At 43.6% G+C, this 121,211-nt stretch overlaps 1 protein-coding gene across 1 annotated transcript; it reads right to left on the bottom strand.

The window, feature by feature from the left end:
* Nucleotides 1–40,474: 40,474 nt before the first annotated feature.
* On the bottom strand, nt 40,475–103,741 carry LOC126260141 (dipeptidyl peptidase 1-like). The gene is made up of 10 exons (XM_049957396.1): nt 103,615–103,741; nt 93,684–93,863; nt 80,959–81,110; nt 80,726–80,878; nt 74,291–74,433; nt 65,828–65,953; nt 63,367–63,553; nt 54,895–55,006; nt 49,736–49,896; nt 40,475–40,758 (listed from the first exon to the last, which is right to left on the bottom strand). Exons 2-10 carry the CDS (start codon nt 93,844–93,846, stop codon nt 40,573–40,575), a joined length of 1,383 nt encoding a protein of 460 aa, XP_049813353.1. The 5' UTR covers nt 93,847–93,863; nt 103,615–103,741; the 3' UTR covers nt 40,475–40,572.
* Between the last annotated feature and the right edge of the window lie 17,470 nt (nt 103,742–121,211).

The following is a 121,211-nucleotide window of genomic DNA, read 5'->3' as shown; positions in this document are numbered from 1 at the left end:
AAAAGAGGAAATGGGGCAAATACTGCTACAGAGTGTGAGGGTTCACAACGAAACTCTCCATCTGCTGTATCATCCAGGTATGACTTCTCGTAATGATGAAAGTAGATCCCACGTTGTACCGTGTAGTGTTCTATCATCGTATTGTAATTTTAGCTTCTCTTACCCGTGATGTTCCAGCTACGTGGAGGGTCGTGGAACGCACTCCACAAAAAATTGGAAAAATATTGTCGATACTTAGGGTTACGGAGGATCTTGCAATGTCGTTCCTGAAAATAGTTCCAAAAGTCTAAAGTGTCCTTAGTGCCGTCTTGAAACAAATAATGCACTGCATGTCCACGAAGCCACGTCATTGCATTAGTTTTAGTGCGTGGGTAATACGTTTCATCCGGGAATAAGATAGTTTTGGGGTCGATATGATTCGGCGTTACCCGAAGGAAGTATGCTGACATTTGCCTCACTAAGTGCCACACTGCCGTAGACTCGCCACAGCTAAGACGTTGTTCATCGTTGTCTTGAACGCCACAGTTCGTGCACGTGGGTGAGTCTACCACGTGGATCGCACGTAGCCTTGATCTGGTCACCTGCTTACCGTTGACAGTGATATACCACATCGCCGTGACGTCAGTGTCCAGTGTTACGTGGTGAATTGTCCTCCACACTATTCGCCAGTTGACGTTCGGGTGCTTCCTCTCCACGACGTTATCGGGTCGTCCACGTTGCAGGACCCTATAAACCGTCTTTGCTGTCGCCAGTTGAGTCGCTGGTAAGGCAAGTCAAACGTAACTGAGTTCGAGGTAAAAGACACCGATGTAGAAGAGCGAGGAGGGGACGTGGTGTAGCGGCACAGGCGGTGCTAGTTCTTCTATTAACAAACTGGTCAGACTGTCCGGACGGCGGTGCCATAGTTTGACTAATGTGCTCACAAATAGGGCGACCGCTCTGTCATAAACGTGATAAAGGCCAAGCCCTCCCCGATCCGGGGGAAGGGTGAGAGTCTCATATTTGATCTTGAAAAGCATTCCTGAACTCACGAAGGACCCAAAAGCCGCAAGTATACGGCGAGCTAACATCACCGGTATAGGTAATATCTGGGCGATGTGCGGAATGCGTGACGCTAAATGTGTGTTAACATACTGGATCCGTTGGACGATGTCCAGGGCTCGTAGGCGGTTGTTGGCAATGCCAGTCCGAACATTCCGTAAAAGCCGTCGAAAGTTGTGTGCAGCGGTCCGTCGTATATCGTCTGTAAACTCAATGTCGAGACATTTCAAACTATCTCTGAGCTGTAAGGGGGTGACACTGTTCTCAGACAATCCGACCCCGATGTTCAAATGGTTCAAATGGCTCTGAGCGCTATGGGACTTAACATCTATGGTCATCAGTCCCCTAGAACTTAGAACTACTTAAACCTAACTAACCCAAGGACAGCACACAACACCCAGCCTTCACGAGGCAGAGAAAGTCCCTGACCCCGCCGGGAATCGAACCCGGGAACCCGGGCGTGGGAAGCGAGAACACTACCGCACGACCACGAGATGCCCCGATGTTCATCGCCACCGATTTTGCGACGTTGATACGACTACCAGTGGCCATGCCATATTTCGTTATCCAATTTAGTGCGCTAGCGGTGTCGTCACCGTTGCGGATGACAATCACCAGGTAGTCAGCGTACGCTTTACACCGGAAAGTGTGGCCTCGTAACGTCATACCCGTTAGTCGTTGGCGCAGGTCGCAGAGGAGAGGTTCCATGGCCACAGCGTAAAGTAAAGTGGACAGAGGGCACCCTTGGCGTATCGATCGAGAAATGGTGAGGGGCTGCGAAGGTCGGCCGTTGACGATCACCTTGGACGTCGCGCCACGGAGTAGTCGCATGACGACAGTGACGAATGGCTGTGGGTACCGCATATGTTGGAGGACCGATTCCAAATAGTTGTGGTCCACTCGGACGAAAGCTTGACTAAACTCGATTGCCGCCAGTGCACCCTTCAGACGACATGCCCTCGCCAGTGAGATCAAGTCACGATATTCACTGAGTGCTGTTTGAATATTATTGTCGCCTCCTAATGACGTTTGATCGGGTGAGATAACATTTCGTAGGGTCGAGAAAAGATCTTAAATTCGCAGTTGAATAGCGTCAACGGGCGGTAGTCCTGCAGTCGTGAGCCACCGGACGGTTTGTGAATAGGAATAATCATCCCTTCCACAAGGGCCTCAGGAAGCGGCACGTCCGGGGATGGGAGTACGCGACAGATGTCCGTCCATCGGGAGGCTAATAAATATTGAAAAGTCCGGTAAAATTCCAAGGGGAGGCCATCAGGACCCGGAGACTTGTTGACAGCTCCTTTTCTAATGGCGTCGATCACTTCTTATTCTGTAATTTCTTCCATCAAGGCCGCTTCCATTGCCGGGGTGACGGTGCCGTAAATCGTCTGAGAGACGTCCTCCAGTGCTGTCGGATCAGGGGTCTGAGCGGAATAGAGTTGGGAATAATGATTGCAGAACGCTGTGTTTATGTCTTGTTGCGTGGTGAGGCGATGACCGTCCTCCGTGTCGATGAAGCGTATCAGCGCTCGTTGGCGTCGTTTACGTTCACGAAGGACGTGGAACATTGACGGGCGTTCGCTAGGTATCCGATCCTGCGTCCTCGAGCGGATGACTACCCCCTCTAGGTGGCGTCGCACATGAGCGAGGATCTGAGCCTTAGCACGGTGGACCGCCGTTTGTCGTTCCGGAGACGGCGCCATAGCATCGCAGTCGCGCAGGACCCGGAAGTAAAAGTCGAGTATATGTCTTCGCCAAGTAGCGTGGTCACGACCGTAGGTTATCAACGTTCGCCTCAGTGCCGGTTTGGCGCAGTCCAACCACCAGCGGATCGTTGTGGGATATGCACGGAGGCGATTTTCACACGAATGCCACGTACCCTCAACGGCTTGGCGGCAATCCGGGTACGACAGATGAGCGATGTTTAATTTCCACGGGCTGCGGCTTCTCCACACTTGTTGCCGCCGCAGGGTGACGGCACAAATGTAAGCTGAGTGGTCCGAGAATGCTGCAGGCCACAGTTCCGCATCCTGTGTTCTAGCGGCGAGAGAGCGTGAGACATAAATCCGATCGATACGACTGGAAGAGTGACTTGTGAAGTGCGTGAATCCCGGTCGGTGGCCGTGAAGATGTTCCCAAGTGTCCACCATCTGCAGGTCTCGAATTAGCGTCCCGAGTTCCGGGCACGGATTATGTCGAGGGAGTTGATCTCTGGGCGCCAGTACGCAATTGTAGTCACCTCCAAACACCAGATGGTCGTGGCGGCCTTGGAAGAGCTGGGCGACGTCTTCCTCAAAGAATCGTGAACGTTCGCGACGTTTGTCCGTCCCGGAAGGTGTGTAGGTATTGATAAGGCGGACACCCAGTACTGTGAGTGCCATTCCTCTTGCCCCAGGCAGAAACAGGATATCGTCCGCCACTATCCCTTCCCGAAGAAGTACAGCGACACCGCTGCCTGGTGGGGAAGCTGGAGAGACGCAAGCATCGTAACCGAACATGCCTGGGAAGTCGTCGACGTACACTTCCTGGAGAAGGACTATGTCGATGGAAGCAAAGTTCAACATATCCTGAAGCAAGGATAACTTAGCGCGCGTCCGTATAGTGTTGATGTTTATAGTTGCAACGCGATAAGTTTGAGGTCTATCCACAGCATCCGTGTTGGCCATCAATACCCTGGTAAGGCTGTCTCGTCACTGTAACTGACGGCGGGAAAGGATCAACACTGGTGGGTTAAATTTCCCCCCCCCCCCGTGTCGTCCGACACGATGGGCAAGGAGTGTTCCTCACAGTCGTCCGCCCAGTCGCCATTAAACACCATCGGCTGTTGGTGGCTGTTAGTCGCTGCTGCGGCACTCGGCGCTGACTCCATCGGCTCTGCTGGCTGGGAATCGGCAGCGGTTGTCTGCTTGTGATCCTGCTGTGCTGTGGGGTCTGAGGGGCTGAAGCCGTCACCACGGCGATCTGTTGAGTTTGAAGTTACAGCGGCCTCTGTACCGCCGGTACCGTCGTCGGAATTTCCACAGTCCATGTCAGACGATCGCTGCAAACACTCGTCCGATGGAGCACGCCACCGTCTCTTGTGTTTTCGCGGGGAACGCTGTTTACGGACGTGTGTTTCAGTATCTGAATGGGGGTGGATTTCGTCAGCTGCTCCGGTGTCTGGAAGAAAAGCCGCTGTCGGCACAACCCGTGGGTCAATGTCCATCCTGGCATCCACGCCTTCTTGCAAGGTCGGTCGGTGATTATCTTCAGGTGGGGGCGCCGTTGTAGAGGCCGGATCCTGTACTGCAGAAGCCATTTTGGTCTCTCCATCGGGGGCGGCTATCGGACTAATGTCGTCAGCATCGGAAAAGGTTGCTGCCCGTGTAACTTCGGCGTGATTGAGAGGGAGGGTCGTCACCATAGAAGGAGTCATAGATTCACCTGTCGGGATTTGAGTAAGCCGTCGTCGGAGACAATCCGACCGGACGTGCCCTACTTGGCCACAACCAGAGCAAGTGCGTGGCTGACCGTCATACATAATGATCGCCCTACATCCGCCGATGACAAGATATGACGGAACATGTTTGGTCAGTTCAATTTTAATCTGTCGTACCCCGTTAAGAACGGGGTACGTTGTAAAGGTGGTCCATTTTTCGGCCATATGGCTGATCACTTTGCCGTAGGGCTGGAAAGCCGCGGTGACTACGTCCGGTGGTACTTCGAAAGGGAGTTCGAAGACGCGTATCGTACGGAGGCCAAGCCCCGCGTGATTGATAGAGACCGCCCCAATATGGCCATCAGAATGTTTGAATTTAAGTTCGTTCGCATGTGCGCTCACGTTTCTGTTGCACACCTCGTCACTTACTAGCTTGACGTAGACAACACTGCTCGTGATAGAGAGATGGATACCAATTATGTCTCGCGGGTCAATTTTAACGTCGTCACGTAGAAAACGTTCCACTTCAAAAGCTCGCGGTCGTGCATGATCGGTTTGAAAACTGATCTTGATGGTGGTTTGTCTGTATGAATGTGCCATTCTGCGTCGGTAGTGATGGACTCTAAACTAGCGACAACACAGTAGTAAACAACTACGGGCACTCGCGACCGCGCGGACGGGACGTAAACAAGACGTCCTCGCCGCAGCGCTGCGGAAAGCAGACGTACCTGCGCGCCGTATGGGGATGAAATGATGATGTAGACAACACAACACCCAGTGCCTGAGCGGATAAAAAATACCCGACCCAGCCGGGAATTGAACCCGGGCCCCTTAAGACGGCAGTCCGTCATGCTGACCATTCAGCTATCCGGGCGGACGTCAATAAATGAGGATCCCTCTTAGAACTTTTTATACAATAGGTTGGTTGACGGTAAAACATGCTAATGTCAATCGGGCCTGAAAAGAGATTTTGTTCCTTGGTCATGTGATGTCGAGTGAATGTGTGAGGATGAACCATGATCTAACTAAAGCTATTCATCTGTCCCCAGGCCCAATTATCAAAGGGATATAGCTAGGTTTATAGGGATGGTGAATTTTTCCTGCAAATTCGTTCTGACCTTTGCTCAGCTGTCTGACCCCCTTAAGCAACTATGAAGGAAGTGCGAGCATTTTCAGTGGGGTGTTGTTCAACATGTCATTGTGTGGGTTTTATTTTGTCAAGTTGCACAATGGATTGATCCAACAAGTACCCTTTGGCTCCTGTAAGAATTAATTTCCACTTCACACTACTACAGATGTCAGACAGACGCTCCTACAGTACCAACAAGAACTGCTTGAAAAACATTCAGCAACAAATATCTTATGGAGTCGTCCGCTGTAAGGAAAAGACACAAAAATATTCTATATTCTTACGTAACTAGTGGGTTACTTGGGTACTGGAGTATTGCTAGTTACTGTAAGAGAAACATTAAACAAACGAAAAATATCATTTATTGCAAAAAAATTCTGAGAAATCAAGTGAAACTTTTTCATAAAAATTAATAAATTTCTGGTTTCTTTTCGGAACAGTAGATTGCCTCTTATTTATTTGCAAAGTATGGAAAGGTTCTTTTCTCCATTTTCTTTAAGAATGTTATTTACTCGGCAGAATGGCTGACAGCCGCGCCACACAACTTAAATAACTTTTCTACGTATGGTCAAGGCTGTCGCGTGAGAAATGTAATGGAGTGTACTGTCATGGAGGACAGATGGGGCTCGCATATGCTGTAGCGCACAATACCGTGAGCTGCAACGACTGCTGCCTGCGTCGCTTGCAGCTGACAAATAACACAACTATCTCTTTCTATCTGGATTGACCTTCGCCAGCCAAAACTCTCCCTAGGGCTTGATGAAGTCAAGGACTCCTATCCGCCCCTAGTCTAACTATTGGTGTGGTACACCGGTCAGATAAACAGTCCACAGCGATGCCACCCAATATTCGCTCGCAGGCGTTTAACTAGTACTCTGTCCGTGTTCACACTGCACAATAAGTGTGGTGGCCAATCGCGAGCAACTCGCTATAGAGTATCACTCCGACTTGCTAACGACAGAGGTGCTCCCCCAGTGAAGTACTGACGAGAGACTGTTCCTCACTCTTTGTGTACACGTACGAGCGCACTTGCTCTCGTTACGTATTCCCGCTCCAAGAGCGACAACGGAAAGGCCCCTTTCCTCTGGAAAAGTTGCAAGGGTATATCATGCGCTGTCTTCCCTCACTCCTCTACCTCTTTGCATCAGAAATATTCCAACAATCAGCATTGCTCTTTTAAACGGGAGAATGACGTTTCGTTTAAGTCGACCAATTGGAAGATATGTAGCATCTCCGTTAGGTGTATACTGTCCTCCTGTGAGAACTCCGTAACTACGCAGTCAGTCCGTGAAAAAATGCGTCTTCTGGGTGCTACCACACAATGTAGCGGAATTTGCTTTTAAGTCGAACACAGGGGTGTACACAGACCCATCCCTCTGAAGGGACGGGCCTCCCTGCAGGCCAGCCGCCTCCCTAGAATGAAAGTTCCTGAGGCCGTCATGTTGTGTACGCCAGCCTCGACTTTTTCAACCTTGGTGCGCACTTGCGATTTACTTATTGGATTTGCATATCGCTTACATGAATTCATACAAAATTGACTCTACCTTATCGAGTTCGGGTTCGAATGAAGCATCTTGATGTGCAGAATACGATTGTGAGGACGGGATACGTAAGAAATGAAGGTCAGGAGACCATGCCACCTTACATATCCCCTCCCCCCCCCCCCCCCCCCATTATGACAAAATTTTTGTCTGGGGTTTGTCAATACCGAGGAAAACATTGACAAAGTCAGGCAAAAATTGTTCTTTTAGATTTTCCAATAAACTTTCTCAGCCCTTCTTAACAATTTTGTAATTATTTCTTTATAGGTATTGTTTCTAGTTTTTAATTATAAAATTTGTGTTTTGTTGTTAGGAAAACATAGACTTTACAAAGATTGATTTTTCTTTGTCATTGCCATTACGTGTCTCTGTTTTTCTTTTTCATTTCCAAAAGTTGCTTTTACAATATTAATTTTTCTAAACTCGTTAGTGCATAGTGTATCATGTCTTAGTGTGGTTATTTCTTTTCTTTAGTTAAGCTTTGCGTGAATGTTAGCAAATGCTCTGTTGTGTCACTTTGTTTCATTTATTTATTTCTTTTATGTGTCACTGTTTTTCTATTTAAAAAATGAAGAAGCTTTTCTCTTAATTGTATCCTCGGTACTAATGTTATGATTGCAACAAAAATGTATTGATGAACATTCTTTGCAGAAGGAAAATATTACATAATTCTTTTTCTAATTCTACATATAAAGGAAATAAGACATTGTATGACTATTCTAATTTAGTTTCTTTCTCAAAAATTTTGAGGTATGTATAAATTAGGGACTTTACATACTTAATAAAATAATTATTTTTACAAATGGAAAGAAGGTAAGTATTATTCTCATATATCTAATTTTTATAATCTATGCTGGTTGCCTTTATTCTGTCTGTTTCTTTGTTCGACGATCCTCATGGAAGTGCTGGAAGGCGTCGACTCATTTATATGGGTGTCACAAATCATGTGAGAAGCACTCTAGCATGCGATGATGGGTCTTATTTGTTGATGTTGTCATCATGAAATGGTGTTTTTAACCAATGATGATTACATGTTTATTGAGTATATGGTGATGTCTTGGTACTCCTTTGCTGTCACACCGGGGGCGGTATGGCTGTTCGATGATTGTAGTAAGTTGGTGATTACCAACGATCGTCACCTAATATATGTGCCATGACGTCTTGGTACTCCACACCTGGTTCAGTATGTCAATTTGGTGATGTGGTAGGGAGAATGATGTTCATTTTGGTCAATCCATTTCTGGATAATGTTTGTTTGTACCGCTTTATATTCCGTTTGCTGTTCGTTTGTATTTGTTTGACTATTCAAGGTTTATTTTTGGAGAGGTGGATGTAGTAGTTACCATGCCTCAAAATTCATGGAAAGACGTTTATAACAATTTTCTTTGTATGATAGGAGAGAAAGGTATCTCTGTCTTCTGCCCTTCTTCGTCTTGCATCTTCTGTTCTTCTTTCTTGCATTCTTCTGTTCTTCTTGGGCTAGGAATATGTGAATTTTAATGTAGGAGAGGTATAGGATTTGTAGGATCTGACTGCCTTTCCAAATATAAGTTGATGAGTTTATTCCTTGTACCTTCTTTGTAGTCTCGTCGTATCATGATTCTCCCCACACTTGTCCATGATGTAGTAGTATCGTGGCATATGACATGTCCATGCTGCGCATTGCTTTTTTTTTTTTTTTAAAGTCCAACCTGGTTGCAACCTGCATTTCCAGTGTGGTGTTGGTCATGTTGTTGTCGTTGCCCTAAGTGCTTTCTCAACATGTCAGTACCCTCTCCGTCGCTATCTCGAAGCATCTGGTGTTGAGGGAGCTGGCGATTGCTGTTGGTGCCAATGTCCCTCTGACGCATGGAAATATTTACAATTTTTGTTTTACATATATTTGTTATTGTTATTTAGAAAAAAACTCTGATTTTATATAATGCAAAAATTTTCTGATAGTAGCAAAAATTATTAGATCGATATGATTTCTTTTCTTTATTCTAATTATGTTCTACCACTTCTTCTTCCTTTTATGGGTTGTGTGTCATTTCTTGCTTGTGTGCATGTTGCAGGATACTCATTACTACAAGAGATAGTTAGTCTGTTTTGTGTCCCTTTTTTTCTTTTAATTATGTTGTTCTGTTGATCTATTAATTTAACTTTTATTTAGTGGTTAGTATAAGTTAGGGTGGACATTGGTTTGCCTAACCTCTTCCGCATTTTTCACGTCATTCTTTACGTTTTGCAGTATTCGGTGGCCTAACTTCTACTTCTGGTTTCCCTTTGATGTGTTGTTCTTGTCTCTGTGGACCATAATTTCATTTGTAATTATTCGCGCCTTGGTCTCGCCAGTCGCTGTTTCTGACATCGTAACCTCTTTCAAAGTACCCTTGACCGTTGGCATTTTGATTCCTAAACCCATATCTACCACTGTATGAGTGTCCACATGCGTTCCTATTTCGTTACCAAGTATCCTGGTTCTCGTTTCTATGCCAATTACCTTCATTATGCCACTGTCCTAGTCTGTTAAATTGCCTGAAATTATTGGTATTAGGATTACGATTATTATTATTGGAATATTCGTTCCGAGTCCTCTCCTTTTGCTATTCCCTTTCCTTTCTTTTTTCTTTCACCTCGTCTTCTTTAAACATGAATTCAAGTTCCCTTAAGACCTCTTTGAATTCTTCGGTATTTTCATTTTTTCCTACTGTCGCCTGTTGATATTTTACCGGTAACTTCATTCTACATAGAGGTATCAGCTCTCCGTTACTGTATGGTTTGTCTAGGCACTGATACTTTTTGTTCATTGTGTCAAAGAATTTTACCACGCTTTTCTCCCCTGACTTTTCATATGGTGTCATCTGAAGCAACTCGTATTTAACTTTGTTTTGCGCATCCTTAGACCAATATCTTTCGAGAAATGCTATTCTGAACTGTAGGCAGGACGTACAGGTAGCAGCGATCTTTTGCATCACCTCCGCTACTGTTTCTGACATGTGTGCACAAATGAAGTCAAGTGTGTGAGCCACGTTCCAATGGTTTGGCAAGCCTCCTTGGAACTGATCGATGAATGTGCATGCATGCAAGCTACCGCCTTCTTCCTTGAAATGTTGAAATTTTCTAACTGTTAGGAAGTGGTCTGTATCATATCTACTCATAAATCCGGTTTGTGGTTGATTCATGGACTCAAATAATCTGCCACTGCTTTTGTCATCTTGCCTATTTTCTGGTAATCTACTGCCTGTCTGCATATTCTCAGTTTCCTGCCCCGTAATTGCATCATATCGTAACACTGGTGAACAAAAGTGTTGTTCGTTTGTCTCTACTCTCGTCATTCGCGGCACTGTTCCTGTGCTACTGTTATATTGTGTCATTGGATTTAGTGGCTCTGGCTCTGAGCACTATGGGACTTAACATCTATGGTCATCAGTCCCCTAGAACTTAGAACTACTTAAACCTAACTAACCTAAGGACAGCACACAACACCCAGCCATCACGAGGCAGAGAAAATCCCTGACCCCGCCGGGAATCGAACCCGGGAACCCGGGCGTGGGAAGCGAGAACGCTACCGCACGACCACGAGATGCGGGCGGCAGGTTCGAAACCTGCCTCGGGCATGGATGTGTGTGATGTCCTTAGGTTAGTTAGGTTTAAGTAGTTCTAAGTTCTAGGGGACTGATGACCTCAGCTGTTAAGTCCCATAGTGCTCAGAGCCATTTGAGCCATTTTTGGATTTAGTGGTTCAGTCGCCTGTCTTTCTATTAGTATCGGCTGACTGTATGTGTCCTGTTTTTCTAGATACTGTGCCTAGTTCTGTGGTATGTTATGTATTACTTCAATCGGGGTTTTCTGTTTCGATTTCTGCGCGAGTGTTACGTCTGGCCTTGGTTCTACTTGAACTTTCTTAGACGGCGCGTGTTCGTGTACTGAATTGATGCATGACGTATCAGTTGTTTCGCTACAGGTGTAACCGGTCTCGATGTTTTCTTCAATAGTTTGTATCAACTCTGTTCGAAGCTTTTCAAATTGATCTTTGTTTTTAAGTTCTATCTTATTGATCCGCTGATCATATTTTTTCAGTGCAACTTTTGCGACCTTGCTTTGAAGTGCTTGATCTTCCGAAATTTGTATTGCTGTTCGAATGACTTTCTTCGTAAAACGTTCCACCATTTTGTCAACGTTTACGATGTCCAACTGGACCTTGTCCACGCCAGGGCGTAATTGCTGCTGATTTTGTGTTAGTACCAAAATTCTTTCTCTAGATACTTGGCCGGCCGAAGTGGCCGTGCGGTTAAAGGCGCTGCAGCCTGGAACCGCAAGACCGCCACGGTCGCAGGTTCGAATCCTGCCTCGGGCATGGATGTTTGTGATGTCCTTAGGTTAGTTAGGTTTAACTAGTTCTAAGTTCTAGGGGACTAATGACCTCAGCAGTTGAGTCCCATAGTGCTCAGAGCCATTTGAACCATTTTTTTCTAGATACTTTCGCGTCTTTGTTTATCTGTGTGATCTATCAATTCTAGCGATCATTTGTTCCATCTGGATTTTAACCTGTTGAATCTGTCTCTTTATCTCTTGTCTCAAGTTCTGATTATCCTGTTTCAGTTGCTGATGCTGTTTCGTCATCTGTGTATTAATATCCTGATTCTGTTTCGTCATACTATCGTTCATTTATTGTAACATCTCCATGATCGCGTCCTGTCCTGTAACACTGCCTCTGCTGACCTGTGTGTTCTCGTTCTATTGTTTTCTACTCGGTCAGTTACGTCGTTTACTGGGCTATGCTGTGCCGTTTCTAAGTTTGATAACTGCAATAATCCGTGCTGTCTTCCCTTCTCCCTATGTTGTTCTTTGCGTCGAGGACTAGTTGCGTATGTCATTGAACCATTAAGTAGCGCAAACAACTCCGCCCACTGTCCTCTCTGTTGTGTATGTCTTGTGTCTGCAGGTACAGTTATGTCTGTTACGGTGCCCTTTCGCGGAGCTCGCAACTCCACAAAATTCTGTGCCTATTGCTGAGGCATATTTAGAATGTGTACAAGAGTTTCGACGTATTCTAAATGTTCGCCCTCTTCCTCACTGTCTACTTCTCTTTCGACGTCAGCTAACTGCCGATTCATTGACTGTATTGACGCGTATTCTGTCTCTGAATATGCGCCACACAAACGCGTTTCTTTAGCTCGTTTCACTGCTAAGATTTGCCATTTCCTGCGTGGGCTTTTTCTAGCTCAGAATGTGCCCTACACGGAATTTCGTATTCTGGAAATTCGATGTTCTCGTCCCTTCGATTCCCATCTGTCTGATCTGTCTCAATTCTATCCCAATCTAACTGAGCCTGCTGGTTTTCCCGCTCACCTACTAACTTATCCTCTGGTTCACAGTCTGTCCTATTTTCCATTAGTTCGTTTACTTGCTGTTTATCTGGTTGATTTTCCCCCATCTTGTCTACTTGCTGTCTATCATGCAACCTTTTGGCTTGTGCTCTTGTTAACATGGAAGTTCTTTCAACACAACACAACCCCATCTACAAAACTGTACGACCACTTACTCGTTGGTTGAACCAACAACAACACCGTCGTGAATTCTCTGCTTCTGTGTGCTCTACTACAGTCTCCAATCTCCACCTGTGCCCTTGCAAAGGGAGAAAAATGTTATTTCTTAATTCTAACTGATTTGATACTGCGTCACTCTACGTCTCTGCGTCACTCAGCGTCTGTGCCTATCACCTGAAACTCCTATGCCCTAACAGCTACTCAAAAATCGTAAAAATCCAAAATTTTCCAACACAATAACACGAGACCTTGTCCCTACAATTCTACTTTCCTCGCTACTGGTATCTATTCTAACCCTAAATCTTTCCAAATAACTCTTTACTACATAAAAGAAAATTTCTTCAAAGTGATAATGCTACGACCTGTCGTACCTAACTATCATATATCACCTATTGTGACACTTTTCTATCTTGGTGACGTACCTATTTTACCTATCCTGGCAGTTTTACCTATTCTGACAGGGTCGCCATGTTCTGTGGGTGTGTGGATTTTATTTTTTAAAGTTGTGCAATGTATTAATCCAACAAGTACCCTTTGGCTCCTGTAAGAAATAATTTCCACTTCACACTACTACAGAAGTCAGACAGACGCTCCTACAGTACCAACAAGAACTGCTTGAAAAACATTCAGCAACAAATATCTTCTGGAGTCGTCTGCTGTAAGGAAAAGACACAAAAATATTCTATATTCTTACATAACTAGTGGATTACTTGGATACTGGAGTACTGCTAGTTACTGTAAGAAAAACATTAAACGGACGAAAAATATTATTTATTGCAAAAAAATTCTGAGAAATCAAGTGAACTTTTTATTATAAATTAATAAAGTTCTGGGAACTTTTCGGAACAGTAGATTTCCTCTAATGGATAGGAATGCTATTAATTTACAAAGTATGGCAAGGTTCTTTTCTCCCTTTTCTTTAGTAATGTTATTTACTCGGCTGAATGGCTGAAAGCCGCGCCTACCAAACTTGAATAACTTTTCTGAGTACGGTCAAGGCTGTCGCGTGAGAAATGTAAGGGAGTGTACTGTTATGGAGGACAGATGGGGCTCGCATACGGTGCAGCACACAATAATGCGCTTACTAAATATTAAAGGCTAATCATTTTTAATAGCTTGTCTCCTAGATCAGTTGGTGACGATTTGCGCAGCCGCCGATGTGACCATTTTACTTAGAAAATTATCATTTATATTTATTACATAGAACTTACATGTTTTATATTAATGAAGTACCGTCTATCAGCGTGAATAGAAATTGACGTGCTTATAATTTTGAAGATCCACGGTCATAAAATTTTCAGCCAAATCAGTTACTTGGAAAAGAAATATTTCGTGTCATATATTCAAAGACAGTAATATTATGAAAAACAGCCCAGAGGTCTTTCTCGATGGCGTAAAGGACGTTTTTGTGTGACCTGAAACCACGATTCGCTACTGAATCAGTCCGACACTGGGCATCTTTTAAGCTAAAAGATTTTTCATAACTCCTTCTTTGCTCAGAGAGAATATAAACGACGTTACATAGTGTAATTCTGTTCACATAAGTTTGGTTTGTGGTACCTGTAAACTGGTCTTGTGGTCAAGGAAACGTTTTCCTTAACGAAAATGGCATGTAAATTTGTATTAGTTGAAATGGCTTCGCCATAGAAGGCACTTATCACTGAGTCTTAAGCCGTCTGTGCCATTGCTAAGAATAATTCTGATTGGTCTTGACCTGTAACTCGTACTGCAGCTACATAAAACTTCAAATTTTTGGCTTAGTCGTGAAAGACACTTGCCATTCGATAAATTTTCATTTGTGGGACATCCCAACTGAGGACTGTGGGACGTCTTCAGCATGTTCATGGTAAACAAAAACATCACAGTTGTAAAATACTTTTATCGACCGAAATCTTACAGAACAGAAGTCGCTATACACAATCATGGTTTCGAGATCTTAACCCCATCATCAGGTGTATCTGAAATCTAACAGTAGTAGGTGTCATGTCCATGCCCAAACAACTGGCATACAAATGTCATAAGATCCCAAATTGTGGCTGCAAAGATTCCCAACTTTCAAGCCCGGCCTGGGAAAATGTCTCAAAATTTCCAACGGGAATGCGATTAACAGTTTTGTAGAATATGCTTAAGAACTAAATCCTGGATCATCTACTCTCTTTTCGCGACAGGAACATGACTTGATTGTATTGCATCTAATGATGCAGCTAAAATGCTGCGAAATTAGTCATGCTTATAAACGAAGCACTTACAGCTTAAGTGGTCATATCTCTTCAAAATGACATATCGAGGCTGTGGGTTCCCTGACTACACACTCTGCTGAACACAACTGCATAATACTTGAATCATTTAATAATTTTATTTGATCCTCCAACGTGGGGCGATCTTTGTTGTTTTTAATTATGATCTTACTCTCAAGCATTTCAAAGGTTAAATTTAACTGTGTATTTTCTCACTGTAAAAGGTTTAACATTTTTTGTTGAGAGACCACTGTGCTGCGCTAATATTAGTCTTAGCCGTAGGAAAGGAGAATTTTGTTAAAATTCAGTAAAGGCGCATTTGGGTGCTGAAGTCTGGGGCCGCCAGCAGTGTGTGTTAATGGTCGGCAGCCATTAGGCCAGACAGGGTAAAAATGGCGCGGAGCTGCAGCGGCGTATTGCAGTATGATTTGTTTGGAGTGAACCAACAGCGAGGCAGGGAACTGCAGCATTGCTTTAAGTTATTGCGATGTATGAGGCGAGGCAGTAGGCCAGAGCTGGGAGTGGCGATGTGTATGTGGCTGACGTATGGGAATTTACCCCTGCCATAGTTTCTGTCTTTCTGACACTACGTCGGAAGCGAGGGGAAAAGCAGTATAAATAGTCAGGCACTTTTAGCTTCAGGGTTGTGCCAGGTCAGTCAAGAGTCGGGTCAGACCTGTGCTGGTCTACGCTTATAGGGCCAGTCTGGCAGCGATGTTGTAAATATTCTCTGTAAACCTGTACTTTGTTTCTATGTACTTGTTCGGGCCGTATTCCGCCTCTGGGGACACAATACCGGGATGAGATGGAATGGCAGCCGGGTACTTGGAGACTGCATGGTCTGCCTGAAGGAGGGTAGTGACAGCGGTCCACAGTGGGTCTAGGACGAGCCATGTTCGCTTCCCAAGTGGAGTACCAGGGTGTGGGTGGGGCGTACGCTGTGGAAGGCGTAGCAGCGCTGGAGCAGCGCCAGGGACGGCGGCGGGTGTCGCCATCCGGCATGCACCACTAGCAGCGAGTTGTAGCACCGCAACCAGGAGGGCACGGGTTCGAGTCCGGTCCTGTCCTGGGAGCAGTGGCGGCCCGAGGGCCACGGGTGACCAGTACATCCACCTTCATCCCATGGTCGGACAGCAGGCCAAACGGGGTGGAGAGTGGCGAGGACCAGGGACTGTAGCAGTCTCCGGAATCGCAGGCAGCTACGCGGCGCAAGATGCGACGCCTCGGCGCGCGACGACTGGGCGAGCGCGGTTGACTTCCATCGTCGGGCGGCCTTGATGACCGCAGCAGCGGTGTCGGCAGTCCAGGAGTGCTGAGACGGGCGGACTCGGGAAACAGCGCGCTGGCGGTGCGCCGACATTACGCTTCTGTAAACTAGCTGAATAATGAAACTCTGCACTCCCCCTTGACGCCATTGAACTTGCTCGACCTCCTGATGAGAAGCGACGTGATGGGCCCCGGCTTCAGCTGTGCCAGCTGGAGTCCTGGGTATGACCATCGATGAGCCGCAACAACTGTTCTAGTATACTTAATTTTGTGGTCCCAGTACCTTTTATTCCCCAACCAGCTCCCTACCGCTTCACTGGGAATACACAGTTTCTATCTTTAATGCAGTGGTTTCCATTGCCTCTGCATCCTCATGCCACTGGTCACTGCTGAGTCTTCCGCTTTGTAGGGGTAGTTTCCACCCAAAGGACAAGAGGGTGCCGCGGCCGCACCTTCACCCTCTCTGACAATACCGTTGGCAGAGAGTGGCTCCTTATACTGGAGGTTTACCGTCATCAATACTGAAGATATTGGACCCAGGAAGATTTGAGTACTACTCAAAAACGAATCTCTTACACTACGGTGGAAAGATCAGATATGCGAATTGCGTGTAACTAGGCGAAAAAGATGCGGTATTGTTTGACTATTGGATCGACGATCATCGCTGGGATGAGTTCCAACACTCAAGTATCTAGGAGTTTCTGTCCAGGACGATTTTACATACAACGCCAATATAAATGTAGGCATGGGGAAGGCAGATGTCAGACTCAGATTAATTGGAAGAATCAAAAGGAATCGTAAACCATGCACAAAAGAGATCGCATACACAACCTTCTTTCACCAGTTCTTGAGTATTGTTTGTTTGGAACCGTTACCGAGTTCGTAAGAGATAAGATTCAAAGAAGAGCTGAGCGATTCGTTTCTTTCATTCAGCGTAAGAGTGTACACAGTTACAAGACGCTAAAAGAAAGACGTTGTGGATCGCTCCATTCACATAAATGTGAGAGTCCACGTTCCAAACGAGTCAAGAAACATACTCTGATTAAATCTGCTCGAGGTATCAGCCTAGTAGTATCGTCGTGTTGTTGCAACGTTTCGACCAGTTTTCTACTCGTGATCTTCAAGTTTCCACCACATCGCCTGAAGATGACGAGTAGGAAATTGTCGAGACGTTGCGACAACACGACGCCACGACTAGACTGATTTCATCGCTGAAATTCGCCGAGAAAGACTGCATAGTGTAAAGAAACACACAGCTTCCTCCAATGCACATCCTGCGTTATAAGCAGGATCAAGAATTGGGTAATTTCGGTCTCCCGCAGAGAGATACCAACCAACTTCCTTCTCCTGTAACATATGAGAAGGGAAGGGAGAGGGGAAACATTACGTACTGTGAAGGTACAGTTGAGCTTCCGACATTTTCCTATGGATATCAGAATGAGCTATCTCGTTTGGACTGCCCGATGGTCATATCGCTCCACTTGGGTTCATATGCGTTTAACACAAGATGTCGTGAAATGGATAACCAACAGGACATGGCTGGTCCTAGGAAACATATGACATGGATGTTGTACCTCACAAAAAATAACAAACGTGATAATCATCTAACTATGAAATGAAACAATGGTCAACATTAATTGCTGTTTATTATAAAGTTCCTAAGTTTTCTACTTCGGCCAATACACTAATCTCCACTTCCTCATTTCTCGGAAACTGGCGTCCTGACTGATTTCCGCTTCTCTGCAAATTTTTTAAGATTAACCAATGAGGACAAGAGGTTGTTCATTCCACGTAACGAGGCGCCAGAATCCAGGTCCATTTCGGAACAAAGAGAGAAGAACTCCTGTCCACAATGCATCACGTTTCATTCTCAGAGAAAATTCTAGGAGAGCGGCCAGTCAGTGCAAAACAAAGTTCCTTTGAAATCAATTTTGGCTGGATGGCACTGCTTGTAAAAACTAAGATTCTGCATGAGTGCAGATGTTCGTCACGCTACATTATGCGACTTCTATGAATGTAGGCCTGAGCCCCTTGTCGTGCAGGGTGCGTTATGCAAAAAACTGCCAGAATGCAGAACCCCGGTGCCTGCTTCAGTGCTTCGGTTGTGGTGTATATCTGCGACTAGCAGACACTGCATATCATACCACTCTCTTTCGCTTCTGAAGGCGAAGCCAAATCCCCCAGGGGGTTCCGATCAGACACCAAGTCACTGCCTTTACCTCTCTCTCAACCCTAGCTCCTTATGGGCCCAGCTAAAGTACAGAAAGTATCACACATAAAACGGCCATTAGTAAAGATAAGGAATTAACATAAAAGTACATGGCTCACTCCTTACAGTCACTGACGTAAATACTTTATTAACTGATAAGAATAGAATTCCGATAATAATGACTTTAAATCAATTATGAAATATGCAAGAGATTTGCCAGTCCAGAAATGGACTGAAACACATTAGTGCCCTCGGCCACCCACCGAATGGCGGCCTTGCGAAGTACAGATGTAGATGGAAGACATGGAGAACTACGCTCCATGCCACACAACCAGCGTCTCGTCTGAAAGCGTCCCTATTAAATGAATATTAGGTCAAGAATGAAGGTTTCCAGTTTTTCACCAAATCACAAGACGTTTGCTTTCAGAAAGCAAACGACCCAAAGCATAAGACACAGCATGCATTACAGAGAGTTGACCCACATCTGGACCGAATCCACACGGAAGGATAACGACTGTGGGCCGGTACACCAGCCAGACTGAGTGTGATTTTTAAAACGGTTTCCCACGCTCGTTTAGGTAAATGCTGGGCTGGTCTTCAGATATTACGATACACAAACAGTTAAAATGCGGTAACATAATGGACAAGGTTTACACGATTTACACACAGATGGCACAACTGACTCCCTCTCTTAGTTTACCGTGGCGACTGTGGCTTCACGTTAGGTATCCGACCACGAAGTTAAAAAATAAAATGAAATTTTAAAAATCATGAGAAAGCACACCCCGTAATGGACGTGGTAAAAAGAAAAAGAAAAATGTCCACTTTCGGTTGAATTAGAAGAACTGGTATAAGCACGTGGATGAAAAAAACCGCTCATGTAGGGAATAACAAAGTAATTTTAAGGAGTACAACTTACAACGATTAACACCAGGGATCTGTGTCATGGTTATAACAGACAGGGGCCGAGTACTTGATTGTTTTTTCAGTTATCTCGTGAGGCCTCCATATCGGCTCAGCCAGATGTTCACGTGAGCGCCGGTACTTTCCTAGGGGTCTGAAGGCCGGACATCTCACAGCGCATGTCTCTCTAGTCCGTAGTCGCTGCACGTGTCAGCAAACAAACTGGATCTTGTGCCTGAATGTCCTGATAGATTTTTTTGACAGGTGACTGACCGCCAGAACCGTATATCTGATTCCTTGGCTTTGTCTGGTCGAGTTAACCTTAAGCTGCATGATTACCCCGTGCTAATAACCAAATTATTAGGGCAAGCATAAAGCCTTCTTGGTTGTGTTACCAGGGCTGCCAAAGTAAAACGTGCTGTACGAGGGTTGAGTGAAAAGTAGTGCATCCATCTTCGTTAACTGGGTTTGGATGGGAATATTTTAATAAATCAAACGCAGAAATAATCCTTAGAATGTGATCTTTAATTACCAATATTCACTTTTCCACATGATAAGCAGCCAATTGGATACATTTCTACCAACGATGAACAAGTTTTCTGAAGCCGTCACGGAAGAAGTCGACACACTGTTTCCGCAACCACAGTCTCACAGTCTTCATCAGAAGCACCACGTTTCGTCTCCTGTCACAACTGAATGGAGAAAGGCGTCACCTTCGTTCTCGTAACGTGAGAGGAGTTCCTGGCAAGTTTCAAGTCTGTGCGCTTACATTTCAGGAATCAGAATCCAGGGTACCCATCGTGCACAGATCGTCCGATAGCCAAGCAAAGCAATAATGTGACCCACACGTTCTTCTCAAATGCCGATTGTGTATGCAATTTCTCTCTGAGTGATACGACGATCGTCCTGAATCACTCTGTCAACATTTTTCTTGTGAAACTCGGTGGTTGCTGTCACAGGACGTCCAACTCATTGTTTGTCAGGCAGGTCAGATGTTCCCACCTCAACATCTTCAAACTTACTCGCCCAACGACGCACAGTACTCACATCAACACAATCACTATAAACTGCTTTCATTCTCTGATGAATCTCCTTTGGGGTGACACCTTCTGCTGTCAAGAATTCATTGACCGACTGTCTGAGCAGGTTTCCATACTTTACACTGTAACAACGCAACCGTTTAATGCTAAGGTTTCCCGCCAACTGGAGTTGTAGAGAAGAGGCTACGAAACAAGCCCGTACCTGCCGCATACCAATGCTGCCAACTGTTGAAGAGTTACGAAGGTAGAGGCATTACTTTTCAGTCAACCCTCGTATGTGAAAAAAGTAAGGAAACTGCTTTTTACTTCAAAAGTAATCGACGTAAGTGTTATGACATTTAGCCCACTGAGAGACAAGACACTCTGTGCCTTCATGAAAAATTGTCTGCCGTTGCCTAAGGAACAACGATTGTACCCAGCCGTGTGCGTCTTCCAGAGCAAATCGACAGCCACAAATATCTTTCTTCAGGGCTCCAAAAACATATAAATCGCCTTAAAACTGTATGTATTTAACTAAATAAGCACAAGTATAACTTCACTTGACGAAGCCATCTGCATGGTAACATGCCGGAAAGTTAATAAATAAATATCTAAACATAAAATTTAACGCCATGTGTTACTATCAGTGTAAATGATGCAACTCTTCATTACAGTTTTCTCAACGATTTCACAATTTCATGTGGCAGATCTGTGATACAAGTAATGTCAGCTTAAGTATACTATCTATCATCAGTATTTCGGTATCCATATCGTGATAGGCACGCTGATAAGTCTCAGACCCAGTTTACACAGCCATTGTTAAAATGCTCTGACAATAATTACCGCAAGCTGTTTTCGTGTCCAATTATTGCATAAAAATGTGACAGCGCAATAATGAAGCTTCAGGGTGGTGGTTTTTGTTTATCAGGATATCGTTGAAATCATTGTTCAGTGTTAATACTTACACACAAATTAATTTTTATGTAAATTAACGTTCAAGAATTTAGTCATATAGGGCCAATATCGTTACAGTGATCAAAACCGTTTGATGCAAAAGTGTAGCGATGACTCCTAGAAAATGTAGGAGTCTTTTTTCAGACGGGGTGGGGGGCCGAGGAATTTTAGGACCTATTACTTGTACCGATAGTACGGTCTTTTGGCTATCAGCATTATGTACGAGAGCAGGAAATTTGCTTTCGCCATTCGGAACAGTTAGCATCTGCAAGCAGTTTCTCTTGATAGGACCGATTCCTTTGCAATGATGACGTACAACCTCTTCTGTCTGCTACAGAAGTACAAATATCGCCTAAACGCAGTAAAAGACGTCGATCTCATCTTAGTTTCAGTAAAGACACTTTGAACAGCTCAATCATCGCTAATAAGAATAATTCTTCCAAAGAAAACCAAATGAAAAAAAATCTGGCAAATAAATCTGTCAAAGACCTTTCAGCGGAACTTAACATGATTGAATTTAGCGAGATAAAATCTGATAACTTTTATCTCCCGCTAATACTGGAGCACGCACATCGTCGGTTGCGGTAGCTGCTACTGATATACTTTCTGCATCTGGTGCTACGAAAAAAAAAAAAAAAAAAAAAAAAAAAGGAAACTACGAGACGTACTCTACAATTCACACTTAAGTGACTGGCAGAGGGTCCTTTGAACCACCTTCAATCTTGCTCTAGCGCTTCGCTCTCTATCAGCGCGTGAGAAAAATGAGGGCTTAAATCTTTCCGTGCGAGATCTGATTTCTCTTATGTTATTGTGATGGTCGTGCCTCCGTATGTAAGTTCGCAATAATGAAATATTTATGAATTCAAACGTGATTCAAATTTCGTGGAAAGAAGCCGTTGTTTCAATGATTCCCGCCTCAACTCGCTTCCATATCCGCGACAATCCTATTTTTCGCAGTAATACAAAACGACCCCTTCTTTGGACTCTCTCGACATCTTCCGTTGGTTTTATCTGGTAAGGATTCCGTGCCGCAAAGAAATACTGTAGCAGTGTAGACAGCCTCTTTAGTATACCTGTTACATCTTCTGTTCTGCTCGCAACACGCAGTCTTCGGTTTGCCTTTCCCACAACATTGTCTACGTGATCGTTCCAATTTAATTTGTTCGTAGCTGTAGTTCCTAGCTATTTAGTTGAATTAACAGCATTTAGATTTGTGCGATTTATCGAGTAAACGAAATTTAACGGATTTCTTTTAGTACTCATATGGACGACGTCAAATGGTTCAAATAGCTCTGAGCACTATGGGACTTAACATCTTAGGTCATCAGTCCCCTAGAACTTAGAACTACTTAAACCTAACTTACCTAATGACATCACACACATCCATGCCCGAGGCAGGATTCGAACCTGCGACCGTAGCAGTCATGGACGTCGTCACACTTTTCCTTACTCAGAGACATTTTTCATTTTTCGCACCATACAGATATCTTACATAAATCGTTTTGCAGTTGGTTTCATCTTCTGAGAACTTTACTAGGCGCTAAGTAACAGCATCATCTACAAACAGGAGGGCTGATCAGATCCTCACCCAAATCGCATATATAGATCAGGAGCAGCAGACAGGCTACAACACTTCCCTGAGAAACGCCAGATACTGCATCACTTCTCTTTTGTTCGATTATTTTTCGTCGATTACTGCGTACTGTGACCTTTTTGACAGGAACTCACGAATCCAGTCCCACACCTGAAACTATACTCCATAGGTACGTAGTTTGATAAGGACTGTCTTGTTAAAAGCCTTCTACATCGGGGATCCAGATGTGGTTCATCAATTCAGAATTCTCGAAGATCAGTGCGCTACTGGCGAAAGAGCTCCCTAAAGATAGCGCCATGTCTTTAAAAGAATTCAAAGTATTTTTGAAACTCGACAAGAAAACAGGAAATGAAACTTCCGATCGCTAAACAGTAGACTAAAAATTTTGCAGCTCCGAGACAGTTAATTGAAAAACAACTCATAAAAACCAAAGCAATCGACGAACAACACCTACAGCGATTTTTAAGCGCGTTTGAAAAAGGAACGATTGCTAAATAAGATACGTGTTCGTCATCTCTATGTTACGAGAAGAACAATACAATAACGTCGATACGTTCGAAGTAAGGAGTATCTAAGAGCCATATGGTTATCGACAAAACGTAATGGGAATCACTGGGGGATATAAGATACTAAGAAACAAAGAAAAGGTGAAAGTTGCCTGTTAAGCAGCACATTCAATTACTCAATAGCATCTCTTTCAACGATTCGCGAACTGGTCTCTGTTATAAGGGGGTTAGTCTGTGTTGTTGCCCCGGATGATGAACACGAATATTTTGTCAGGATTTGTAAGCGGTGGGTCCTTGAGGTGTGGCAATACGCGAACACGAGAAGTAAGTTTAAATCATTTCATTAACAAAGGTGGATTATAAAACACGCACGCTACGCACACCCATCATCACTGTGTGTGACATCCTAACACCGGCTAATTACGGTCGTATCGAAAGGCTCCATGGTGAGCTAAGAAAAGGGACATATTCGCGCCCGAGGCCGCGCTAGTTAATACTGCCAGCTGCGGACGGCGGCCAGTCGCCTACTCCCCGTCGCAGTGCGGCCGAACGCGCGTCTACTGACCAAGCAAATTGTCAGCATTCCGGACAGGTCGGCTGGCGAGCGCGTGTTAACGCACCGTACGGCTGCGCGCTATCCGTAAAGCCTTACACTGCTAATATTTACCAAAGGCGTTCTGTGACCTGTATCGATAGGTGTGTAGGTGTTCTTTGATTTATGATTACGGCGGAAGCGTGTTACCTATAGTAGTTTCCGCGCTCCCAACGAGTCAGACAGGTAGCAGTTAGTTTGAAGCACTCTTGGTTCTGGGGATATGTGATGGGCAGACGCAGGTGAGACATGGCACCAGCAGTCGACAATTTGGTGAGAACGTTCCATTTATTCATTTTGGTTGCTAATATGCCAGGTGCTGCGGTTTATTCATTCATGTGGTAGTATCACACGGTTTATTGTTCATTAATTTCGCCTGGTAAACTTGTGGTGATTTGCAAAGGCGAGCTGTTAATTAGACGTGTGGTGTTACAAATGTTAAGTCTTTATGTTGCCGGTAAACTTGAAGCGGGTTACAGGATCGTGCTCAAGGTAAACAAGTGCTTGTGTTGGGGTGAGCCCTCGTAAAACTGAATCCATCAGGCGTTGAAATGTAGCTGGAGCATTACAAAGTCCAAACGGCATACGAAGATACTTGTATATTCCTGTTGCTGTTAGAAATGAAGTTTTTGCTTGATCATCTGGATGCACTGTAAACTGGTGATAACCACTTGTTAAATCACATACTGAAAAAATTCGACATCTTCCCAAGTAATCTAAGGTTTCCACTGAATTTGGTAAGGGGTAAATGTCGGGTGTGGTCACAGCATTCAAAGATCGGTAATCAACACAAAAACGGAACTGTGGTTCTCCTGAAATTGATTTCTTCTTTACAATTACCACAGGCGAACCACATGGTGGGTCTGAAGGATCTCTTGGTTTTATAATTACGGCTTCTAATTGTTCTTTAACCATGTCTTCTACCAACTCTCTTTGACTAAATGGTATTCGGTAAAATTTCTGTGTGATTCGGGCAGCATTCCCTGTATGAATACGATGCTGAACTAAATGAGCGACAGGTAAATTTGCACGCTCTCGGAATAAATCTGCATACTCTAGAAAAACAGGCGATAAAATCTTCTGTTCATCAACTGTCAAATGTTCTATCTTTTTCCAAATCTTGCGCTTCAGTTCATTATTAACTTCGTCTCCTCGTTGCAATTTTGCGGTACTGTTACAAAAATCTGTGTTTATAACTGCAGCATTTGTTACCTCATCTGGAATCTGTATTACGTCATTTTTACTTACGCTCGACACTTCAGCAACTTTCGTTCCTCGTGGCAAAACAACATTCTCATTGCTCATATTCGTTATTGTAACCGGGACTTTTGCGACATTCTGTCTCACCATTGTAGTGACACCTACACTTCTAGCAACATAACAATGCATTGTATCCAATACCTCACTTTTCTCGGATTGCTCAATTAATAACAAAGTTCCTTCCTTGCATCGAGGTGACTTAACTTCAACGGAGATTGTCTTTCCTGCTCCCTTGGCAATTTGCTGAGGCTGATCAATTTGAACATCGGCTCGGACGGTTTGAACTGATCCATCGATTGGGCGGTCCATTCCCACGACGTCAGTATTGCTGCTCCTTTGTGTACGATCTGAAGAACGATTTCCTAGGTTGTAGTTACTACGGCCTAGTCTGATCTTTCTTTCTGCGACAAATACCTCTGCCTCGTTAGCGGACAAGGAATCAAATCCAAGTACACCGTCATAACGCGTTTCGTTATTTGAAACTACTTGCACCCTTGCTGTGTATTTATATTTATTTTCACCTTTATCTTGGCCTTGGTCAAGAATTAATTCTACGTCAACTTCTCCATAGTTACGTAGCTTTCCTCCGCTTAACCCTCTCACTTTTAATAGCGGCGGTTTCATTTTATCCCGTTTATCTTTGCAACACCACATTAATGAGGTCTGTGCTCCAGAGTCAATAAGTAGCTTGATGATTCTCCCACAATATACAGCACCTATCACGAAGTTATTTTCGGTCTGATTTTCACTGAAACTAACAGGAATCACTGTCTCTGGCAAGGGGCGGACGGAGTGGTGGCCCGTACGTCCCCGTACTCGTTTAAAGATCTGGCAGATTGTCTGTTGTTCGCATTACTTTTCTTCTTGTTTCGACAATCTCTCGAAACATGACCCTGCATCCCTCAGTGAAAGCAGATTCGATTTTCTTTACAATCCTTACGCTTGTGACCCAGCTTATTGCATCTGTAGCATTGTACTGTTGTGTTGAAAACTCTGCGTTCTTGTTTCTGGATCTCATTCGGTCGTCTTAGTGCTTCCACGAAACCAACAGCTGATTCTACAGCTTCCTGAAACGTTTTACGTCGCGCCAATCTAACAGCTTTGCTTAATTCCTCTCCGTGCAACCCATGATGAATGCATGTGTCCAAAGCTCTCTGGTCGGCTCCGAACAACTGAATTCGATTTTCATTTTTATCTTCTACTAACTCGTACGTTTGAGCGTTGATGTTTCGAATTCTGTCGGCAAACTGCTCGATAGATCCGTCTCGTCGCATTCGCAAACTGTGAAGCTGCTCTCTGTAAAATCTGTTCGCGTTTTTATGTTTAAATCTCTGAACAACAATCGTTCTAAACTCATCGTTATCTTGTGTTTTCAGCCAAGTAGGCTCCGCGCTAATGAAATCTTGTGCTGCTCCCTGAATTCTTAATTTGGAAACCACTAGCTTATCGTAATCTGTCCAGGATCCTTTCTTTATTGAAGTTGTACTGCATGAACTATCATTTGACAAGTCTCTCGGAATGTTACGCTCGCTTCTTTCTGCTTCTGCAGTTCATTAATAACAGTTTGTAGATCGACAACGTTACTCTGACTGGATTGCGACATTTCGTCTAATTTAACGCCAATGAGTCACTCAAAGGTAAAATAAAAATCCATCACTGCCTTTCGTATTCTAGCCAAACTGGAGTGGACCAACCAGAATTCCAGCGTTGGATGTACCCGCATAGTCGGAAGATGATGCTGCTACTGCTCGAAGTTCACGTTGTACTGCGCCTCTTCAGGACTGTAGATTTTCCATAATTATCCCCATACTGACACCACTTCTTTAAGTGGGTTAGCCTGTGTTGTTGCCCCGGATGATGATTACAAGAATATTGTCAGGATTTGTAAGCGGTGGGTCCTTGAGCTATGGCAATACGGGAACATGAGAAGTAAGTTTAAACAATTTTTTAAACAAAAGCAGGTTATAAAACACGCACGCTACGCGCACCCATCATCACTGTGCCTGACGTCCTAACACCGGCTAATTACGGTCGTATCGAAAGGCTCCATGGTGAGCTAAGGAAAGGGACATACTCGCGCCCGAGGCCGCGCTAGTTAATACTGCCCGCTGCGGACGACGGCCAGTCGCCTACTCCCCGTCGCAGTGCGGCCGAACGCGCGTCTACCGACCAAGCAAACTGTCTGCATTCCAGATAGGCCGGCTGACGAGCGTGTGTTAACGCACCGTACAGCTGCGCGCAATCCGTAGACCCTTACACTGCTAATATTTACCAAAGGCCTTCTGTGACCTGTATCGATAGGTGTGTAGGTGTTCTTTGATTTATGATTACGGCGGAAGCGTGTTACCTATAGTAGTTTTCGCGCTCCCAACAAGTCAGACAGTTAGCAGTCAGTTTGAAACACTCTTGGTACCGAGGATATGTGATGGGTAGACGCAGGTGAGACATGGCACTAGCAGTCGACAATTTGGTGAGAACGTTCCATTTATTCATTTTGGTTGCTAATATGCCAGGTGCTGCGGTTTATTCATTCATGTGGTAGTTTCACACGGTTTATTGTTCATTAATTTCGCCTGGTGAACTTGTGGTGATTTGCAAAGGCGAGCTGTTAATTAGACGTGTGGTGTTACAAATGTTAAGTCATCATGTTTCTGGTGAACTTGAAGTGGGTTACAGGATCGTGCTCTTGTCATTCGTTTCGAATCATTATCCACTCAATTCCGTCATTCTCTCCTACAATTTAAACCATTCGCTATTTCATTGGAAGTCGTGCCATATTTTTTGGTCATCAGTCTACTGACTGGTTTGATGCGGCCCGCCACGAATTCCTTTCCTGTGCTAACCTCTTCATCTCAGAGTAGCACTTGCAACCTACGTCCTCAATTATTTGCTTGACGTATTCCAATCTCTGTCTTCCTCTACAGTTTTTGCCCTCTACAGCTCCCTCTAGTACCATGCAAGTCATTCCCTCATGTCTTAGCAGATGTCCTATCATCCTGTCCCTTCTCCTTATCAGTGTTTTCCACATATTCCTTTCCTCTCCGATTCTGCGTAGAACCTCCTCATTCCTTACCTTATCAGTCCACCCAATTTTCAACATTCGTCTATAGCACCACATCTCAAATGCTTCGATTCTCTTCTGTTCCGGTTTTCCCACAGTCCATGTTTCACTACCATACAATGCTGTACTCCAGACGTACATCCTCAGAAATTTCTTCCTCAAATTAAGGTCGGTATTTGATATTAGTAGACTTCTCTTGGCCAGAAATGCCTTTTTTTGCCATAGCGAGTCTGCTTTTGATGTCCTCCTTGCTCCGTCCGTCATTGGTTATTTTACTGCCTAGGTAGCAGAATTACTTAACTTCATTGACTTCGTGACCATCAATCCTGATGTTAAGTTTCTCGCTGTTCTCATTTCTACTACTTCTCATTACCTTCGTCTTTCTCCGATTTACTCTCAAACCATACTGTGTACTCATTAGACTGTTCATTCCGTTCAGCAGATCATTTAATTCTTCTTGAATTTCACTCAGGATAGCAATGTCATCAGCGAATCGTATCATTGATATCCTTTCACCCTGTATTTTAATTCCACTCCTGAACCTTTCTTTTATTTCCATCATTGCTTCCTCGATGTACAGATTGAAGAGTAGGGGCGAAAGGCTACAGCCTTGTCTTACACCCTTCTTAATACGAGCACTTCGTTCTTGATCGTCCACTCTTATTATTCCCTCTTGGTTGTTGTACATATTATATATGACCCGTCTCTCCCTATAGCTTACCCCTACTTTTTTCAGAATCTCGAACAGCTTGCACCAGTTTATGTTGTCGATCCCTTTTTACAGGTCGACAACCACTTGCATGAACATCAAAAGCTCAGATGGAAACCCAGTTCTAAGCACAGAAGGGAAAGCAGAAAGGTCGAAGGAGTATATAGAGGGTCTATAAAGGGGCGATGTTCTTGAGGACAATATTGTAGAAATGGAAGAGAATGTAGATGAAGATGAAATAGGATATATTATACTGCGTGAAGAGTTTGTCACAGCACTGAAAGACCTAAGTCGAAACAAGGCCCCGGGAGTAGACAACTTTCCATTAGAACTACTGACAGCCTTGGGAGAGCCAGGACTAACAAAACTCTACCATCTGGTGAGCAAGATGTATGAGACAGGCGAAATACCCTGTGACTTCAAGAAGAATATAATAATTCCAATCCCAAAGAAAGCAAGTGTTGACAGATGTGAAAATTACCAAACTATCAGTTTCATAAGCCACGGCTGCAAAATACTAACACGATTTTTTTACAGACAAGTGGAAAAACTGGTAGAAGCTGACCTCGGGGAAGATCAGTTTCGAATCCGTAGAAATGTTGGAACACGTGAAGCAATACTGACTCTACGACTTATCTTAGAAAATAGATTAAGGAAAGGCAAAGCTACGTTTCTAGCATTTGTAGACTTAGAGAAAGCTTTTGACAACGTTGACTGGAATACACTCTTTCAAATTCTAAAGGTGGCAGGGGTAAAGTACAGGGAGCGAAAGGCTATTTACAATTTGTACACAAACCAAATGGCAGTTATAAGAGTCGAGGGGCATGAAAGGGAAGCAGTGGTTGGGAAGGGAGTGAGACAGGTCTGTAACCTCTCCCCAATGTTATTCAATCTGTATATTGATTAAGCAGTGAAGGAAACAAAAGAAAAATTCGGAGTAGGATTTAAAATCCATGGAGAAGAAATAAAAACTTTGAGGTTCGCCGATGACATTGTAATTCTGTCAGAGACAGCAAAGGACCTGGAAGAGCAGCTGAACGGAATGGACAGAGTCTTGAAAGGAGGATTTAAGATGAACATCAACAAAAGCAATTCGAGGATAATGGAATGTAGTCGAATTAAATCGGGAGATGAAACTTCCTGGCAGATTAAAACTGTATGCCGGACCGATACTCGAGCTCGGGACCTTTGTCTTTCGCGGGCATGTGCTCTACCAACTGAGCTACCCAAGCACGACTCCCGCCCCGTCCTCACAACTTTAATTCCGCCAGTACCTCGACTTCTACCGGGTGATACTGCGGGAATTAGATTAGGAAATGAGGCGCTTAAAGTAGTAAATGAGTTTTGCTATTTGGGGAGCAAAATAACTGATGGTGGTCGAAGTAGAGAGGATATAAAATGTAGACTGGCAATGGGAAGGAAAGCATTTCTGAAGAAGAGAAATTTGTTAACATCGAGTATAGATTTAAGTGTCAGGAAGTCATTTCTGAAAGTATTTGTATGGAGTGTAGCCATGTATGGAAGTGAAACGCGGACGATAAATAGTTTAGACAAGAAGAGAATAGAAGGTTTCGAAATGTGGCGCTACAGAAGAATGCTCAAGACTAGACGGATAGATAACATAACTAATGCGGAGGTATTGGATAGAATTGGGGAAAAGAGAAATTTGTGGCACAACTTGAATAGGAGAAGGGATCGGTTGGTAGGGCATATTCTGAGGCATTAAGGGATCACGAATTTAGTATTGGAGGGCAGCGTGGAGGGTAAAAATCGTAGAGGGAGATGAATACGCTAAACAGATTCAGAAAGATGTAGATTGCAGTAGGTACTGGGAGATGAAAAAGCTTGCACAGGGCAGCGTAGCATGGAGAGCTGCATCAAACCAGTCTCTGGACTGAAGACAACAACAGCAACAACACGTTATAACACAGAAACTTATTACCGTACGAGGACCAAACTTGGTAGCATTAATGCCAAAATTTTGAAATTGTAAAGAGACTTTATGGACACCCTGTATGTTATAAGGTATGCTTGTTTCCTCCTTTGATATGCCGCGCTTCAAATCAACACATGTGTGAATGTTCCCTCGCTAAACGCATCTCAGGCATCCCCACAACTACAAATCACAAGGAGTGATATAGGGTGATAGTGCCGGCCAACCATTTGGAAACGATCGGCTGACAATTCGATCATTTCCAAATGTGTTTCGGAGAAGCAAGTGAACTTCACGAGGGAGGTGGGGCCCCATCTTGCATGAAAACTGTGGAGTTCAATGCGTGTCTCTTCTATATGGCGGGTATGACTTGCTGGCGAAACATGTCGCGTTAACGCTGGCCAGTCACACTGCACGTCTTTGGCCCTTGAGCGCCAACCTGTTCAAAAAGGAATGGACCAATGATGAACGTGGCTGTGACGCCCCACCATACGGTGACACGTTCACCATACAGAGGAACTTCACGCCCATTGACTGGAGGTGAAGATCCCAACACTTGAAAATTCTGTGTGTTCACCTCACCCGCCAGAGAAAAATGAGCTTCCGTCTGTCCATAGGATGGTTCAGCGCCAGTCTTCGTTAGCTTCAGTCCTTGCGAGAAAGTGGAGAACGAAGTCAACACGTCTTTGTGCGTGCTGTCGTGCAAGCTGCTGTACGGTGTGGATCTTGTATGGATACCATTTGAGAATGGTTCGAAGCACCTTCGACCACATGTAGTGCAGTCGGTCGTCGACCTCTTCCCGGAGCGACGCCCATTTCTCCAGTTGATTCGAACATCTTCATCGTACTCCGCACAGCAGGTGGAGAAAGAAGACCCTTCCGTAATCTCTTCAAACGGTGCTATTCTCGAAGTGCAGACGCAGCTGCTCTTTTGATAATACAGCTTCACCAATAATGTCCTGCTCCTTTTGTCCAAGCTTATGTTGACACGTCAGGAAACGCACTGCGACTAGTCAGGTGTGGGGGACAATGAATCACGATGAATGATCACGGCACCTGGTGGCCATAGTTGGAACCGGACGGTGGCGCTGTGACACATGGAAATCATGTACCCCATACTCTGGACATTAGTGCTACCAAGTTTGGTACTCCTGTGGTGATTAGTTTCAGCGTTATAACGTGTTAAATGGGGAAAGTTTAATTAAAACCACCCGGTATTTGAATCTGTTGGATTATTGTATTCTCGACGTGTCTCTTGAAAGCCTAGTGGAAATAACTTTGCTTACTTAATCCGAAGTCAATATAGATCATTTAATTACATTTGCTGTTACTCTACTTTTCTAAGTTATTTTCAATGTTTTCTTTTGTATCGGGTTGGTCTTTTGTCTGACGCCAGCTTGTGTGCATATGTTACAAGGCACCCACTTTTGTCTGTTTATCAATGCAAAAAGTGCAGATGATAAATTAATTTTTTATTCAGGTAGTTTTCCCACATTAATCGTGATAAATATCCTGTTCTCTGCACGCAAATTTTCAGGTGTGAAGGTAAGTTTCGTCGTCGATTGCTGAATATAGGATTGCTGTGGCAGATTTCCTACAGCGCTTGTTCATGTTCCATCAAGCAACCTGCACAGCGCATTGCATGGATGTGTTCAGTATTCGGTGATAGTTCTTGTAGATTCAGTTCTTTCGAATCACGTCGTTATTCAAATAACCTGAAGCATCACCGTCAGTTAGTATAAGGAGTGATCAAAAACTTCTCGTTTGACGGTGTTGCTGCAGCCTGTATGCAACGTAGCGCGACTGCGATGCGGATATATAAGCAACGACATGTAGGTAAGGGATTAGCGTGGGGGTTAGAACAAGGGGAGATGCCACTTCCTACGAAGAGCATAACCATCAACTGAAGGCAGGGGCAGAATCTCGGTGAGTGCAGGAAGTGAGTTTCTCAGTCAAATACCGTGTGACGTTTGCCCTCTTAGCTTTCGTACATCTAATCGGCATTCATTCCTGAATACGTATATTGATACAGTGTAAAGTATCGCTCCAATGCAGTATGAATACACACTCGACTCTTACTGTTATGGACACACCAATATGGCGGCGGTGGCTTCACTTTTGCCAAGTAAGGGCATCTTCCTTATTCTAACCTCCTTGGGAGTTAATGTGACTTTCATGTCTTTCCGACGTGCATGCAATAAATTCTGAAACGTGAACTACGGCGATGTTATTACCAAATGTGTCGAAGCAGGACCAACGTGCTGTTATTCTTTTCTTGGCTGCTACAAAACCCGGTAGACATCCGTCGTTGAATGAAGAATATGTATGGGGCAACAAGTTTGTCGAAGACCACAGTTGTGGGATGGTGGACCAGGTTATGTGATGGCCGCGATGGGATGCAATACCCCAGTCGATCGCAGAATCTACGCTAGCTCAAGTGGTATCTCGAGCACCCGCCCTATAATGGGTTCAAATGGCTCAAATGGCTCTGAGCACTATGGGACTTAACGTCGGAGGTCATCAGTCCCCTAGAACTTAGAACTATTTAAACCTAACTAACCAAAGGTCATCAAACACATCCATGCCCGAGGCAGGATTCGAACCTGCGACCGTAGCGGTCGCGCGGTTCCAGACTGAAGCGCCTAGAACTGCTCGTCTACATTGACCGGCTCCTGATCTCTCCCCGTACGTAATATGGCGCCTTCTGTCACTTAAAAAAGGCGTTGCGAGGGCGACGATTCCTGTCGACTGAGGATGTGCAGCAGGCTGTTATGGATTTTCTCACGCTGCTGGAACACGGTGTTCTGTAAAACAAATGTTCTCAACCTGGTGCGTTGGCGGGATGATTGCATCAATGCTCACTGCGATTTTGCCTGATTGGCATGCTCTATGATCGCCCCTTATAATTTTCGTGTTTAAGGGTACAGTGATTACAAACAGGGACCAAGATCAGCATTTCACATGGTTCAACTACAAGTTAGCTACTATTACACTCTTGTAATTTTTATGTCCGCCCCCGGTAGCTGAGTGGTAGAGTCTGCCTTCGGCGGTGCTACGGCACGGACGTCTGTTTACGTCCCTGCCGGAGACGTTCGCGCTCGCGCAGTTGTTTACCTCTTCGGCGTACTCGCGCGTTTAGACGACTCGATATAGAATGGCACATGCATACCGAAAGTCGACTCTCAAGATTAGTTTTTCGAATGAATATGCGAGACCGAAAGCCTATGAAATAGAAAGGTTCCTACGAGACGAAGTTAAACTTGACTACAACGAACTTATCGGAATCCACCTCTCCATAGTGAGCAGTGTTGTTTACGTCAAGCTGATTAACGATGCAGTATGTGACAGAATCATCCGAGATACTAAACATGGACTCAAATTTCGGCACTCTGATGGACATGTTGGAGAAGTAACTATTGATCATGCAGGACTGGGCTTACGAAACATACGTATTTTCGAACTTCCCTTCGAGGTTCCGTCTGACTTGGTCGTTGACGCCTTACGCCCATATGGAAGAGTGCTTAGCCACGTTGAGGAAAAATGGTCCAACTTCACGACTTACCCAGTTCTCAATGGGGTGCGTCAAATCAGAATAGAACTGACACAACATGTACCCTCGTACTTGTTCATCGGCGGATGCAGAGCTATAGTCATATACGATGGACAACCCAAAACATGCTCAGGCTGTGGGAAAGAGGGCCACGTCCGTTCCGAATGTATGCAGCGGAGGATAGTGCAAGTTCCAAACGGCGAACCCGTACCTCCGTCCACGTTGACGCCGCTGCCACTAACGTATGCGGACGCATTTCGAACGGATCCCATTCCGAAGAATGACCAACTACCAAATCCTGACAGTTTCCGGCAACCGACTGCGGCGGGGACCGCCTCCAGTGACGAAACGACGCACACCTCTGCAGCTCCGGCGCCGTCGACGCACTTAACCGAGCGGAAAGGATCGGTAGGAGAAATGGAAATTGATCCTGCTGTTGTGCCGACAGCTGCTTTCGTCCCTGAGCACCGGGAGTCACTTCCGCACTCGGATACGGAGGCGCACACGCGCAAACAAAGATCGCCGAAGCGCCACAAGAAACGACGGCTAGCGCCGTCGGATACCTGCTTACTGCAGTCCACGCCAGACGGACTTGGGTGTAACGTCGATACAGTGCATCCGGATGCGCAACGGGAGGTTCTACCTCCCACACAGCAGTCCGACGCGAATTAGGCTCCACAGGGGTTGAATACAGACACACCGGACGGAAAGCCGACGGAAGGAGTCCCTCCACCCACCGCAGCACCGCCACCGCCTTCGGTCAGCCCGGCAGGAGAGACACGACGGGAGCTGGACCTCCAGCACAGGAACTGGGCCGACGACTCCGATACTGACCCCCACACCGACGACGCACCCACAATGGCGAGTGCTGCGTCCACAGGATGTTAACCGCGCAGAAGATGCAGACTAACGCACAGACAGCATGTCACCGGGCAGAAGCACACAAATTACCATAAGCGTTCATGTGCGCTTTACGCACTGAGGAACAGCGGCAGGCATATCGAACAGCCTCTATTAATATTAATACGATCAGAACGCCTGTCAAATTGCAATTATTACGAGACATGTTGCATGCGTCAGACGTCGACATCGTTCTGCTGCAGGAAGTATGTGTTGAGAGCTTCCCCGACCTCTATGAGTACGATACGTACATTACACCTACTACTGACGGCGGCAGCGGAACAGCGATACTTCTACGTAGCGGCATAGTAGCCGAGGACGTGGTGTACCTGCCGTCAGCGCGAGGACTGGCGCTCACAGTGCTGGGAGTACGGGTCGTTAACATTTACGCACCGTCGGGGTCAGACAGACGGCGCGACCGATCCCGATTTTATGCAGAGGAGATTGCAACACTATTCTTAGGTCGGTATGAACATGTCTTATTTGGAGGCGACTTCAACTGCGTGCTCGCACCAAAAGATCAACACCCACGTTATACTTCGTGCCCGGAGCTGCGGCAACTCATACAGGACATGAATCTCATTGATACATGGGAGAAGATACATGGCGACAGACGTGGATACACCTACGTCACGAGTCACTCTGCAAGTCGTCTCGATCGCATCTACGTAACACGTCGTCTCGAACCTGCGATCCTCGATGCGGAATTGTGGCCTGTCGCCTTTTCAGATCACATAGCATATATATGCACGGTCTCCTTGAGTCGTCAACAAGTGTGGAGGAGTCGCAGTGTTTGGAAACTGAATACAGCACACCTTAGGGAACCTGAGTGCAAACGCTTAGTCGAAGACACTTGGCATGTGTGTGAACGACGCCTCCCGACGTATCCGACGACGTTGCAGTGGTGGCTGGAATGCGTTAAGCCTGCATTGCGCCGAGCGTTAATTGCATACGGAAGGGAGCAGATGATGTGGCGGCGATACACGACGGAATTTTATTTCACGATGCTCCGCGAACTTTCTGTACAAGCACCTTCACAGGAGCGTCGTGCAGGTATAAAACGAGCATAGGCCCAAATAATTTCCATAACGCGCCGCCGACTGGAGGGTGTCGCAATCCGTGCAAGGGCCTTTGAACGAGTCCGTGGAGAATCCCCGTCGATGTATCACGTTATCAGAGAAAAACAACGTAGTCGCAGAACCTTAATACAGACGGTCGTACTGCCAGATGGTCGCCGCATGACAACGCAAAAAGACATTGCCAACGCTTTCGTGGAACACTACGGTCATCTCTATGAAGAAGCGGAACACGATCAGGCAGCCTTTCTTGAGGTCCGACGAACGCTCTCCGCGTGTCTCGACGAGTCGGCCAACCTGGAGTTAACAGGTGAAATCACAGTTGACGACGTAATGGAAGCGATTGATAAGGGAGCATCGCACAAATCGCCGGGGCCCGACGGGTTTCCGTTAGAGTTCTATCGTACATTTAAAGATCTCATGACTCCACGATGGACTGCCATGTACTGCGAATTGATGTCTCCCAACGTGCCTCTTCCGCCCACCTTCGTGGAAGGAATGATCATCCCCATCCACAAATCATCTGGCGGCACAGGGATACAGGCCTACCGGCCACTGACCCTTCTTAATTGCGACTACAAGATCTACGCCAGGATACTTGCAGCACGCTTTAAACGCGTGATACGCCAAGTGATTTCACTCGACCAAACCCAGCTAGGAGGTGATAGCAATATACAAACGGCACTCAGCGACTACCGCGATGTTATCGCACTGGCTTCAACATGTCGTCTCCGGGGTGTATTGGTATCGATAGACTTCGATCGCGCATTTGACAGGCTGAGTCATGCTTATCTCACGGACGTGATGACGAAAATGAAGTTTCCGGAAAGTTTTGTCACCGTCGTCATGAGACTACTCCACGGAGCCGCATCCAAAGTGCTCATCAATGGACGCTTGGTGGGGCCCATCACCATCTCACGATCGGTCAGACAAGGGTGCCCGCTGTCAACGATATTGTATGCCATCGCTGTCGAGCCGCTGCTTTGTGGGCTCCGGAATCGACTCCAAGGAATGACGATAAGGCACAACAAGTTTATATGCCGAACATACGCAGATGACCTAGTGTTTTTAGCACGGTCAGGCGACGAGGCAAGAGCGGCCCTGCATTGGATTAATTTGTATTGTATGGCTACGGGAAGTCGCCTGAACATGGCAAAGTCGGGAGCGATGAACATCGGGAGAGGACTCCCGACAGGAAGTGTAGCACCGTTACAGCCAATCACCACGATGAAATGCCTAGGAATTTTCTTCACTACAGACGTTCGACGCACGGCGGCACTGAGTTACAGACATCTTCTGCAAACAATTCGTGCGAGTGTCCGCAGTCACAGGTTAAGGGCACTGGATATGATACAACGAGTCACCTTTGCCAACACTTATCTAGCCTCTCGCATCCCCCACCTGGCACAAGTTCTTCCTATGCCGGTGGTGTTGGCCCGCCGAATCCTGGCGGCACTAGGATATTTTGTGAGCACAGGTCTGCTTTTTAAGGTAGGATACGAAACCCTCACCCTTCCTCGTAGTCGTGGAGGTCTTGGACTAGTCCACGTACGCGACCGAGCAGTGGCTATTTATGTAACCACGATGATAAAGATGTGGACACGACACCAGACAAGTCTGACGGGCAGCTTGATAGACGAACTCGCTCCACCTTCTCGTTCGGCTCCGGTAGCGGTGGCTCACATCTCACCATCGCTTGCCCATATGCGAACCTTCTTTGTGGAACACAGTTATGTACATATGGAACTACCAACTACCAGGACGGCAACGGCACGTGATATATATCACATCTTGACTCGACGACGGCCGAATAATGCCGTAGAGCGCCGCCAACCAACGGTTACGTGGTCAGTGGTATGGCGTACAGTGCACCACCCACACCTTGATACGGGAACGCGCGCACTGTGGTATCAGGTGGTCAATGGGAAATACGTGACTCGTTCCAGGTTGCATACAATTCATATGGCGGACGAGCCACTGTGTCCGCAGTGCAATGTTATAGACACTGAGGAGCATCGCCTGATATGCGGTCCTTCGGCGGACGTATGGTGTTTGGTCAAAAAAATGATCGCCTTCCTCCTTCGGGTGGGGCCGCAAACAATAGAACCACGCACACTACTTCTCCCAGATAGGACGTATTATCCCCGAACGAAGACAAACGCAGTGACTTGGATTCGAGGTTTGACTGTGCGTTATCTTTTCCGAGACGGCAGTAAGAATGTGCTTGACTTTTGGGCCTTACTACAGGAACACCACTCACAGCTTATGAGACATCCGAGATATCGATCATATTACGCAAATTTTTTAGGGCGTGCCTTGCTTGATCCCCCACCCAGTTGGGGTGTCCCGGGTAGGAGAATGTAATTATTGTCTATAAGTATCAGAACAAGAAAGGACCAGGACAGTGGAGAGGATCCACAAACACACGTGAAGTACCCGACACCAACGCGAGGTATGACGGGATTAGCGAGGTACGCGCCTAAAAGAGGAACGTCGAACGTTATTGTTTTGTACTGACAGAAGCAGGATATTTTATTTTATTTTTTTTTCACTATTATGTAAAAAAAAAGGTCCACTTATTTACGTTTCCCAGAAAAATTTTATTTTATAAAGTCATCGTCTTATATATTTACAGAAAAAGTGCTAGAAGCAGTTTATGTTTGTTATTGTTACACAAAAAAAAAAATAGAATGAGAGGTCCTTGGTTCAAATCTTCCCTTGGGTGAAATGTTTACTTTCTTTATTTTCTCAAAGTTATGATCTGTCCGTTCGTTCATTGACGTCTCTGTTATTCTTATAAAAAAAAAAAAAGTGGTCAGCGCGACAGAATGTCAATCCTAAGGGCCCGGGTTCGATTCCCGGCTGCGTCGGAGATTTTCTCCGCACAAGGACTGGGTGTTGTGTTCTGCTAATCATCATCATTTCATTCCCATCGACGTGCAAGTCGCCGAAGTGGCGTCAAATCGAAAGACTTGCACACGGCGAACGGTCTACCCGACGGGAGGCCCTAGTCACACGACATTATTAATTTTTAAACAATTTTACGAGTGATTTTTGGCAGCGGTTGATGTTCAGTCACACAGGGTAATGCTTAATTTTATTAATTGCGCGATTTTTTGTAAGTTTGAGTTACAAAATTAACTTGTTATCATTTTCCAAACTCAGATTACATTGTGAAATTGTTTATTGGATCATGCATTTATTTACAATAAGGCGTAGTTCCACTAAATCATGGTCTGGAGATACTACTTCGATTAGTAGTTGAATCTCCTGAGATAGCAGCCCATTTGCAAATTTGTGACATATTCCATGATCCTGAACTAAGATTCTATTGATTTCTTAGCTAATTCCAGTTGCAACTTCTTTCAGTTAACTGTAATGGAACTCAATTTGGAATGTACTTTAAACAGACATGTTGCCTTTCAGATCAGCCATCGCAAAACTGCAAATTCATATAAACACGACAATAGAAGTGCTCGTAGGCTCACCAAAAGCTAACCAAACCACTCAGTTCGCGGCCATTTCCACAATGATCCAAGAAACATGTGTGGAGAGACATACGGTAATATTTTAACATACTCGTAACCATTTTCTTTCAAAAGTCAGATTTTGGAAACTTTTGGAAGTTATCTCGTATCTACAGCAGTCCTCCAAAGTGAAAGTACTGGTAGTGAATTAAGATCGGCGTAGTAATATTGTAATAAACCACGTTCACAACATGAGAACATTGGATGAATCATACTGATGCTGAAGCTGGAGCTTTGACCACCATTTAAACTGACTTAAAGCTGCAAGGAATGGAGAATAAAGGAATAATATTGCATGTATAAGTGTTAACTGCGGTCTCTTTATTTCAGTCACTGCTGTACCTTGAATCCTGTCTTATGTGACGGGAGCGCCTGACTCATTTCGGGAAACATAATAGCGTTTGATGATTATATATTCAAATAAATTATAAGTATAAAAAATGCAACTTTTACCGTCGCAGTAGTGGGAATGGGAGTTCAGAAGGGACAAATGTTTAGTTCGAGAACACTCGTCGTCATACATATTTCCAATCTACATCTTTATTGATGATAAACAAATCTTCGTATTTATTGAGCGATGTCCATGTCAAATGGCAACAGTTACGAGAACAGCAGTTCAGGCCGGGATGGGGGTCGCCTGGAAAGCAATGCTCTCGATGCCGCACTCGTTGGTCCCCCTCAGGATCTTGAAGTAGCCGGCGTCTCCCCACTCGCCGCCCCAGCTGTTCTTCACGATCCAGTACTTCTCTCCAGAGGCCTCGTCCACTCCGTATCCCACCAACAGCACCGAATGGCTCACGGACTGCACAGTGTGTGACACAGACGATTATGATCTAATAAATAAATTATTCGTAATTTTGTAAAAATGCTTCCAAAATAGAAGATTCATTGCCCACAACGCAGTTGATACTTGTCCTGACCAGTAGTTTCAGTGAAGTTATAGTGCCATCTTCAGGTAATCGGATATATTAATTGTAAAGCACCTATGTGTGGTAAATTGCCATCTGGCCATTGAAAACATGGAGCTAAACTCACAAAAAGACAGTTTCATGCAACAGAAAGTACACTAAAATGGAAGCCATAACTATATCAGCAAGGCACAAAGGCGTCATATACACTGTGTGATCAAAAGTATCCGGACACCCCCAAAACATACGTTTTTCATATTAGCTGCATTGTGCTCCCAGGTACTCCATATCAACGACTTCAGTGGTCATTAGGCACCGAGAGAGCAGAATGGGGCGCTCCGTGGAACTCACGGACTTCGAACGTGGTCAGGTAATTGGGTGTCACATGTGGCATATGCTTGTACGTGAGATTTCCACATTCCTAATTATCCCTAGATCCACTGTTTCTCAAGTGATAGTGAAGTGGGAACGTGAAGAGACACGTGCAGCACAAAAGCGTACAGGCCGATCTCGTCTGTTAACTGACAGAGAGTGCCGACAGTTGAAGAGGGTCGTAATGTGTAATAGGTAGACATCTATCGAGACCATCACACAGGAATTCCAAACTGCATCAGGATCCACTGCAAGTATTATGATAGGCGGGAGGTGAGAAAACTCTGATTTCATGGTCGAGCGGCTGCTCATAAGCCACACATCACACCGGTAAGCCAAACGACGCCTCGCTTGGTGTAAGGAGCGTAAAAATTGGACGATTGAACAGTGGGAAAACGTTGTGTAGACTGGCTAATCACGGCAGACAATGTGGCGATCCGATGACAGGGTGTGGGTAAGGCTATGCCCGGTGAATGTCATCTGCCAGCGCGTGTAGTGACAACAGTAAAATTTGGAGGCGGTGGTGTTATGATGTGGTCGTGTTTTTCATGGAGGGGGCTTGCACCTCATGTTGTTTTGCGTGGCACTATCACAGCACAGGCCTACATTGATGTTTTTAGCACCTTCTTGCTTCTCAGCGTTGAATAGCAATCCGGGGATGGCAATTTCATCTTTCAACACGATCGAGCGCCTGTTCCTGCACGGCCTGTGGCGGAGTGGTTACACGACGATAACATTCCTGTAATGGACTTGTAACACCACAGCTCTTATGCTGTATGGATTTATTTATTAATTTTTTTTGCTTTATTTAATGTTACATTGTTGATCGTCTGTAAATGTGTTTGAATCGATAACATAAAATTGTGTACTCTTTTCTTTGTTAAAACTTTGATGTCGTAGTTTGTTTCAATGCAAAGTAGTGTATCTGTACTGTAAATACTTTGTCCCATTTGGAGGGAACAAAACTTACTGTATATAATTGTAATTCTGTGTGAACAATTTTTTGTAAAAGTGTCAATATGTGAAAATGTTCTGTTTTATTTAATGTGTTTGTTTGCTGTTAAGTAAACTGCTGACCTTCACCTAGAATCACACAGGAGATGGGTAGACATTGCACATCCACAAAAACATCCATTTAAACAAAGGTTTCAGATGTCATTAGATCGATTTATAAGCAAGACCACGATTGTTACAGTGTCCATTGAAGTCTCTTTCAGTAAAAACGAGAAGCATCTGGTCCAAACAAGACTGTTACAGTCGCAACAGACGGAACAGTACCCATGTAACTGAAAATGCGTTTTCATTTCGACGCACGGGTTTCGTTAAATTACTTTAAACGTCTTTGGTGTAGAATCAAACAATGGTTTGGTTGAAGATTCAAGAACAGTTCGTTCAATAAGTTCTAGATGTATGATGAATTACTGCATTTTCCTCTGCTTTCCGTTTATGCCAGGAAATGTTGTCTGCTTGCATATTTTTCAAGTATTCTTGTAGTTGGCTTTGGTCTTTTTGACCTTGTTTCACGTTCACTTGCAGCACTACCCATTTCATCTTGTAACATCTGAGTAAATGTTTTATTACTCCACAAATCGAACCATAGACCCAGCCATAGAGAAAACTACACGACCTGCTCGAAAGTACCTAGACACCTGTTAGAAGATATTAATGTCGGGTGTGTCTACCATTGAACTCTGCTGGTGGAATGGCAGCCCATTCATCCTCAAGACCCCAAACCAGAGAAGGAAGTCAAGCTGGACGCTGGAGTCTTGAACTAAGTCGACGTCCTAACCAATCCCAAAGGTGTTTCTTTGGGTTCAGGTCGCGGCTCTGGAGAGGCCAGCCCATTTCAAGGGTACTATTGTCCACAAACCAATGCCTCACAAATGTTGCTTTACGATGCAGTGCATTATCATGCTGATACAATCATTGCCTCCGAACTGTTGCTCTACTGTAAACAGTACACACTACTGGAAAATGTGATCACATCCTTCCGCTTTTAGCGTTTTCTTAAGTGCAAGAAGGAATCGACATTCTAACCTCGAAAACTACCCCCATACCATAATACCATCTCCACCACACTTCCCTGTTGGCACTACGCATGATGGCAGGTAACGTTCTCCAAGCATTCGCTACACCCAACCTATTCATCGAATTGCTACAAGGTATAGCGTGATTCATCACTGCAAATCACTCGTTTTCAGTCATCCTCTATCCAGTGGCTTCGCTATATACACCATCTGAAGCGTCGCTTAACACTGACCACAGAAATGCGTGACTTAACAGGAGTTTCTCGACCACTGTACCACGTTCATTTTAACTCCATACACATACCCATTGTTCTAGCTGGACTGCTGCAAGCGCTTTGGAACTGGAAAGTGATTCCTTCGGCTGATTTCATGTGGTTTTTTTACCCTGCCCCTGTCCGTTAGTGCACGAGGTCTACCTGCTCTTGATTTAGCTGTGGCTCGTCGTTAATATTTCCGCTTCCCAATCAGAAATAGCTTACTTCGGCACTTTAGAAGCGTTTAAATGTCCCCGATTAATTTTTAACTCGGGTGACATCTAGTAACTAGTGCACGTTTGAAGTCACTGAGCCTTCCTGAGCCGGCCGCTGTGACCGAGTGGTTCTAGGCGCTTCAATCCGGAACCGCGCTCCTGCTACAGTCGCAGGTTCGAATACTGCCTCGGGCATGGACGTGTGTGATGTCCTTAGGTTAGTTAGGTTTAAGTAGTTCTAAGGTCTAGGGGACGGATGACCTCAGATGTTAAGTCCCATAGTGCTCAGAGCCATTTGAACCATTTGAGCCGTCCTGACCTACTCGTCTTGCTGTTACTGCTTCTAATACCACCGCCTCCACATCTAGTGGCCGACTCCTAATTACATATGGGTGTTTGAAGGTCTTTGATCAGATACTGTAGCTTAGTTACACTCCAGTTCAAAGTGGTGCACGTTGTTACCTCAACGCGAAAGGAACTGAAGTGAACGCGGAAAACAACTTCGCAGGGAGGTAAAAACGAGGAAGGAATGAAAGTACTGAAGGAAAACGCGACGGAACGTGCAAGCAGGTGTTAATGGTGTGTATAGGAGAGACCCGATGCCGAGTGGAGGAGTAGGGTCAAGTATCTACCCAGAAGAAGAAGTAAGGTGCACACAAGAAATGTCCGATTTAGGATATGGATAAATGTCTTATCAGCAAGCAATTTCCGCGGTACTGTGAACAGTACATGAAAATACCCAGACTCTGACAGCACAGCGAGAAAATCCTGAGAAAAATGGTTCTATCTTTGGGATTAGGTTTTAAAAGATATCATCATAAAAGAATCGAGTGCAAAAGAGACTACACAGTTTCAAAACACGCAGGCTACATTTTCACGAAAAAATCAATCATAAGAATTAAAATTCCCAGTGGTTCATGTAGACGAGATGTGAATTCAAAGCCATCACAGTGTGAATAAACGTTTTGGAAATGATAGCGTACGATTATTGTCAAATAAAAGTGTTGGTTTCTTTATTTCCCTCTGCTGTGGTCACATAATGTTATGTCCTCTCTGAGGACATAACATTTTGTAATCGTAGACGGAAAAAAGAAATTTATTCTACACTTTCCGGATCACTGGCCGAGTCGGGACCATTTTGCAGCTTGTGAAAAAAGTGCTGCTCACTGACTAATTTTCATGGCATTTACTTATTGGCATGTAGCGTGTGAGTGCGTCCCGTTTGCAAGAATACTGGTACCATGTTACTTGTGAATCCCCCCCCCTTTATTACTCGGTGCTATTATCGCTCTGCCGAAAAATGCCACTATGTCACAAGTTGTAGGACATTTTTAGGTATAGAAAGGAAACCATTTTTGGAAATTTATGAAATCGTAAAATTACTACAGCTCACTCCATCGTAAAATTACTTTGAATTCGATAAGGGAATACACACAGGAAGAGCGGGCAGCAATGGGAAACTGTATAGCAGCTACTACCGCAGACATATGAAGGGCGTATTTCAATAGTAGTTGTACCACTATTGAAATAAGCCCTTCATATTTCTTAATGTACTAGAACAATTTTTCACCTCCAGTTCTGCATCCCTTAACAAAATTATATCTGACAACCTTAGATAACATATTGCATCAATGGGACGATCCGTCATTTGACAACTGTCAAAAAGTAACACGAAATTTCTATAGAAGGTAAATATTGACCTATATAACAACGCAGTAAATAAAAGTAATTACGATTCAAGATGTTGTATGGACGTCACTCTATCTATACGTAAGTATAATATAAGATAAAAATCTTATAGAACAGTTACATAGACGTAGAATTAAATGCTTCTTAAATCTAATGTTTTGACGCCTCTGTAACTGAATGATAAATAATTACTCAGTATTTTCGGTTTATTGCCATATGGCAACACTATGATCTTGCCAATGTAGGCATAACCATTTTCCACATGGGCGGATTCAGTACAATGCTGTTTATTATTTTTATTTCGTAGACATAGCGCCAATTCCAGCTTCATGCTTCTACGATGGCATACATTCAGCGGCAATTAGAAATATTCCTGAAGAAAGTGACGATTCGAAATTGGGCAACACCGACAGTGAAGAAGTATTTGCATATGATTCAGAGGATGAAAGTGATGGACGTAATAGTCCTCATGGAACTTCGGCTATAGTCGTTTCTGAGACTGACGATGGCAGTGAAGGAGAACAAGAAGAAGAGGAAAAGGAACAAGAAGGGGAAGAACATGACGAAAATAATGTGTTACACTAAAAGGACATTGTAGCGGCAGCAGAAAATAGTGCTCCAAAACCAAATAAAAGGCCTGTACATGCATGTAGTTGGAAGAACTGCCGGAAGGTACTAGTCATGCCAGAATGGACCGTTACACTCGACATCCCTTCTCATGTGAGAATATTTTCCTATGTTTCTTGGAAGCCAAATGTTAGACATTATTGTTGAGGAGTCAAACAGATTATCCATTCAAAAAAATTCTGCAAAAGGGCTGAAACTTGGCAGACAAGAATTAGAAATTTGGATAGGAATGGTGTTCTTTATGTCTGTGATTAGACTCCCTTCTACTAGAGATTACTGGAATCTTGAGACTAGAGTTCCCATTGTAGCTGATACAATGCGTATACATCGCTTTCAACAAATAAAAAGTAACATACATTTTGCTGATAATTTGAGAACAATACCCAAAAGAGAGCCAGGGTATGATCCTATATACAAAATTAGAAGCCTTATTGACCATACTGTTTATAAGTGTAAAGTGCTTCCGAAGCCGGAAATTTCAGCCTTGACAAGCAGATTATACCAAAGGGCGTTATTCAATGAAACAGTACAATGCAAAAAAAAAAAAAAAAAAAAAAATGAGATGGGGCTACAAAATGTTTGTACCATCTGATGTGAATGGTTTAGTATACAACTTTGAACTGTATATTGGCAGAAGTAACCAAAATGAACATCTTCCTGACAATGGAGCCAGTGGAATTGTTGTGCTAAGGCTAGCTAGTGTAATACCTGAGCACAAAAACTGTAAAATATTTTTGACAACTGGTTCTGTAGTTTAGATCTGCTAATGAAACTGACAGAGAGAGGGATCTACAGCCTAGGCACTGTTCGTTCAAATCGTGTAAAGGGATGTGTGTACGACTTTGAAAAGAAAATGACGAGATCTGCTAGAGATGCAACAGATTAAGGCAGTGTTCTATGGGGAATATGCAGTTTCTAATGTAAAGTGGCATGACAACAGATTTGTGATACTACTCAGCAATTTTGTGGGAGCAAATCCAGTGACTGAAGTGGAAAGATTTGACTAGAAGTTGAAGAAGTCAGTCAAGGTATCTTGCCCCAGGGCAGTAATTGAGTATTATCAGTTCATGGAAAGTGTAGATCTTGTGGATTCAGTTCTAGCATTGTACAGGTCCAGATACGTTCCAAAACATGTTATCACAGAATATTTTTTCATATTCTAGACCTGATGGTTGTGAATGCGTGGTTTCTTTACAGAACAGATGCACTATCAAGTGGAATGCATTGGAAAAGCACGCTTGCTTTAGCTGAGTTCAAGAAAGCCGTAGGTAGAGGTTTGCTGTTTCAGGGGAAAAGTGAGACAAGGAAGCAAGGAATACCTAAAAGTAATTCTATTGAGGGAGCTGCACGGCGAAGAAGAAGAAAGGACCAACAGCTGCACTGCCTGAAAAAGATATGGGGATAGATGGCATAGGACATTTGCCTATTACAGATATCAAAGGAAGGTGTAAAGGTCCATCATGCAATGGAATTGCGAGAGTGAAGTATTTGAAACGCAAGGTACATTTATGTTTCACTGCATATAATAACTGTTTTTTGAAATTTCACACTGAGTGATGAAATGAGGTATCGACTTGTTGAATAATATGACAAAATATTTTTTTGAAAACAGAAAAGTAGCAGTTTTTCACCAAAAACTATTCATAAATGTGTGTAGAAGCACATTTGTGTGTCTTTCTTAAGTCATTTTACACATGTATGTAAATGAAAGTGTAGTGAGTCTTGTGGGAAGTGTTGGCACACACATGGTGTTACCATATGGCAACCATCCTAAAACATTGAATAAATCAAAATTACATCAAAATTTCTATGTTTAACCTATTACACAGTATTTTGTGTGTCAGACCCTACCCCCCCCCCCCCCCCCCTGATATGTATTTATTGAAATTGGTTTCCTAGGGGAAAAAAGAGTCATGCAATAGAGAGTTAAACACGTGGTACTGAATTCTCCCAACTTAAACTGATATTCCTGTGCATGGAATCATATTTGAACTTGATACCTATTTTGTCATCGGGAATGATTAGTTTGCGTATTAATTACAACAAAAATTATTCTATACTTATATATCAGGCACACTGAAAAAGTAATGTATTGAATGTCCGTTTCTTTTTCTGTACAGTTCTGACGAAGCTGATTTGTCGTGGTGACTGTTAAATAGTTTCTTTCATTTTCTTCACAAATTGCCACACCTTGTAAAGTTATTACTTTTTAAGGCGAGAGAATCACGGTCTTTCTCGACTGTAATTTTGTCCAAAAAGCCATTCTGCATTCATAATGAAACATTTTTATAAATCTTTTCATCCCCTGTTTCACCGCATTAGTGGCTGAATTTCCAGAACTCTGAGGCATGTATTTTTTTTTTATTTCTAACCGAGAATTCAAAGATCACTTCTCATAGATATAGCTTTAGAAATGTCTTAGTAGTTATTTAATAGTGATTTATTTTCAAAAAAATCGCCCTCAATTTCACCACCTTTGGGGTTGAATTTCTAAAACATTCTGAAACGTATTTTTTATAATTTCTGTCCGAGAAATCAAATACCAATTTTCGTATTTCTAGGTTCAAAATTGTCGTAATAGCAACATATTTCCAAAAAACCTTCAATCCCTATTTCAACACCTTATGGGTGGAATTTCGAAAACTCTGTTGTTAAACGATGCCCATAGTTTAAGTTCAAATGTCTCTTCAAATTTTAAGTTTCTGTCTTTAGCGGTTCGGGCTGTGCGATGATGAGTCTAGCAAAAATGGGACTTAACTTCTGAGATCATCAGTCCCCTAGAACTTAGAACTACTTAAACCTAACTAACCTAAGGACGTCACACACATCCATGCCCGAGGCAGGATTCGAACCTGCGACCGTAGCGGTCGCGCGGTTCCAGACTGTAGCGCCTAGAACCACTCGGCCACTTCGGCCGGCTGAGTCTAGCAGTCAGGACGTTTTCTTTTATGTATAAAAACTACCAGGTTATTGAGAAAAATACCCTGTGTAGAAAGAATAGTATATAATTCTCTCTATAACGTTATCTCTGTTGACTACATGTAAAAATGTCTATATGACTTTTGTTTTTGTACTTCCGCTGTTCTGAACCTATACTGTGCACAGTAAATTGTATGTGATTAGCATGTATAAGTTTATTTGTAAGTGGACTACAAGAAAATCGTAAATAAGAGCTTTTTTTCCAAATTCACCGTGAACTCTATATCAAGATCGATCATTACTTACAATATTGCTTTCGTTTATACAGGGTGAACATTAATAAAACCGACAGACTGCAGGTACGAATTCCTGACTGGAAATGGAGAGAAAAAGGTCATATGAACATGTAATCGGAAATGTGTCGTTGCCCAATAGATGGCGCTGATGAATGAAAGAAATCTGTCCCTCTAGTTCGTCGGTTTTATTAGTGTTCACCCAGTATATTACAGTAAAGGCAACAGAATAATGCAGCAGCTCACACATCGAAAACATAACGAACAAATTACATCACACCCGAAAAACGCACTTGAAATGGAAAGCATACCCAAAAACGCTTCGTGCAAAAGACAAATAAGAAGAAAGACTTGACTGATAGCAGAAAATCGTTATTTTATAAACAGAAGATACCACCTTACCCCATAAATATTTTGTAAAAAGAAAGTTAATTGCGACATTAATAGGGTACGGGCGCCAACGTCAACTACTCACCACGAGTGGGTTGAAGTCAGACCTGGTGGTGGACTCGACGTGCTTATAGACGCCACTCGTGTAGGCCCGGAAGTCGTTGTAGACCATGAAGTCCACAGAGAGCGGTCCGTTCTGTATCAGCGCCTCCTGCATCAGCACCTCGTTGCAGCCACCGTAGTAGCCTGCAAACGAAACACAAGCTCAGTTCACCAAACTCTCCGGAACAATATACAGGCTGTTTCAAAAATATTCATATCATTTCACAACAGCATAATTACTATATGAATGAAGACAGTAACTTCTGGTGATTTTTAACTTATGTGTAGTGTGTTGCGACACACTCCAGCAGTGTCAAACTGTTGTCGTCGTATCTGGATTGGACAGATTACATCTTAGAGAGCCTTTCAGGCTATAAAAATATTTCTATATAAAGTAATTAATATTAATTATAATTTATTTGCGATTGTATATGTGTTGCGAGAGCGGACAAGAGATACCAAACAAACAGTCTTCGCACATATCATAAAAGTAGGTGTATTTATGTATGTACGTACCATATCTCCTCCTAAACCACTGGATCCATTGTAGTCTAACTTGGTACACATACAACTTACCGTCTGGAAAGAACCGATGTGGATGTAAGAACCACCTACCACTTAAAAGGGTGGGTGAGTGGGATGAAAAGGAAACCTAGCTCACGACGTGCAAATAGCCAGACTACATTCATCCAGTGTTTGAGACTGAGAGCATTTAGTGAGTTGCACCAAACTTTACACTTAAGTTCGAACCTTCAGGAGAGTTTTTGTCGCTGACACCCCCCACAACGTGCTGAAAGGTAAGTTGTCTATCGCTGTTCGTGTAGTAAAACGGCCGTATCAGGCACAACCTTTCAATGTATTGCTTCTTTACTCCTAACTCTATTTGCAATGTAAGTTTCGGACAGTATTCACATATAACACTAAATGTACTTGTAAAAATGTATCATTGTACAACGACGTCATAAATACTGAGATGCATGAAAAACTGGCGTATTATATATGATGCTTTGATTTATTACTTCTTTACCACTAACTCTATATTCACAACACATTTTGTAGACAATATCCACATATACCACTGGATGTATCTGCAAAGTTATATCATTGCAAGTCACATAGTTCAGGAGATATGACGCCGTAAATGTCTACGCAACTCAATGTCGCATCAAAATGTCACTGTACGGTGAAATTCACTAGAGATATGGGTGAAATATATGTACGAATACATATGAAATGTGTTAAATATGAGTGAAATATATGTGACATGTGCGTACACTGGCAAAGCCACAGGTAAAAAGGGACAGAAGGACAGAGAGAGAGGCAGGAGTAGATGGAGAGTGAGGTTGGATGTGAACAGAGAGAGAGGGTGAGGATTAAATGGACAGAGTGTGGGAAGAGGAAGATGGACAGGAACGGGGGTGAGGAAAAGATGAACAGAGAGAGAGGGGAGAAGACGGGTTTAGAGGGGGATGGAGGACATGGACAAAGGACAAAGGAGCAGATGTAATGGGGGGGGGAGGGGGGAGAGAGGAGGAAATAGAAAGCAGAGCAGGAAATGGATATAGAGGTGGGAAGAGGGGATGGACAGAGGGAGGAAGAGCGGAAGTACAGAAGGGGGAGTACCAGATGGATAGAGAGGGACAGGAGAAGATGGATAGTGAGTGGGGGTGCAGGAGGTGGACATATTGGGTGAGAAAAAACGGAAAGAGAGGGGGACGAAGAAATAGACATAGAGAATGAGAAGGAGGCCATGGACTCACAGAAGATGGGAATAAATACATAGCCGGGCAATACCGAACACTCAGCTAGTTGCTCATACATTTTACCGGTGCTGATTGCTATTAAATCAGAAAGTTGGCAGTTTTCGCCAAGCTGGCGTTTTCCATTGTGAGGGACCTCTTCTCTGTGCCTACTGTGACATAGATACACTAGAGAGGTGCTAGAGAAGCGATCCTGACCTTTAAAGGAGGACAATGCTAGCTAGCTAACTTAACTTTGCAGCCTACCCAAAACTGTGTAAATTAGCGCTCTTGGGTTGGCTATAAAAGTGGGGCCTTTCGCGCATCGGACGTTTTCTCCGAAACACGAGTCGTTAAATAACTCTTACAGCAATAGCCCTTCTTCTTCCGCCATCAAGGCGTACATACATGGCTGGTACAGTCAGTCTCCAGACCATATGGTCCCACTTGAGATGCCATGTGAAGGTGGTTTCACTGAGTGCTATAATCACGAAGACGTCGCTCTAATGCTACTGATTTGTCGGAGAATCACTGCATGGTCTTGCTGTCCGCTAGCTGTTACAATCAAACCATCAGAAATTATGATGGTCACTCGTGTTTGAGACTTTAACTGGACCTCTGTCGTCGCCATGTCGCTGATGGGGTAACTTACTTCGTTCTGCTGCCGTGTACCATCGTTAGAAAGTATCTCTTTTGCTCACCCTCTATTACATGTTTCATTTGTTCCTTTTGCAAGTTTTCTCTAATCATTTATGTGTGTAGTTTTTCTTGACTGACTGGGCGTTGTAATCACTGTCTTGCATTCCGGAACTGTTGACGCAGCACCTTTTCACCTCGTGTGAGTTTCATTGTTACCATAATTGTGTTTTCTTTTCAAATTACATCTATTTAAGTAGTCTGTAGTCGATTATCATTTCAGTAGAGTTATGCTATTCCCTTCTGTCGTTAATCTATCATCACGCCGCATCTACGTCTTTGTGACTGTGTCGATAAGGTTGAGTTACCCCTGCTGAAAGAAATGAGCTAGATGCCTTAGGCTCGGGCAGGACAGAGGAAGGTAGTGGGTGCTTACACAGCTCGGAAAGCGGTTCAGCAATTTCACAATAGGACTCCAAAGATTTTATTTTGAAAACAACCATGTAATATTGCTAGAGTATATTTTTTACACACGTGCACATACAACACTGGAATACTCCACGCCAAGAATGAATCCCCAAAACTCAGCCTTTTATTATTTATCAACATCAGGGGCTTATATGGCCTGACAAATTTACGTTACCGCGAAACACATCAGGCTGACACATGGTGAATGGTTAATTCTCGACCGGAACGACAAGTAGACTACTGTCTAATGCCCTGAAAACTCTTTCCAGTGCGCTCCACATCTTGTACGAGCACGAGGGGGCGACCTGTAGTTTTGCCCATTCACAAACAACCAGTGTCTTGAAGCTGATGGAGTCATCGCTAAATGCTTTGAACTGCAGCGGGTGCACTACTGTACTCAAGACCAAAATACTGCAGCACAGCTGTAACTGAATCGGACCTGCGTAAACGAAGAACACAAAGCACCTTTTGTTGCTCTGTTATCTACATTTCGACGCGAAGCACACTGGCTAAAGAAGTAGTGAGGAAACAATGTGTTTGAGCCAGAGAGGCCTTACCAACAACACTGTGAACGGCAACTTACAACTGGTGCCAAGATAAACTTCTACTTTCGATCCACAAGTCAAAATTTAAGCAAGTTTCTATCTTCATTCATGTAAAAAATATTGTCGTAAAATAGAAATGTATTGAAGCGTCCCGTACTAAATGGTCATTATTACTATCCTGCAGATTGAAAGAGAGTTTCTTACTCTTTCCTCAAAATAGTGCGTGTCTTTTGTAAACGGCTGGGTACTTTCGCAATGTAGCGCCCGAAATCAATGGGAGAGAGTGGAAAACGCTTTTCTCGCACAAAGGCTACTTCTGTAGCACTACGTGAGCCGTCGAGTTGGACGAATATTAACAGCGTCACATGGCACCACACAGTTCATTATGAAACTGAGGACATGTTAGGGATTTAATCCGGAACTCGTCACAAGCAGATGATAAAAACCCATGTGGCAACCACCGCTCCCCACCATCGTCCCTCTCACCCTTACGAGTACTTTGATGCGGCCCGCCGTGGTTTCCGCCCCTGTGTCAATCTCTTCATCTCAGAGCAGCACCTATATGCAACACCGTCTATTATACGCTGTATATATTCCAGTTTCTGCCTACAGATCTTTAGTACCATGCAAGTTATTCATTGATTACTTACCACTTATCGTATCACCCTGCCGCTGTTTCCTATTAATGTTTTTCAAATGTTTCTCTCCTCGCCAATTGTCCAGAGAACATCCCGATTTATTATCATTTCATCTAATTTTCAACATATTTCTACAGCACGTCTCAAATACTTCGGTTATTTTCTTTTCTGATTTTTCCACGTTCCATGATTCACATCTATACGTTGCCGTGCTTCGAAAGTACGTTTTCAGAAATTGCTTCCTAAAATTAAGGTCAGTGTTTGATATTAGTGGATTTCTCTATAAAGAATGCCATCTTTGACTGTGCTAGTCTGCCTTCTATGTCCTCCTTGGTTCGTCCATCACATGCTACTTTGTTTCCAAGCTAGCATAATTTCTTCACCTCGTTTCCTTCGTGGACCCCAATTTTGCTAAGTGTCTCGCTATTCTCATTTTTGTTATTCCTCGTCTTATCCTTCGCTCTAGTCATTGCTTTCCTAACCGATTCTGCGGAGACCCACATCTTTTCTCACTACATTTCAGAGTCCTTCTCTAACACTTTTCAAACGTTTCAATTCTCTTCTGTTTCATTTTTCTCGCGTCCACTCACTTCCACAGAATTTTGTGTCCCGCTGAACGTGCTCTAAAATTTCGTTCTCAAAGTTTAAGCGTTGTATAATATGTTATATTACACTGTTTGTATTCTGAGCAGCTGAGTTACGCCAAGGACGAGTTAACGTCGAAGCACAAGCCAGATTGAAGATGGATCTGAAAGAAAATCAGCACACTGTCCTTTTCAAAGGAAAATTCCCGGCAATTGCCTTAAATGGCTTAGGGAAAGAATGAAAAATGTGAACACAGGCATCCCGCTGCCCCCCCCCCCCCCCACCGCCACCCTCCCGCCTCTGAGGGAATCTGATGGAGAAGATGCAGCGAATAGCAGTCGCATTACTTGTCAGGTTCCATCCGGCCCCTGCATGTCAGGCACCTGCAGTTTCCTGAGACATATTCAGTGCGTTGCTAATGATGCAGGAAAACGAGGCATTTCATGAAAGACAGAAGCACACAAAATACCTTCCGCCAGAGACGATAAGGTAGCTTGTACAGTCTACGTATATACAAAAATGATTACTCACCGCCGATGAATTCGTAAGCGGACGAGTAGTGACGCGTACAGGTGACGTTAGTGGAACATCCCGTGTTGCTGCCGACATATGGGCTGCACGACTCCTCCACGAGACCGTAATCCTGCAAGAAGGAGAAAAAACATATTAACGTAATTACGGCAGCTAAAATCTTACTGCACAAACAACATCATTTTAGGCCATACAAAGGCGATAAATCTGTCAGACAACCCACATCCTAAAGACAGGCCGTAACTTCAAATTTCGTGGCACCATACAGTTGCTTCACACACGATCTAAAAACCTGGTCCATGGACCTCGTGGAGGAACTATAAATACAATATATGCAAATAAGATCAAGAAAGAAGCAGGATGCTAAGTTAAGTAACGAAATTTAAGATGAAAGATTGTTTCAGCAATTTGATCACTCGGATGACTAAATTCCCAGCGCAAAAATACATTTTTATGTGGTAGTAACTAACAATGTTCAGTAAATACGTAATTCACCTACTGTAAACTATTAATTTATGGAGAACAGAAAGTATTGTAAGGCAGTTCCAATATTTTTGTTCATGCCAAAACATCAACATAACTCCTGTTCGATTTCATATGTAATTATGTGTTGACCGTTTTGTAATAAATGATATCAAAATGTCAACAATAGCTCTTATCTCAAGAACATATATTAGCACACACACTGGGGTGACAAAAGTCACGGGATAACTCTTAATATCGTGTCAGTCCTCGTTTTGCCCGAAGTAGTGCAGCAGCTGGACGGGGCATGGACTCCACAAGTCGTTGCAAGTTCTCTGCAGAAATATTGAGGCATGCTGCGGCTATAGCCGACAATAATTGCGAAAGTGTTGTCGATGCAAGAATCTGTGCACAAAACGACCTCTCGATTATATCCCATGTCGGGCGACTTGGCGGGACAAATCATTCTCTCGAATTGTCCACAATATTCTTCAAACCAATCTCGAACAATTGTGGCACGTGACATGGTGCATTGTCATCCATAAAAGCCGCGTAGGGTAGCTGCACCTTCTAGGGCATCTTGCCACGGTTCGCGCGGCTCCTCCCGTCGGAGGTTCGAGTCCTCCATCGGGCACGGATGAGTGTGTTGTCCTTAGTGTAAGTTATTTTAAGTTAGATTAAGTAGTGTGTAACGCTAGGGACCGATGACCTCAGCAGTTTGCTCCCATACGAACTTACCACTTATTTCCTTTCCTTTCCATCCATAAAAATTCCATCGTTGTTTGGGAACACGAAGTTCATGAATGGCTGAAAACGGTTTCCAAGTAACCGAACACAACCGTCTCTTTTCAATGATCAGTCCATTCCATGTAAACACTGCCCACTCCATTATGGAGCCACCACCAGCTTGCACAGTGCCTTGTGACAACTTGAGTCCATGGCTTCGTGACACCTACGCCACATTCGAACCTCATCATTAGCTCTTACCAACTGAAATCTGGGCTCATCTGACCATGCCACGGTTTTCCAGTGTCTAGAGTCCAACCGGTATGGTCACGAACCCAGGACAAGCGTTAAAGGCGATGTCGTCCTGTCGTTTGCTAAATATGTAAATGTCGTGTGACTAGGGCCTCCCGTCGGGTAGACTCTTCACCGGGTGCAAGTCTTTCGATTTGCCACCACTTCGGCGACTTGCCTGTCCACGGGGATGAAATGATGATTACGACAACACAACACCCAGTTCCTGAGCCGAGAAAATCTCCGACCCAGCCGGGAATCGAACCCTGGCCTTGAGGATTGACATTCTGTCGCGCTGAGCAATCTGCTACCGGGGACGGACCTGCCATTTGCTGCCATAGCCCATTAACGCCAAATTTCGTCGCACTGTCCTAAGGGATACGTTCGTCGTACGTCCCGCACTGATTTTTGAGGTTATTTCACGAAGTGTTGCTTGTCTGTTAGCACTGACAACTCTACACTCACGCCACTGCTCTCGGTTGGTAAGTGAAGGCCATCAGCCACTGCGTTGTCCATGATGTGAGATAATGCTCGAAATTTGGTAGTCTCGGTACATTCTTGACATTGTAAATCTCGGCCGGTCGGTGTGGCCAAGCGGTTCTCGGCGCTACAGTCTGGAACCGCGCGACCGCTACGGTCGCAGGTTCGAATCCTGCCTCGGGCATGGATGTGTGTGATGTCCTTAGGTTACTTAGGTTTTAGTAGTTCTAAGTTCTAGGGGACTGATGACCTCAGATGTTAAGTCCCATAGCGCTCAGAGCCATTTGAGCCATTTTGAACTGTAAATCTCTGAATATTGAATTCCCTAACGGTTTCCAAAATGGAATGTCCCACACGTCTATCTCCAACTACCACTCCGCGTTCAGAGTTTGTTAATTACCGTCTTGCGGCCGTAATTAAGTGGAACACCTTTTCACGTGAATCACCAGAGTACAAATGACAGCTCCGCTAACGCTCTGCTCCACCATGCCTTGTGTACGCGGTACTGCCACCATCTGTATATGTGGATATCGCTATCCCATGACTTTTGTCACCTCAGTATAAGTGCAACATAGAAACTTTACTATAGGTTGACCTAACTTCACGACAAAATTTCGGAGCTTGTTTAGAGACATTATCTGAGTATTTTGGTATCAGGGACTCGTGGCCCCAGCGGTTCGTTTCAGAGTAACAATGTTATTATGATTTATTCTTGTTCTTACTGCAGTTACCTTTGGGTCTGTGACAATCTTTTCACAACAGTGATAAAGCCTGTAAATTCCAGTCACCAAAACGTACAAAACGGAGCACTGCAACAGTCCGCAAACTCTCTTAGTGATCCCATGCCCGAGGTGCACAGCGGCCAGCTCTTCTCAGCCAACCAGTGTGCACTGTTGTGTGTCACTGATAACGTACAAATCCGAGACAGAACCGGGTAATACTGAATGTAAGACTGAGGGCCAAGAGAAAAGTGCACATTACTTTTGTGAACAGGAGGTGTACTGTGTGAACGGACCATATTTGTTTCCAAACATATACATGACAGCACGTCTTCTGCCAGGAAAGAAAAGGAAAAATGGAAACCTTAAAACCCATCTTAGAGAACGGTTCGATAGAGTTTTAAATGAAAAGATAGAGTTACGAAGTACGAAATTCCTCGAAAATTTTACACCAATTGTACTGCAATTTCCTGCAGCACCTAGAGCTCACCACCGGTGTCGTGGTGACACTAGACAACTAGACAATACAGATGTTAATGAAGAGACCACAATCCTAAGATGGTGGTTTTAATGTGCATATGTAAAATAGTACTATATTTTATTAATTTATTGTGACTGATAGATTGTACGCTGCTATTCTTAAATTTCATTCGCACATTACTTCTATACCTATAAACACGACGTTAGATAGATGTGGAATATTAATGATCTTTGTAAATATGCAGGGTGCCATTGGCATAAGTTCTTTATAGCAACACACTCTGAAGCACTGACAATACTACCAACGCAGAAGATAATTTGGTAACAAATATATCTTGTAACTCATTACACGCAGCGTAACTTATATTGTTTCACATTACCGATTCAACTTTATCGAAAGAATGTACTGAAGATCTCACATTGTTTTATAAATGACCCTTTAAACAGGGTACTTGAAAGTGATCTACGGCCATAATTGCACAAAATTATGAAAATAAACTGAAAATTAACAATTGAAAGCAGCATGGAGTCATTCAAAAAATTCACAGCAGTCGTGGAGCCAGGTTCAAAGAAAGTCATAGCTTAAATAAGTGTGCAACAGCTGTGGACCCTACAACGAGACAACTGAAGAAGTTCACTACAATTTTGAACAGTAACTACGTATTACGCTTCATCATGTTAAATACAAATAAGTTAACCAATCTTAGTTCATCTAGTGTCTCCGTTATGTTGGAAGTTGTATTCTAGGACTGAAGCCTCCTACGGTACAGTGAGGTCTTCCCGGCTGCCTACCCGGCAGACGTCAACCGCACAACAGCAGCAACATGGTTTGCAGTCAGGCTCGTGGGAAGTGCAACACGGGACAAGAGGCGCCATCGCTGCTGCAATGTTTCCCTAAGCTTGTCTTGTGTAAGAAAATAGAGCTGGTCGAGTGATGTTCAGCCCAGACAACATTTCAGAGCCTACACGGCCCCATGATAGTCAGTCGAATTGTTACTGCAGTGATCAGCATTTACCTCAGAGTTCTACGACCTGTTTTCCAGAAGCTGCCTGACAGTGGTCATCGAGTAACCTTCGAGCAACCTGCCAGACTTCTACTCCGGTTTATGAAAATTTATAGACTAAACTACTACTAGCAAGTTTACTAACCAGGACAGGACTTTGAATAAGCAACATATAATTAATCCAGTTTGGATTTTGCTTCTAAGTGATCTTTAGTGAACTCGTGTATTTTATACACAACCTACCCACATGACTCGAACTATATACTGTGCCTTGAATAAACTTGGTGAAGTTTCTTAATACTATCATTTGCACTTGCGTAGCGACCTCGGAGAAATTGAATTTTATTTGGGGTGCAATGTGACTGCGCTAACAAAAAATGGTGACAAGGATGTTTGATAATTTACTTGAGTGACAATTTACTTTGCAGTTGTGGTTACTTCAGACAGAGCATATTTCTGAACTATTCTCAGTGATATATTTTGGTCTTCCTACCAATTCCTTGAATTTGTTCTGATCAGAAGCTGTTCCGTTTCAGTTTTGTAACTTTGAAAGTCGATAACGCAATGTAATTAATATTCTTAGTGCAAAATGCGCAAAGGACACAGGAGTTTATCTTGGCAAAATTGTCCCACCCGAAAGCTAACCTAGCCCAAGCGATGAGAATACCATTTCCGCCGTTTCCCAGTTTCGACAAAAAGTTGGAGCCATGGCTCAACTACGTGGACAGATTGGAACTACACAACACTGGCACGAAAGTACAGGTGGAGAGCAACAAACAGCCTTTCCCCATGCATATACTGGTGATGATGTGTACATTCTTATCCAGAAACTTAATCCGGAGGTAGAGCCTAGTGAATTAATAAACGTTCAGTTGAAAGAGAGCAAACAGATTATGATTCCCAAATACATGCAGTGCGGCTATACATATTTTTTCTCTTCAATTGAATTAAGAAAACGAAGAAAGTTAGTGTGAGTGGTTAGCCCAATTACATTGATTAACGTGCGATTTATAAATTCCAGTGTCTCAGTGAGAAGTGTAAGCAATCATACCTGAATTCATTACCGTTGGACGTGATTCTACTGCATCCAGCCGACAAATTTCTGAAAAATGATTTATTGAGGTTAGACGGTTTTTTACCACTCATCTGTGCTTTTGAACAAACAGTGACGTCCGTAGCATTGCAGGATCCCTCGATCATACCCTGTTTCAAACTAGAACACAAAGCCGCAGCCGAGAGCGGTCACACCGCCCTAGGTCACGTGAGGGGCCGCACAAAGCCAGCTGCTCTCTAGGTAAAGCAAGAAAACAAGTTCCCACGAAGTTACGCTATTGTCTTAGTTATTTTATAATGCACCAGCATGATGACTGTTATTTTCAAAGGGCCAAGTGTATGCAAGAAACGCCACAAGGCCTAAGCGTGTTAATCCTGCACATCAGATGTATATGAATGTCGTACTTTCAGGTAAACGTAGTTTTACCATGGTCCACAAAAATCTCAAGTAGTGACGTATCAATCAACTGCATCCTTGTCATTTTCCAGACTAATACAGGTCCTTCATCCACAATTCTCAATTGATAATCTTATGAACAGTTAGGCTCACCACATCTCATAGACAGTTGACCAGTTACAGTAACGATTGCATATCAGTCTGCGGTCAGTTCTGTACTAATGTACGTTGCAAGGATACAACAACCTCAGTAAAGCTGTTAGTCGTCAAGTCGCACGGCGCTAGTAACATTCTTGCTCTCGACCTATTCTCAAATTTGGGACTGGAAGAGCACAACTCAGCCAATCAACTGCTGGCTGTAGCAACCCATACATATCTTATGTGCCTCTTAAGCAGATTCGCAGCTACCTTCGACGGCAACACCACTTTTGTCAGAGATTATGCAGCATGTATTACGCTGAAGTGTTCAGACGTACCAAAATTGCTCAAAGTGCGAAGCATTCCCTTTGTCTTGAAAGATAAACATTCAATTCCACCTATTACAGGAAGAAGGTGTCATCGGACCAAACAACAATAGCCAATGGCTAAACCAACTTCGTTTGTGGAGAAACCAGATGCTCATATTCCAGTGGTAGAGTTACAAGGCCCACCCAAAGGATACTGCTGTCTATTGTAAAGCAGTAAATCTCGTCGGCCATAGTGATCCACAGACAGCTTGGCGTCTACCCAAGTTCAAACTACTTCATGGGATATTTGCCTTTTATTTTACTCGGGCAAGCAATGTTGGGGCCATCTCGAATCACCAAGCTGTTGGGTCACTCCATGTCTGACAATCAGGCCTTTACCAGAAAGCACCTGAATCAGCTACGTCCAAAATGCGGAAAACATCTCAGATTTTCTTTTTCAGATCCACTCCGTTTGGATCTCGATCTGGGCGATCCACAACATCCACAGACGGCGTCTTCTACACCTCATGGCCACATTTCGATGAACAGGGACAGGGCTGCTGTCTTCCACACCATCCCGATGCAGGTCGATGTTTGCCGACTGCAAGACCTTATCCCATTCACCCACTCATGGAGGCTGTTATCCACGACATCGATATGGGTCCGCCATCTTTTCCCCAGGCAGAGGGGCGTGCGAGGGTGGATTCTGCACCCTAAGGCTTGTCCCCCTGCCTTTACGGGCAGGTCTGCCAGATTGTCTACCCAGTAGACATCAACAGCATAACAGTAACACGTTTACAGTCAGGCTTGCAGAGGGCGCCACGCAGATATGCAGCTCCAAAATCACTGCACTCTTTTTTTACGCCAGTCACATTTAGGAAAACAGAGTAGGACAAGCGACAGTTTACTCAAGTGTATTTAGGAGATTGCACGTCTCTACGATAGCAAGCTGAACTGTGACTCCAGTGAGGTGAAGTGATCAGCAGTTACCCCCAGATTCTATTAGTGGTGTCCACCTGCTCAGCTGGGTGGTAACGTGCTCGCCTCCCATCCAAGCGGGCCCGGGTTCGATTCCCGGCCGGGATGGAGATTTTCTCTGCTCGTGGACTCAGTGTTGTGTTGTCCTCATCATCATTTCATCCTCATCACCGGCGCGCAAGTCGCCCAGTGTGGCGTCGACTGAAGTAAGACTTGCACTTGGCGGCCGAACCTCCCCGGATGGGGCCTCCCGGCCAACGATGCCATACGCTCATTTCATTTTTTCTGTTAGTGGTTACCCTCGAGTTTCATAGCAGTTTGCTTTCAAACACATGTGGTCGCAAATGTCGGGAAATACCCCAGAAGTGGATGACAAATGTTGAATATGTACGTCACCAGATGACGTACCTCGCCACATGTGCAGCGGTTGGGCGTGCCGATCCTACTCTCGCTGGTAGGGGGCAGTGTCAGACATCGCTCCACTAGACTATTCTGTTTTCGTAAATGTACACCACTTCATCGTAGTACTGTATTATCACCAGCACTGCTGTATCACATCGCACAATGCAAGAATGAGTACAGAGTACCCTAGTGGAACAATGTGTAGCACTGTTCCCCTATCGGCGAGGGTAACATCGATAAGCCAAACTGCTGTACATGCGGTGAAGTACGTCATCTGGTGACGTTCTATATTCAACATTTGTCGTCCGCTTTTGCGGTATTTACCGTCATTTGCGGCAACAAGTTTCTTATAACAAATTACTCGTCTCAGTGTTTCTGCATCGCTTCTGGGATTTTTAAACTTTAATAAGAATCACCCTGTATAGTGCCTTGAATGAATGTGGTAATTTTTATTAATACTGTCATTTGTGGTTACGTAGCCATCTTGAGGAAACCGACATCTGGCGTGCAATACAGCCCTTCGTGACTGCTGTCACAACAGGAGTATAGGCGAATATCTGAGGTAGTGGTCTCAGTCTGAAACTTCCTGGCAGATTGAAAATGTGTGCCAGATCAAACCCGGGACATTTCTTTCGTCTAGGACTGCTAGCTTTACACGATTATCAGGAGAACTCTTGTGAAATTTAGGAGGTCGGAGAAGAGGTACTGATGGAAGTACAGCTGTGAGGGTGGGTCGTGAGTTGTGCTTGCAGGGTAAGTCGTGAATCGTGCTAGAGTAGCTCTCGCACTTTCCCGTGAAAGGCAAAGGTCCCAGGTTCAAGCCCCGGTGCAGCCCATAGTTTTAATCTACTAGGAAATTTAAAATCAGTGCACACACAACTGCACAGTGAAAATTCATTCTGGTCCCTGACTAAATGGGAAACACTACACTGGGGCGCTGCAACTTTCGGTATTGTTAGTGTTCAGCCAAGGATCAGTGTGACAATAATATTCATCAATTAAGGACTGGTAAGAAACCTGTGAGTGTAATGTACCTTGCCATATCTGCCAGCAACGAGGTAGGAGAACCCTCCGGAGCAGCCCTGGTCGAGCGGGCTACAGCTGACCACGTCCTGCGGCGAGAATACGGGCTGTTGCGTGTTGTTGGTCTGGATGCGGATGCGCGCCTCCAGCATGCCTGCCGCGGAGAATGCAAAGCAGCTACCGCAGTTGCCTTGGTTCCTGCAAATAACGACGCTCCCACTATGCGACACTTCAACATCAATGTGTCAGGCTGAGGCAGAATTTTTCTTGGCGAGGCTGTTTTTCTTTTCATACTTGCCGTACTGTGTTGTTATTTACGGTACCTGATGTGTGTAAATTTAATATGTGGAAATTTTAGTGCTAAGGGCAAAGAGAAAACATTGCCCGTGTAATTCAGTGAAGATACAGCGGGAAACAGTTTAAATAGTGTAGGAGTGACTTTACGGAGAAATGCTGAGGGATGGTGTGTGAATTTTTGTGAAAACGATTTGAAAGTACATGAGGTCAATTAAGTTCTGTGTAAGAGTGTATGGAGTAAAGCTCAAATGGTATATAATCAAGGAGTACTGACCAGGTGAAAATTCCTCAGTCAGTATTAAATTATAACTGGTTTATGTATTCCCACAGTGTAGAAAACTTTAAGTTACAAAACAGATAAGCAAACTTACCGTTTCAGATCATGAGGTATCCGTAATTTAACATACAGACTATGTTTCTTTGATTTTTGTTTATGTTTGCGTTAATTTATGAAAATTTATGAAAATCTGAATTTCCAGTGCCATACTTTTGCCTCTTTCTCTCTCTCTCTCTCTCTCTCTCTCTCTCTCTCTCTCTCTCTCTGTGTGTGTGTGTGTGTGTGTGTGTTCAAAAATAGTCAAATGAAAACGGTTCTAAGCACTATGGGACTTAACATCTGAGGTCATCAGTCCCCTAGACTTAGAACTACTTCAACATAACTAACCTAAGGACATGTGTGTGTGTGTGTGTGTGTGTGTGTGTGTGTGTGTGTGTGTGTGTAGGTTATGAGCCCTGAACCAACAATGATGTAAAGATGCATTACTACTAAATAGCATTTTTTTTTTTAATCTGGATATTGGACTGTGAAATAACGTTGTCAAGAGCAGCAAATCAGATAGGAGGTCAATTTCAACTTACGACAGAATCAAACGGGTGCCTGATAAATAGCAGGACGTTTGTTAAAAGTAGTCACACAGAAAGAAAAGGAGATTAATTCCATTTGACGATAGAATTTATAAGGTGCCTGCTTTGGGGAAGCATATGAATACCCTGTACGCACAACGGCAAACCTTTTACTGTGTTTAATAATATTTGCCTAACACCTATTTTACGTTCTCTCTAAGAAGACCCTCGCTGAAGAAGCTGATGGGAGCGACTGAAATCGATATGAACTGACTGACATCGACCGGTGTTTACTCATTTATGGTCGCTGCTAGCTCAGAGTATCAGATAGTGCTGTATTTAACACGCCTGCGTCTACGAAAGCAGAAGTGAAACGCTGAGGTAACGACCACTGAAATGCTACATGTAATAGAATTTGAAATAACCTTAATTACTGATTGCAGACGCATGAAGATAGATGCTAACCATAACGAAAAAGTCTAATTACAAAGTTCTGAGAACCGTCTTGATATGATTACTACTATCCCTTACGTATGGTTCCAGTAGGGACCGTGGGGACAAGGTTAGATTAATTACAGCGCGCATAGAGAGATTTACAAACAGTGATCCTTTCTGTGCTCTATACGTGAATGGAGCGGGAAGAAGCCCTAACAACTGGTACAGTGGGAAGAAGTCTATCATACACTTCATAATGATTTGCAGAATATTATACGTCAACAGCGGATGTTTCAACATTTGTACAACTTTGTGACTCTACAATGAATTTTTCACTCTGAAGTCGAATGTAGGTTTCGAAGACTCCAATCAGATTAAAACTGTGCCTGATCGAGATTAAAGTCCAGAAACTTTCCTTTCGGGGGCAATGCCCTTAGTGGCTAAGCTAGCCATGCACGACTCAGGACTCACACTCAGAGCTGCGCTTCTGCCAGTACCTCCGTCACACTTCTCGCGATTCACAGTAACTCTCCTGTTTACACGGAAGACCTTTCCTGCCAGGAAAGAGATCGCGGAGAAATGGCTTATGGATTATATTTTCAGAATGAATATTTCACTCTACTGCGAAGTGTGATCTGTAATTGATGGCAATACTGAGAGTTGCTGTCCGGCACCCAGTTTAATCTCCTGGGTATTTTCAAAACATGCTGAGTGATCGGATACCAATAAACAATTCATCATATGCGATCTTTACTAGTCTTTCATCTAACACATTGCCAGTCAACATAAGAAGAATGGAAGTTAAACTAAATCATTGACTGTCCTTCTTTACCGTTCTTAGTGACTTTGTAGCGTTCAACTTAGCTGCACACGCCAGTTGGTCAGGAGGAGGCTCACCTGACTGGAGACACGTAGTTGACTCCGTCGACGTTCCTCCAGTCCCACTGCTTGGGCAGGTAGGAGGCGCGTCGCTTCAGCTCCGCCGTCACAGGTGCGGGCTCCGGCCTCTCTGCCAGCCACATACTGCAAAAAGAATATACATCCGTCCGCTGTCACTCGTGTTCACTGCATCGTCCATTCGACTAGTGTTAGTGCTACTTATCTTGCTTTCATAAGAGAAGCCGACTTCGTATGGGTAGTACCAAGCATATAAGGCCGGGAAACCTTATTAAAATTGACAGAACAACGTTAACTCCAAATTGTAGTATTACTTAAATTATTTAATCATCACAGGTCAGAAGAGTTCTCATAAATCACGACCTCGTCGGCAAAGATCGTCTTAGTTCAACTAACTGACACGAAATATGTATAAATTGTACAGAAAAACCTTCCTCGTGAAACAGTCTGTCTACGTGAACACCATACCTACAGAAACTCCTGAGATGAGCCCAAACACACAAACAGCAAATAGCGGCGGGCGTCTTTATAGATGCGTAGACAGGGGATGTCCGGCACACAGCTCACGTGCGGTTGAAGCGGTATTGAATAACATATTCCGTGACAGGTGGATTGGTCGTCGAAGCACCATACCATGGCCCGCACTTTCACCGGATCTGACGTCCCCGGATTTCTTTCTGTGGGGTAAGTTGAAGGATATCCACCGATAACGCCTGACAACATGCGTCAGCGCATTGTCAATGCATGTGCGAACATTACGGAAGGCGAACTACTCGCTGTTGAGAGGAATGTCGTTACACGTATTGCCACATGCATTGAGGTTGACGGACATCATTTTGAGCATTTATTGCATCAATGTGGTATTTACAAGTAGTCACGCTGTGGCAGCATGCGTTCTCAGAAATGATAAGTTCACAAAGGTACATGTATCACATTGGAACAACCGAAATAAAATGTTCAAACGTATCCGCGCTCTGTATTTTAATTTAAAAAACCTACCTGTTACCAACTGTTCGTAAAAATTGTGTGCCATATGTTTGTGACTATTACAGCGCCATCTATCACAAAGAGAAAAAAGTGGTCCAACTAAAACAGTCATATTTCTTTACGTACTACACAAATATGTAATAAAAAATGGGGGTTCCTATTTAATAAAACGCAGCGCCATCTAGCGGGCCAACCATAGCGCCATCTGGTTTCCCCCTTCAAGCTAGACGAGTTTCATTCTTTGTAGTTTTTTCGTTTGATGCTTATTTTGTGATATATTTGTACCCGGTCACTATCAATGGACCACCCTGTATAGCGAGATTCAGCTACCCCTACCTATGGGTTTTATATAACCCGCAACGCCTTCAAAAACTGCGTGCGATATTTTCATAGTTTTCGTTACGTGCAAACTGCAAGACCTACAGGGAAAAATGAATAAGACCTTTTCATGGGAAACTTAATGTAGTTAAATTTTATACTGGGATACATTTCCGCTAGAGGCCGCAGTTTTCGAATTATTCATGAAAAACGCACAAAAGTGACCATAAGAGGCGCGTCTCTTCAGCTCCGCCTTCAAACATGTTTCTCTTGAATAATTCTAAAACTCCAGCGAAAAGGTGTCCCCGTACAAAATTTAACTACATTAAATTTCCTACAAAAAGGTCCCGTTCATTTTTTCTATAGGGCTAATAGTTCCTATGTAACGAAGGAGGGAATATGAAAATCTTGCTTGTGGTATTTGAATGCAATGCGGGTTGCAAAAAACCCATAGGTAGGGGCAGCTTAATTACCCTGTATGTAAAGATATGTAGTAATATTAAAGTCAATATTGTTTCACAATTACTTAGCAATAATCTGAATTACAGTCGGAAGTATCCTGTACTCAAGCATGATGAAAATTGTTGTAAGATAATAATATATTGCCTATTTCATGAGATTTCGCGATTTCACCCCAAAGATGTTAACTTGCTGCAACGGCTTTTCCACTGACAAACAGGCAGCCATTCGCAGGTAATTTTACAGTTGAAGAATGCCAGTATTGTTAGCTATACAGTATTTATGCGGCGCATACACATCTTGTCAGCGTCGCCATCGCTGTAGAATTTAGCACCTTTAAATGCGCAGCATAAAGCGGTAATGCGAGTTGACTTCGTCGCACTAGTCCAAAACATGTCTAACCATAGGCATACACAAGGAAATGGCAGCGACAGGACGGGGGCCTGGAGGGGGCTCGGCTCTGAGCACTATGGGACTTAACATCTGAGGTCATCAGTCCCGTAGAACTTAGAACGACTTAAACCTAACTAACCTAAGGACATCATACACATCCATGCCCGAGGCAGGATTCGAACCTGCGACCGTAGCGGTTGCGCGGTTCCAGATTGAAGCACCTAGAACCGCTTGGCCACCACGGCTGGCGGCTGGCGCCGGGAGGGCGAGGGGGGGGGGGGGGGGGACGAATGCAAGAGGTGGCACTTTCTCCTCTTGAAATCTGGGGGTACAGGCTTTTCGTTCACTACAAAACCAGCGAAAAAATGTTCCTATCGAAGCACGAAAAATGTGAATATGTTCCTGTTTATTTAAAAGCCTACGACTCAATAGTGGGGGTCAAGCTGCCTCATTCTTCCTTCCTCAGCACCTTTAAAAATTTTCCCAAAAATTTTGGCATTCGAACGTATTCGCGCTTCTTTAAAAAAAAAAAAACTGTCACAAGTTACACTAAGTGTAACTCACTCATATCCTCTAGTCCAACGCTGTAAGTCTCTCATACTCATCCACTCCCAGTTGCCCTTTTTCACTAATTCGTTCAGCCCAACTCATTTCATTATCTCTCTGTGCCTCTCTGTCATTGTCAGCCGCAGTCCCCTTCGTTTTGTCGTACTACTACAGTCTCCTCTGACTTGCAGGGTCTCCCTACCGCTCTCTCTTGCTGCTAATATCTCATTCCTGCCTTCCTACGGCTGCTGTCTCTTCTCAGTGTCGCTATCTCTCTCTTCCTCGTTATCACTGTCATATGCTCTTTGTCATTATCACTGGCTCGAACCTACTTGCACTTTCGCATTCTTTTCCTTCCTCCCCCCCCCCCTTCCCCCTGGCACTGGCTCCTCCACTCTTGTCCTAGCACTGTTTTGTCACTGTCATTTCCACCGCTACTGTGTCCCACTTTTCTCACACTAGCATCACTTTTTCCTCTATTTTCCAATGCCACTGTCTTTTTCTCTCTCCGCATAAAAAAGCGCAAATATTTTCGCATTCCAAAATTTTTGGGAACAATTTTAAAGGCGCTGAGGAAAGTAGTAAGAGGTAGCTGATACCCCACTCTCCAGCCGGTCTTTTTAATAAACAAGAACATATTTTTTGTGCTCTGATAGGAGAATTTTTCCGCTGCTTCCCTTCTCTTCTCTGCTGTAACGGAGCATGTAACTCATGTGGAAAGAAATTTATCGGTCAATAAAATTTATATGGATTACTTATGTGAAATTGAAATAACGCAAAACTTATTGTATACCACAGACCGGATTTAACGTACAAAAAAATTTTGCCTATGCTTCAGTGCTACAACATAGAATTCCCAGATGGTATCAGAGACCGCAGCATATCCTTCCTACTAAGTCACTTTATAAACTGAGTTCCTACCTCACATCGGATTCTATGTGCGTATTTTATGTGTACGAGTAGAGTAACTATGAACCTCTGTACCTCGGAAACGGATAAAGATATGACGAAAATTTACAAGGTTGTTCAAGATAGGGATCTTAGAAATATATCGTAAGTATATCAGCCATTTGCTGTGCATAGACGTCTTTGATTCCGCGGGCGGGTTTTGGTCACCTGGTGACGGCGAAAATATAGTGAAAAAAGCCTTCGTCATGAAGTTTTCCGAGAAACAGTACATGAACAAATGATGCCTTCGTAAATCGCATCAGGCACACCGTAGACCACTTTAAATACAACAAGAACCAACCTAGGTTCCTCCTGGGTATACAAATGGTCCCTGCCCAAGGGATATCCGGAACACTTGACTGTACGTTTGTACCATCAACAGAACCCAAGGTAGGAGCAACAGGAAATCCCATTTTTATGCACGGCGTTTTGGAACATATTAGGTACTTCCTAGCAGTGATTGACTGCAAATGTTCTAAATCACATAATGAGAATTGGTGAATACGACAAAAAGTTCTGTGGCTTCTGTAGTCACTATAAAATCTGGATTTGTGTCGCTGTCGCGTTATTCACAGGAAATTATGCCGATTCCTTGGCTCGCCGACAGTTTCAGCGCTGTTCCGCACTAAAGCCAGGTGCGAAGCTCTAAAGAACTAAGTCTCCAGTCATTCCTCTGCCACTCCGTCGCACAGCGCCTATCGAGTCACAGAAAAGGCCAGGCTCAAAACTGTGGCGTCGATTCCCAGGACAGTATAAAGACAGCAGCAGTGTGCCTACCCTACATCCCAGAAGCAGGCCCCTCTTCCTCCTACGGCACAACTTCATCACAATAGTAGTTTATTGTGTTCACACAGGAGACTGGTGACGGTTTCACGGCTCTCCATTCAGTTTTAACGGCAGAGTTATTGTGTCAGGTGCTGAAAAATACGGCCTTGCTGTACTATAGATGTGTACATTTGTAGACCCAGATGGAGCAGTAAACAAGAAAGGATAAAAATTGTGATATTAAGGTCTAAAAGATACCCAGGAATTGCGACATATTCGGTGCAACAAAGTGTACCATGTAGTCACAAAGTTACAAATGCTGCAGTCCAGTCGCCATGGATACACTGAGATGTAGACTGGAGAGATGAGGGCCGTTTTGGTCCAATTCTAGGCTGTAAAAGTCGATTCACCCGAAATATATGAGATGGTTTTAGGAAGCTTCCAACATTCACCTAACCGAAGCCTGATCCTGGGTTAAAATATAGCTTTCAAAAAAGTTTTGTACAACCTTGATTACACCAGTCAACATTAAGTAACGGAAGATATGGAAATTAATGCAATGAATACATTAATGTGAACATATGTGAAGTTTTCTAAGCGAACTAAGTGTCATAGAAGCATTGATGTGCAACAAGCCATTTCTTTTTATTTATCTCTCTTCCTCCAGTTTAAGGCGGCATGCTTTGCTGGTTGTTTTTGTTGTTAGCCAACTGCACTTCTCATTCTGATTTTATTTATATTTCTAATTTTTAACCTTCAGTATCTGTCATACATTATTAATACACGACCCAAAATATTTTTGTGAACAACCAATTGGACGACGTGGAATAATTTCAAATCGTTGAACCAAAAAGATAACATTCATATTAAAAAATGTATTTCGTACATACTAATGAAACTTGCTGATAAATTAGTTATTAAAGGAATCGAGCGTAAAAACATTGAGTGCATGCAAATTAATCGTTCGAGACACAATGAATGTAGTCTACTTCATATCAAATTCAGCTCTATGTGCGCGATACATTCTCGAGCTCAGTAAATCAGTTTCATCAAAACTGACAACTTGAGAATCTCGCGCCTCTTGGCCAATTACTTTAGCTCCGCTCTGAAAGATGCATGATTCATCGTCTTAGTCGATTTCCAATGGGAACTTTCCATTAACGGAACAGATTACTCTTCAGTTCATTTTTTACGTAACTTATAGTTTCAAATTAAAACACAACAAGGTGAAGTTCATTATTTAAGAAAGTTACGTTTGTGCATGTGAAAAAAAAGTTCTAAACCAGCACAGAACTCATTCTCACAGGATTTCAATGTAGCCTTAAAAGAAATTGCACTTTAAAACAGACCAGTTAAAGTTTCTATGGTACTTTTGAACATAAAGATAAATGAGTAAGACTTGCAATTTGCCTGGTGCCTCTTTTTAAGTGCACTACATAAGAATCAGTAACAGTTCACTGTTTGATTGCACTTAAAATGCACTATATCGGGCAACAACCTTATTCAATAAGTTATCAAACTCCTTGTTTGTGCAAGTTCCATGTTCTGTCCTGGCTTTGTTCTGAACTTCATTTACAAATAATTCCTAGTAGCTTTTGAGTGCCGAGATTAATACACCTCGCTGAAAGAAACATAAATGAGCGTCAATTTAGATTTATGAAACGTTGTAGGCTTCCCTTCAGGAGAGCATTCTTCTCTTTCGATGTCATCAGTGCGATTGAGATATTCTGTCTTTACTCGAACGCCCCTTCTCCGTGTGTGGTCTAATATTCCCTTATCTCGCTCTTTGGCTTAAATTCTAAAGCCATTCATTTTCCTCAGTTGAGCAGTGGGCGTGGTCCTCACACGGAGGTCCGATGTTTTTTTTCTGGATACGTGTCCCCTCAGGATAGTGAGAATAACATACTGTATTTTATCCATAATGGATGCCTTTGAACTCCGTGACTGGTCACTTATAGAGTGCAGAATAATAAACGTTACCAATCATAATAGAAGATGATTTTAACACACGACCGATTTCAGGCTTGTGCCCATCTTCTGGTGGTTTACATTCATGTACGTGTTTCCATACTCAGTGTTGGAGAGCACTGTTTAAATTAAAAATAAATAATGTGATTATGACTAAACAGACACAACTGAAGCATTTGGAAGTGGCTAAACGACATGTGTTATAAAATATTATAGTACTTACAAATAGCTTGTGTATCCATATCGTCTTCACATTACATTTATCATATCTTCACAAAATTGTTTCGATTTTTAAACATTAACTGTATCTTAGTCATCGTGTTAATTGTTGGTGCTTACATACTATGTCTTTGATCAAGTAGTGGAGCCTAAGATGTCAGAAGCACATGCAGTCACAACATCCAATGTGTTTACATTGGAAAACAGAGGTAATGGTCGAAGAAATGAGGTGAAAGAAGTACAGAGATGTTGCACATAACCGATCAGATGCATAATAGACATTACAAATTATGTTAATGACACAGTTACATGATTGTGGAGCCACACAGTCATTTATAACATATAGAATGGTTGCTGATAAATTACATAAGATTAAACGGTCAATGTTATTTTTTTTAAAAAAGTTGCTTATTATGAGGGTGCCATGTGTTACAGCTTTTGATTTTTAAAATATTTCAATAAAGACGTGTAGAAATAAGCTGTTTGCAAAGTCTACTTGTTCACTGAGAATTAGGTGTGGTTATTTGGAGCTATGGATGTAAATTACGAGTTTTTCAAGAAGATTCATGTTCTTTCCTTTGCTGACAGTGTATAGTATCTGCAGGTTGTTTGTACTGGCTGTGGCTGAGTGGCCATTTTTTCACATGTGTTGTAAAAGTGGATTTATCAAAATTATTTAGCCAGAAAGCACACATGGGTTCCTTGTATCTTATAGTGAAACTCCTTCCTGCCTGGCCTATGTAGAATTGTGGGCAATTGTCACACAGAAGTCTGTAAGTATCTGATTTGCTGTGACACTGGCTATTTGTCTTGTTGCGGTGAATGATGCGTAGTTGAAGCTTATTGTTAGTACTGAAGCGTATTTGAATACCACTGTTAGAAAAGGTTAGCTACTTCGTACGAAATTTTTCCTATAAAAGGGATGCAACCAAATGTGTGTAATTGTTCCAGTGAATCTGATTTCGGAATTGTGCATTCTTTCTTTTTGAATTTGTTGTGAAGTTTAACAATTACATCTGGCTTGTATCCATTCCTGTGGGCAATTCCTTTGATAATATTATTTTCCTTTTGTGCATCAAGAGGACTGAGCGGTACTTTCTGTGTACATTAAGCGTAGATCTGAAGAATGCCATTATGTGTTGTATTGGGTGACGGGAAGAATTGTTTATAGCAACATCACTGGTGGTGAGTTTTCGGTAAATTTGAAAGACATGTTTGTTGTTTAGAGTAGAGATTCTAAGTTCAAGAACATTGATGCTTTTATCTACTTTATGTTATACAGTAAAGTTGATGTTGTTGTGCATGTTACTGAGAACATATGCAAGCTTTACAATCTCTTCAGTTGTACCACTGTACAGCATAACTGTCTGAAGTATGTGCAAAGGCTACCATGCCGCTATCAGACAACGGACGGCAAAAAGACATAATAACCATGAGCCCCTTCGACACGGTTTGTCTATCTTGTGCACGGAAGACGCACTGTTAGGTGCTTTGAAAGTTCGAAAATATATCTCACGTTATTCTCAGCCGATGTCATGAAGTAACATAAAGTTGAGAACGAATATCATCTGACAGGCGAAAATATTGCATTATTGAGAAGTATTGGAATAATTCATGCTATTAAGCAATATATTATACTTAGTTTATATCAAAACTTTATAGTGTTGCACTCTGCCTGATTTCTAGCGACCTGTCAAGGACCTCATAAGTTGATGGTAAACGATCATTGTGTTTAGATGGACATGCAGAGTTGTTAGATGGTCGTCTGAGACTGAATAATAGCTAATTTATTCCTTCTGGTTGTTGAATGAAAAGATTAGAATCTTAGCCATTCCAAAATTCTCTTGAAACTAGGCTTACCTTTTGCCTCCAGCCATATTAATGAGCTCTTCTCTTGTCATTCCTACAAACTTATCATATACCTTTGCTTTCCACAACTTCTGCGACTTGTTTATTTCAGTTACCAAACGTGTCTCCTGCAAAACGTCAACCATTTGCGCCATCTGCAACAGGAAGGTAACTTAGTCATATTCCAATAAATGCTCGTATGTAATAAGTATCGAAGATAAACATTTGAGTTTCTAAACTGCCTAGCTATATTAGATAAAGCCTGAAGATTTAGTGTGCACTGTCAAACATTTTAGGATCATCGTAGTGCCAAAGATTACAAGTTCTTAGAGCACACTAAAAACTAAAATGTCACCTTTTTTTCTAAATGTCCGTCGAAATAATGCAATTCAAATTTTTTTATAAAGATTGCATAGGCAAATTTAATGCGAGATGCTGAAGTGTAATTACGTGATAGTAAATAAACTTACAAAGTGTCAGTCAAATTACATAAATGTGCTGAATCAGGTCGTTATGATATGAATGTAAGTGTCTAAATGGAACTCCATTAACATGAAAGATTCGTGAGTCAGACATTAGCCTAAATCTAAACGAAATACAGTACAAACCGTTACAGCAGTGTGCCGAATGATAACTGACAATAACAGTACTATGATTTTGATAAACGTCTTGCAGTAAATAACTGAGTTTTCGTAAAAATAGTTGCCCAGAGTCGTATGAGCGCTGTAATGATGGCTTGTAAATCTCAGAGAACTTCTGGCAAAAAGCTGAGATAGATGTAAATATAAATCATATTCTGTACTCTGATGATTACGCCAGTTAGAAATTGAAGCAGAAAAGATGTTCCACAAGCGTGCAGATAAATGTCAGTCCATATGTAAATAAGCAGTGTTCCAAAATATACGTAACGTAACTTTCCTTTATGGGGGATCGAGGTGGACGGATTCGAATGCCCGTATAAGATCGCTTCTGAAACACTAAACTTGTGTTATGTCATTATGTGCAAGATGATTCGCGATGGAGCAGTAAGAATATTGGTAATGATGAATAAAGATATCACAAAGCGACTCTATAAATTACCATGTTTTTATTCAACAGGAATAATGTGACACAAGCACTAACGACAGTTAGAAAAGTGGGAGCACCGGAAGTCTAATTCAGCACTCCCTACATTGTATTTCCGTGTTATACCGCTTCACCATCTCACTCTCTGCTTAATGTGAAGGGAGGATACTTTAACTCCTTTCTAGGCCTCAAAGGGTATGACTCTATAATAGTCTCAGGAAAGATGCCAAATGAGGCACAGTACGTACCAAATTTCTTGATAAACCTATCCGATCAAAGCTATCCAGACACTATTAGTGGGCATAAATAAGGGGTGTATACGCTCTTCACCTTTTTGACGGCTTGAGCTCTGCAGGGGACACTTTCAACGAAGTGTCTGAATGTCTGTGGGCGAACTGCAGACCAATCTTCCTCAAGAGCCGAAACCAGAGGACGTAGTGATGTAGGACGCTGGGGTCTGGGGTGAAGGCGACGTTCAAGCTCATCCCAGTGACGATCCATTGGGTTCATGTCGAGACTATGGACAGGGCATCCATCCAGGCCATCCTCCCCCGTTTAGCATTTTCTTAAGCACAACAGGAGGCAACATCATAAACACGAGAAGCATCTCCATACCGTTACACCGCCTTCTCCGTACTTCACTGTTGACATTACACACGACGGCAGGTAAGGTTCTCCAGGCATTGGCCAAACCCAAACCCTTACATCGGATAGCCACAGGATCTAACGTTATTAGTCATTCAAAATCGCCCGTTACCTGTCACCTGCTGTTCAGTGGCGTAGATCCTGTCGACATCTCAAGCATCACTCAGCAGTGATACCAGTACAGCGTGGCTTACGAGCAACTGCTCGAAGATTGTACCTCATCCGTTTTAACTCTTACGCGTGGTCATTGTGCCAACTGGACTGCTGGCAACAATTTGGAATTCACGACTGATTCCTTTCTGCTGACTTCACGCGACTTTCTACAGCCACCTCCGGAATGCTCGATGGTCCCTCTCGTCAGTATGTCATGTCTGCCTGGTACTGGTTTCTTTGTGGTTGTTCTTTCACTTTTCCATTTCAAAATCACATCCCCAACTGTCGATTTGGGCAGCTTTAGAAGGGTTGAAATGTCACTCCAGGATTTCTTATTCAGGTGACGTCCAATAAAGAGTCCATTTTTGGAAGCCATTGGGCTCTCCTGGCTATCCCATTCTATTGGTATTGAATCTCTTCTGACAACACAATACTTGAAGTTTTAAACATGGCTGCGTAGTCAGTGACCGTTTACAAATTAGAGTTAAAGCAATTACAGCTCTCGGTCACAAAATTTAAGTCTTTTGACCAGGTTTCGACACTTCTATGAGTGCCTTCATCAGAAATTAAATACTTAAATTGGCCTATAACATAAGTTCAAAATCATGGGAAAATTTTTTTATATAAAAGTGTAAGTACTGACTAACAGTACAAGGAAGAAACAGTACTTTCATGTCACGTATAAGATAACGACTTGCAAAATGATTTAGATAAGATATCTGTATGGTGCGAAAAGTGGCAACTGACCCTGAATAAAGAAAAGTGTGAAGTTATTCACATGAGTACTAAAAGAAATCAGCTAAATTTCGATTAGGCAATAAGTCACACAAATCTGAAGGCCGTAAATTCAGCTAAATACTTAGGGATTACAATTACAAATAATCTAAATTGGAACGATCACATAGATAATATTGTAGGTAGAGCAAACCAAAGACTGCGACTCATTGACAGAACACTTAGAAGGTGCAACAGGTCTACTAAAGAGACTGCTTCACTACGCTTGTCCGCCCTATTCTGAAATACTACTGTGCGGTGTGCGATCCGCATCAGGTGGGACTGACGGATGACATCGAAAAAGTACAAAGAAGGTAGCTCTTTTTGTATTATCGCGAAATAGGGGAGATAGTGTCACAGACATGATACGTGAATTGGAGTGGCAATCATTGAAACAAAGGCGTTTTTCGTTGCGACGAGATCTTCTCATGAAATTTCAATCACCAGTTTTCTCCTCCGATTGCAAATAAATTCTGTTGGCACCCACCTACATAGGGAGAAATGATCATCACGATAAAATAAGAGAAATCAGAGCTCGCACAGAAAAATTTAAGTGCTCGTTTTTCCCGCGTGCCGTTCGAGAGTGGAACGGTAGAGAGACAGCTTGAAGGTGGTTCATTGAACCCTCTGCCAGGCTCTTTATTGAGAATAGCAGAGTAATCGAGTAGATGTACATGTAGATGTAGATGTAGATGTAAATATCAAGCGATAAGGCTTCAGTAACAAAAATTTCAAAAAGAATACATGGAAGGCGAGCCACTATGGGCTGTTCTTTCATATAAAGCCACATGTAGCAACAGACAGGCGTCCGTGTTAGCAACTGCGGGCAGGTGAACATTACACCAACAGTTCCATCTAGTAGCCGTAAATATAAGTAGGCTACTTAACATTTAAAATATAGACAGATGTAAGTTAGGATGAAAATTATTTAGTGCTGAATTAACAGGCGAAGTTTTATTTGACGGTAACAGACACGGTAACTTATTGTTTATGTAAAAGCTTAGAAGTACAGTTTGAAGACTGAAGATGGATTAACAGTACAAAAAGAAACAGCACTTAGATGTCACGTATAAAAAAATATCAAGCGATAAAGCTTTAGTCACAATTTTCAAAGTAGAATGCGTAGAGAGTAAGCCACTATGGGCTGCTCGCATATGTCGAGCTACAGGTGGCATGCATTAACAACTGCGGGCAGGTGAACATTGCACCAAGAGTGCCATCTCGTAGCCGCAAGTACAAACTGGTTACTTAACATTTAAATAAAGACAGACGAATATTATGATGAACATTATTCAGTACATGACATAAAAGGCAATATTTTGTTTGACAGCAGGAGATAAGGTAACATTTTGTCTACATCAGAGCTTAGAAGTACAGTTTAAAGGTTGAAAACACCATTACAGAAAATACAAAGAGGGCTGAATGACACAGCCTGTAGAAAAACGATATATCGTGAGATGTAGTCAATATAAACCATTTAATAAACGAAAAATTATGAGCTGATTTAGATTGAATAAACATTTCGGTAACTGGACGAGGAAACCTGAAATCAAATATCAAGTAACGGCTTTATACCGTTGAAGAAGATTTTATTACGTAATTGTAGATGATCATTGAGAATGAGGCTATCATTTCGAGAAATACGTTTAAACATTTTTAATTCTTCGAGAATATCTAATCTACGCCCTTCTTCTCGGTGTACAAAATGTTGATATCGTGAACAGTTTTAGGCGCGTGACCTGTAATCAGAAGGTGGTCGGCAAAAGACGAATTTTGGGTGCTAGTGCCATTTTTCCTTAAAAGATGTTCTTTATATCTGGTTCTAAATGCACGTCCTGTTTGTCCTATGTAGTAAGAAGAGCAGGTGACGCAGAAAATCTTATAGACGTCAGAATTTTCCAAAGGCGGACGAGTCGATTTTAAATTATGAATGAAGTTTTTTTTAAAATTATTATTGGTAGAAAAGGCAACGTTATGGTTATATTTACGACGAAAAAAGGCGTTGAATCTGATAGGAAGTGGGCCCCAAGAAAGGAATAGAAATACTTTTTTGGGTTAGATTCAGTGATGTGCCGAGTGTAGTAACTCTTTCAACAGTTTTCTTTTTAAGGATGTCATCCACTAGGCCAGGTTAATATTCGTTATTGACTGCTATCGTTTTGAGTAAATTAATTTCTTCATTGAATTTTTCTTTCGAGAGTGGAATAGAAGTAGCTCTATGAATAGCACAGTGAAAGAAAGCGTTTTTATGAGTTTGTGGTTGCATGAAAGACGCGGGTACGATCTGATCAGTGTGTGTTTCTTTACGAAAAACACTGAATAAGATTTTATTTTCTTCTACTGTAAGCGTCAATTCAAGAAAGTTTAATTGGCGGTCCTCGTTTTCGAGTTCTATGGTGAAAGATATTTTCTCATGAAGTTCATTAAAGAGATTGAAAATACGATCAATGCCATCAGCAGGTCCCTTGTACTAAAATATCATCAACGTATCTGAAATAGGAAAAAATGCCTAGTGCTGTAGCTGAAAAACAGTTGAAAAACTTTTCTTCTAGAGAGTTAATGAAAATATCAGCAAGAATACCAGCTAACGGATTTTCCATAGCGAGACCTTCGGATTGCTGGTACAGTTGTTCATTAAATTCAGAACAGTTGTATTTGACTACGGCTGTGATGAGATTCATGACGTCTGTGATTTGTTCATCTGAAAGATCTTTTTAGAGACGACGTAAAATTTTATCTAAGATCGTAAGCATATCTTTTACGGGAACGTTAGCATAAATATTTTTGACGTCTAATAAAAACAACTTGATATCTGAACTGCATACTAAATCTTTTATTTTATGGACTAAGGTGTGACTATTGGGGATGGAATAATTGTTCTCGAAGAAGAATGATTTTTTCAGTTTCATGCAGAAATTTGGTTAAATCATGGTACGCGCTATTCATACTAATAGAAATCGGCCGCATCGGAAGGTTAGCTTTGTGAATTTTAAAATGAGACCAAAGTTTTGGGGCTAAGGGTTCATATTGATACGCATTTTCTTCTGAAAAGGTTTGATTAGAAATTTTGCGTTATTAATAGCTGACCTGACTTCTTTTTGTAATTCTGGAGCCCTATCCCCATGCATGTGACATGTAAGTACTGTTTCTTTCTTGTACTGTTAGTCAGTACTTACACTTCCATACAAAAATTTTTCCTATAATTTCCTACTTACGATACAAGGTGATTTGAATATTTAATTTCTGATGAAGGCACTCGTAGAAGTGTCGAAACCTGGTCAAAAGACATAAAATTTGTGATCGAGGGCTGTAATTCCTTTAACTTCAACACAATACTCTTCGCCTCCTTTCATACTAGCGTCTCGTGACATCTAGTGGACAATTCCGCATTACACAGAGGTATGCGGGTACTTTCGAACATATAACTGTAAGAAAATTATTTCTCGTTTAGAAATACTGTATTCATACTGTACGCTCCTGCATTTCTTGCTGTTCCTTTCGCACGAACGTTAGCCGCGTTCCATAAATACTGTGTGGGTATCCATTGGATATGAATTCGCTAAACGAATGTACAGAATCTTATTTTTGACACATATATTCAATTGTTCGTGTTGTATTAACTTTGTATTAACTCAGGCAAAAGCAGGAATGATTCGTTAAGAACACCATAGCCTTTCCCTTCTCCGTCCTCCTCCATGTCCCCTCTAATGAGCTTAATCAACAAACAGAACTCTGTCTATCCTTCATTCCCTTTTTTAATAGAGTTTTGATTGAATTAGTAGAATTACACTATAGAATAGCGTATCTTACCAGTTGCGGCTTTGCTGCGAACGGATCCTCGTGGGTCTTTTTGGAGACTGGCGAGTTCTTGACACCGTAGTAGCAGGACCAGTGCCTTTGCGTGACGTCATGCGACCAGCCATTGAAAGTACGGTCGCAGATACTAGTCACTGTGCCGTTATCCTGGAAACATCAGATGTCAGCAGTGAGTATACTTAGCCCCACGTTAACAATCTAACCTACTTTCGTAAATCAAATCTTACCGAGGTGTAGTAGGAGAATGCGAAGTAGCTCCTGCCGTTGACAGTCACTTCAAACCCCTGGTTGTATATCAACGTCCAGGTGCCCACGTTTCCAAACTGGTCAGTAGCGATGTTGGGGTACGTCAAGTCGACCGTAACTGTCTGTACGGCATCTTTGGACAAGTAAACAAACTTCTTTCAAAATAATGAAATACAACCATTTCTTGTGACAAGAGTAGATAGAAGTTGGTGGAAGTTGCATAAATTACTATCTACCCACATGCAAGCCTTTCACAAAATGTAGGCTAACTGCTTCCCCGAGGTACCTCCACGTCTTTGTAGACCATGAATCACACAAAAATGCATCTATAAGCTTCCATCTTCTCTAAAAATATTAAACCAGATTCTAACTTCTACAAACGGCAAATTTCGTCGTTTACATACCGAAATCGCTTTCGTGGCCAATACTACAACAAAATCTAAAGGATGCTTACGTGCTATTTAGGCACGAAGTACACTGATGGAAACGGATAGTGTTATACCATGAGCAGCAGTCCGATGTTTATCAAACTTTGTGGAGATGTTCGTCACATCACGGATTTACTTGATAAAACTTTCATTAAAGTTGGAACTGATGTCAAACTATAGTATGAGGTATCGCTAACGGGTAGGAATACACTCTTGTACCGGGTTTTTACAAAGTGCAGCTACTCAAAGATGTTCCATATGGCTTGTAATTATCGATATATGATGAATTATCGAACTATAATTATCTATTTATGATGAAAAAGAATAATTCTAGTTTTGGTCACCAGGAGCGAATCTGGAGCTGTGAAAGCAAGAGAGATGAATGGAAATGTTTCCATACGTAATGATATAGAAATAAGACGTGGGCAAATAAGGACAAACAAATGAGAAAACCGTAATCTTGATTTTATTACTTACTGCTGCTTACACAGTATGATCCATATGAGCACGGGAGACGTAGACAGAGTCAGATTTGCACCTGGTGTCCAAAATTGGAAGTAATTTTTTTCCAGAGTAAATTGTTCCTATTAAAGTATCAGAATATCTACCAAGTTTCACATCCATACTATAATTAAAGACCACAACGGACCTCTGTAAGCAGCACCACTTTAATTACGATCACCTGGTGTTTGTTGTGGCATATAAGGAAAAAGCCTCCGGATGTCATCGTGACGATTTTGAGGAATTCCTCACCATCCCTGAAACACACGCTGTGTCATTTCAAGAAAATTGCTGGCTGGAGACTTGTATGAAAATGTACGTCTTTCCACAGCATCCCAGACATCCTTTAGGAGACCGGGTAGGCGAGTCAACATTCCGTACATTCCCCAAGGCGTTCATGGTCTGAACTGCAATACGAGGTCTTGCATTATCTTTCTGAAACAACCATTTCGTACCCTGGTCGTAAAGGGTACAGGAACAGGGATTACCACTCTCGACACTCAACATTCCATCTCCCTTTGACAGTTACCACATCAGTTCTCTTGTCATATCCAATAGCTTCATACACCACAAATCCACGAGGTGGACCTTTCACCATGTCGTCTACGGCCGCGTTGGAGACTATAAGACCGCCACAAACAACTGTGATATGGTGTCAGCGGTAAACGACGCATTGCAGCTCTATGTCTCGGACCAGCGTCTACTAGTCTGTTCGCAGCGGTACATAGTGACACTTTGCCTGTAACCAGCTGTTGCTAATCATCTAACCGTCGGAGCCAGGCGAACAGTCCTACGATCTTCTCGTAGTGGAGACCTTCTGGAAAGACACATCCCTACTGTTCTTGTCACACTGTTGTCCTCAGTCCATCTCGCCACCATCCTTCTGCAGCCATTAATCAGTCTGTGCTCTCTGTCGGTCTGATGCCCCCGTATCACTCGTAGAATTGATTCAACCTTTTTCAAAGTCCGAAAGACAACAGGAGCAGTACATGTACCTCCTCTGGATACAGCGTGTTACGAAATCCACCTGAAAACAGCTGGAACGATACACACACACACACACACACACACACACACACAGTAGCCATGACATATTCACTTTGTTCATCATCTGTAGGAATGGCTTTCCTCTGTACTGAATATAATCTCGATAAAGGAAGGAATATTAATCAACACAATCTGCAGGGACGGAATACTGAAGTACCAGTTTGGTGGAGTTCGGTCAAGAAATTCACAGTGTACCGCTTTCCATTTCCGTCTGTGAATCGGCACTGCACTTTTCTTCGTCTGCATTATAATAACACAAAACACGTTCGCAGAATAGAAACATTAGAATATAGTTTTCGATCATGAAGAAAAGAATGTAAGAATGCCTAGCAGAATGATTGGGATACAAAGTGAAACATCGTCAAATTTGAAACCGATGAAACGGATAGGGACATGCTAGAGGAAATCGAAGGTACATAACATTTTTCGTATGTCAGTGAAATATTCTTATATATAATAAACTTTTTGGCCTAATTGAGGCTGAATTCCGGACATGTCCTTGCGCAGGTTACATTGTCTAAGTTATAAACACCGTGGTGGGGAGTGGCGATTTTGAATTAGTAACCAAAACGTTCTTGGTCCAGGGTTCGAACTTAACACTGCGGAAATTTTGAATAAAAATCATCAGCAATGGCAGTCGACGACTTATGTCATAAGAAGTCCCCTCATTCATCCAACGGTTCTGCAAAAGAGGGCCAACGAGCGGAAAGCTGTTCAGGACACTCTCTTGCCCTACGGGTGGGAAACTGCCCCTAAAAGGCGGAAGAATAAGCAATGATCAACGGTATGAGGATGAAGAAGGAAATGGAAGCCACTGCATTAAATACACACGATGTGTACACACAGAACATGTGGCACGTAATTGAAAAAGTGTCAGTATGATCTCTCGCTTGGCAAAAGATTCCGGACTAGTCCCCCATTCTGATCTCCGAAAGCAGTCTGCCAAAGGGGAGGTGACCATGAGAAAAAGACTGAATAAACAACGAAAGGACAAAGTTCTACGAGTTGCGCCATGGAATGACAGAAGTCTGAACATAGTACGGAAGCTAGAGAATTTGAAAAGGAAAATGCTAAGGTTCAAATGGCTCTGAGCACTATGGGACTTAACATCTGTGGTCATCAGTCCCCTAGAACTTAGAACTACTTAAACCTAACTAACCTAAGGACATCACACACATCCATGCCCGAGGCAGGATTCGAACCTGCGACCGTAGCAGCCGCGCGGTTCCGGACTGAGCGCCTAGAACCGCTAGACCACCGCGGCCGGCGAAAATGCTAAGGCTCGATTTAGATACAGTGGGCGTCAGTGAAGTGAAATGAAAAAAGACAAGGATTTCTGATCAAACGAGTACAGAGTATAATCAGCAGCAGCAGAAAATGGAATAACAGCAATAGGATTCATTATGAATAAGAAGATAAGGCAGAGAGTGTGTTACTGTGAACAGTTCAGTGATGGGATTGTTCTCATCAGAGTCAGCAGCAAACCAACAGCGAAAACATTAGTTTAGGTAGCATAGGATGAAGACATAGAGAAAGTATTTGAGGATACTGAACGGGTAACTCAGTATGTAAAGGGAGATGAAAATCTAACGGTAACGGGGGATTGAAATGCTGTTGCAGGGGAAGGAGTAGAAGAAAGGATAAAGCGAGAATATGGACTTGGTTTGGTAGTAGGAAAGAGAGAGGAGAAACACTAACTGAGCTCTGCAAAAAATTTCACCTAGTAATAGTGAATACTCTGTTCAAGAACCACAAGAGGAGGAGGTATACTTGGAAAAGGCCAGGAGATGCGGGAAGATTTCAATAAGATTAGATCAAAATCAGACAGAGATTTGGAAATCAGGTTCTGCATTCTAAGGCGTACCCGGGAGCATATATATACACAGATCACAATTTATTAATGATGAAGATACTATTCAGAAAGAACCAGTTTGCAAAGAAGTGTGATACTGAAGTACTTAGGAATGAAGACATAAGCTTTAGGTTCTCTGAGACTATAGATACTGCGGTAACGAATAGCTCAATAAGAAGTTCAGTCGAAGAGGAAGGGACAACTCTAAAAAGGGCAGTCACAAATGTTGGACAGAGACACACAGGCACAAGGAAGATAGCTGCGAAGAAACGATTGGTAAAAGATGAAATACTTCAACTGACCGACGAAAGAAGGAAGCACGAAAATCTTCAGGGGAATTCAGGAATATGGAAATACATGTCACTTAGGAAGGATATAAATAGGAAGTGCAGGGAAGCTAAGGTGAAATTGTTACTTGAAAAATATGACGAAGTCGAAAAAGAAATGATTGTCGGAATGACTGACACAGCGTACAGAAAAATCAAAACAGCAGACAAATTGCGCGAGAATCGGGAATCTCAAAAAGGTCGGTGTTGAGAATGCTGCATGAACATCGATTACACCCGTACCATATTTCTATGCACCAGGAAATGCATGGCGACGACTTTGAACGTCGTGTACAGTTCTGCTACTGGGCACAAGAGAAATTACGGGACGATGACAGATTTTTTGTACGCGTTCTATTTAGCGGCGAAGCGTCATTCACCAACAGCGGTAACGTAAACCGGCATAATATGCACTATTGGGCAACGGAAAATCCACGATGGCTGCGACAAGTGGAACATCAGCGACCTTGGCGGGTTAATGTATGGCGCGGCATTATGGGAGGAAGGATAATTGGCCCCTCATTTTATCGATGGCAATCTAAATGGTGCAATGTATACTGATTTCCTACGTAATGTTCTACCGATGTTACTACAAGATGTTTCACTGCATGACAGAATGGCGATGTACTTCCAACATGATGGATGTCCGGCACATAGCTCGCGTGTGGTTGAAGCGGTGTTGAATAGCATATTTCATGACAGGTGGTTTGGTCGTCGAAGCACCATACCATGGCCCGCAAGTTCACCGGATCTGACGTCCCCGGATTTCTTTCTGTGGGGAAAGTTGAAGGATATCCACCGATAACGCCTGACAACATGCGGCAGCGCATTGTCAATGCATGTTCGAACTACTCGCTGTTGAGAGGACTGTCGTTACCCATATAGCCACATGCACTGAGGTTGACGGAGATCATTTTGAGCACTTGTTGCATTAATGTGGTATTTACAAGTAATCACGCTGTAACAGCATGCGTTCTCAGAAATGATAAGTTCACAAAGGTACATGTATCACATTGGAACAACCGAAATAAAATGTTCAAACGTACCTACGTTCTGTATTTTAATTTAAAAAACCAACCTGTTACCAACGGTTCGTCTAAAATCGTGAGGCATATGTTTGTGACTATTACAGCGCCATCTATCACAAAGCGAAAAAAGTGGTCCAACTAAAACATTCATATTTCTTTACGTACTACACGGATATGTAGTAAAAAAATTGGGGTTCCTATTTAAAAAACGCAGTTGATATCCGTTTGACCTACGGCAGAGCCATCTAGCGGGCCAACCATAGCGCCATCTGCTTTCCCCCTTCAAGCTGGACAAGTTCCGTTCTTTGTAGTTTTTTCGTTTGACGCTTATTTCGTGAGATATTTGGCCCGGTCACGATCAATGGACCACCCTGTATATGGGCCTCCATACGAGCCCTAATCCCTGTAATCTTGTCTTCATGTTCCATACACGAAATGCACGTTGGCGGTAGTAGAATAGTTCTGTAGTGAGCGTCAAATACCGGTTCTCCAAATTTTCTGAATAGTGTTCCTCGAAAAGAACGTCGCTTTCCCTCCAGTTATTCCCATTTGAGTTCCCGAGGCACCTCTATAATACTTGAGTGTTGTCAGAACCTATCGGTAACAAATCTAGCAGCCCGCCTTGAATTACTTCAGTGTCTTCTTTTAAACTAAACACTCGAGTAGTACTCGACAATGGGTCGCTCTAGCGTCCTATATGCGATCTCATTTTCAGATGAACCATGTTGTTGTTGTGGTCTTCAGTCCTGAGACTGGTTTGATGCAGCTCTCCATGCTACTCTATCCTGTGCAAGCTTCTTCATCTCCCAGTACCTACTGCAACCTACATCCTTCTGAATCTGTTTAGTGTATTCATCTCTTGGTCTCCCTCTACGATTTTTACCCTCCACGCTGCCCTCCAATACTAAATTGGTGATCCCTTGATGCCTCAGAATATGCCCTGCCAACCGTTCCCTTCTTCTAGTCAAGTTGTGCCACGAACTCCTCTTCTCTCCAATTCTATTCAATACCTCCTCATTAGTTATGTGATCTACCCATCTAATCTTCAGCACTATTCTGTAACACCACATTTCGAAAGTTTCTATTCTCTTTTTGTCTGAACTATTCATCGTCCACGTTTCACTTTCCAGTCGCATGGGACTTTGCGTTGGCCGAGAGATTCGCGATATATGAAAGCTAAGTAATGGACCTATTCTGTAGAGTATTCTACGTAAAACCAAAATGGGATTCCATCAAGACCTGGCAACTGATCTGCTTTCAACTCTGTTGTTTCTCTCCACCAGAGATGTATATTACTATGTTCTCCATGCTGGAATCTGTACGACGATCAAACGATGGCATGTTTGTACCATTCTCCTGCGTTAACTATTTCTTAATACGCGAAATTTAGAACTTCGCCTTTACTTTTGCTATCTTCTTCTGCCACAACAGTCTGGTCAGCGAGTGACTGGGTGGAAGCCTTAGACCCACGTAGCGATTTTACGTAGGACCAGAAATTTCTCGGGTTCTCGGCAAGATCTGTTGCTAAAGTATAAAGAGGTAGTTGTTGTAAGCTTCGCGCATCGATCTTTTTACAAAACCAAGAATTTCTGTTAACTTTACCTGTTGTCATTCTCGCGTTCTCTTTTGAACCGCGAGTTCAAAAATGTTCAAGTGTGTGTGAAATCTTATGGGACTTAACTGCTAAGGTCATCAGTCCCTAAGCTTACACACTACTTAACCTAAATTATCCTAAGGGCAAAAATACACACCCATGCCCGAGAAAGGACTCGAACCTCCGCCGGGACCAGCCGGAACCCCGAGTGCCTCAGCCTTTGCTTCCTCGACATTTTTCAAATTTCGCTGTTAAACCAAGGTGGGCGTTTTCCGTCCTTAATCCACTTACTCGGCACAGTATGATTTGCACTCCGTTAAATTTTTGCCTGTAGTTCCTCTACGCCCATTTTACTGGAACTAAACGACTTCAGTTCATTATGTAAGTGGGATGCTAGCAACTGTCTAACTGCTCTTTTCAGCAAAAATACTGTCCTAGCCTTCTTGATTGACCAGTCAAATTTACTAACCAAAAGTTAGTCACTAATCTCTGTGCACTTTCGCCGCCGATCATGTCAGGCTTGTTTGTAGCAACAAGGACGTTCATTGAATTTCTCGACCTGGAAAGCGCGTTAGACAGGGAAAGTTGGGGAAAGCTGCAAGAGAATGATGGGTAATTTGCAACATGTACACGAACCAAGAGGGAACAAAAACAGTGGAAAACCAAGAAGGAACTGCTCGAATCCAGAAGGGTGGTAGGCAGGGAGGTAGTTTTTCACCCCTAATGTTCAATGTACACATCGAAGATGCAATGACGGAAATTAAAAAAAGTTTTCAAGTGTGGGATTAAAATTCAAGGTCAAAGGATATCGGTGATAAGTTACACTGATGACATTGCTATCCTAGGTGAAAGTGAAGGCATTACAGCATATGCTGAATGGAATGAACAGTCTAATGAGTATAGAATATGGATTGAGAGTAAATCGAAGAAAGGAAAAAATAAGGAGAAGTAGAAGAAATGAGAATACCGAGAAGCTTCACATCAGAATTCGTGATCACGAAATACACGAAGTTAAGGAATTCTGCTACCTAGAAAGCAAAATAACCTATGATGGACGGAGCAAGAAGAACATCATACTAACACTGAAAAAAGGGCATTCCTGGTCAAGGGAAATCCACTATCAAACATAGATCTTGAGAAAGAGATTTCTTAATTGATTGATGTTTGGTTTGTGGGGCGCTCAATTGCGCGGTCATCAGCGTCCATACAAAGTCCCAGTTTTGACACAATCCAGGGTTTTTACAGTACAATTACCCACTGCCACGAATGATGATGATGATGAAATAATGAGGACAACACAAACACCCAGTCCCCGGGCAGAGAAAATCCCCAACCCGACCGGGAATCGAACGCGGGACCCCGTGATTCAGAGGCAGCAACGCTGGGATTTCTTAGAAAGCACTTTTGGAGCACATCATTGTATGCTGGTGAAATATGGACTGTGGGAAAACCGGAACAGAAATGAATCGAAGCATTTGAGATGTGATGCTACACAAGAATGTTAAAAAATAGTTAGACTGAGGAGGTAAGGAATAAGAAGGTTCTCCGCAGAATCAGCAGGAAAGGAATGTGTAGAAAACACTGACTAGAAGAAGGGACAGGACGATAGAATACGTTAAGATAACAGGGATTAACTTCCATGGAACTACTGGGAGCTGCAGAGGGTAAAAACTGCAGAGGAAGACAGAGATTGGAATTCATCCAGCAAATAATAGAGGACTGAGATTGCAAGTGCTACAATGGGACGAAAAGTTTGGCACAGCAGAGGAATTCGTGGCGGGTAGCACCAAACCAGTCAGAAGACTGTTGACTCACAATAAAAAAGGACACATCTCATGGTGCGCCTCATATCTGAAACGTGCAGTCGATAAGACGATGGTCCAAATATCCGTCTAGGCCGTCCAGATTTAGTTTTTCTGTAGTCCCTAAATCGTTTAAAGCAAATTCCGGGATTGTTTCTTTGTAAGGGACACGGTCGATTTCGTTCATGCCGCTTGTCCAAACCGAGCATGTGCTCCGTCTCAAAAGACCTGGTCATCGACAGAAAGTTAAACGTTTAACTTCTTTCCTTCCCTTATCTCCAGTCTAGCCATACTTGTCTCCTACTTTCAAATATCCACAGCTATGTGTCCATCGATGGACTGCCAAACCAGGAAGAAATGGATCAATTAAAGTTAAGACGGAGTTGTTTTCGCAGTGAATATTTGTTCAATAGCACAGATTAAACTGTTATAAAACTCGCTGACACATTACAACTTTATGTCGAACTCGAGCTCGAAACCAGATCGTAGACTTCCGAGGTCAGTTCCTTCACCAGTGAGTCCTTTCTCAACTGTAGCGACTCCTCATGCAGTCTGCAAGCTCTTGACCAGTGTAACCCTCGCCATCCCTTGGCCATTGCTATCCAGGATTCCCTGTATGCCCTTGAACAATGTGGACGCTCAGTGACCTTCGTCAAGTTCCTGACTACGTCGGGATACTGGGGAATTGATACTGGGGATTGACAGCCTTTCCAAACTGGCTACCAGTAAGCTGACTCTTCAAATCAGTATTCAAACTTTAGGGTACTGGAATACGGAATAGCTCACTTTGACTTCACCAAATAAACTACAGGCAATAAAGGAGACTCCAAACCTACAAGGTCCTCCATGCAGGCCGCATGCAAAGACTCTACCATCCTTTGCCTGCTCCGCTTTGGCTATACTTGGCAGATTCATGGTCATCTCCTTTGCCATGAGGACCCAGCCCACTGTTGTTGTGGTTCTCATTTCACAGTGGTTCACATTTTGCTGGACTGTCCCAGCCTGGCGGCCCTGCGGTGGACTCTCAATCTCCCTCACTCGCTACCCCTGGTATTAGGAGACGATGCCTCTGCAGCAGACTTAGTTTTACATTTGGTTCATAAAGGGGGCTTTTACCACTCCCTTTAAGGAAGGGAAATTAACCTTATCGGCCCATTGAGGGAGTTTTCATAAAGGGGGCTTTTATCACTCCGCCGGCCGAAGTGGCCGTGCGGTTAAAGGCGCTGCAGTCTGGAACCGCAAGACCGCTACGGTCGCAGGTTCGAATCCTGCCTCGGGCATGGATGTTTGTGATGTCCTTAGGTTAGTTAGGTTTCAGTAGTTCTAAGTTCTAGGGGACTAATGACCTCAGCAGTTGAGTCCCATAGTGCTCAGAGCCATTTGAGCTTTTATCACTCCCTTTCGGGGATGGCCACTTAACATTATCGGCACACTGAGGGGTTGACACAACATTGTGTAGCCTCCTCTTCCCAGACTGGTCTGCAGCTATCTCGGCTTGGTGGTCCACCCTACCCCTAACCCTACCTGCTCTCCCCCCCCCCCCTCTCATGTGGCCTGTTTGACTTGCTCATCGTATGTCTATCTGTGCTTCTCTTGCCCTGCCGTGTTGGCACTCTTCCCTAGGCAATTTCTGAGTGGGGTACCTCTGGTAAGTGGAGGGGGATGGGGCTGTATGTCCCCTCATTGTATTCTGCTTTTGGGTTCTTCTTGCTGCTCCCTAGATGGAGCATCATGCCTGCCTTTCTTCATGTGTCTCCCTTTCTTCTTCTTTTGTCCCTTATCTCGCCTTCGCTGACCTTTGGTACATCTTGGGTTTTCCTTCCCCTGAGTTTACCGCAGTAGGTCATCTGTTCGAGGAAAAGGGGACTGATGACCTAGCACTTTGTCCCTTTAATCATCCAGCCAACCAGCCAGCTAACAACTTCCACTTTAATTTATATTCGATATTAATGAAAGCTTTTCTTATGTTGTCAGTCTGCATGTTATACACTCTGTACTTCGGGCATCTCCACTTACTTTTCTGTCCAAACAGCTAAACTCGACTAGTACTTCCCATGTCTCATTTCCTAGTCCGAATCGCTCAGCATTATCTTAATTCGATTGCGTTCTATTACCCTTGTTTTACTTTTGTCAACTAAGAATCTCTTTTCAAGACACTAACCATTCCGTTCCACTGCTCTTCCAAGTCCTATGCCATATTTGACATATATCACAATTTCATTGGAAAACATGGAAGTTTGTATCTTTCCTTCCTGAACGTAAATTCATTTTCCGAATTTCTCCTTGGTTTCATTTACTTCCTGCTCATTGTACTTATTTGATAACACTGGGGACAGGCTATGTCCATCTCTCACTCCCTTTTTGACTACTTCGTAACCTTTTTCGTCTCTTTCAACTGCAGTCTAGTTTCTATACCGTACCTTTACCTCGGATGCAAGCCCAGAAGCGTAGCAACTAGCAATTTCGGCGAGAAGTTTTGATGGAGTATATCTCAACCCACATAGAAATAAAGCACTCGTATTAAATATACACACATCAAATAAAGTTTTGCATCACCTCGGTTCCGAGAGTTCCGGAACCTGTACAGAAAACTGGAATAGAGATCAACATAAACATCATTTCTGCTCATGAAAACCACACATTGCATGTTGTACCACCCTACAGCGAGACCTTCAGAACTGGTGGTCCAGATTGCTGTACACAATGGTACCTCTAATACCAAGTAGCACGTCCTCTTGCATTGATTCGTGTCTGTATTCGTCGTGGCATACTATCCACAAGTTCATCAAGGCACTGTTGGTCCAGATTGTCCCATTCCTCAGCGGCGATTCGGCGTAGATACCTCAGAGTGGCTGGTGGGTCACTTCGTCCATAAACAGCCCTTTACAATTTATCCCAGGCATTTTCGATAGGGTTCATGTCTGGAGAACATACTGGCCACTCTATTCGAGCGATGTCGTTATCCTAAATGAAGTTATTCACAAAATGTGCACGATGGGGGCGTGAACTGCCGTCCATGAAGACGAATGCCCCACCAATATGCTGCCGATATGGTCGCACTATCGGTCGGAGGATGGCATTCACGTATCGTGCAGCCGTTGCAGCACCTTCCATGACCACCAGAGGCGTAAGTTGGTCCTGCATAATGCCACCCCAAAACAGTAGGGAACCTCCACGCTGGACAGTGTGTTTAAGGCGTTCAGCCTGACCGGGTTGCCTCCAAACACGTCTCCGACGATAGTCTGGTTGAAGGCATATTCGACACTCATCGATGAAGAGAACGTGATGTCAATCCTGAGCGGTCCATTCGGCATGTTGTTGGGCCCATCTATACCTCGCTACATGGTGTCGTGGTTGCAAAGATTGACCTCGCCATGGAAGTTGGGAGTGAAGTTGTGCATCATGCAGCCTATTGTGCATAGCTTGAGTCGTAACATGACGTCCTGTGGTTGCAAGAAAAGCATTATTCGACATGGTGGCGTTGCTGTCAGGGTTCCTCCGAGCCATAATCCGCAGGTATCGGTCATCCACTGCAGTAGTAGCCCTTTGGCGGCCTGAGCGAGGCACGTCATCGACAGTTCCTGTCTCTCTGTATCTCCTCCATGTCTGAACAAAATCGATTTGATTCACTCCGAGACGCCTGGATAATTTGATTGTTGAGAGCCCTTCTTGGCGCAAAGTAACATACGGACGCGATCGAACCGCGGTATTGACCGTCTAGGCATGGTGGAACTACAGACAACACGAGCCGTGTGCCTCCTTCCTGGTGGAATGACTGGAACTGATTGGCTGTCGGACCCCTCCGCCTAATAGGCGCTGCTCATGTATGGTTGTTTACATCTTTGGGCGGGTTTAGTGACATCTCTGAACAGTCAAAGGGACTGTGTCTGTGATAGGATATCCACAGTCAACGTCTATCTTCAGGAGTTCCGGGAACTAGGGTGATACAAAACTTTTTTTGATGTGTGTACTATTACTACAACTAATTTGCCATTTCTTGTTACATGGTATGTTAATATTTGTTATAGATGCTGACTATATTTACAGCAGTTAATTGTGAATTTATTTACAGGACAAGAACAAATCGATAACATCGTTTTGCTAGAAACTTTCTGTTCAGCTACTTACCAAACGAGTCGCAGGTGGCGGTATTGTCGAGATTCCTCTCGCCTTCATAGAAAGTCCAACTGCCCTGCACGTCACTGTACAGGCAACTCGCTGGAGTGTCTGCTGTGACGCCCACCAACAACAGGGCTGTCACTACCACCGAGACACACGGGGATGTAAACATGGCTGCTGTCTCAACTCCTGCAACCAAAATTAAATATGAGATAATATACATCAACAAAGTATTAAGCAGATCTAGTTATACTCACCTCTCTCCTTTCAGATTTCCTATATACTACACATTATGGTCTCTTTCAGTTCTATTCGCGTAAGAAGTGCAAGAAGAATGTTTGTCAAATGTCAGTGTATGCGCTGTAAATCAGTCTAAACCCGGATTAGCGGTCCATACCGGAACAATGACGCTCCAACCAAGGTAACATTCAGAGTCATTTCTAGTAATAAATCTTCAGACTAGTTTCTAAACTTGTCTGATAACCCCACGTGATTGTAATTTCGTCAATAAGCGTTAGTGTGGTATTGAGGATCAGCACAACACGTGCACTGAAAATTGTGTTGCTGTTGTTCCTGCTGTTCCAATACCTCTACAGCCAGACTTCAAAACCTATGGCAAGGCAGGCCAGCTACAAGATCATTCTGCCAAGGCTGGAATTTTGTTGCTATTTCACAGAGCAAGGGCCTGGCCACTGCAGTGGTGGCTCGAATTAGCCCAAGCCAGTGACCAGCGCTGCTTCCCCTTGGTTGACTACGTGACCAAAATAGAATCAATAAATGTCATAAAAATCAGACCAAGTGAGTGCAAGTACTCGTCGCTAGCACCTAGTAGTATCTCGTGTCCGACTGTTGTCTGCACTGAGGCCTGCTCCAAGGTAGACAACCGTCCCATATGGGCCACTCAGCTTTATCTATGTCGAGCCACATCATCCACCAACTACTGGCCTACCTGGCCAGTGCTAGACCTGCTGCTTCCGGGGCTTGAGCAGCAGCCATCAAGAAGAGGTCCACCTTAAGGAAGACCTCAGCAGGCTTTTGGACGTCTACATGGGGCATCGGTTCAGTATCAGCACACGAACCACGCGCCTAGCCCACTACAGGTACTGCAGGGCTGTGCTACACATATGCCTACTATGGGATATATACAGGCCCTGAGGCATGCATCACAGCATGTGATAACACAGGTTGTAAGAGTTCTGGCAGAGTCTCTGGTGGGAAGCCAGTTACTATTTCAGGTCAGATTAGCAATTCGTAACTGCGCGTTTAAAAACATACAAATGCGTGATAACACAGGACAGAGTTAAGGACTTTCATGGGTACAGTCTCACTGACATATTGATAACTTGTGGATCCTGAACAGAGCCGATCGTCCATGATGTATGTTGAGCAAGGCAACCTATGTGACATCACTAGTTCGTTATGTGGCCCGCATTACCCGTGAGACCCGCATCTGCAAGCCAGACGGCAGCAAGGGGCGTATGCCACCGCTGCTTTGTTGAGCCACCGTTCTGCTGCCCCTGCGCCCTCGACTGGTGCAGGCAGAGCACGCAGTCGGACCTTTGCTAAGGCATCCACCGCTCCATGCACACCATGCCCAGTGTCGAGCCATCGTCTTCAGATACTTAACGACCATCTTGTTAAATAAATAACTCTGTCGTTAATCGAGAATTTCTGATTCTACGACGTCGAGCAGCTGGTAATATGCACCAAGCGTCAACGTCCTACACAGCATTCTCAGATGGCCACACTCATACAATAGTGTCCGAGCCTGTGGCACTATTACATTCCTTGCAGTCAACAATCGGAATATCACGAGAAATGACAGCTGAGTTCGACACTCCTTCATGATAACAGTTCTTCATGATGAGGTTCCAACCGTTAACCACGAGATCGACTCCAATGACAAATGGTCGCCCCCTCCTCCCCGCAGCATTTGTCATGGGCACATCGATAGCTTTGTAAAATTACTGCCGCTGACGAAGTCACAGTGACTTGCACATTGACAGCAACCAAGATATTATACAGATCTGACGCTGAACTTCGATCGCCGTCACGATCGAAATTTTTTATCACAGTCCTACCCCACAGTCAGGCACAGCAATACAGTCACGATTTTCAGCCAGTACAATAGTGATATTGGGAGAAATCGGGAAGTGCCATGTGTCACATACAATGCCGCAGCCTGTATGATTTTTGTAACTGATGTAAGTTCCATCGAAACTTAACGACACGATAGATGTCCACCAAGCCTACCTCACGTTCCGTTTCAAATCTTTAATCGGCCATGACCTGCTTGAGCTGACATGGAGGTATTACAGTAAAATAACTGCAAAACGAAACAACTAATTCAATCAGTGACAATTGTTACCACCCTCCGCGCTCACCCTACGCAATGCATGACTGTTCTTATTTTAAAAGTAGGAAACATTTACAGCTTGGATGGCCAAGCCAACTTCTTCACCTCACCTTGCAACTGACAGTAGATACCTACGCAGACAAGATACTGCTAGGTGCAGTAAAATAACATGTGACGGATGGAGCAAGGAGGACATCCAAAGCAGACTAGCAATGGAAAAAATGGCTTTCCTGACCAAGAGAAGTCTACTAATGTCAAATATCGGCCTTAATTTGAGGAAGAAATTTCTGAGAATGTACGTCTGGAGTACAGTATTGTATGGCAGTGAAACATGAACTGTGGGAAAACCAGAAAGGAAGAGAATCGAAACATTGGGTGGACTGAGGTGGTAAGGAATGAGGAGGTTCTGTGCAGAATCGGAGAGGAAACGAATATGTGGAAAACACTGACGAGGAGAAGGGACAATATGATGGGATATCTGTCAGGACATGAGGGAATGACTTCCATAGTACTAGAGGGAGCTGTAGAAAGCAAAAACTGTAGAGGAAGATAGGATTACATCCAGCAAATAATAGAGAACGTAGGTTGTAAGTGCTACTATGGGATGAAGAGTTTAGCAGGAGAGGAATTCGTGGCGGGCCGCATCAAACCAGTCAGAGGACTGACGACCCAAAAAAAAAAAAAGAAACGTGTTACAACCTGTCATTAGTTTGTGCAACATGGACGACTACCCGCCCCACTTAGGAACATATTGTGTGGATGTTCCTATCGTCTGGAGATATATACCGCTTAAAAATTGTTGAGGACTGTCCTCTGAGCCCACGCAGACAACTAGAGAAACGAACTATTAGCCCAGACTGACGTGAGTCAAGCATACCTGACAGAACTACAGTGTGCAGGTAACACACAGCTCACATTCCAGTTAAGAGATCCAGAGGGCCTAGCGTCCAGTATGTTGTATTCCTTTTTTTCTGCAATGCTTCGATACAATTCAGATTCGATGTCGAGTGGACAAAATACGAGGGCAAATGGATTCAGAACTTCGTATCAGATAGAACTCAACATGTCGTTCTCATTGGAGCTTAATTCTCGGATGTAAAACTAACTTCGGGAGTACCGCAAAAGGACCGTTACTGTTGATTATACGTACAAAACGTCTGTTCGCGGATCGTGCTGTTCTGTACAGAGAAGCCGTGAAGACAGAAAACTGCAACTAAATTCAGGATATCCTGCAGAGGAACCACTCTTTTTGAATGGAGAGACAGTTGACTTGCAACGTAAATAAAGAAATAGAAAGAGTCTTTTATGTTCGAAAATATTTCTAGTGATATATCATGGCAAACTTTGAAAACTTTAAAATATCTACGAATGACCGCCCACATCAACCTAAGTAGAATAAGCATATAAAATTAATTGTACTAAAATCAGATGCCGGGATCAGGTTCATAGAAGGAATATTAACGAAGTGCAATTTGTTGTTGTTGTGGTCTTCAGTCCTGAGACGGGTTTGATGCAGCTCTCCATGCTACTCTATCCTGCGCAAGCTTCTTCATCTCCCAGTACTTACTGCAACCTACATCCTTCTGAATCTGCTTCATCTCTTAACCTATCCATTTCCCTTTTTAAATTTTCTAACCTACCTGCCCGATTAAGGGATCTGACATTCCATGCTCAATCCGTAGAACGCCAGTTTTATTTCTCCTGATAACGACGTCCTCTTGAGTAGTCCCCACCCGGAGATCCGAATGGGGGACTATTTTACCTCCGGAATATTTTACCCAAGAGGACGCCGTCATCGTTTAACCATACAGTAAAGCTGCATGCCCTCGGGAAAAATTACGGCTGTAGTTTCCCCTTGCTTTCAGCTGTTCGCAGTACCAGCACAGCAAGGCCGTTTTGGTTAGTGCTACAAGGCCAGATCAGTGCAATTTATCTATTAAAAAAAAAAAACAGATAAAAATTCACTTGACGCCTTCTGAAAGACAATCTCCACTCATTCCAAATTAATAACAGAAGAGTAGACCGGATGAGGCTTGAAGTCAAAGACATATTATCGGCAGCAATTGAGAGATTTATATCAAATAAATTAACAAACGACGGAGCTCATCAACCTTGGTTCACAAAACGAGTTAGAACACTTTTGCAGAAACAACGAAACAAACATGCCAAATCGAAACAGACGCACAATCCCCAAGATTGGCGATCTTTTACAAAAGCTCGAAATATAACACGGACTTCAATGCGAGATGCTTATAATAGTTTGTACAACGAAAATTTGTCTCGAAACCTGGCAGAAAATCCAAAGAGATTCTGGTCATATGTGAAGTATGTTAGCGGCAAGAACAATCAATGCCTTCTCTACGCGATAGCAATGGAGATACTATCGAAGACAGTGCTGCCAAAACAGCGTTACTAAACACAGCCTTCCGAAATGCCTTCACAAAAGAAGACGAAGTTATAAATATTCCAGAATTCGACTCGAGAACAGCTGCCAACATGAGTAACGTAGAAGTAAATATTCTCGGAATAGTGAAGCAACTTAAATCACTTAATAAAAGCAAGTCTCCTGGTCCAGACTGTATACCAATTAGGTTCCTTTCGGAGTAGACGATTTGGGAGACAATCTGAGCAGCCGTCTTAGGTTGTTTGCAGATGAAGCTGTCGTTTATCGACTAATAAAGTCATCAGAAGATCATAACAAACTGCAAAACGATTTAGAAAAGATATCTGAATGGTGAGAAAATTGGCAGTTGGCCCTAAATAACAACGAAAAGTGTGAGGTCATCAACATGAGCGCTAAAAGGAATTCGTTAAACTTCGGTTACACGATAAATCAGTCTAATCAAAAAGCCGTAAATTCAGCTAAATACCTAGGTATTACAATTACGAACAACTTAAATTGGAAGGAACACATAGAAAATGTTGAGGGGAAGACTAACCAAAGACGGCGTTTTATTGGCAGGACACTTAAAAAATGTAACAGATCTACTACCCTTGTCCGTCCTCTTTTAGAATACTGCTGAGCGGTGTGGGATCCTTACCAGATAGGACTGACGGAGTACATCGAAAAAGCTCAAAGAAGGGCAGCACGTTTTGTATTATGGCGAAATATGTCACAAAAATGATACAGGATTTGGGCTGGACATCATTAAAAGAAATGTGTTTTTCGTTGCGACGGAATCTTCTCACGAAATTCCAGTCACCAACTTTCTCCTCCGAATGCTATAATATTTTGTTGATACCGACCTACATAGGGAGAAACGATCACCACGATAAAATAAGGGAAATCAAAGCTCGTACAGAAAGATATAGGTGTTCGTTCTTTCCGCGCGCTATACGAGATTGGAATAACAGAATATTGTGAAGGTGGTTCGATGAACCCTCTGCCAGGCACTTAAATGTGATTTGCAGAGTACCCATGTAGATGTAGATGTAGATCCACGAAAGAAGTGTTTCACAAAGAACTCCTTCGACCATTATTGAGTGTTGCCTGTCAGCCTAGGACATTTTTCAGGCAGGATAACAACTGACACAGATTTAACGTAGAATGGGATGTTTTGTCAAAGATTCGTTTCGTTAACGCGAGAGCACTATGGAGACGAACAGTGCCAGTGTCTCCACAGCAGAAGCGTTCCTCATCATGCAAAGGTTTATTGTTAAAATTCCGACAGCGGAGGACATATTATTTACACATACGTCCCACAAAATGACTAAGACGGCAAAGTCAAATAAATCAGAGTTAATTTGATGGCTTACTGGCTGTCGTCCTTCCCACGCATAGTTCGCGATAAGAACAGGGAAGGGCAGAAGTGACAGGAGGACCTGAAATGCGCTCTGCCACAGACGATAATGTGGCTTGTTTTGTATACAGGGTATTTCGAAGTCCTTGCAACAAACGTCTCGGGGTGACAGATCACGTCATAGAGAACAGCTTATGTTAGAGACAAACTGTTCGCTGACACTCTTCAGCGACACTAGACGTCGTACAAGTCTGGTTTGTGCCCTGATAGGCAGCACGGTGTAGGCACTCTGCAGCGTTCATATGCAGTGTGTGTTGCCTGACATTCGGTCATCTGATCCTTGTGAAAGGCAGTAGGTCGCGCAAAATTAAAGTTCTTGAATCGCTTCTGAAAGGATCTGATGGTTTTCTTGTAGAAAATCACTATCACTTTACTGCGATAAATAGTATGCTGCATACTTGGTTGATAGACCTTGAAGGTTCAGTGAAATCTCGTCTCTAGGGCCGGCGAATAGTAAAGGACACCTAACGTCGTTGGAAAGCGCCAGCGCATCTTTGCCTCAAACAAAACATATTCCCCATGACATCAACTATCACCCTTAGACGTTCGATTCACAGAATTTGAAACACCTTTTATGTGAATGTGTTATCAATTGTTTCGTCTCAACGCTCCACCACCGAGAAATTCATTTATTTTAATTTTTAGGTGTAATTTTTGTTTTACAAAGGTTTGCACTTCCTCGATGTGAGATGAGATCATTCTTTTGAGATTCACTTAATATTTTACAACCATTAATCACTATAATAGTTGTATAATGAGTGTTTGACCGGGCCCGTTTCAGGAAACGCAGGCTGACTTTACCTAAATAACTGGTAGTAGTAGTTAGTGAAATGTTGTCCTCGTTAAAAATACGATTTGGTAAGTACAAAATCTGAACGATTATGACAGTGCAAAATCTATGTCGTTTCGGTTACGTAACGAGAATATTTACCTTCTAAAACTACGCTATAGAAAATTAGGCGTATTTGTGTCAGCAAGGTTCTTTTCCATTACACAGTCAGCCACGGATTGAAAGTTTCAGTGTGATACGCACACAATCCTTACCAGCTGATCACTGCTCTTATTGTGGTTTTCGTAGGCTTCAGTTCGAAGACTGGTTTGAGGCAGCTGTCACGCTAGTCTAACCTGTGCAGACCTCTTCATCTACTAATAACTGCTGCAGCCTACATTGATTTGAACCTACTTACTGTGGTAAAAGCTCCGTCTCCCTTCAAAACTTGTACCCCCCCCCCCCCCCCGCATCCTTCCGTTACTAAATTCATGAGTCCTTCATGCCTCAGGATCTTTCATGTCACCATATACCCACAAGTCTCTGTGTGGTGATCTTTACAGAGATGGTTACAGGACCTAAGCTGTTCAGTACAGAAAGTCGAAACAAAACACCTTTCAGACGTCTAAATTTCCAGTTATTATATTACTGAGCAACCGGTTTCGGCGATATATTACGCCATCTTTAGGCCCCTAAACCAACGTGAAGGAAGAATCTCGTCTTTGGTCCAGCCAAATAGGAACCAGCATTCACTGTCTGGTATCTGTCAGTTTGTGACACATCGATCCCTTCGATTATCACAGTCAGCAAGTAATGATTGAATGGATAGATGTGTCAAAAACCGACGGATACCAGTCAGTGAATGCTGTCGCCTCTTTTGACTGGACGAGAGGTGAGAATCTTCCTAAACGTCGGTCAGGGGGCCTGAAGATGAAGTAATATATCACCGAAACTGGTTGCTCAATAAAATAACAACTGGAAATTTAGACGGCTGGAAGATTCAGATCCCCACAAATTTCCTTTCTCCCCAAATCGATACACTCTTCAACTGCTCGATAGTTATCTAGCATATCCATCTAATCTTTAGCATTGTTCTGCTACGAGAAGATAACAGATCATGCTTTTGCCTGAGCTGTTTATCGTAGACGTTCCACTTGAGTACAAGGCTACGCTCTAGATGAGTACCTTTAGAAAAGACTTCCTAATATTTGAATTTATTTTCGAATTTAACGAATTTCTCTTTTTCAGGAATGCCTTCTGATTATTGCCAGTCTACATTTTATGTCTTTTCTATTTCGGCCATCATAAGTTATTTTACCACTCAAATAACAAAATTCATCAATTACTTTTCGTGTCTCATTTCCTAATGTAATGCCCTCAGCATCGCCTAATTTGACTCTACTACATTTAAAACATTCCCTGTGAACACTGCTGCACAACTTCAGAGTATTTACAGGACGACACTTAGTCGTTAATAGAAAAGTGTAAAAGACAATGTACGCATGCATAAGTGACGAATGCTGCAACTAATAATAATTATGTACTTGACGCCAAATAACCTTTTGTTAAGCTGATGTAAAGGCATCCTTGACCTGAGGATGGTCACTTGACTAAAACCGTCTGTCGATAAATAAATACACATTACAGCAGCTCCTGCTAGTTTCGCAAAGCTGTTTTTAAAATTTACTACACTCCATTAGACATTTCGTTACCCTTGTTTTACTTTTGTTGAGGTTCATCTTATAAACTTTTATGAAGGCACTGTCTATTCCGTTCAACTGGTCTTCCGAGTCATTTGTCGTCTGTAACAGAATTAGTCATCCACAAACCTCAAAGCTTAGTTTCCCTCACTCGCATTTTAATATCATCGATTCAGATATCGTAGTGTGTCAAAACACGTCTTACATGAAACAGTCAGGGGCGACTGCTGATCTCCACTTATATACTTTCAATTTTCCTCGTTGCGAAAGGAAACGGGACTCTATTGTAGACCAATAATTAAAAAAAGGTAATTCTGTCCTCGACATCAGGTGGGTTTGGACACCGCAGTTATAAACTGGCATAGTCCTATTGGATTTGGTACGTTCTTTTTTTCCTTTGAAGTGTCTTATACTACCAGTTATAAAGAGATGGAGGGTGGTTTCCAAACAGCGTTGCAAGACGTATACAAATTATTTCCAGACGTGAAAGATGAGACAAGTAACAGAAAGACACCTAGGACTAATTGAATTCTGACCCTAAGTTTTAGTAATCTGTCTTACCCGTTTACCGAGCCAGATAGTAATTGAAAATTGCCGCATAGGCCTGCTGACATAGGAATTAATTTGGCAGTATTTTCATTGTCTATAATCCAAAACTCTATAATATTTTTATTGTTGATTAATGTTTCATCGAAACTTCACGTCAGATTGCAAATCAACCGAGCCTGCCCCACGTTCCGATTCAAATTATTAATCTGCCAAGACGTCTTGGAACTGACATGAAAATATTGCCGTAAAATAATTATAAAACGAAATGATTAATTCAATAACAATTATTAAACGCTATCATTCTCGAAATTTATCTTCACTAGTAACATATTGTTGAAACTTTGGTTTTTACCTTTCGCCATCTCATTGTACTAGTATGATTTAACGATGATTTGACGAACGGTAGTCCACATTATGTTCATTGTATCGTAAACAGTGCGATAAAAAGAATTTGAAGCTGTGCGCTGGAGGACGTGACACCTAGCATATCTCCCGTTCCCATAATGGTACAGCAAGTCCTGGTGTAATCCTGATTGAATGACACAAATAGTAGACGCAGTTTGTTAATTTTTGGGCATGTTAAGGGACCTGTAGACTTTCGAGCTCTTGTAGGATCACTCTATGATAGTCAACACACTTTTTAATCGCTGAGTCTACAGGTAATAACGGCAACGCTTGTCGCAGGAAAGCAACACACATATTTGGGATCAACATAGGCTATCAGTCTTGGAAAATAACAGAAATGAAAGCCTCCTGGTACACTTACCTCGTGCCTGACGTCGATGATGGCCAGTTCTGTAAGGCTGGCTTTATACCCACAGACTGATAACATCGGTTGACATATTGATGGCTATCGTCCAGATAGAGTAATGTCAGATATTGTTTTCACTTTGTTCTATATCGAGGGACTACTTACTTACCGAACCCTGATGATGTGGTGCACTTACCGTTATCAATGAAAGACGAGTAAACGCGCACCGTTTAGGCTGACTCAGAAACTGTTCCACGTTGGGCAAAAAGTGAACAGGCAAAGCTATTTACTTCAGGCAATCTAATTTAAACAATAATTTTTTCTTGAGATTTTTATCTTCCCAGAGCCCTAAAAATACTCGACACAGTACACGAATTTGTATTTATTTCTTCGTCTTCTTCTTCCTCTTCCACTTTTCTCTAACTGATAATGCGATTATTATCACTGTATAGTTTACTAGTGATAGTCTCCCAACCTGATATTGTTTTCTCTGCATATACACAAAAAACTTATTTTTTCATTTGGATACCTTGACTTCATATTTGGTCAAAACATTTTTCGTGTCGTAATGGATTCGCCGTTACTTGGCAGAATAAATCTCAAATTTAAAGGGTGAAAAGTAAACAAACTGCGCCTTGACAAACTGCCTATAGGCTTCTGTCTCGGGTTCTTCGGCCGACGTTCATCTAATGATTTTACTGACGTTTCGCCAGCACGAGTGGTTGGCATTGTCAAAGCTTCACTCTCCATGGAGGGTGAAGCTTTGACAATGCCAGCCACTCGTGCTGGCGAAACGTCAGTAAAATCATTAGATGAACGTCGGCCGAAGAGCCCGAGACAGAAGCCAATAGGCAGTTTGTCAACAAGTGGCCACGAAAGCCTTAACAATATTGCGAAACTGCGCCTTGTTCCACTAACATTTGTTTATTACTAACCATTTTTCGGCTTATTAGACAGTCATTAGGTAATATTCTCAATAAACGCTAGCATGGAGGAAGCCAAACCTTGACAACTAAAGATAACTATTGCACAGAATGTTTGGTCATGATATAAGACAAAAATTGTCAAATCGTGTACTCATCGCTCGCATTTATACATGGTGAAGCCGAAATCTGTCGACAAAATCTCAGAGGTTATTCAGGGATATTTTCCGAGTACTTTGGTATAAGAATCAGTCGAACGAAACGAGACAGAATAAATAAGTAATTCTTACCTAAAATAGCCAAATTAACAATCTTTTTATGCGTTTTCTATTTCTGGTACTTAGAAAAAACATTGACATATTCATTATTGAAAAAATATTGAGCTTAAACCTTTCTCAATTTAGTCATCATTTTTGATTATTGCTCAAAATCTTTGCGTTCAAATTTGGGTGTTTAGTATAACAAGTATCCTTATCATACGAAATATATTTAATATATTTTTTATTCAAAAGTAATTGCCATAACTGTTGATGCATTTATCCCACTGCGAAACAAGGCGTTCAATACCTTCATGGAAAAATGTTTGCGGTTGCCTGCGGAACCAGGTCTGTACCCAAGCTACCACCTCTCCGTCCGGACCAAATCGACAGCCACAGATGTCTTTCTTCACAGCTCCAAAAATGTGGAAATTACATGTAGAACTATCAGGAGGATGCGTAAGGGCCTCCCTACTTCTCACGGGAGGGATATCACGATCTTCTCAGAAACGAACTCCGTTCAAATGCGAGAATGAATGAGAAACTCGGTGCGTAATCTTCCCTTGTACATTGAGGTGAGAAAAGTCATAGGATAGCGATATGCACGTGTGCAGGTGGCGGCAGCATCGCATACACAAGGTGCAAAAGGGCAGCGCATTGGCGGAGCTGTCATTTAGACTCAGGTAATTCATGTGAAAAGGTTTCCGATGTGATTATGGGAATTAACAGATTTTGATCGTAGTGTGGTAGTTGCAGCTAGACGCATGGAAAATTTCATTTCGGAAATCGTTAGCGAATTCAATATTCAGCGATCCACACTGTCAAGAGCTTGCCGAGAATACTAAATTTCTAGCTTTACCTATCACGTCTATCACCACGGATCACTTAACGTCCTAGAGCAGCGGCGTTTCGTAATGTTGTCAGAGCTAACATACAAGCAACACCGGGTCAAATAACCGCAGAAATCAGTGTGGGACGTACGACGAGTGTATCCGTTAGGACAGTGCGGCGAAATTTTGGCGTTTACGGGCTATGGTCTGAAAGCAAACGACTGACGCTAGTGCCTTCGCTAACAGCACGACATCGCCTGCAGCGGCTCTCCTGACAGTATCGGTTGCACCACAGTCGACTGGAAAACCGAGCCCTCGTCACATGAGTACCTGTTTCAGTTGGTAAAAACTGATGGTAGGATTCCACTGTGGCGCAGACCCCACGAAGCCATGGACCCAAGTAGTCAACAAGGCACTGTGCAAGCTTATGGTGGCTCCAGAATGGAGTGGGCTTTGTTTACATGGAATGGACCAGATCCTGTAGTCCAACTAAACCGACAATTGACTGAAAATGGTTGTGTTCGGCTGCTTTGAGGCCGTTTTCACCAATTCGTGGACTTCATGTTCCCAAACAACGATGGAATTATTGTGAACAACAATACGCCACGTAACCTGGCCACAGTGGTTCGCGATTGTTTTGAAGAACTTTCTGGACAATTCGAGCATATGATCTGGCCACGTAATAGCCCGAGATGAATCCCATCGAACACTTATGGGATATAATCGAGTCCTACATCGCCAACATTTTCGCAATTCTTGATGGCTGTAGAGGTCGCATGGGTCAATATTTTTGCGTGGGAGTTCTAACGACTTGTTGAGTCGATGCCACGTCGAGTTGCTGCAGTACGCCTGGCAAAAGGAGCCCCGACACGACGTTAGGAGGTATCCCATGACTTCTGTCAGCTCACTGTATGCAGAACGAAGACAACGTTGATCCTTCCTACTCTGTTGGGTTGGATTGAAACGCTAATGACTTGCACGTTCATGAATACATTGTACCCGGGTAATCCCAAAAGTAAGTTCTCCTATTTTTTTATAACTACATAGACCTGTTTATTTCTACAATCGTTTACATCACTTTACAGCTTGACAATTTAGCTATTTTTCGACATAATCACCATTTCTGTCGATGCATTTTTGTAGACGCCGTGGCAGTTTTTGTATGCCCATGTCATACCAGCTCGCCACCATGCTGTTTAGAAAGTTATGAACCTCTTCCTTCACCTCGTCATCGGAGCTGAATCGCTGGGACCACAATTAACGCTGACAGATACTGTGAGACTCTGAAAAATCTCAGACGGGTAATTCAGAACCGGAGAAGAGGAATGTTGAGCAAGGGCGTACACATTCTCCATGACAACGATACCCACACATGGCTCGGAAAATCGTTGCTCTTCTGCAACAGTTTCAGTGGAACATAATCACCCACCCACCCTATAGCCCTGACTCGGCGCCCAGTAACTCTCACCTGTTCCCTAGGTTAAAAGAACATTTGGCCGGAAAGCGATTCAGCTCCGACAATGAGGTGAAAGAATTAGCAATCATATACAACCGCTCACTTGACGGAAGGTGTGTTCCTAAAGACTGCGAAGTAGCACAGGTCACACCAATGTTCAAGAAAGGAAATAGGAATAACCCATTAAATTACAGACCCATATCACTGACCTCAATTTTCAGTAGGATTTTGGAGCATATACTGTACTCGAACATTATGAATCACTTGAAGAAAATGACTTATTGATACATAACCAACACGGATTCAGAAAACATAGTTCTTGTGCAACACAGCTTCCCATGAAGTAGTGAGTGCTGTCGACAAGGGATCTCAGATCGATTCCATATTCCTAGATTGCCAGAAGGCTTTTGATACCGTTCCTCACAAGCAACTATTAATCAAAATGCGTGCACATGGAGTATCGTCTCAGTTGTGTGACTGGATTCGTGATTTCCTCTCAGAGAGGTCACAGTTCGAGGTGATGGACGGTAAATCATCGAGTAGAACAGAAGTGATATCTGGCGTTCCGTAAGGTAGTGTCATAGGCCCTCTGCTGTTCCTGATTTACATAAATGATCTAGGTCAGGGGTTCCCAACAAAATTTTCTCGAGGACCGCCTCATCGAGCGCGTTTGGTAACTTGCCATATCACAGCATCAAGTACCTAAAATAGCCTAATTAACAATCTTTTTGTGCGTTTTCTATTTCTGGTACTTAGAAAAAACATTGACATATTCATTATTGAAAAAATATTGAGCTTAAACCTTTCTCAATTTAGCCATCATTTTTGATTATTGCTCAAAATCTTTGCGTTCAAATTTGGGTGTTTATTATAACAAGTATCCTTATCGTACGAAATATATTTAATATATTTTTTATTCTAATAGCATCTTGCGGACCCCTCTGGCATAGCTCGCGGACTCCTGGGGGTCCGCGGACCACCTGTTGGAAACCATTGCTCTAGGTGATAATCTGAGCAGCCCCCTTAGATTGTTTGCAGATAACGCTGTAATTTACCGTCTAGTAAAATCGTCAGACGATCAATTCCAATTGCAAAATGATCTAGAGAAAATTTCTGTATGGTGCGAAAGGTGGCAATTGGCACGAATCAAAGAAAAGTGCGAGGTCATCCACATGGGTACTAAAAGAAATCCGATAAACTTTGGGTATAGGATAAATCGCACAAATCAAGGGCTGTCAATACGACTAAATACGTAGGAATTACAATTACGAGCAACTTAAATTGGAAAGACCACATAGATAATATTGTGGGGAAGGCGAAACAAAGACTGCGCTTTTTTGGCAGAACAAAAGATGCGACAAACCCACAAAAGAGACAGCCTATATTACACTTGTCCGTCCTCTGCTGGAATATTGCTGCGCTGTGAGGGATTCTTACCAGGTAGGATAGACGGAGGACATCGAAAAAGTGCAAAGAAGGGCAGCTCGTTTCGTGTTATCGCGCAATAGGGGTGAGGATGTCACTGATATGATACGCGAGTTGGGGTGGCAGTCACTGAAACAAAGGCAGTTTTCTTTGCGGCGAGAAATTTCAATCACCAACTTTCTCTTCCGAATGTGAAATTTTTTTTTGACGCCCACCTACGTAGGGAGAAATGATCATCATAATAAAATAAGAGAAATCAGAGCTCGGACGGAAAGTTTTAGGTGTTACTTTTTCCCACGCGCCATTCGAGAGTGGAATGGTAGAGAAGCAGTACGAAAATGGTTCGATGAACCCTCTGCCAGGCACACAAGTGTAAATTGCAGAGTAACCATGTAGATGCAGATGTAGATGTAGATGCAGAGCATGTTGGATTACAAGAGCAGTATTTGGGTGAGTGGTATCCTGTTGGAAAGTACCCCTTAGCATGTTGTTCATGAATGGCAGAACAACAGATCGAATCGACAGACTGACGCACAAATTTGCAAGGTGCGTGGGATGGTAGAGAAGTAGTATGAAAATGGTTCGATGAACCCTCTGCCAGGCACTTAAGTGTGAATTGCAGAGTAACCATGTAGATGTAGACGTAGATGTATCTTACACTTTGTCTATCTGTGACGTGTGTTCTCCAAGCACAAGTAACATTCGTATCGTTGAGACTTACTCAGCTTATTGATAAAGATTACATGAATTTACGCAGAGACTCAGTGCTTGAACTGCAGAAAGTGTGCTTATTTGGTGTCTCATGGTATAAATTCCCATTGCACTGCGTATGGCTATAAGCCACCTTGCTCAAATGCTTTTACGCTTGAGATATTTCGTATGACTGCTCATACTTACTTGGAGCCAATTTTCTTTCTATAACCACTATAAATCATTACATTCATAAAGTATGTGTTCACTGCGTAGGTAATTTTCTATAAACTCTTCCAGTCAGATGGCGTTACTAAAATTAGTTCTTGGGTCTGAATTTTGTATATGAGAGGACATAGTTTTCAACTCAGGGCTTATGCGGATTCACTGTCACTGGTAATCCAATTTTCAAGCACAGTAGTAACCTTTCAAGGTTAGGTCCACTACCTATTTGCTTGTTATTTGACGTAGTTTGCCGGCCGCAGTGGCCGAGCGGCTCTAGGCGCTTCAACCTGGAACCGCGCGAACGCTACGGTCGCAGGTTCGAATCCTGCCTCGGGCATAGATGTGTGTGATCTCCTTAGGTTAGTTAGGTTTAAGTAAGTTCTAGGGGACTGATGACCTCAGGTGTTAAGTCCCATAGTGCTCAGAGCCATTTGAACCTTTTTTTTCGCAGTTTTTTGGTACAGAGTCAACGACTAGGAGCAACAACTTTACGTTCGAACACAAACATAATATCGAAAGACATTACATTATCACCTTCCGAGAAAAGTCTGGTGAAGCACACTGAGGTGACAGAAGTCAGGGGACAGCGATAGGCACACATATACATATGGCGGTAGTAACTCGTCCACACGATATAAAAGTGCACTGCACAGACTGGGCTATCATGTGTGCTCATTTGATTCATGTGAAAAAGTTTCCCACGTGATTATGGCAGCACGACGGGAATTAACAGACTTTGAACGCGGAATGGTATTTGGAGTTAGATGTATGGGACATTCCATTTCGGAAATCGTTAGGAAATTCGATATTCCGAGATCTACAGTGTCAAGAGTGTGCCGAGAATACCAAATTCCATGGATTACCTCTCCCCACCGATGGTACATTACCTCTCACCACACTTAACGACCAAAAGCATCGGCATTTGAGTATGGTTGTTAATGTAAACAGACAAGCAACACTGCATCAGATAATTGAAGAGATCAATATGGGACGTACGACGCACGTATCCGTTAGAACAGTGCGGCGAAATTTGGCGTTAATGGGTCATGGCAGCAGACGACCAAAACGAGTACCTTTGCTAATAGCACGAGATCATCTGCAGGCCCTGTCCTTGTTTTGTGACAAGATCGGTTGGACGCTAGACGACTGGAAAACCGTAGCCTGATCAGGTGAGTCCCGATTTCACTTGGTAAGACCAAATGGTAGGGCTCGAGTGTGGGTTCGAGTGTGGCGCGGACCCCACAAAACCAAAAACAAAAGTTGTCAACAAGGCTCTGTGCAAACTGGTGGTGGTCCCATAACGGTATGGGCTGTGTTTACATGGAATGGTCTGGTCTTCTGGTCCAACTGAACAGATCGTGGACTGGAAATGCTCATGTTCGGCTACTTGGAGACCATTTGCAGCCATTCATGGACCTCGTGTTCCCAAACAACGATAAAATTTTTATGCATGACACTGTGCCATGTCAGAACACTCTGGACAATTCGAGCGAACGATTTGGCCACGCAGATCGCCCGATATGTATTCCTCTGAACAATTATGCGACATAATCGACAGGCCAGTTCGTGCAGAAGAACACCTTCGCAGTTATGGACGGCTGTAAAGGCAGCATGGCTCAGTATATCTGCGGGGGACGTCAGCGACTTGTTGAGTCCCTGCCATATCGAGACGCTGCACTACGCAGGACGAAAGAAGGTCCGACACAATATTACGAGGTATCCCGTGACTTTTATCACCTCAGTGTACGCAAAATTTAACATTTGAGCCTAGTGGAATTTAAATACTGTCTCTCGCAACTGTTGCTGAAACTTCCGTTTAAATTTTCTTTACTTCAAGTGACAGAATTCACAACTGCGAAGAATATGGTACGTAAAGTATAACTTCATCAGCCAGTTCTGTAGTGAATTGTTTAAGGATGGGGAGTTAAATGTCGATTGCTAATGCAGCGGCTTCGTAATTTCATAAATTACCACGAAACACTTAAACAAGCTTGAATAAAATAGGATTTGGCCGAATGTCTTACCGTTACTTTCACACTGACATTTGAGGCATCCCAGACCTCGCCAAGGAAAAAATTGGAAATTTGTGGTAATGTGTTTTGGGACCAAACTGCTGAGGTCATCGGTCCCTAAGCTTAGCCGGCCTTCGTGGCCGAGCGGTTCTAGGCGCTACAGTATGGAACCGCGCGACCGATACGGTCGCAGTTTCGACTCCTGCCTCGGGCATGGATGTGTGTGTTGTCCTTAGTTAGGTTTAAGTAGTTCTAAGTTCTAGGGGACTGATGACCTCAGAAGTTAATTCCCATAGTGCTCAGAGCCATTTTGAACCCTAAGCTTACACACTATTTAATCTAACTTAAACTACACCCATGCCCGAGGGAGGACTCGGACCTCCGACGGGGGGAGCCGCGCGGACCGTGACAAGGCGCCTCAGACGTCGCGGCTACCCCCCGCGTCTTGCCAACGAAATTGACTGTACTCTAAGGCTTCTTACGCACTGATTTTCAGTAGCAGGTTACGCACTTGGTTGCCACATTCATCTGATCACCAGAAATCAGGAAGGCACGAAGGAATATACCTGACGACCAAGGAGTGGGGCAACCATCGTGTTGGCTTGAAGCATGTGCGCACAGTTTAACAACGTGGCGACGACAAGAGTGTTTCCAGAACGTGCCGTTTGATACAAACTGAAATTGAACATCGTAGGGTGATATGGGATGTTTATTCCAATGAATATACAAACCGAGAGGTGGAAAAAAATTCAGTGATAGGAAGTAGTTGACAGTTTTGCGAACAAAGAACTGAATGACAAGCGAAAAGAGAGCGATTTTTATTCAATAGTCATATCTTCGTTTTTCCATGCCTCGATTTTACATACAATTACTTTTTTCCTTGAATTTCCTAGTTATTAATAGTTCTTCACTGTTTATAACAATATAATTCTTTCGCTGTTTTGCAACATTTCTTGTTGGAAAATATGTTTTACAAACAATAACCACTGATTATGTAAATGGAAGTGGGAGGGGGTGAAGGGGGGGAGGGATACAAGGAAAGGAAAGGGAAGGAACGAATGATATCAGCTGCGACGGGACTTGGTATGGAAGAGTGTGCCGGACCAGGCGTCTAACCCGGGATCTACTACTTATTAAGCAGTTGCGTTAACCACTGCGGTCTCCGGACACCACAGTGTTTACCACAAATGCAGGCGCTATCCCGGCACCCTCCTTGGCTGACCCACCTTCCAACCTAGCGCCACCTATCCACAGTCCCCTTCAATTTCCTCCATGCTCGCTAGTTTTTTAGATTCCTGCTGGAGGTCGAACGTAAACGTGCATCTACAAAGAAGGTTGTGGATTCATTGCCCATCGAGGCGAATCACCTATACGAACGCTTGGTGTCTATTCTTTCTAACATGTCCGAAGGAACAGACACCAAGAATTCACATAAATAACTAGGGAGCAATACAGTATTAATAATTCGTTGTTTTGTTTACCAAGGCGAGCCTCTATCAGCAGATTCTCAAATCCATAACTCTTGTGGATATCCAGGATTGCAGCGAACAGATCCATTTTATTGTTGCGCCAATAGCTTCCCTAGCAGGCGTCCCAGTTTGTAACCAGATAAGCCAGCGTTCTGCCTTCGAAATCGAATGCAGATAGATCTCAATATATGGCGGATGACGTGTAGAGCACGTAGTCTCACTCTTAACTTCCGGGCTGCCGTTTTCATTGTAGCTCGTGGAGGTTGAATGACAGTCAGGTAATAAATTCGAGTAGTTGAGGTTGATCGTAGTCAACATGCAGCTTTCATTTGGGCCTCTTACACACTACCGTCCAGTATTTGGTCATCGTAATAGGGAGCAACGAAAAGCAAGAGCAAGCAGACGCAGGATGCAAGAGAGCAACCAGTCTTGGCTCATCGCTTCCTTTGGGTAGCGAGATGAATGCGGTCATAGTATTTCTTGAGACTGTCCCAAACAAAAAGGCGAAGAAAACGAAAAAACCGTCGACCGCCTTCCTCCCTGGTATCCTCGCACTGGTCGCCGCCATGCGACGCTGCGTGTTTTGCCGAGGGGAGCCACACCGCCACTTACCAACGCACATCAAGATGTCGCCTTTAGCGGGTGTAGGAGTACTTGCTCAGTAAAATATTCAGTTCATAGCACTGCATGACTGATTCCACGACCGCCGAGGAACTTTTCCTTGGCCCTCACCCCCCCCCCCCCCAGCCCACCATTCTGAGACGTCTTCCTGACACTTTGCTATGTCAACAGCTATAGGAACCATCCTGACACCATAACACACTCCATGACAAATAAACGACGCAACACGAAGGAATTGTAAGAATGTGTAGGAAATCCGTAGATGTGTACGTGTGCAAATAAACAAATGTTGCAATTTTACAAAAATTTGATGATTCATTCAAAAACAGGTGTTTTGTAAATTGAGCAAGTCAGTAACGCGTTGGTCCTTATGTAGTAGTTATTCGGCTTGGCATTGACTCGTAGTTGATGGATGTCCTCCTGAGGAATTCGTGCCAAATTCTGTCCAATTGGCACGTTAGATCATCAAAATCCCGAGCTGGTTGAAGGTCCCTGTCCATAATGCTCAAATGTTCTAAATTAGAGAGAGATCCAACGACCTTGCTGCCCAACGTAGCTTTTGGCAAGCACAGAGATAAGCGGTAGAAACTCTCGCTGTATGCGGGCGGGCATTATATAGCAGAAATGGTAGTCCTGGTTGGCTTGCCATGAAGGGCAACGAACGCACCGTTGAATGTCGTCGACCTACCGCTGTGCTATAAGGATGCCGCGGATGTCAACCAAGGAGGTCCTTCTATGAAGTGAAATGGCATCCCAGACAATCACTCCTGGTCGTCGGACCGTATGGCTGGCGACACTCAGATTGGCATCCCACAGGTCTCCAGGCGTCTCCAGACATTTCTTGCGGCTCGTTCAAAGCGGGATTCATCAATGAAGACAATTCTACTCTAGTCAATAAGATTCCAGGCCAAATGTGCCAGACACATTAGAAAGGGGCACTTTGCCGTAAAGAGGTCAATCGTAGTATAGCTCAGACCCCTTTCTGTGAGCTTCCTGTTAATGGTCCTTGTGGTTCACTAGTTACACGTCGGATCGATGATAATGAGTCCGGGGCCCTGAGTGTCTCTTTGACTGTTGCTCAGTCCTCATGTTCTGTCGGTTCTCTAGGACGACCGCTTCCTTCCTGACACTGTGTTCGGCCATTGTTCACTCATTCCTGCCAACATCGTCGAATAGTCGTATCGCTCCTATTCAACTTTCGAACGATTCGCCGATTGCTCCAACCGGCTTCTTTGAGCCCAACTAAATATCCCCTCTCAAATGCCGACACCTGCGTATACTGTTCACGCGCTGTCTAAGTGAAAACACGGAATGAAATTCGCAAACACTTTATGGGCTAGTATCGACATTTCCCGTGTTTACTATCCTTGGCAGCTGCGAGATGAATCAGCCCTGCATCGTCGCGCCATTGGCCGCTAAAGCTTACAGCTTTGCATTTCCCATCCAAACCTGTATAAATATCAATTTGTGACAAATTTGCATAACTCCTTTGTGGTGGGTGCGCCGTTTTTTCCCCTCCTTTAGAAAGTATGTATTTGAGGCGACTTAATTTTGTGAACAACTAACACACAAACTTCGTTTATCATTGTCAGTATAAAAACAAAGGCGTCTTGCTATGCTGTTTGTGGTGTCACCGCCAGACACCACACTTGCTAGGTGGTAGCTTAAATCGGCCGCGGTCCATTAGTACATGTCGGACCCGCGTGTCGCCACTGTCAGGATCGCAGACCGAGCGCCACCACAAGGCAGGTCTCGAGAGACGTACTAGCACTCGCCCCAGTTGTACGGACGACATTGCTAGCGACTACACGTACAAAGCCTTTCTCTCATTTGCCGAGAGACAGTTAGAATAGCCTTCAGCTAAGTCCATGGCTACGACCTAGCAAGGCGCAGTTAACCATATCTGGAGAGAGTCTCACTTGTATTATCAAGAGCACTGTACAACAAGAAATTAAAGTTAAGTATACGAGAAGCTCCGTTCTTTTCATTATAGCTTTCATCACGTATCCTGTTTCAGACTTAACGCCAGTCGGCGTGTGTGTACGCGTGCCTTTCGGCTACTTCTCAGTGTGGCGTAGCTAGCTTGTTACTCCACAACAGTTTGGCGACGAGTGTAAACGTGTTCTTTCTACTTTGCACTAATTTGCTTGTGTCATTGCTTCGCCACATTCTCCAGATGTACTGTCCGAATTTTATCGCTTGCAGAATCAGCAGACGCAGGCCTTATTGGATGCCCTTGGACAGCTCGTCCAGGGTCAACGTGCGCTGCAAACCGATGCGGCCGCCGCCGCTTCATTGCTACCGCAGCCACAACACGCAATTGCACCGCCGTTCCGTGCTTTTCGTCCAGACGACGAAAGCTGGACCGAATGGTCCCGACAATTTGGATTTCATCTCGCCGCCTACAGAATTCAAGGTAATGAGCGGCAGCCGTTTTTGCTTTCGTGTGTAGGTGTGTCCACCTACCGTGTGATAGTGAAATTGTTTCCCCGACGCGACGTAGCGACTCTGTCCTACGAAGAAATTTTGTCAGCGTTAGATGCCTATTTCAAAGAAACTGTTAATGTCGTTGCAAAAAGGTATACGTTCTTTCGTACAAAACGTACGGCCGGTCAGACTAATAGGGAGTGGGTTGCAACTTTGCAAGGACTTACTAGGGATTGTGCATTTGAATGTGACTGTGGACTCCCTTATTCAGATACTATGGTGCGTGATGCAATAGCACAGAACGTTTCTGATGTTCGCATACGGGAACAGATTTTGAAACTAGTTAATCCCTCCCTTCAACAAGTGATAGACATGTTGGATAGGCAAGACACACTTGACTTTGCTCAGGAATCATTTGCAACTTCGCCAGCCGTGTGTCACATTAACCGGCCCGCCGGGCCCGCTGCACGGAACGCTAACCTGCCCTCGCGCACGTCCGCACCGCCACGTGTCCCGCGAAAGCAAGCAAATGCAGTGAAATCATGCCCGCGGTGTGCAACTAGACATTCGCGTGAGAATTGCCCGTTACGCCAGGCTATTTGCTTTTTCTGTAATAAGAAAGGACATGTTCAAAGTGTTTGCCAGAAAAAGCTTAGATCGGACGCTCACAACCATTCCAGGCCCTTTGCTTCGCGCCGGAATCGAATCAAGGACACACAGGCTCGGGAACCTTCGCCCATGGACTTTCATGTAGTTAGTGCCACTCCGCCCAGTGTTCCTCTCGCTAACAGTGACGGTGTTCGTCCCATAAAAAGTGTGCGTCGACGTCGACGCAAATCCCGTCACGTCGCACGTGATTCTCTACCAGTGTCTGTTCACGTTGCACAAAACAGTCGCTCTTGTCGTCAGCAGGACAATAAACTTTTTGTAGATTTGGACTTTGCCGGACAAGTGATACCGTTCCAGCTCGATACCGGAGCTGCAGTTTCATTGCTCAGTCACGCCACGTACAAACGACTGGGCGCCCCTCCGTTGCGTGCCGCAAATGTTCAGCTCACTAGTTATTCAGGACAGAAAATCCCTGTGTTGGGACAGTGCAGCCTTCTTGCAACATACAAGGGACAAATAAAACTTGTGTCTTTTTACGTTCTTCGTTCTTCTTCGTCAGTGAACTTGTTTGGTTTAGATTTATTTCAGTTGTTTAACTTGTCTATCGTAAATCAGGTCCTATCAGTGAACGAGACTGTGCCTTCAGACAGTGTTTCTCGTCTGTGTGAAGAATTTGCAGACATTTTTGCACCGGGCCTTGGTTGCGCTAAGAACTATGAAGCACATTTGGAACTAAAAGTGAACGCGCAACCGAAATTTTTCAGAGCGCGCAATGTTCCCCTCGCATTGCGTGATGAGGTCGCCAGAACATTAAACGATTTAGAATCACAAGGTGTCATTGCACGTGTGCAGGCTTCTCTCTGGGCCTCACCCTTAGTAATTTTGAACAAACCTTCCGGAAAATTGAGACTTTGCGTGGACTTCAAGGCAACTGTGAATCCACAACTTGTGACTGCTGCTTTTCCTTTGCCCCGCCCGGAAGATCTTTTTGACAAACTGTGCCCGGGAACATATATTTCAAAGTTGGACCTAGCAGATGCGTACTTGCAAATACCGGTGGACGAAGAATACCAGCGAGTATTGGTGGTTAACACGCATCTTGGTTTGTACCGATTCAAAAGACTGCCGTTCGGGTGTGCATCCGCCCCTGCATTGTTTCAGCAATATTTACAAACTGTTTGTGCGTCGGTCCCTACTGCTGCGAACTATCTGGACGATATTGTGATCTCCGGAAGGACAGCAGACGAACATTTAGAAAATCTAAGAACATTATTTCAGGTCTTGCGACAGAATGGTCTTCGCTTGAGGAAGGACAAATGTGTGTTTTTTGCTCGTGACTTACCATATTTGGGACATGTAATCAATGCCCAAGGCATACATCCGAGTCCAGAGCACCTCCGTGCCATACAGGACTTGCCTTCGCCACAGAATGTGAAGCAGCTACAGAGTGTCCTGGGTAAAATAAATTATTATCACCGCTTTCTGCGCAATGCCTCTTCCATTTCAGCTCCGCTTCATCGCTTACGCCGTAAAGGTGTTCCGTTCGTCTGGACGACGGAATGCGAACGCGCCTTTCGCCAGTTGAAATCGGCGTTGCTTTCTAATACTTGCCTTACGCCATTCGATCCCCAGAAACAACTTTTGTTGATGGTAGATGCATCGGCTTGCGGGATCGGTGCTGTGCTTGCGCACAAAGATGGATCGCATGATCATCCTACTGCCTTTGCGTCCAAATTGCTCTCGTCAGCGCAACGGAATTATTCACAGTTCGAGAAAGAAGCTTTAGCTCTCGTGTTTGGTGTTACTAAGTTCCATGATTTCTTGTATGGTCGTCACTTTACCATCATCACCGACCAAAAACCTTTGACATCGCTTTTTCATCCGCACAAGCCTGTACCTCCACGTACAGCGCAGAAATTCATTCGCTGGTCTATTTCCTCTCGCAGTACCGCTACGATATCTTGTATCGGTCCACTGCTAAGCACGGAAACGCTGATGCGTTGTCCCGTTTGCCTGTTGCTGAGGATAGAGCATTCGATTCTTCCGAACTTGCTTGCATGTTCAATGATTCGGAAACCGATGACGTGGTCGAATCGTTTCCGATTGATTTTCGTCGTGTAGCTACAGCCACAGCTGCTGACCCTGGCCTTGCTACTGTTTTACGTTTTGTTGCTACGCAATGGCCCTTGTCGAAGTCTCGGATCGAGGATCCGTTGGTTCGCCGATTTTTTGCTCACAAGGAGAGACTTTTTGTACGACGTGGTGTTTTGTTGTTGCGTTCTGATAATGATCAGTCCAGAGTCGTGGTCCCACGTTCGTTACAGTCCTCTGTCTTACGGCTTCTTCACCAAGGACATTGGGGTATAGTGCGCACGAAACAACTTGCTCGTCAGCACTGTACTTGGTTCGGAATCGATGCTGCGATTACGAATATGTGCTCTTCTTGCATGGCGTGTGCCGAACAACAATCCGCACCGCCGCGGAAATTCTTTGCATGGCCACAAGCCACTTCCCCTTGGCAATGCTTGCACATCGATTTTGCTGGCCCATTCTGGAATGCTCGATGGTTGGTTGTGGTCGATTCTTTCAGTAATTTTCCTTTTGTTGTCCGGATGTCTTCCACGACGTCTTCTGCCACCATCCAAGCATTGTCTGCTATTTTTTGCATTGAAGGTCTTCCACAGACTATTGTTTCAGACAATGGCCCACAATTCATGTCCGCAGAATTTCAGTCCTTCTGCACGGCCAATGGTATTCAACATCTGACGTCCGCGCCGTTTTCGCCTCAGTCGAACGGTGCCGCTGAACGATTGGTCCGGACTTTCAAGTCACAGATGTTGAAGTTGAAAGAGTCGCATTCTCGGGAGGACGCGTTATTGCTCTTTTTGTCCTCGTATTGCTCTCAGCCCCGCGATGGTCGCTCGCCGGCTGAGTTGCTCCATGGTCGTCCTCATCGAACCTTGATGTCTTTGCTGCATCCGCCGCATCAGGTTCCTGTGCAGCGGCAGACTCCTGCTTTTGCTCCTGGCGACGTTGTCTTCTATCGCACCTATCGAGGTTCACGGCGTTGGCTCGCAGGGCGCATTCTTCGCTGCCTCGGCCGCGCGATGTATTTGGTTTTGGGGGCCTCTGGTGAGGTGCGTCGGCATCTCAATCAGCTGCGCCTCTGTCGTCGCCTGGGTTCTGCCGCTCCCCGTCTGCTTTCAGCGACGGTGCCGTCCGGTCAGCGCCCTGGGGACCCATCTACTGGCTCGCCTCATCCCCAGGTGTTACCGACGCTGCCTTCCCTATTGCCTCATGGCGACATGCCGCCGCCGCCGCCGCCTGTTCTCCCGCCGGCGGCGCCCGCAGTGGACGCTTCGCTGCAGCCGCCCAGCGCCTCCCTGGGTCACGCGCCGCCGATCGCTTCCCGTGACCAGCTGTCCTCCGCCATGGTCCTCTTGCCCGCTCCGGCCCAGATGTCGTCATCGCGCGTTGGATCCTCCGACGCAATGGAGGTCGACCCTTCGGCCCCTCCTGTCTCATTACGGGCGCCTACGCCGCATGTTGACGTGCACCCTGGACTAGGTTTTCAGGCGTTTCCTAGCTCCCCTCGGACCAAATGGCAGGGTGCGGGTGGCACGGCCTCGCCTGTTGTTAGGCTCCCCACCCCATCGCATACGTCAACATGGGGTCCTCCCCACGGCGGGCGGAAGCCTTATCACAAGACCGTTCGCCGATTTGCGGGGGAGGAATGTGGTGTCACCGCCAGACACCACACTTGCTAGGTGGTAGCTTAAATCGGCCGCGGTCCATTAGTACATGTCGGACCCGCGTGTCGCCACTGTCAGGATCGCAGACCGAGCGCCACCACAAGGCAGGTCTCGAGAGACGTACTAGCACTCGCCCCAGTTGTACGGACGACATTGCTAGCGACTACACGTACAAAGCCTTTCTCTCATTTGCCGAGAGACAGTTAGAATAGCCTTCAGCTAAGTCCATGGCTACGACCTAGCAAGGCGCAGTTAACCATATCTGGAGAGAGTCTCACTTGTATTATCAAGAGCACTGTACAACAAGAAATTAAAGTTAAGTATACGAGAAGCTCCGTTCTTTTCTTTATAGCTTTCATCACGTATCCTGTTTCAGACTTAACGCCAGTCGGCGTGTGTGTACGCATGCCTTTCGGCTACTTCTCAGTGTGGCGTAGCTAGCTTGTTACGCCACAACACTGTTAACATATTATTTAATAAAATCAAAAATGAGAATGACTAGTCTGACCAACCTAACACTCTCTCAAACCGTCCACACAGCTACCCACCTTCATCGAAAGCCGGTTTATTTTAGTATGGCGGCCTGTGACTACATTCTCATGGCGTCAAACAAGCACTATGTCATGAAGTATGTTGTCTTTTTTATCAAATAATTCGCAGTTACGCTCATATCCGATCATATGGATAATTCAGTGCATCTAAATGACATTCGGATTCCTCACAAACTAGCGGTTCAGCTTGTATGAAGAATTATGTCTATAGAATACTGACTAAACTAGGCTGGAAGAGGATGGAAGGGCTAAACACATACCAAAAAAAAACTGGAAGAATGCCACAGCAAAAATCAGTGTTATTTTGATGAATATTAAACGATTTCGTTTGATCATAATATTACCAATCTAAAACTGAATGCTGT

The sequence above is a fragment of the Schistocerca nitens genome, chromosome 1 (assembly GCF_023898315.1).
Source record: "Schistocerca nitens isolate TAMUIC-IGC-003100 chromosome 1, iqSchNite1.1, whole genome shotgun sequence".
Classification (NCBI taxonomy): domain Eukaryota; kingdom Metazoa; phylum Arthropoda; class Insecta; order Orthoptera; family Acrididae; genus Schistocerca; species Schistocerca nitens.
The sequence above is the reverse complement of the archived record's forward strand: the minus strand, read 5'-3'. Positions and strand labels throughout refer to the sequence as shown.

Excerpts from the sequence above, each read along its gene's own strand:
- LOC126260141 (XM_049957396.1), bottom strand. The coding sequence starts at position 93,846 with ATGTTTACATCCCCGTGTGTCTCGGTGGTAGTGACAGCCCTGTTGTTG. Across the intron at positions 74,434-80,725 it reads TCGCAGCAAAGCCGCAACTG|ATGGCGCAAATGGTTGACGT; the intron begins GTAAGATACGCT and ends TTCCTGTTGCAG. Across the intron at positions 63,554-65,827 it reads AACTACGTGTCTCCAGTCAG|GAACCAAGGCAACTGCGGTA; the intron begins GTGAGCCTCCTC and ends CGTTATTTGCAG.